Genomic DNA, 132,392 nt, shown 5'->3' on the forward strand with positions numbered 1-132,392 from the left:
CTCAGGCAGCATGGAAGACTCAGTTTCCCATATTAGCTGTGGGTTTTCATATATGCCCTTTATTGTATAGAGGAAGTTTCCTTCTAAGTTTTCTGAATATTTTCATCAGGAAGGGGAGCTGGATTTTGTCAAATGCCTTTTCTGCATGAATCAAGATGACCATGTGGTTTTTCTTCTTTTTATTAATGTGACACATTATGTTAATTGATTTTCTTATGTTGAACCACCCTTGCATACCTGGGATAAGTCCCACTTGATCATGGTGTATAATTCTTTTAATATGCTATTGGATTCATTTGCTAGTATTTCGTTGAAGATTTTTGCATCCATATTTAAAAGGGATATTAGTCTGCAGTTTTCTTTTCTTGTGTTATCTTTATCCAGCTTTCATATAAGGCCTCATAGAATTAGTTATTGTTCCATTCTCTTCAATTTTTTTGGAAGAGTTTGAGCAGTTTGGTGTTAATTCTTGGAATGCTTGGTAAAATTCACCAATAAAGCCATCTGGTGCTGAACTTTTCTTTGTTGGAAGGTTTTTGATTACTGATTCAATCACTTGTTTTTGGTCTGTTGAGATCTTCTATTTCTTCTTGAGTCAATGTATGTAGTTTGTGTGTTTCTAGGAATTTGTCCACTTCATCTAGGTTATCCAATTTGTTGGGTACAGTTGTTCATAGAGTCCTCCTTATTTCCATGGGGTTGGTAGTAACCTCTCTTTCATTCTGATTTTAATTATTTGCATCCAGCCCTCGCCTCCCCACCACCTCAGCTCTGTTCTGCTCACCACTTCTCCTTTCTTGTCTCTATTTTTTTCAATGCCAACCTCGTGTCAGGTCTCCTGTTTCTTCAAGGAGGGAAGTTCCAAGCTGGGCTTGGGGGAGGGTCCGGGCTGGGGGTGAGGCCCAGTGGGCAGCGGGGCTCTGCCATGGGATTCAGAGGCCTCCTGGCAGCGGGTGCTGGCCAGGCTGGCACCAAGGCAGGTCTGGGTGCAAGTGCTGGGTCTGGGTGCTGGCCCTGGCCATCCAGGTTCTACTGGGACTTCACGATGCTCCTGTTCAAAGTGGGAAACCTCATCAATCCCCGTGGGCATCACCTTCTTCAAGGACCAGACCACAACACCCTGGATCGTGTTCTACATGGTTTCCCACACCTTTTTCCTTCTGGACCTGGTGCTCAATTTCCACATCGGCATTGTCATCAAGGACAACACGGAGAGCATGCTGTATCCTGAGAAGATTACGAGGAGTACCTGTGCTCCTGGTTCATGGTGGACTGCATCTTCATTGTGGGGAAGGGCATCGACTCTGAAGTCTACAAGACTGGTTCGTGCTCTGTGCCTAGTGCGCTTCCTCAGGATCCTCAGCCTCGCGCGGCTGCTGCGCCTATCGCGGCTCATCCGCCACATCCACTTGCGAAAGGAGGTGGGCGGCTCCGCGCAGGGCTGCGGTCGAGAAGCGCGGCTGCGGGTGCACTGGCTGCGGGTGAGGGGCGGGGTCGCGTAGGGCAGATGTGGACACACCCACGTCTCCACACCGATCCAGGTCTTACCTCTCGCCTGAGTCCGACTGGACTCGTGCCCCGCACCAGGGTTCACAGTGGACAGTGGTGGGGAGCGGGTGGAGGGTAGGACTGGGGACGGGGCCATACCGGGAGCTGAGGAGGTTCTGGGGCAGGGAGTGGGAGGCCTGCCTCGTGGGACGGGCTTGGGGGCAGGGGGGCAGGGGCACAATCTGGCAGGGGAAGGGAGGGCGTTGCGGGCATTTCAATAAGAGGAAAGACAGCGGCGCCCCCTAAGAGCTGGGGCCACATGGGCCACGTAAGACCCCACGGGCTCCAGGGAAGAAGTGAGGGGGTCCGGGGAAGGAATGGTCCTGGGAAGGGCAGGAAGTGGGCTCCTGTTCCTTAGGACAGACTTGGGCCGCGGGGTGGCGGAGAAGGGCCCGGGGCCTCGTGCTTGCCGGGGTGGGGCGAGGCGAGCAGGGGCTGGGCTGGGGGCTGGTCGGGGGCAGGGTCTCGGGCATCCCGTAGGCGCCTTCCAGGAGAGGAGCGGAGCGGCCTGGGGTTCCGGGGCTTCGGGCCGCCCACGGGAGCTCCCGAGGGTGCAGAGGAGCAGTCGGGGGTCTGCAGGATCCTTACGCCTGCGCCCACAGATCTTTCACCTGACCTACGACCTGGCGCCCTCACCTGCTTGATTTTCTTGCCGCGCCATTGGGGCGGCTGCCTGCAGTTCCTGTTGCCCGTACTGCAGGACTTCCCGCGCGTCTGCTGGGTCTCCATCAACCGCATGGTGGTGAGCACCCCCGCCGGGCCCCCAGAGCCAACACCCCTGCGCCATTCCAGTGTGACTCTCTCCAGTGTCCGTCACTGTTCAGAGTTTCCCTTGCAATGGATTCCCTCTGGTATTCATAAAGCACATTTAAGAGGAAAACTTATACTGGGACCCTCAAATGGGAAAGGGGCAACCTGTGACTTCCGAGAGCAAAATGACCCAATGGCCCACCGCGGGGACCCTGACGCGGCCTGCCAGATAGGGCGCCGCTGCGAGCCCCTCTCCCCGCCCAGGGCACGTGCAGCTGGAGCACGCCGGTGGGCCGAGGGGCCGCCTGGCTGAGGGGCTCGCTGTCCTGCAGACATCCCCACGCTCGGGCCCAGCGACCCCCTTCCCCAGCAGGGTCAGGTGGGGACTCGCGTCCAGGGTTTTCTGTCCGTCTCTCCCTGCCCTGGCCCCTCTAGTCTGCCTGGTGTCCCGAGGCCCCTGGAACTTCCACGCCATCTTAACCCTGGAGATATGTGGGCCAGAAGCTGCAAAGGGGTGGGAGCCCCTGAGTCCCCTCCTGGCCTCAGCACCACCCCCCACCCCCCACCCCCCACCCGCCGTGTGAAATGGGGAGAGGCAACTTCAGACCCTTCCCTGCTGCTTTCTTGCCGTGACCTATTAGCAAGTCCCACCATGTTCCCGAGCCTCAGCTTCCTCACTGGGAAGATGGGGCTGACCACAGCAGCCGCCCAGGGTGGTTGTCTGGCAGCCAGCTGGTTTTTCTTGATTGTCTCCGTGCCCAGGGAACTCATCACCTGGGGCGCCTGGGGGTGGGTGGGCAGGCAGTCGAGGCTTAGGACTGCCTCCTGCAAGTTGATGGGTCTCTTGGTTTTAGCGTTTTGTTATTGATTTCTAATATAATTCCACTGTGGTCTGAGAACACATTCTGTGTGATTTCAATCCTTTTAAGTTTATTGATTCTTGTTTGTTGTATAGCCCACAGTATGGTCTATCTTAATGCTTCATTGCAATTGAAAATATTTGGTTATTACATAGTTGTTGCATGTAGTGTTACATACATTTCATTTAGGTGTAATTGGTTAATGTTTTTCAGTTCTTCTATATCCTTAATGGCTTTTTTTTTTAACTTCTTTTATCAATTGCTGAGAAGAAAATGTTAAAATCTCCAACTATGATTTTGGATTTATCTATCTCTCCTTTTAGTTTGGTCAATTTTTGCTTCATGTATTTTGGAACTCTGTTGCAGGGCACATACACATTTAGGATTGTTATGCCTTCCTGAAGAAATAACCTTTTTATCATTTATGAAATGCCAGGTTATTAGGTCTGGTGATACTTCTTGCCTTGAAGTTGACTTTGTCTGATACTAACATAGCCACACCAGCTTGCATAGTATATCTTGTCCCATTGGTTTTTGTTTTTTTTTTTTCAATCTGTCTGTGATTTTAAAATGTGTTTCTTTTAAGCAGCATATAGTTGGATCTTGTTATTTTTGTTTAAATTCAGCTTTACAATACCTTCCTTTTAATTGGGGTGTTCAGTCTATATTCATTATCTTTATTGATCTTGTTGGGTTTAAGTCTACTTCTTGCTATTTGTTTTATCTTTGTTTGTGTTCTTGATTCCTTTGTAGCCCTTTTTTGGATTAATGAGTAATTTTAGTATTTAATTTTATCTCTTCTGTTGATTACTTCTATACCTGTTTGATTTAAGTTTTAAGAGATAATTTTAGGGATTGAATATGCTTCCTAAATTTAGAACAGTCCATCTTAAATTATTATACCACTTCAGGCCCAATGTAATAACCTTAAAACAGAATAATTTCATTTACTCTATTCCAGTATTTTTGCTATTTTTCCTATCTTTTACCTCTACATATGTTAAATGCCACAGTGCATTTTTGTTTTTGCTTTATAACACAAAATTTTAAAGTAAATTAATAAAAATATTATATATTTACCCACACATTTACCATCCCTTCTTAAGTCCTTTTTGTAGATTTGGGTTTCTATCTGGGATCAATTCCGTTTAGCATGAATAATTTTTTTGGTATTTCTTGTAGCATGAGTCTACTGGTAGCAAATTCTCTCAGCAACAATTTTATTAGCTTTTACTTGTCTGACAATATATTTATTTCACCTTGATTTTTAAAAAATATTTTCCTGTATATAGAAGTCTAGCATGACAGATTTGTTTTTCTTTCTGCACTTTTAAAACATTATTGCACTGTCTGCAGTCTTCCACTGTTTCTGATTAGAAGTCAGATACCATTTTTATTGTTGTTCACTTAAATATAAATGTATTGAGTGTTTTCTCTCTGGCTGTTTTAAAAATTTTTTTATTTTTGGTCATAAGTTTGGACTATGATGTGCCTTTCTGTAGTCTGTATTTATCCTGGTTTGTGTTCACTGTGGCTATTGGGTCTGTGGTTTGATGCCTTTCATCAATTTTGGAAATTTTTCATTTATCATCTCTGCATATTTCTTCTGTACCTTTCCTCTCCTCTCAATCTGGTACTCCAACTATACACATGTTCATTTATTTGATATCATCCCACAGATAATGGAGGCTCTTTTAGAAATATATATATATATATATATATATATATATATATATATATATATAATATAATATAAAATTTCCCATTTTAACCATTTTAAGTGTACAATTCAATGGCATTAATCACATTCATAATGTTGTCTTACCATCAATACCATCTATTACCAAAACATTTTCATCATCCAAAACAGAAATTCTGTACTCATTAAGCAGTAACTCTTCATTTCCCTTCCTCCAGCCCCTGGTAACCTCTAATCTACTTGCTTATTCTAGATGTTTCATACAGTTGAAATCACACAATGTTTGTTATTTTGTGCCTGGCTTTTTTTTTTTTTCTTTTTTCACAGTGTAGTGTTTTCAAAATTCTTCCACGTTGTAGCATGCCTCAAAACTTCATTCCTTTATACAGCTGAATTATTCCATTGTGTGTATATACTACATTTTATTTGTTCATCTGTCAGTGGATACATGGGTTGTTTTCACCTTTTGGCTATAGTGAATAATGCTGTGATGAACATTGGTGTACAGGTATTTGTTTGAGTACTGCTGTCAGTTCTTTGGGGTATATACTGTTCCCGTTTGCTAATGCTGCCGAGATGCAAAACACCAGAAATGAATTGGCTTTTATAAAAGGGGTTTATTTGGTTACACAGTTACAGTCTCAAGGCCATAAAGTGTCCAAGGTAATGCATCAACAATCGGGTACCTTCACTGGAGGATGGCCAATGGCGTCCAGAAAACCTTTGTTAGCTGGGAAGGCGTGTGGCTGGCATCTGCTCCAGAGGTCTGGTTTCAAAATGGCTTTCTCCCAGGACGTTCCTCTCAAGGCTTCAGCTTCTCTCCAAAATGCCACTCTTAGTTACTCTTGGGGCGTTTGTCCTCTCTTAACTTCTCCGGAGCAAAAGTCTGCTTCAAAGGCTGTCTCCAAAATGTCTCTGTAAGCTGCAGCTCCACTCTCAGCTCCTGTACATTCTTCACAGTGTCCCTCCTGGCTGTAGCAAGCTCACTCCTTCTGTCTGAGTTTATATAGTGCTCCAGTAATCAAGGCCCATGCTGAATGTGTGGGGCCACACCTCTATGGAAATTATCCAGTGAAAGATCTTACCCACAGTTGAGTGATCACATCTCCACGGAAACATCCAATCAAAAGTCTCCAACCCAATCAACACCAATACCTTTCCCGCCCACACAAGACTGCATCAAAGATAATGGTATTTTGGGGGACATAATACATCCAAACCAGCACATATACCTTACAGTGGAATTGCTGGGTCATCTGGTCAATTCTATGTTTAAATTTCTGAGGAACCACCAAACTGTTTTCCATAGTGGGGGCACCATTTTGCATTTCTACCAGTAAGGCATGAGGGTTCTAATTTCTCCACATCCTTGCTGTTTTTATTTTCATTGATTTTTTTTTCTTGTACTTCAAGTTTGGTAATGACATGTCTTTGCATTAACTTACTTTTCTTCTGTTGTGTCATCTGCTGTTTAGTCCATGAAGTGAATTTTTAATTTCAGATATTTTATTTTTCAATTCTAGAATTTTCATATGGTTTGTTTTTAGAGTTTACCTTTCTATATTGAGATTCTCCAACTGATCAACATTCTGTCCAACTTTTCTTGTAAATTCTTTAACATATTAATACTAGCTGTTTTAAAATTCCTGTCTAATTACAACATCTGAGTCATCTGGGAATCTCCTTCTGTTGATTCATTATTCCCTTATTATGGATAACATTTTCTGCTTTTAAAAATGTCTAGTAGTTGTATAAAAATGTAGCTTATGAGGGGTGACAATGGGATTGGGAAAGCCATAAGGACCAAACACCACTTTGTCTAGTTTATGGATGGATGTGTAGAAAAGTAGGGGAAGGAAACAAACAGACAAAGGTACCCAGTGTTCTTTTTTGCTTCAATTGCTCTTTTTCACTCTGGTTATTATTCTTGTTATTTTTGTGTGTGTGCTAATGAAGGTGTCAGGGATTGATTTAGGTGACGAATGTACAGCTATGTGGTGGTACTGTAAACAATCGAGGGTACAATTTGTTTTGTATGACTGCGTGGTGTGTGAATATATCTCAATAAAATGATGATTAAAAAAAAAAAAAAAAAAAAAAAAAAAAAAAAAAAGAACCAAGGGTGTAAAACTCCTCTAAGAAAATGTAGGGAAGCATCTTCAGGATCTTGTTCTGAGCAATGGTTTCTTGAATTGATTCTGGTGCTGAATGCACAGCTCTATGATGCTGCTATGAATAATTGTACACTGTGGATGACTGTAGGGTGTGTGAGTATATCTCAATAAAACTACAATAAAAATTAAAATAAAATGGGTGGAGGAGGGGAATGGGATGTTTTGGATGTTCTTTTTATTTTAATATTTATTTTACTGTTGGGGTAATGAAAATATTCAAATATTGATTGTGGTGATGAATGCACAACTATATGAAGATATTGTGAACAACTGATTGTATATTTTGGAGGACCGTATGTTATGTGAATATATGTCAATAAAATTGCAAAAAACCAAAAAAAAAAAAAAAAAAAAAATGTCTAGTAATTTAAAATTTTGTCTTATAAATTGCAGAAGATATATTGTAGAGACTCTGTATTATATTATTTTCCTTTAAAGAGTGTTCAGTTTTAATCTGAGAGTCAGTTAAATTACTGGTGGACCATCTTAATTCTATGAAGACCTTGTTTGAGTGAATCTATTGAAATTGACTCAGACTTGGGATGTGGTTCTTCCTTCTAAGGCATGGTCCTTCTGGGGTTTCACTGGAAAGGCTGAAATGTTACCAAGTCTTATCTAACTTGTCTGGCCTTGAACTCACTCCAGATGTTCTCTCCCCAGCAGCTTTGAAGCATCTCAGCTCCTGTTGTCATCCAACTGCTGCTTTCTGCTGAGTTCTTTGGAGTGTTGCCTTGTACATGCATAACTTAGGAGTCAGCCAAGGATTGGATGGAAGGGTGTAGTGCAGATTTTGGGGAGCTCCCTCCAGTCTGGGATTTCCTCCCTTGTTTTCTAGCTGCTTTGGCAGTTCCAAACTCCAAAATATGTCTCCTCAGCCCAGTAAGACTGCTGCTTTTGACCAAATTCTGTTCCCCTTTGGAATGTGTCCTTAGTGGAAAAGCTGGTTAAATATAGAATTACATAGTTTGCGTTTCTTCTTTCTAGGATTTTCTTTCCCATTTCTGCCTGCTTTTGGTTATTCTCCAGTGCCATTATACATTTGTTTTAAAATTTTCGGTTAGAGTTTATAATTGTTATAAATAAGAGGGTTAGTTTGATACAGCCTACGTAGCTTTTATTAGAACAGAGACCCTGATAGTTTTTTTTTTTTAATGGTGGAAATAGGAGTAACTTTTATTTTCTTAATCATACTTTTATATATTTTCTACAGTATAGATTACTTTTAGAATCAGAAAAAAGTATATAATATTAAAACAACATTAAGCAGAAGGAAAAGATAGACCACCTCAAGAATAATGCAGTCCTTTAAATTTCTATTTAAAATCTGAAGATGCATCTAGCTGGAAGATAAAAATATGTAAAGAAGGAAAATAGTAAGAAAGGCTTTAGAGTGTATGGAACATTTAGAGTAAATGGAAAGAAATATTTTTATCTCAGTTTTAAACAGATAGTAAGTAGGAAAATTCTATATACCAGACAGCCAAATTGGACACAAACTATGAAAGACTGCAGGGTAAAAGATAAGCATACAAAAGCTCCCTTCCAATGGCAAAGTGATGGTGAAAGAAAACTATGAGGAGGGATAGAGCCACAGACAGAAAAGTCAAGCCTCACCTGCTTTTCAACTATCTACTTCAAAAAATATAAATTTCTAGGGTCCAGACTAATTTAGTTTCCTTCAACTCATTTTGTTTCTCTTCTAATTCCTATTTTGATTTGGACTATTAAAATGCAATGAAAATACATATGCACAAGGAATTATCCATATCTTCTTAAAAACTCCCTCCCATAAATTTTTTTCAAAGCATTTGGTCATTCTATCACCTTGGTTGTTGCCAATATCTTTAATCAAACATACAAACATGCAGAAAGGTGCTTGACATAGCCAGCGTACAGAAAACGGGCATTCATTGGTATCACTTGGCTACTCCTTAATCACAAGCACCCCACCTACAAAGGTTTCGCTTTCTTTTGTTTCAAACTAACTTGCATAGTTGTTGTTTATTGTGTTTTTCTGATTTTCAAAGAAATATATGCTCATTATAAAAAAATGAAGAAAAATTTAAAAAGAAACAAAAATCGTCTGTAATCTCAAAGCCCAAAAAGAACCCCCTGAAGCATGTTTGATAAAATCTTCTCCAATCTGTCTTGTGTGTCTCTGTGTGTGCATATGTGGTTTTTTTTAAACACATACATCTATGCCCAATTTATTTTTTTAAATTCAGTTTTGTTGAGATATATTCACATACCGTACAGTCATCCAAAGTGTACAATCAGTTGTTCACAGTACCATCACATAGTTGTGCATTCATCACCACAATCAATTTTTTGAACATTTTCATTACTCCAAAAAATAAAAATAAAGATAAAAATAAAAGTAAAAAGGAACATTCAAAACATCCCATCCTCCCCTCCCCATTATTCCCAACTGATTTTTTTTCATTTCTCTTCCCCATTTTTTTATTATTAAGATTGTTCACATACCATACAATTATCCAAAGATCCAAAGTGTATGATCATTTGCTGACAGTACCATCATACAGCTGTGCATCCATCACCACAGTTAATTTTTTTCAGTTTTTAGAATATTTTCATTACTCCAGAAAAGAAATAAAGACAAAAAAAAAGGAAACTCAAATCCTCCCATACCCCTAACCAACCCCCTCCATTATTGATTCATAGTATTGGTATAGTACATTTGTTATTGTTGATGAAAGAACGTTAAAATACTAACTATAGTTTATAGTTTGTAATAGGTATATATTTTTTCCTATATGTCCCTCTATTATTAACTTCTAGTTATAGTGTCGTACATTTGTTCTAGTTCATGAAAGAGATTTCTAATATTTGTACAGTTAATCATGGACATTGTCCACCACAAGATTCACTGTTTTATACATTCCCATCTTTTAACCTCCAACTTTCCTTCTGGTGACATATGTGACTCTGAACTTCCCCTTTCCACCACATTCACACACTATTCAGCACTGTTAGTTATTCTCACAACATGCTACCATCACCTCTGTCCATTTCCAAACGTTTAAGTTCACCCTAGTTGAACATTCTGCTCATAGTAAGTAACTGCTCCCCATTCTTTAGCCTCTTTCTATATCCTGGTAACTTATATTTCATGTCTATGTGTTTACATACTATAATTAGTTCATATCAGTGAGAGCCTGCAATATTTGTCCTTATGTGTCTGTCTTATTTCACTCAATATAGTGCCCTCAAGTTTTCTTCATCAACCCATTTTTTTAAGATGGCTTTGTTCACACACCACACATTCTGTCCTAAGTAAACAATCGATGGTTCCCTGTATAGTCATGTATTTATGTATTCACCACCATTGCCACTATCTATATAAGGACATCTCTATTTCTTCCACAAAGAAGGAGGAAGAGTCAAAGAAGGTAGACAAAAGAAAAAGAAAAAAGAAAGAGAAAAAAATAAAAACATGACAGCTAGGAAGCAACAAAAGGAAAGATAACATTAAACTGAAGTAGAATAGAGTCAGACAACATCACCAATGCCAAGAAGTCCCATGCCCCTCCCTTATGTCTCCCTCTTATATGCATTTAGCGTTTGTTTATTGCCTTTGTTATAATACAATGATTCTATTAATTATAGTCTCTAGTTTTCATTGATTGTATTCCTCTTTCAACCATACTCATAGTCATCTTTGTTTGGTATACTTACATTGCTGTGCTACTATCACCCAAAATTGTGCTCTAAACCTCTCATTGCTGTCTTTTCTGATCTGTCTGTAGTTCTCCCTTTATATTTCCTGTAGAGCAGGTATCTTGTTCACAAACTGTCATTGTTTATTTGTCAGAGAATATTTTAAGCCCTCATATTTGAAGGACAGTTTTGCCAGATATAGGATTCTTGGTTGGTGGTTTTTCTCTTCCAGTATCTTAAATATATCACCACACTTCCTCCTTACCTCCATGGTTTCTACAGAGAAATCCGCACATAGTCTTATCAAGCTTCCTTTGTATGTGATGAATTGCTTTTCTCTTGCTGCTTTCAGGATTTTCTCTTTATCTTTGACATTTGATAATCTGATTATTAAGTGTCTTGCTGTGGGCCTATTCAGATCTATTCTGTTTGGGGTACGCTGCACTTCTTGGATCTGTAATTTTATGTCTTTCATAAAAGATGAAAAATTTTCATTGGTTATTTCCTCTATTATTGCTTCTGCCCCTTTTCCCTTGTCTTCTCCTTCTGGGACACCTATGACACATATATTTCTGCATTTCATGTTGTCATTCAGTTCCCTGAGACATTGCTCATATTTTTCCATTCTTTTCCCTATCTGTTCTTTTGTGTGTAGGCTTTCAGGTGTCTTGTTCTCCAGTTCCTGAGTGTTTTCTTCTGCCTTTTGAGATCTGCTGTTGTATGTCTCCATTGTGTCTTTCATCTCTTATGTTGTGCCTTTCATTTCCATAGATACTGCCAGTTGTTTTTTTAAACTTTTGATTTTTACCTTCCATACACCCAGTTTTATCATTATACACTTCATCCACTTCCTCTTTCCTTCTGGGGGGAGAATTATACTTCCTTGCTTCATTGAAGACAGTATTGGCCATGTGATTTTTTTAAAATTCCTGGAGGGCTGCTAAGGTGTGGGAAAAAAGCTGGGGGATATCATCGTCATCCAAGTCACTCATTTCACAAAATGTCGAGAACCCGTTATCACCTCCTGGGCCCATGGGCAGCGAAAAGGAAGACACTCATTTTCGTGCGCCGACCATTCACTCCCCTGATAGTTTTTAACCACTGTAGATGATTTATTCTACCTGGTTTCCTAAAGAATTATTTCTTTATTCTTGAAATTTAATAACTTAATCAGGATTTATCTTGTTGAGCATTCTGTATCAAAATTTCCCAGGATATTATGTACTCTTTTGATCTGGAGATCATGTTTCTTTTCCCCATTTTAGGAAATTTTCCTGTGTTATATCTTTGATTGCTCCTGTTTTATTTGTTAAGTTTTGAGAACCAGTTATCTTTATGTTGAGTTTTCTTTGTGTGTCTTCTATTTGTATTAGAATTTCTTATGTTGCTTTATTTCCTTGTATTTTTCATTTCTTTCCAATGGATTATCTTAAGTCCCTCATTTACATCAGTAATTATAATTCAATTTTCAGCCTGTGGTAGATTGTATTGCCCAACATCCACTTCCTCTTTCCTCCTGGGGGGAGAATTATACTTCCTTGCTTCATTGAAGAGAGTATTGGCCATGTGATTTTTTTTTGACCAATGAAATGTGAGAAGAGTGACCTGCTTCACTTCTAGGCAGAAGCTTTAAGAGCCAGTCGATGTTTCACCTACATGTTTGATGACCAGCAATTTTACATATGGAGACTACTCCATAAGCCTGGGTTCCAGAGTGAATATTTCATGGAGCAGATCCCCAGCTGACCTTCACTGGACATGTGGTATGAGCAAGAAATCAACCATTATTGTTCTAAGCCACTGAAATTTTGAGGTTGTTTGTTACCATGTTATAACCCAGCCCATCCTAATTTATATACAGCACCTCTCTCTTCTCTTGGATCCTATAACATCCCACCTCTTCTCTTCCTCAGTGCTTGCTTAGTTGTTTGAAAGTTTGGAGAGGAATCTTGGGGTAGAGTGGTGAAGGCACGGTTCACTTGTCCACAGCTGTTTATATCTGATCTTCTGAGAGTGCATCATAGTCCTACCATGTTGTGCTGGTTTGGGTGTATTATGTCCCACAAAACACCATGTTCTTTGATGCAATCTTGTGGGGCAGATGTATTAGTGTTGATTAGGTTGAAATCTGTTGGTTCAGTGTTTCCATGGAGATGTGACTCAATCAACTGTGGGTGAGACCTTTCATTGGATTTTTCTATGGAGATGTTGCCCCACTCATTCAGGATGAGTCTTTATTGGATCACTGGAGTACTTTAAAAAGAGCTACACATGCCCAGACGCAGAGCAGCTGTGAGTAACAATTTGGAGAGCAACTGAGAGTGACATTTTGAAGAAGAGCTGCAGCTAAGAGAGGATAAAACTCCCCAAGAGCAACATTTTGGAGAACGCCATTTTGAAACGCAACCTGGGAGCAAGCAGATGCCAGCCATGTGCCTTCCCAGCTAACAGAGGTTTTCCGGACGCCAAGGGCCATCCTTCAGTGAAGGTACCTATTGTTGATGCCTTACCTTGGACACTTTATGGCCTTAAGCCTGTAACTTTGTAACCAAAAAACCTCCTTTATAAAAGCCAATCTGTTTCTGGTATTTTGCTTAATGGCAGCATTTACAGACTGGAACACATGTTCTTCAGGGCATGAGCTTGGTTCCCTCCTATGTCCACCTTCTACAAAGAAATTGCTTCTCATCTGGAGCTGCATTAGGATTGAACTGCTCCTAGAAGACCCATACCTCATCTCTCAGGTATTTCAGAAACTGTACCCTCTATCCACCCCCCAGCTGTCAGAGCAGGACTTCAAGTTCATCTGAGCAACACAAGAAGCCAATAAGCTTTAGAAATGTGTGCATTTCCTTAAATCTACTTCCAGCTAAAGGATAAAGGGAAGGGGCTTGGACTGGGAACCGGGATTATGGCTCTGCTATTAATCAGAACTGGACTGGGCTTCAGTATTTGATTTGGAGACAGTGGCATAGAGCCATCATCAGGTCAGAGCAGGGGCAGTAGGCAGAGGGAGAGGCCCCTACTGAAACCATTTCCCAGGAAGAGAGGAGCCAGAGGGGTATGAGTCCTTGAATTAAGTTACACCAGACCAGGTTAGATCTTTACTGGGGACAGAAGACACACAATGCCCCCTCTTGCTGGCCCGTAGGGGTTGATGATCTCAATGTCGAACTGCAAGTGAGTGGCTTTGAGAGAAAAGTGGAAGGTCTGGCGAGTGTGGCATTGCCAGTGGTCCTGGATGATGTAGATGGCATTGAGCACTTGGCAGTATTGCCAGTCAATGCGCCACATACAGACCAAAGACTGCCCTCTCTTGCTGTGTGCCCATCTCTTCACTAGGTGCCTTGCCATCATCTACCACCAGCAGTCAGTCCAAAATGATCCAGGTCCCGAGGGCCATATGCATGTCCAACAGACCAGGGTCCCACACCAGCAGGCCTGTATCTTGGTTTCCCTTGCCTTTTTTTATGCTTTTTCCTAGGAAGAGATAAGAGAAGCCATTCAGGGAATGCCCTGATACCCTTCTCAGCCCCAGGATCTTCCTGGAAGGAGTCTGGATTTTTCCAGTCAGCCCTTCCTCAGAGAGCTCAGGGGAGTTTTCAGGACACTGACTTGGAGCCAGGAGACCTGGGTGGTGACCACCTTTCCCACTTTGGGCACATCACCTTATTTTATTGAGTTTTCCTCCCTGTGTTTTCTACCTTTTGGGTAAGTGGTTCTGGAGGACACTGTATGAGTGTGAGGAATTTCCTTGGGCCAGCCTTCATAACTGTAGGTCACATCTCTTCTCCCTAGACTACTCTTATTTTCCCTGCTCTGTTACGGCTAACTTTGCCAGTTCCAGCCCAAGGCTTGTGGCTTCCCATATGCTGCACACAGGATTCACCCAGAAGGCTTTGTGCCTTTCTTATCTTTTCCTCACATTCTCTTTTCTTGATCCTTACCCATTTACTCTCATTTCCTCACCACATATATCTAGTATAGATCTTCTGTATCCAGCTCCTTCTAATTCCTTGTCTTGTCCCCACTCCTATCCGTTGTTCACACTTTGCTAGATCTTCTGCCCATCCTTCATTCTCCATCTCTTATCTGAAACATACCCCCTAGTTCTGGGAAGGAGAGGATGAGAGGGAGTGGGGAACACATGGCCACTATTGAGCTATTTCCTACTCCTGGAAGTCTCCATGTCTAAAAAAAAGACTCAGTTCTATGCCTTGGGATTCCAAGGATGCATACTTCAGTAGTTCAGATTTTATTCATCTCCATGGAGCTGCCATGAATCTTTTATTTCTGCTTCAATAGATGCATTTACCTTCTCCTGCTGCCATAGGATGTGTCTTTAGTGTCCTCAATTCTAATCATAATGCAAAGACCACTTTCATTAGTCGTTACATGGATGAGTAGAAGACATGCTGTTTTACTCCCTATAGCATACTATCCTATCTCAGGACTTAAGAAGGCATATGATATCCCTCCTCTTGACGAAACCACTTTGGTGGATCTGGCCATGGTTCTGCATGAAAGCCAACACTCATGTGGTTGCTGAGAATCCTGAAAAAGGCAGGAAGGAAAGAAGACGTAATCTATGAGATCATAATCATGACTGTGACACAGAGTTGAGTTTCCTAGAATGAGTTCCATGGAGCATGATGTAATAACTATCCATTTCCCTTTAACCAGATATGAACTGGAAACCAAGATGGAAATACAGGGCCTCTGAGTCCCATCCCACACCAGCTTCCTTTTCTCTTATGGCCCAATCACAATCTACTTGTCAGCCACTTGGGAGCCATAATTCCTCTCTTGGGCCTTCTCAGGCTCAGGTCTATCCTGTCTTCTCTTACTCTGGGTTTCTTGACTTCCATCGTTTCTTTTTCCTTCTTTAGCTGCCAGCATCCTCTCAGTATTGTGTCCTTGCTGCTTCTCACGCAAGCCCACAAGCACTGGAGCAGAACTGGGAATACAGGTTTTTAGTTACATTTATACTGTAAATGAATGACTTTTCTGTTTTCTGGATTTTGTCCACTGGTGATTGTACCCCTAGCTTGGTGATTCTCTAGAAGGACTCAAAGTACTAAGCATCAAGACATACTCATGATTAAGATTTATTCCAGAAAAAGGATAGAAAGCAAAATCAGTAAAGGGAAAGGATGCACGGATTGAAGGAAACCAGGCACAAGCTTCCGAGAGTCTTCCCCCGGTGGAACTACTCAGAACATGGTTAATTCCTCCAGCAATGGTTGGTACAACATGTGTGAAATGTTGACTTCTAGGAAGACTGCCTAAACCTAGGAGTCCAGGCTTCTTATTATGGGTCAGTCAAGTCACATAGTCATCCTCTGCCTAGCATATACCAAAATTCTAGACTCAAAAGGAAATCAGGTATTCAGTATAAACCACCTTGCTTGTTTATAACAGTTTAGGCACAGTAAAACACCCTCATCAGACTTGTGGAAACAGTACTTCAATCCAGGTTCCCAGATGCCAACCAAAGGCTAGTCTTACAAGCAGGTTCTTTTAAAGACAACATTTCTAGACCTGCTAAATTAACTCTTTTCTGCACAACTGGGAATAAAAGGAACAACACAGGAGAGGTGCCAAACATACAGTATTCATGTAGTGTGCATCGCAGGACCCTGGGTTATTAGTCACCTTAATATGGAAGCAGGACTGGGGCCTGCTTTATTACCTCATGGCTGGTGCCTCCATTGCCTTCCAGAGGAAGCCAGCCCATCACAAGATAATCCTGAGATCAACTCAGCCAGCAGCAGGGAGAGGTACAAGGACTTCCTTGATGACTAGGTTCTCCTGGACTTTTATGTGCCTATCTCTGGGTCCACCATAGGCTTAGACATGGGTCGTGGCTTTCATGAGATAGTCATGAGGAAGTTCTGCTATTTTCCCATTGGCTTCAAGGAAAACAGTGTCACACAGACTAGGTTGCATGATGGGGTCAGTTGCATGATCAATGATATGTTGGAATGTTCTGGAATAAAGTAATGGAATTGCAGGAAGACTGGCATTCCAGAGACCTGAATTGGATGGGATGCTGTTCTAGAGCTCAGCATTTTGTGGACCTACTCCAGGATGGGTCTTTTTCTTTTTTCATTCAATTTTATTGAGATATAGTCATGTACCGTGCAGTCATCCATGGGGTACAATCAGTTTTTCACAGTATCTTTATATAGTTGTGCATTCATCACCACAATCAATTTTTGAACATTTTTGTTACCACACATAAAAAAGAATAAGAATAAAAGTTAAGGTAAAAAAGAACACCCACAACATCCCATCCCTCCCATCACTCCCTATTATTCATTTACTTTTTGTCCTCATTTTTCTATTCATGTGTCTATACACTGCCTAAAGGGAGAGGGAGCCACAAAGTTTTCACAGTCACACAGTGTAAGCTACATGGTTATACAATAGTCTTCAAGAATAAAGGCTACTGGGTTGCAGTTCAGCAGTTTCAGGTGTTTCCTTCTAGCTGTTCCAATACACTAAAAACTAAAAAGGGATATCTGTATAACCCATAAGAATAACCTCCAGAATGACCTCTCAAATCCATTTGAAATCTCTCAGTCACTTTACTTTATTTTGTTTCATTTCTCTTCCCCCTTTTGGTCCAAGAAGGCTTTCTCAATCCCACAACGTCAGAGCCAAGCTCATCCCTGCGAGTCATGTCCCACATTGCCAGGGAGATTTACACCTCTGGAAGTCATGTCCCAAGTTGGGAGAAGGGCAGTGAGTTCACCTGTGGAGTAGGCTTAGAGAGAGAGGCCACCTGTGAACAACAAAAGAGGTTCTCTGGGGAGTGACTCTTAGGCATTTTCATGTAGGCTTAGCCTCTCCTTTGCAGTGACAAACTTCATAAGGGCAAACCCCAGGATAGAGGGCTCGGCCTTCCAAACTGGTAGCTCCCAATGCTTTTGAGAATATCATTAATTCCACAGGTGGGGAAACTTAATATTTCCACATTTTCCTCCAGTCCCTCAAGGGGACTTTGTAAATACATTTTTTTTATCTTCATTTTATTGAGATATATTCACATACCACGCAGTCATACAAAACAAATCGTACTTTCGATTGTTTACAGTACCATTACATAGTTGTACATTCATCACCTAAATCAATCCCTGACACCTTCATTAGCACACACACAAAAATAACAAGAATAATAATTAGAGTGAAAAAGAGCAATTGAAGGAAAAAAGAACACTGGGTACCTTTGTCTGTCTGTTTCCTTCCCCTATTTTTCTACTCATCCATCCATAAACTAGACAAAGTGGAGTGTGGTCCTTATGGCTTTCCCAATCCCATTGTCATCCCTCATAAGCTACATTTTTATACAACTGTCTTCGAGATACATGGGTTCTGGGTTGTAGTTTGATAGATTCAGGTATCCACCACCAGCTACCCCAATTCTTTAGAACCTAAAAAGGGTTGTCTAAAGTGTGCATAAGAGTGCCCACCAGAGTGACCTCTCGGCTCCTTTTGGAATCTCTCTGCCACTGAAGCTTATTTCATTTCCTTTCACATCCCCCTTTTGGTCAAGAAGATGTTCTCCGTCCCACGATGCCAGGTCTACATTCCTCCCCAGGAGTCATATTCCACGTTGCCAGGGAGATTCACTCCCCTGGGTGTCTGATCCCACGTAGGGGGGAGAGCAGTGATTTCACCTTTCAAGTTCGCTTAGCCAGAGAGACAGGGCCACATCTGAGCAACAAAGAGGCATTCGGGAGGAGGCTCTTAGGCACAACCATAGGGAGGCCTAGCCTCTCCTTTGCAGCAACCGTCTTCCCAAGGGTAAAACCTATGGTAGAGGGCTCAACCCATCACACCACCAGTCCCCTATGTCTGTGGTCATGTTAGCAACCATCGAGGTGGGGTAGGCCAGTACCCCTGCATTCTCCACAGGCTCCTCAAGGGGGCACTACATCTTTTTTTTTCCTTGTTTTTCTTTTTTTTTTTTTAACTTTCCCTTCTTTTTAAATCAACTGTATGAAAAAAAAGTTAAAAAGAAAACAAACATACAATAAAAGAACATTTCAAAGAGACCATAACAAGGGAGTAAGAAAAAGACAACTAACCTAAGATAACTGCTTAACTTCCAACCTGTTCCTACTTTACCCCAAGAAAGTTACCTAATATAGCAACATTTCTGTGAACTTGCTCCTACTGTATCCATCAGAAATTAACAGACCATAGTCATTCCTGGGCATCCCCAGAACGTTAAATAGCTTATCTGTTCTTCTTGGATTATTGTTCCCCCTTCCTTAATTGCTCTCTACTGCTAGTTCCCCTACATTCTACATTATAAACCATTTGTTTTACATTTTTCAAAGTTCACATTAGTGGTAGCATATAATATTTCTCTTTTTGTGCCTGGCTTATTTCGCTCAGCATTATGTCTTCAAGGTTCATCCATGTTGTCATATGTTTCACGAGATCGTTCCTTCTTACTGCCGCGTAGTATTCCATCGTGTGTATATACCACATTTTATTTATCCACTCATCTGTTGAAGGACATTTGGGTTGTTTCCATCTCTTGGCAATTGTGAATAATGCTGCTATGAACATTGGCGTGCAGATATCTGTTCGTGTCACTGCTTTCCGATCTTCCGGGTATATACCGAGAAGTGCAATCGCTGGATCGAATGGCAGCTCTATATCTAGTTTTCTAAGGAACTGCCAGACTGACTTCCAGAGTGGCTGAACCATTATACAGTCCCACCAACAATGAATAAGAGTTCCAATTTCTCCACATCCCCTCCAGCATTTGTAGTTTCCTGTTTGTTTAATGGCAGCCATTCTAACCGGTGTTAGATGGTATCTCATTGTGGTCTTAATTTGCATCTCTCTAATAGCTAGTGAAGCTGAACATTTTTTCATGTGTTTCTTGGCCATTTGTATTTCCTCTTCAGAGAACTGTCTTTTCATATCTTTTGCCCATTTTATAATTGGGCTGTCTGTACTATTGTCATTGAGTTGTAGGATTTCTTTATACATGCAAGATATCAGTCTTTTGCAGATACATGGTTTCCAAAAATTTTTTCCCGTTGAGTTGGCTGCCTTTTTACGTTTTTGAGAAATTCCTTTGAGGTGCAGAAACTTCTAAGCTTGAGGAGTTCCCATTTATCTATTTTCTCTTTTGTTGCTTGTGCTTTGGGTGTAAAGTCTAGGAAGTGGCCGCCTAATACAAGGTCTTGAAGATGTTTTCCTACATTATCTTCTAGGAGTTTTATGGTACTTTCTTTTATATTGAGATCTTTGGTCCATTTTGAGTTAATTTTTGTGTAGGGGGTGAGGTAGGGGTCCTCTTTCATTCTTTTGGATATGGATATCCAACTCTCCCAGCCCCATTTGTTGAAAAGACCATTATGACTCAGTTCAGTGACTTTGGGGGCCTTATCAAAGATCAGTTGGCCATAGATCTGAGGGTCTATCTCTGAATTCTCAATTTGATTCCATTGATCTATATGTCTATCTTTGTGCCAGTACCATGCTGTTTTGGCAACTGTAGCTTTATAATAAGCTTCAAAATCAGGGAGTGTAAGTGCTCCCACTTCGTTTTTCTTTTTTAGAGTGTCTTTAGCAATTCGAGGGATCTTCCCTTTCCAAATAAATTTGATAACTAGCTTTTCCAAGTCTGCAAAGTAGGTTGTTGGAATTTTGATTGGGATTGCATTGAATCTGTAGCTGAGTTTGGGTAGAATTGACATCTTAATGACATTTAGCCTTCCTATCCATGAACATGGAATATTTTTCCATCTTTTAAGGTCCCCTTCTATTTCTTTTAGTAGAGTTATGTAGTTTTCTTTGTATAGGTCTTTTACATCTTTGGTTAAGTTTATTCCTAGGTACTTGATTTTTTTAGTTGCTATTGAAAATGGTATCTTTTTCTTGAGTGTCTCTTCAGTTTGTTCATTTCTAGCATATAGAAACATTACTGACTTACGTGCATTAATCTTGTATCCCGCTACTTTGCTAAATTTGTTTATTAGCTCTAGTAGCTGTATCGTCGATTTCTCAGGGTTTTCTAGATATCAGATCATATCATCTGCAAACAGTGACAGTTTTACTTCTTCTTTTCCAATTTGGATTCCTTTTATTTCTTTGTCTTGCCGGATTGCCCTGGCTAGCACTTCCAGCACAATGTTGAATAACAGTGGTGACAGCGGGCATCCTTGTCTTGTTCCTGATCTTAGAGGGAAGGCTTTCAGTCTCTCACCATTGAGTACTATGCTGGCTGTGGGTTTTTCATATATGCTCTTTATCATGTTGAGGAAGTTTCCTTCAATTCCTACCTTTTGAAGTGTTTTTATCAAAAAGGGATGTTGGATTTTGTCAAATGCTTTTTCAGCATCTATTGAGATGATCAATTGATTTTTCCCTTTTGACTTGTTAATGTGTTGTAATACATTGATTGATTTTCTTATGTTGAACCATCCTTGCATGCCTGGAATGAACCCCACTTGGTCATGGTGTATGATTTTTTTAATGTGTCTTTGGATTCGATTTGCAAGTATTTTGTTGAGGATTTTTGCATCTATATTCATTAGGGAGATTGGCCGGTAGTTTTCCTTTTTTGTAGCATCTTTGCCTGGTTTTGGTATTAGATTGATGTTAGCTTCATAAAATGAGTTAGGTAGTGTTCCATTTTCTTCAATGTTTTGAAAGAGTTTGAGTAAGATTGGTGTCAGTTCTTTCTGGAAAGTTTGGTAGAATTCCCCCTGTGAAGCCATCTGGCCCTGGGCATTTATTTGTGGGAAGATTTTTGATGACTGATTGGATCTCTTTGCTTGTGAAGGGTTGGTTGAGGTCTTCTATTTCTTCTCTGGTCAGTCTAGGTTGTTCATATGTTTCCAGGAAATTGTCCATTTCTTCTACATTATCCAGTTTGTTGCCATACAGTTGTTCATAATATCCTCTTATAATTTTTTTAATTTCTTCAGGATCTGCAGTTATGTCACCTTTTTCATTCATTATTTTGTTTATATGGGTCTTCTCTCTTTTTGATTTTGTCAGTCTAGTGAGGGGCTTGTCAATCTTGTTGATCTTCTCAAAGAACCAACTTTTGGTGATATTTATCCTTTCTATTGTTTTTTTGTTCTCTATGTCATTTATTTCTGCTTTAATCCTTGTTATTTCTTTTCTTCTACTTGGTTTAGGATTGGTTTGCTGTTCATTTTCTAGCTTCTTCAGTTGATCCATTAGTTCTTTGATTTTGGCTCCTTCTTCCTTTTTAATATATGCGTTTAGTGCTATAAATTTCCCCCTTAGCACTGCTTTTGCTGCATCCCATAGGTTTTGGTATGTTGTGTTCTCATTTTCATTTGTCTCTATATATTTAGCAATTTCTCTTGCTATTTCTTCTTTAACCCACTGATTGTTTAGGAGTGTGTTGTTTAACCTCCAGGTATTTGTGAATTTTCTAAGTCTCTGATGGTTATTGACTTCTAATTGTATTCCATTGTGGTCAGAGAATGTGCTTTGAATAATTTCAATCTTTTTAAATTTATTGAGGCTTGTTTTATGTCCAAGCATATGGTCTATTCTGGAGAAAGTTCCATGAGCACTAGAAAAGTATGTGTATCCTGGTGATTTGGGATGTAATGTCCTGTATATGTCTGTTAAATCTAATTCATTTATCAGATTGTTTAGGTTTTCAATTTCCTTATTGGTCTTCTGTCTGGTTGATCTATCTATAGGAGAGAGTGATGTGTTGAAGTCTCCCACAATTATTGTGGAAACATCAATTGCTTCCTTTAGTTTTGCCAGTGTTTCTCTCATGTATTTTGTGGCACCTTGATTGGGTGCATAGACATTTACGATTGTTATTTCTTCTTGCTGAATTGCCCCTTTTATTAGTATGTAGTGGCCTTCTTTGTCTCTCAAAACATCCCTGCATTTGAAGTCTATTTTATCTGAGATTAATATTGCTACACCTGCTTTCTTTTGGCTGTAGCTTGCATGAAATATTTTTTTCCATCCTTTCACTTTCAGTTTCTTTGTGTCCCTGTGTCTAAGATGAGTCTCTTGTATGCAACATACTGATGGTTCATTTTTTTTGATCCATTCTGTGAATCTATATCTTTTAATTGGGGAGTTTAATCCATTTACATTCAACGTTATAACCGTGAAGGCATTTCTTGAATCAGCCATCTTATCCTTTGGTTTATGTTTGTCATATTTTTCCCCTCTGTCTATTAATATCTTTTATTGTACCCATACCGAGTCTCTTTAGTACTGAACCTTTCTCCAAGTCTCTCTGTCCTTTCTTTATTTCTCTGTCTGTAGGGCTCCCTTTAGTATCTCCAGTAGGGCAGGTCTCTTGTTAGCAAATTCTCTCAGCATTTGTTTGTCTGTGAAAAATTTAAGCTCTCCCTCAAATTTGAAGGAGAACGTTGCTGGATAAAGTATTCTCGGCTGGAAATTTTTCTGACTCAGAATTTTAACTATATCGTGCCACTGCCTTCTCGCCTCCATGGTGGCTGCTGAGTAGTCACTACTTAATCTTATGCTGTTTCCTTTGTATGTGGTGAATTGCTTTTCTCTTGCTGCTTTCAGAACTTGCTCCTTCTCTTCTGTGTTTGACAGTGTGATCAGTATATGTCTCGGAGTGGGTTTATTTGGATTTATTCTATTTGGGGTTCGCTGAGCATTTATGATTTGTGTATTTATGTTGTTTAGAAGATTTGGGAAGTTTTCCCCAACAATTTCTTTGAATACTCTTCCTAGACCTTTACCCTTTTCTTCCCCTTCTGGGACACCAATGAGTCTTATATTTGGACATTTCATATTATCTATCATATCCCTGAGGTCCATTTCGATTTTTTTAATTTTTTTCCCCATTCTTTCTTTTATGCTTTCATTTTCCATTCTGTCATCTTCCAGGTCACTGATTCGTTGTTCAACTTCCTCTAGTCTTTTACTATGAGTGTCCAGAATCTTTTTAATTTGGTCAACAGTTTCTTTAATTTCCATAAGATCATCCATTTTTTTATTTAGTCTTGCAATGTCTTCTTTATGCTCTTCTAGGGTCTTCTTGATTTCCTTTGTCTCCCGTACTAGGGTCTCATTGTTCATCTTTAGTTCTTTGAGTAGCTGCTCTAGGTGCTGTGTCTCTTGTGATCTTTTGATTTGGGTGCTTGGGCTTGGGTTATCCATATCGTCTGGTTTTTTCATATGCTTTATAATTTTCTGTTGTTTTTGGCCTCGTGGCATTTGCTGAACTTGATAGGGTTCTTTTAGGATTTGTAGACCAATTGAAGTCCTTATCTCTAATTTATCAGATCTACAGCTACGTGGAGTACACTTTCTCTAACTAACCAGCAGGTGGCGTCCACGAGCCACCTGTTCTCCACAAGCCAGTTCTCCCCTGCTTAGCCTTTTTGGTGAGTGGGGGAATGAGTCTTGTGGGGTCCAATTGGTGTACCAAGCTTGCATGTGTAGTTGGTGTTGCCTGCCCTGTATATGGGGCGTGTTTCTGGGCAGTCAGGGAGGGGGGGGTGGCTCTAACAATCAAATCTCCCTTGTGATCCTAGAGTTTTAAGGCTGCTGCAATAGTCTAATCCTTCAGTTCAGTCCTGCCACAGTTTGTCTCTGCCACTGACCCACAAGTCCTTGGTATTGGCGTATGGCTCCTGAGACTTGCAAGTGGGCCCCTCTTCCAGGCCGTGCACCCCCTGGTCCTCTGTTGAGGGATGACTGTGCTATGTCACAGGTGAGTGCCGTCCCCCCAGGGCAGTTCTGGGCTGCTGGGCTGTGTAGGGAGGCTCCCAGTCTGCTGAAATGATGGCTGAATGGGGCTTTGTTAATTCACACTGCTCTACCTTCCCAACTTTGGGACAATCAGCTGAGGTTGCAGGGAAGGCTAATGTCCACGCCCAGTTTTGTGGTGTGTGCCTGTTATTTGAAGCACTTCCGTCACACTGGGTTGTCTGGGGCAGTTCTGGGCCATGGGGCTGGCGATGGGCAGGAGTGCCTCCTGTCCACCAGGATGATGGCTGTGAGCGGACACCCCCCTTTTCTTGGGAAGTTGTGGTGTTTAGTGAATTTTCTCAGCCACTGGATTATTGCGTTTTGTCTCAGAGCTCTCCTAGTTCTGCTCTTGACTTGACCTGCCCAAATTGCAGGTCTTTGAAGCTTTCTGTATTGGGCTTCTTAGAGTAATTGTTTTAGAAATAGAAAAAAGGATTAAAAAAAAAAAAAAAAACAGGCCCTCCTCAGAGATCTAATGGGTTATTGAAATGCTAAGAGACAAAGCAACCAGGGCCATTAAGGAAAGGTCCACAGGGCAGAGAGATCAGCTTTTCTTCGGGATTTGCATATGCACCTCAGGGCCTGAGCTCTGCCCTTCCCCTTTCTATGTTCACCAGAACTCCAAAAATCCTCTGCTTTTATTTTGGAGTTTTTCGTGTTGTATTTTTTCTATGCCTGTCTCCTCTCTGCTGGGCTGGCTGCTCTCAGATTCTCTGGTGTCTGGTCTCAGTCTATCTATGGCTGGAGTTTGGATCAGTAGAATGAGTTTCCTATAAGGGCTGCCACTGCAGTTCTCCCTTCTCCTTCCCGGAGCTGACAGCCCCTCCTCCCACGGGACTGAGCCTGGCAGGGAGGGGCGCCGGTCCCCTGGCCGCAAAAACTTACAGATTTCGCTGATCTCAGCAGTTCCACGTTTTCATGAGTGTTGTATGAAGTATGCCCAAAGTCAGATTGCTCTGTGGTGTCCAGTCCATGCAGTTCCTGGCTTTCTACCCACTTTCCTGGAGGAGTAACTAAAACATACAGCTCACCAGTCCGCCATCTTGCCCCGCCTCCCGTAAATACATTTTTATTCTCTGCCAAAATTACTCTGGGATGTATTGGGGCTTCACACTAACCTGTACAAACCAACCAGATCTCACTCCCTATTCAACGTTCCTTGTAGTTATGTTGTTTGAATAAACTGAACATACAAGTTAAATTATATAATGTGTTACAAAAAATATAGATTTTGCACTAAATAAACAGCCCTTCCTTTGGTCTCACACAGAAGTTGACGTTGTAAAAACGCTGTCCAGGTTGCTGCAAAGGAGAGGCTAGGCCTCCCTATAATTGTGCCTAAGAGCCTCCTCCTGAATGCCTCTTTGTTGCTCAGATGTGGCCCTGTCTCTCTAGCTAAGCCAACTTGAAAGGTGAAATCACTGCCCTCCCCACTACATGGGATCAGACACCCAGGGGAGTGAATCTCCCTGGCAACGTGGAATATGACTCCCAGGGAGGAATGTAGACCTGGCATCGTGGGACGGAGACCATCTTCTTGACCAAAAGGGGGATGTGAAAGGAAATGAAATAAGCTTCAGTGGCAGAGAGATTCCAAAAGGAGCCGAGAGGTCTCTCTGGTGGGCACTCTTACGCACAATTTAGACAACCCTTTTTAGGTTCTAAAGAATTGGGGTAGCTGGTGGTGGATACCTGAAACTATCAAACTACAACCCAGAACCCATGAATCTCGAAGACAGTTGTATAAAAATGTAGCTTATGAGGGGTGACAATGGGATTGGGAAAGCCATAAGGACCACACTCCACTTTGTCTAGTTTATGGATGGATGAGTAGAAAAATAGGGGAAGGAAACAAACAAACAAACAGACAAAGGTACCCAGTGTTCTTTTTTCCTTCAATTGCTCTTTTTCACTTTAATTATTATTCTTGATATTTTTGTGTGTGTGCTAATGAAGGTGTCAGGGATTGATTTAGGTGATGAATGTACAACTATGTAATGGTACTGTGAACAATCGAATGTACGATTTGTATGACTGCGTGGTATGTGAATATATCTCAATAAAATGAAGATTCAAAAAAATAAATAAATAAATAAAAATAAAAACGCCGTCAATATCATCCTTTACCCTTTAGTCTGATTTACCTTAGTCCTAACCAAGTCCATTTCGTTTATGTCTCTAATTGAAGTCTGATCTCTTTTTCAGACTCTTTAACATTTGCTGCATGGGGTAATGCTGACATTCATAGCTGCCAGACTCTGGCTCTAGTCTCAGGTGTCACACAGATACCCAAAGTTCCAGGGACCTACTACGTTACACACTAAGAACTCAGCATCTCAGAATTTAGAAATAAGCATTGCAACTTGGGAATAGATGTAACTGCAGTAAAGCTTACATTCTAGGAACCTTTACAGTAAGCCTTCCCCTGATAACCTGTGCTCTCAGACTCAACTCTCAGAGTTGATTTGGTCCATATTAGTGAGGCATTATTTTTTCTTTACATTTCTGGTTTATTTTACTCAACATACTGTCCACAATGTCCTTTCACCTCACAACTTCACTCCTTGTAACAGCTCAATATTTCATTGTATGTATACACCACAGTTTGCTGATCCGTTCATTAGTCCGTGTACCCTTAGGCCACCTCCATCCTCTGCAAATCGTAAATACTGACACCATAACCCCCACTGTGCAAATGTCCATACATGTCCCTCTTTTCAGTTCTTCCCAGTATATACCCAGTAACCAATATGCAGTACCATATGGTAACCCCATGCTTAGCTTCCTGTGGAACCACCACACTACCCTCCAGATGAGCTGCACATTCTACTTCCCCACCAACAGTGATTAGGTACATCCCTCTCTGCACATTTTCTCCAGCAGTTGTATCCCTCTGTTTATTTTTTGGATGGTTTTATTCACATACCATACAATCCACCCTAAGTAACCATCAGTGGTTCCCTGTATAATCACATAGTTATGCATTCATTCACCATCATCATCTATATAAGAACATTTCCATTTCTTCCACAAAGAAAGAGGAAGAGATAAAAAAAAAAAAGTAAAAAGAAAAAAAAATGACAACTTAAAAAGCAACAAAAGAAAAATAAAATACAATAAAAAAGTCAGACAACACCAAATGACAAGAATCCCATACCCCTCCCTTATATCCCCACTTATAGACACTTAGCTTTGGTATATTGCCTTTGTTACAATTAATGGAAGCACATTACAGTGTTACTGTTAGCTATAGACTCTAGTTTGCACTGATTGTATTTTTTCCCCAATACCACCCCATCTTTAACACCTTGCAAAGTTAACATTCATTTGTTCTCTCTCCTGTAAAAACATGCATGTACATTTAATCACAATCATTGACCACTCGAGGTTTCACCAAGTTATATAGTCCCAGTCGTTATCTTCTCTCTCTCCTCTGGTGTCCTACATTCCCCTAACCTTCCTCTTTCAACCATACTCACAGTCATCTTTGTTCAGTGTACTTACATTATTTTGCTACCATCATCTTATATTGTGCTCCAAACCCCTCTCTCCTGTCTTTTCCTATCTGTTTATAGTGCTCCTTTTAGTATTTCCTATAGAGCAGGTAATATCTTGTTCACAAACTCTCCTGGTGTCTGTCTGTCTGACACTATTTTAAACTCTTCCTCATTTTTGAAGGACAGTTTTGCCAAATATAGAATTCTTGGTTGGCAGTTTTTCTCTTTCAGTATCTTGGATAAATCACACCACTGCCTTCTTGCTTCCATGGTTTCTACTGAGAAATCTGCACATAGTCTTACTGAGTTTCCCTTGTATGTGATGGATCACTTTTCTTTTGCTGCTTTCAGGATTCTCTCTTTGTCTTGACGTTTGATAATATGATCAGTAAGTGTCTTGGAGTAGGTATATTGGGATCTATTCTGTTTGGGGTACACTGTGCTTCTTGGATCTGTAGTTTTATGTCTTTCATAAGAGATGGGAAATTTTCAGTGATTATTTCCTCCATTATTGTTTCTGCTCCTTTTTCCTTGTTTTCTTCTGGGACACCCGTGACATGTACATTCTTGCACTCATGTCATTCAGTTCCCTGAGACATTGCTCATATTTTTCCATTCTTTTCCCTATCTGTTCTTTTGTGTGTGGGATTTCAGATGTCCTGGCTTCCAGTTCATAAATCTTTTCTTCTGCCTCTTCGTATCTGCTGTGTATGTCTCCATTGTGCTTTTCATCTCTTCTAGTGTGCCTTTCATTCCCATAAGTTCTGCCAATTGTTTTTTCAAACTTTAGAGTTCTTCCTTATATTCGCCCAGTGTCTTCTTTATATCCTTCATCTCTTTTTGCCATCTCTTCCCTCAACTTGTTGATTTGATTTTTGGATTGATTTAGGAGATTTGTTTGATTAATAATTAGTTAATTAGTTAATATTAGTCAATCCCTGTATCTCAGTTGAAGTGTAAGTTTGTTCTTTTGACTAGGCCGTATCTTCATTTTTCCTAATGTGACTCATATTCTTTGTTGTCTAGGCATCTGGTTTCCTTGATTTTCCACTCAGATTTTTCCAGACCAGCTGGGCCCAGGTCTCGGGAGGAGGCTATAATCAGTATCATGTTTCCCTGAGGATGAAAGCCAGCAGGTTATCAGACTTTCCTGTGAGGTCTCTAGACTTTGTGCTTTTCCTATCCTGCCCAGCAGGTGGCACTTGTCAGCCTGCAGCTCCCCACTGGTGTAAAGAGGTATGGTCCCTTTAATTCTCAGGGGACCCTCTCCTGGCCAGGGGCAGAGGTTGTCAGAAGCCAGGCTTAAGTTGTTTCTGATTGTTCCCCACCCCCCCACCAGGCCCTGGGGTTGAATTCTCTCAGGGTGGGTTGCCACTTGAGCTGAGTCCCACCACTCTTAGGGTAACTCCCTTTAGGGAGTTATCTTCTACACTTGAATTCCTCCTTTGTCTCTCTGACTCTGTTAACTCCACCCTTGCCTGGGTCAACGCTGACAATTAAAAATGCTTGAGGCTTTCTCTAATGAGCTACTTAGAATGAGAGAGAAAAAAAGGAAAAAGTCCATTTTCAGAGCCAGTCCCCAGCCCCCCAGTTTTGCTGGTCGACTGGAGTTGGTACCCAGTTCTCTGTGCCCCTTTTCTTGGGACACAGCCATTTTCCAGTATTCTGAGTTCAGCCGTCTCCAAAAGCCTCTGTTTTTATTTATTTATATACATATATTTTCCATCAGCCCCACCTCCTGTCTGCTGGAGAGACCTTGGGGTCCTTTCCTGCTTGCTCCAGGCTTATCCATGCTTGTAGCTTGTATTCAGTAGTCTAAATTTGTTAATTAAAGCCACAATGGGAGCTTGATTGCGCTACATTCCCTTGCTCCGGCAGGAACTACTTCTTTCTTCCACAGCAAAGTCTGCAACTCAGCCTGCCATGCCCGTGGGGGAGGGATGCCAGCTCCACAGTTTGGGGAGCTTTGCTTACAGTTGTATGCTGCGATCTCAGCCATTCCATCCATTCCAGACTGGTGTACAATGTGTGTTCAGTCATGGATGTCCCCCAACAGTTGTTCTAGACTACTTACCAGTTGTTCCTGGCTATTTACTAGTTGCTCTAGAAGACTAACTAAATTTCACACTTCTCTATGCTGCCATTTTCCTCTGCCTCTCCCCAGGGTGGGTCTTAATCCTCTTACTAGAGTCCTTTATAAATGGATGAATACAGAGAGAAAGCCATGGAAGCCAGAAGCTGGGAGCCACAAAACCTGGAAGAGAAGGGAGAGACCAGCAGACACCACCATGTGCCTTGCCATGTGACAGAGGAGTACAGGATCACCTGCAGCCTGTCTTCAGGAAGAAAGCACTGTCTTGTTGATGCCTTGATTTGGACACTTTCACAGCCTCAGAACTGTAAGCTTGTAAACTAAACTCACATTGTAAAAGACATCCCACTTCTGGTATATCACTTTCGGCAGACTTGCAGACTAGAACAGGTGGGAATTCATAGAGGTAAGTGGAGCTGTAAAGTTGGCTTTTATCTTGAGGGCATTTGCCCAACCATATGAACTAGAGCTCTGGTTGTTACAGCCTTCTGGGGACTCAGGGAACAAGAGATCCTGTCCAAGGTGGGAAGTCAAATGGAATATCTTCTGCCATAAAGCTCAAACTCCAAAGTACTATGTCTTCAGTATAAAAGTGAACTATAAATAACCTCCTTTTCCCCAAACCCTCGAATACTGCAAATAATATTTCCCAAATAGAACTCTGGTTCTGAGTAAAGGATAAAATATAGGAATTTGTATTCTTTAAAAGCAATCCTTTCTGCAGGTTTCCAGCCCAAATGCACACTACAAGCATGACTCAAAAAGCCTCAAACTGGGATTTTAGTTTATAATATTTCTGGACCTGTTGTCTGCCTAGACAGAAGCAACAAAATACTCTCACAGGTAAAATGATCAGATTGCATTTTAAAATCACTAAACACATGAGGGAACAAGGTACCATGAGTGAAAACTAGCAGGAATAGATCTGCAAAGACTTCAGATAATGGAATTGTCAAATCCAGAAATAAAGTACCTATAGGTAATATGTTTAAAGAAATGAAGGATAAACGTAAAAAAGTTGATTGGAAAGCAAGAAACTACAAATAATGGTTGTGCTGGTTTGAATGTATTATGTCCCCCAGAAAAAGCCATATTCTTTGGTGCAATCTTGTGGGGCAGACAGAATAGTGGGGATTAAGTTGGAATGTTTGGATTAGGTTGTTTGCATGGAGATGTGCCCCACCCAGCTGTGGGAGGTGACTCTGGTGGGATACTCCCATGGAGGTGTGGCCCCACCCATTCGGGGTGGGCCTTGATCAGTGGAGCCATATAAATGAGCTGGCTCAAGGAGAGGAAAGGGAGTGCAGCTGTGAGTGACGTTTTGAAGAAGAGCAAGCTTGCTAGAGAGGAACGTCCTGGGAGAAAGCCATTTTGAAATGAGAACTTTGGAGCAGACGCCAGCCACGTGCCTTCCCAGCTAACAGAGGTTTTCCGGACGCCATTTGCCATCCTCCAGTGAAGGTACCTGATTACTGATGTGTTACCTTGGACGCTTTATGGCCTTAAGACTGTAACTGTATAGCTAAATAAACCCCCTTTTTATAAAAGCCAGTCCATCTCTGGTGTTTTGCATTCTGCAGCATTAGCAAACTAGGACAATGGTGAAGCATATTTAGAAACAAACCCAATAGAACTGCTAGGATGAAAAAGCACAAAGACTGAAATATGAAATTTAATAGATGGCTTAACAGATTAGACACAGCTAAAGAGTAAAATAGGATAGAGGCAGCATGGGAGGAAATAACGGCTATTGCAGAATTGATGACAGACAATAATGCGGATTAAAGAAGCCCAAATAACCCCAAACACGTAAACATGTCAAATGAAACTCTAGAACACCAACAACAAAGAGAAGGTTTTACAAAACAGCCAGAGGTTACCTTCCAAGGACTGATAGTTATAGTGATGACTGACTTCTATACAGCAACCATGAAGGCCAGAAGGTAGTGGAATGATACCCTCGATATGGAGGAAAATGACTGTCAATCAAATATTCTATACTATGTGAAAATATCTTTCAAGAATGAGGGGAAATGGAGATATGGTCAGTCATATAATGCTGACAGAGTTGACCACCTCATGGTTCTCACTAAATGGGAGGTCTGAGAGCCAAGCATGAATGAAGAGGAAAGAAATCTTAAATATGGGGACAAACATAAGCAAACATTGATTGTAATAAACAACAATAATAAATGTATTTGGGGGTTAAAAGAAACAAGACTGACTTAAAATAAAAAACAGTAAGTTGAGTGGCAGACAATAAATGGAGTTAAAATGTTTTAAGGTTTTAAAACTGTTTAGCAGTTATGTATGTATGTTCTGATTTCTAGGTAACCACTAAAATAATAAAATCATAGTGGAGTATAGTTTCTAAACTTGTAGAGGGAAAACGTGGAAGAAGATAAAACTATTAATAAAAAAAAGAAGAAGAAAAGTGGGTCAATGGAGAGCACAAAGTAATATGGCAGGAATAAATCTGAATAGATCCGTTATTACAATAAATGAGAGTGGACTGTACGTTACAGTGAAGAAGCGAAGAGTGTCACACTGGATTAAAGAATAGACCCACATATATGCAGTTGACAAGACACATTTAAAACATAACGCCAAAAGGTTGAAATGAATCTGTTTGCCTAGATCCTTTAAAATTTCTCTCAGCAATGTTTGTAGTTTTAGTGTACAAATCTTGCATTTATTTTGTTAAATTTACTTGTATACATATTTTCTTTTTAATGATACTGTGAATGGAGTTTTATTAATTTCATTTTTGTATTTATTGCAAGTATATAGAAATACAATTGATTTTTATATATTGATCTTTTATCTTGCAACCTTGCTACTCTATTACTTCAGGTAGCTTTTTGTGGATTACTGAGGATTTTCTACATAGATGATCATGTCATCTTTGAGTTCAGACAGTTTTACTTGTTAGTTTCTTATCTGAATTGGACACCTTTAATTCCTTCCTCCCTCTCTTCCTTCTTTTTTTACTTACTTTCTTTTTCTTTTCTTTTTTCTTTTTTTTTCTTTTTTATTCTGGCTAAAACCTCCAGTATAATTTTGAATAGAAATGGAGTGAGCAAACATATTTAAATAGTAACACCCCCTCTTTTATCCTGACTTTCATTAGTTTTGTCTTTTCTCTTATTTTATTTGTCACTCTAGCTAACAGTTTATCAATTTGGTTGATCTTTTCAAAGAATCGACTTTTATTTCTCATTATTTTTCTCTATTGTTTTTATGTTTTTTATCTCATTGATTTCTATGTTAATCTTGATTATTTCCTTCTTTCTGACTTGGTGTCCATCTAGTATTTATGGTATAAGTTTAGGCCCTGATTCCTTGAGAGCTGAGCTTTTTAAAACTTAAAATTCTCTGTTTTTTTCCCCTTAGAAAGCATGGCTCTTGCCAGTCAAAAGCCTTAGCTTTCAAGACTTTGTCACTGCCATAGGTTTAAGAGCCTATTTTGGAAGCCAGAAACCAATATTTAATTTTTTATACTTTGGCTCTTTGCTGGTATTTTCTCTTCTGAGGAAATGTGAGCAGGCAATTTAATAATATGCATAATTTTTGAGCACTTACTCTTTGCCAGACACAGGTCCTTTATGTGTATTAACTCATGTAATCTTCATAATGACCTTACAAGGTGGATCAATTATCATCTACCTTTTACATATCAGGAAACTGAAGTACCTAAAATTAAGTGACCTGCTTAAGATCACTTAGATAGTAAGTGGTAGAACTTGGATTTTCTACTCAGACAGTTCTAGATCCTATATTCATTTCATTTCTTGTAACATACTTGTCTGGTTTTGATGTCTATGCCATCATAAAGATAGCTGGGTAGCTTTCTGTTCTTTCTGTCCTCTGAAATAGTTTCTATTACTTGTAATAATCTGCTGTTTTACATTTTGCAGAACTTTTCCAGTGGCAAAGATGGCCTATTGTTGCCCCCATACCCATTTTATCCTTTAAATGTGTATGTGAGTGTTTTACCATATGTACATGTGTGTTGATGTGTGTGCATACAGTATATACAATATTTATTCATATACCCGTACGTATGTACACTTTCAACATGTGAACAAGACCACCCCATGTAGGGGTAGATTGCCCAGCCTGCTTTGCAGCTAGGTGTACAGGTGTGGTTTTGGAGGAGGTGAACTCCACCTCATATAAAAGGTGGCTTGGACCTCCCCCCTACGTGGGATCAGACACCCAGGGGAGTGAATCTCCCTGGCAACGTGGAATATGACTCCCGGGGAGGAATGTAGACCTGGCATCGTGGGACGGAGAACATCTTCTTGACCAAAAGGGGGATGTGAAAGGAAATGAAATAAGCTTCAGTGGCAGAGAGAATCCAAAAGGAGCCGAGAGGTCACTCTGGTGGGCACTCTTATGCACACTTTAGACAACCCTTTTTAGGTTCTAAAGAATTGGGGTAGCTGGTGGTGGATACCTGAAACTATCAAACTACAACCCAGAACCCATGAATCTCGAAGACAGTTGTATAAAAATGTAGCTTATGAGGGGTGACAATGGGATTGGGAAAGCCATAAGGACCACACTCCACTTTGTCTAGTTTATGGATGGATGAGTAGAAAAATAGGGGAAGGAAACAAACAGACAAAGGTACCCAGTGTTCTTTTTTACTTCAATTGCTCTTTTTCACTCTAATTATTATTCTTGTTATTTTTGTGTGTGTGCTAATGAAGGTGTCAGGGATTGATTTGGGTGATGAATGTACCACTATGTAATGGTACTGTAAACAATCGAAAGTACGATTTGTTTTGTTTGACTGCGTGGTATGTGAATATATCTCAATAAAATGAAGATTAAAAAAAAAAAAAAAAAAAAAAGGTGGCTTGGAGGAGCTGCCTCCTCAGGAAATGCACCGTGGTCCCAAACCTGTATCAGGCATCTCTTCAGCAACACGAGCTAGCCACACAACTGAGCTTCATTAAGGAGGTTGCCTTCCCGCTCATGACTGTTGTTTTGGATAGAATCAAGGTGGCCACGTCAAGTCACCATTAAGTTAGCCCAGGCAGAGTGCCAAGACTAATAACAGACAGACCAGAGTTTTCAAGTGAAAAAAAAAAATCTATCTAGATGAGTTTTTTGGCTGTGGTTATTTGCTTGTGGAACTGACTAAAATAAACAGACTGGGGAAGGCTACAACATTTAAAAGAATTGCATTGCTAAAATTCTGGCCTTCAAATCCCATAATTGTATAACCCCAAAGTGAGCTCTGGACTCCCAAACCTGCACGAGCAGGAAGGGGGAAAATCATGCAGCCCCTTTAACATCATCCTCTTCATTCAATAGTCCTCACTTTTTTCCTTCTCCAAAAGCTCCATCAAATCAGGGTCTCTTATAGCCGGAGCCACAAGTCCCCTTTCAGGGGCAGTTTAGCACAGTGGTTAAGAGCCCAGGCCCTGGAGCCAGAGGCCTGGCGTGAGCCCTGGTTTCCTCTGGTTCTGCTGCTCTGAGCATCATATTCTTCAGATTCCTCCTTCCTGCTTCATCTGGTACCCCTCATCTTGCTTTCCCTTTTCCAAAACTGTGGCCCTTTTCCCACTCTCTTCACAGCTGTGAGCTTTCTTGTGAAGGTAACTGACTTACCTTCATTTTACTGGGGTCTCAGAAGAGAGGAGATGAAATGTGTCCTTAAGAAGCCAAATCTTCACTCCTGTTTATCTTTTTACATTGTTTTAATTTCATCCTCCAGCTTCCTTTTATTGTAGGTGCGTCCCTTATAAGGAACATATGATTAGGTTTATTTTAACGCAATGTGACATTCTGTCAAACAGATGAATTGTACCCATTCTCATTTAATACGACTTATTCCCACCTTGGGTTTCTATCATGCTTTCTTGCTATTTTTTCTATTTCATGCATCTCTTGAATTTTAAGAGTTTTTTCTTCTTCATGATTTTCCTCTAATGTTTTAGGAGATGTGACAGAAGCTGCAGATTTCTCCCAGTATCAAGTCTCTCTTCAGCCATATAAACAGAACCTTGTTGTAGAGGACATCAATCTGTTCAACAACATTTTCTTTCTCCTCTCCTTTCAGGCATGTGGGAAGATTGCAATTCTCATCTCCTTAAAATTAAACACAGTTACTCAGCTAGCATACCCAATAAGATGGGAGCAGAGGTGAAATGTGACATTTCCGGGTGAAAGGCTGTAACTGCTGCTGCTCTTTTCTCCAGCCCTGCCTTCCCCTGTAACAACCAGCGCACTTGCAGGAACTCATATCCACATGGGGTAGATGAGAGTGGAGCAGACTGCAAGGCTGAGCAAATGCAGGAAGGGAGGCTGCTGTGGGGAGTTGCCTGTGAAAAACACATTTCAGTTAAGCCAATGAGATTTGGAAGTTTTTGGACTGCAGTGGCAGAATCTAGCCTCCAGTCAGGGTGGCAATATGCACCTTGCACCTGGGAAGGTCAGGCAGCAGTTCCAGCCAATGAAATGTAAGTGGAGGTTGCTGGGTGAGCGAGCCTTCTGGGAATGGCCTTCAGCGGAAATGAACTCAGCTGGCATGCGTGATTTCTCTCTTTCCCTTTCTGTCTTCTTGCCTGGAATGTAGACATGATGGCTGGCACTCTGGGGGACATCTTGAGAATATAAGGATCAGGCTCCCATCCCAGAGGTTCAGTGTGGACAGAGGGAAGAAGATGGAACCCTGTTGACATGGTGCCACTGCCATGCCCTGGATTTCATTGATGGGAGAGGAAATCAAACTCCAATTTTGTTTGTCACTGTTTTTCAGGTTTCTGTTCCTAACAACCCAGTACAATTCATAACTGTTATGGAAGGTATTAAAGTACTCTTTATTCTTCAGTATATACACTAGAGGTATTTTTTTTTTCATATTTTTACTATGGAAACTTTCAAACATATCCAAAAGAAGAGAGTAGTCATCATCCAGCTTCAACCATGACCAACTCATGGCCAGTCATGTTTCCCTGATACCCCCTGACACACACGTGCTTTTCCAACCCCTTTTGGACTATTTTGGAGCAACAGCCAAGCCAAGAATAGCATCACGTTTATTATCTTATTCCATTCCCCCAACAACAACTTCCCAAGCTGACATTTTTTGGGATTTTATGTCCAGTTTGATGTTGAATGTATATTCTTACAACCAACTCTTATTTCAACTTGGCAAAACATAGCAATTACTTTCTTCTCTAACCATCTCTTCTGGTGTCCCATAACATGCTTCTGGGCACATCTATCATTTTAGTAATGCGCATTGAGAAAAATATCTGTATTAGTTTCCTATTGCTGCTGTAACAAATACCACAAACTTAGTGCCTTAAAACAACACCAGTTTATTATCGTATAGTTCTGGAGGCCACAATTCTGAAATGGGTCTTTAGGTGTGTGCTAACACCTAAAATCAAGGTGTTGGCAAGGCTGTATTCCTTTCAGGACACTCTAGGGGAGAATGCATTCCTTGCCCCTTCCAGCTTCTAGAGGGTGTCCGCATTGCTTGGCTTGTGACTCTCTTCCTCCGTCTTCAAAATCAGCAACATTGGGTGAGTCTTTGTCATGCTGCCATCTCTTTGGCTCTCTCACTTCTACCTCCCTATTCCATTTATAAAGACCCTTATGATTACATTGGTTCCACCTGGATAATTCAGGATACTCTCCCCATCTCATGGTCAGCTGATTAGCAACCTAATTCCGTCTGCAACCTCCATTTCCCTTTGCCACAGAATATAACATATTTACTGGTTCCAGGGACTGAGGGGTTTGGTGGATAGTACGTGTTCTTGCTTTGGTGTGTGATGGCGTCTTTATTTTGCCTTTGCACTGAACTAAGCATTTCATTGTGAGTAGAATTCTAGACTCTGAGAACCTTGCAGGTGTTCTCCCCTGTTTCCTGTCAACCCTGGCAGGAAAGGAACCAGGTTTATGAGGAAGATGATGCCAACTGGATTCTTGTTCCTTCTTGTGTGATCAGGCTTTTTCTCCTGGCATCTTTAAGTATTCTCCATGCCCCTGATTTGTTTACGGATATTTGTTCTTAATTCATCTTTGCATGCAGAAGTTTCTCTAGTATGGAATATAGTTTTCCATTATTTCTCTGGCAATTCCATTATCTCTGGTCTCTGAAATTCTTTTTCAGTAATGCCTCTTAGGCAGATATTGCAACTTCTGTATACACACTCCCTGCGCCTTATTTCGTCTTTTTTATTTTTCTAACATTGAAGGTTAATCTTTCAAACTTTCCATTGCTTCATTCTTTTGTGCGGCATTTCAGAAGAATTCTTCAGCTCAAATTTCCCACTCACTAATTAGAGGTTCAGTTATATCCGTTCTGCTTTTCATCCCATATGTTAAGTTTTAATTTCAATACTCGTATTTTTCCCTCTTAAGATTCTTATTTGGATCTCTTAACTAATGGTTTGTTTTTCTTTTATGGCAAAGACATCTTCTCCCATCCCTTGAGGATATTCGTGTACTTCTTTAAACTGCTCTTTTAAATCTTTCCCTTGCCCTTCATGATTCTGCTTTGTTGAGTTTAGGGGTATTTCTTCATGCTGTTGTTTCCCTCCAAAGCTTGCTGATACTTGGTCAGGTGCTCATCTCTATTTTTGAGATTTACCTTCAGCCTGTTGATGAGCGCCAGTCCCTGACTCCGTGACTGCAGGGGTAGTAGGGTGGGCTGTCAGGGGCAGGTGTCATCCAGCTTCAGGCCCCACCATGCCTCCTCGGTTTTCTTATTGCTCTAGTGTAGGATAAACACTTTGTTTCCAGCTGTGTGACTCCGCTGGAGATCAGGGGACAGTTGACCCCTAGCTGTTCCTTTTGGGGCTCCCCGGTGCGCCCCCTCCAGTAACCCACAGCCATCTCTGGACCTGTGCCCCAGCCTTGGAAGGGTTGCTTGGCCACTGCTTTTTCTTGAGGCTTCTCTTTGAAGGGGGTTTTATCATCCAGTCTCTTCCCATCTACTGTCTGTTTACAGGATTCCACATAATTTCTGGTTTGTGGAAAGCACCACTTCTTGTTTTCCAATATGGCTTCAGGTTTTTTTTAAATTCATTAAGTCAACAAATATTTGTTGAGGCTCTATTGTGTGCCAGGCGCTGTTTCACGCACTCGGTAAACATCAGTGAACAAAACAAAGATTCTTGTCCTCAAGAAGCTGACATTCTTGTGGGGGTCACAGATATTAACATCAACATAATGGATTGTATAGCACATGAGAAAGTAAAATTTGCTGTAGAAAAGAAAAAGCAGAGTAGGAAAAGGGAGATTGGGAGGAGGGCACAGGGGATGACAAATAAGGAGGTCAGAGTTGACCTTATTGAGAAGATGGCATTTGAGCAAAGACTTGGAGCAGTGCCAGGTGCATCCCTGGGGAGGTGTGTTCGAGGCGGAGGGAAAAGCTAATGCAAAGGCCCTGAAGTGGGAGCTCACCTGGCATCTTGAGATTCATCAAGGACGTCACTGTGAAAATAATATTTGTTATTTCTATGAACTTTATTATTTCTCTGAATTTGTAGTGGGAGGTGGGAGGGTTTGGCCTGCGCCTGTGTTTGATACAGCCTTGTGAGTGATTCTCATAGATGTTTCCAGAAGTTTTCTTTGTGTTTATGGTCCCTAAGGTTGTGGATGAAAACGCAGTGGGATTTAGCCTGGGCCTAGGATTGTCCCTTTAAAAAGGAAAATTTAGAGACCAAGGTCATATCCTCTATCAGTATGAAGTGGAGGAAATGAAACTTCTTGTATCTTCTATATTAAACTCGTCTTTCTCAAAAGCCCACTGCTGACTGGACAGCAGAGAAACACTCGGAGTTGCCTGTTCAATGTTGCTCATCATTTCCTTAGTAGAACAGCTTCCTCAGGGCAACTTGGTCGCTTTTAGATAAATACCCAGTCTTCAGTGGTCTTCTCTCCACCACTCCGTTCCCTTAAGTCCTTGCATATTGCTCTGCCTATAGGGCAGGGGGAGCTGGTCTTTTCTAGCTGGGATGCCAGGCACGGTGTGCCTCAGTCAGCCCCTGGGCTTGGCCTCCCGCTGTGGGGTGGCCTGGCCTGCCTTGGCCCTGGGCCTCCGGGTGATTCTTGCAGCTGGTCCCTCCTGCTCTTGTGGGTGTCTTGTTGTGCCCAGGCCACTCCCCACAGCTGAACCCACTCGGCTCTGGCCTCGGGCAGTGAGGTCCCCGGAGTCTGTGGCTTCTTGTCTCCATCCCAGGCCTCTTTGGGACCACCAGGTGTCCTTTTTGCACTTCTAGCCTCCCCCATCCTGGGTGTCCAGGGACTCTTGGCTACTTCCTAGCCCTAAAAGGGAGTGTACAGGGCTCAGTGGGGCAGCCCTCAGACCCACCCTCCTAGGCACCTCACTCAGCTTTTGCTACCTCTCACCTCTAAGCCATGCAGTCCCCCCGGGTTATGTTCTCAGGCCTATCTGGGCGACCCAAGGGGAGGGGCCAGAGGGCAGGGAGCAGGCAGTTGGCTGAGCAGCACCTAAGCCCCCCTCACTCTTCCGTCTCAGAGTGGGCTCCTCCCCAGGGCCATGGGCAGACTTTCCTCTTTCTGTGTGACTGGAACCTTCTCTGCATACACCCCCTCACTTCCCATCCCCTGCCATTCTCCGCTCACTGAGGCCAACATTAGGCTGATAATACCTCCAGATTTGCCCAGGATAGTTCTGGTTTGTGCTTGTTGTTCCCAACACATTAATCAGTAGTGCCCCTTTCACTCTCAAAAATGTTTGGACACTAAATCACATGGTCACCTTCTTTAGAGTCAAACCTTATGCTAAGTTTTTTGCTCTTGACACTTGATATGAAAGCCCAGTTTGGGGAGTGCCCAAAAAACAATTTTTCTGTTCAGTTCACCCCAGCTCCTTTAAAGGATAAATGCTTGCTTCCAGATGACTAACTTGCAGTGGAGTTGAACAAATCCAATTTTTAGAAACAAAGCTGAGCAAAGACTTTTTTTATGCTTGGCAGCATCCACCCTTGATTTCCCTGGTGGAGATGGGGAGTAGGGTGGTGGTTGGGATCAGTGTCCTCTAGTAACAGTGTGTGTGTGAGTGTGTGTGTGTGTGGTCAGCGGGAAGTCGTCAGCCCACTCTGTCTGCCTGCATGGCAGTGTCCATCTCATTTCGGAGTTGGTATGTGAGACAGAAACAGACCAAAGACAAGAGTTTGTTGTGTCAAAGCTGAGGTTGGTGATGCATCAATGAGGGGCTTGCGAGCATGAGGTGGGCACTTTTGGAGCAGGGAGTCTAGACATCATTTGGGGACCCTTTTCCAGGGGTGGAACAGAACCTCATGGGATGGGCCCTCACCTACTGAGCTATCTTCTTATGGGCCCAGTGGGCTGGGCTAGCCTGAGGGTCAGTACATTTCTTTATTGACAAGGCCTGGAGCACACATCTCTTGAGGACACCATGTCACCTGGGTGAGGAGCAGGAGTGGGGATACCAGGTCCCCCCAGGGGGCTCCCAGGCCCACTCCTGCCCCAAAGCTACAAGCACTTCCTCCCATCCCCACTGGTAGTTTCAATTGAGAAGGAAAAGTCCCTTATGCAACTTGGTTTTCAACACTGGGTGGAGAGAAGGCATGGTCTGTGAGGGTCTGAGAGTTTTGAAAGTTCCATTTACAGCCTTACCCCTGCTGAGGAGGGAAAGGTGGCTCCACTGAGCTGGGCCAAACTGGCCACAGAACTCAGAGAGGAGCCTCTCTTCTGTTCTCTGCCCCACTCACTTCCTCTGCCTTGGGCTCTCTGGTGCCCTCCACCCACAGGCCCAGACCCTCCCAGCCTTCTCCAGACCCCTGGCTGTAGGAGGGACACCCCCAGGTGGCAGTTACAGCCTTGGAAGGAGCTTGGCCTTCTTGGGCTGGCCCTTGAGTCTCTATTCCTCACACTTGTGTGACTTCAGTAGCAGGTACCGTCTTTCTGGGATCCTGTCTACCTGAAACAAGAAGCCCCCCACCCCAGCCCCCAGGTACCAGAAGGGGCTGTATCTTCCTGCTTCCAAAGGTTTTTGAACCAAAATGGCTCTCTTTCTGGATTCCTGTTTCGTTTTGCTTTCTTAGCACATTGGAGTGCACAAGGCAGTGATCAGCTTGAGCCCACTGAGTGTTCAGCTAGGAATTCTGCAAGCCATCCCCAGGTGTGGCCACCTGGGCAAGCAGTGGGGAGTGAATACCCTGGGCTGGAAAGAGTGTAATTCAGCAGTATCCAAACTTTAGCTGCATATTGAAATCCCAATGCCCAGGCCTCACTCCAGCCCCCAATTAAATCAGAATCTCTGGGAAGGGCCCAGACATCTGTATTTTTGAAAGTTGCCAAGGTGACTCCAAGGTCCCATATACACTGAGGAGCAGAGACTTAAGCCCTTCCCAGTCCACGTTTTAAAGGCTTCTCACTGCTGGGGTGGCACCCGCAGGGCTAGTCATGCAGAATTCCAGTCATGTTCAGCAAGCACATCCAACCAGCCTCCCACCAGTCATAGGACGTGGGTTGTTCTCTCACTGCTCAGAGTAGGGGGAGGAGAGAGCTGTGTCCAAGTTCTTAGAGGGGGTGCCTTGGGAGAGTGTGGTCCAGTCCTTAAGGCCAGGTACCCAATTGCATCACTGCAACCTGCATCTACTGGGGGTGATGTGTCGGACTTAATCCTGGACCTTCCCCACTGGCCCTCCCACCCCTGGGCAGGGCCCACCATTGCCAGTACAGACCTCAGACCTGAGGCAGGCCCCGCAGTGGGTGGGCAGCTTGTGGGGAGGGCAGGATGGGGGATCTCGGGGGGAGTGGGGAGGACAGCACAGCTGCTCCTGAGGATGTGGTAGGATTTAGCGGCCACATCCCCAAACCAGTGTCCTCCAGTGGCACAGGGACAGTCCTCCTCCCCGCCCACCCCTCATCCTCCTCTGCTTGTTTGCCCCACTCCCCCGCTGTCCTGTGCTCCCTCTCCTCTCCCCACCCCGTGCCTGCTGCTCCCAGGAAGTGGCCAGCAGAGAGGAGGGAGGCGGCAGGCACAGCCGCTGCTCCTTGGCTCCTGCCGTGGCTGCCCCCGATTGAGGGACAGCACAGCCCTGCTCTTGCTCAGCCGAGATGCCCCATCCACCTGGCTCCCTGCCCTGGGGGCCCTGCCAAGTGCAGGCCTGTGGAATCCTGGCCTTCCCAGCTCACCCTGGAGTTAGCCAGACTCTCAGGTGTCCTGCCCTGAATGCTGAATGGAGATGCCCCGGCAGGGGCTGCAGAACAATAAAGCCCAGTTCTTACCCGCATTTGTGGAGGGGGCTGAACTCAAGTCCATTGAGGCATCAGAGCCTGGCCTGGGCCCTGAGGTCTCTTTTGGACACAAGATTGGTCATATCTTACCATCAGGAGCTGGGAGGGGTTTAGGGGATGGGTGCCCTGGGGACAAGGGCTCTAGACCATGCCTGGGAATCCTTTTCTGGGAAGGAGGCAGGGAGGTTAGGGGCTGAACCCTCTTCCGTGGGTCTAATCTCCAACGGGCAAGTCTGTGGTCAGTAAGGGTGTTTATTAGGAGAGAGATCCAGTCTCTCTTGTCTCTGCCAGCACCTAGGCCATAAGGATTTCAATGTCGAGCTCCAGCCGGCTGGCTCTGACCTCATAGTGGCCCCGGATCAGGCCCCGGGTTTGGCTGGCATGCCAGCGCCAGTGAGACTGGATGATGCAGGCTGCTTGGCGTGCCTGGAGGAACCGTCTGCGGGCCTGCCACATTCGAACCTGCGTCTGCACCTTCACCACCGCCCATTCCTGGCAGGTGTAGAGTTTCAGTGCCAGGCGCCGTCTTTGCTCCAGCATCTTGGCCTGCATCGACCTCCACCAGCACTGGATGATCCAGGCCCTGAGGGCCACATGCAGCAGCGTCCGGCGCACTAGGGTCCCGCGCCACCAGGCCTGGATCTCTGTGGCTGCCTTCTGTAACTGATGGGAGGGAGGAACAACACAGAGACTCTCAGGGGGGAGCCCTCTCAATCCCATCCCTGCTCTGACAATTGGGAGAAAAGGGGGCCTGGCCCAGGGGACCCTGTTCTATCATTTTTGGGCCCCACCCATCTTATTTCCACCACCACCCCTCACCTTTTGCCGCTGCCCATTATCTTTTGGGTGGATCCGTTGTGTAGGGGTCTCATGCACATCCTGTGTGGCCATGGTCCTGGTCTTGAGTCCACACCACTATCCCTTAGGCCGCCCTGGTCTCTAGGCCCCACCCTCAACTGTTAGTCACCCCCTCATTAGACTCCGCCTACCCCCACACAGGCCACCTCCTCAGGGCCTGCCCACTGCACCTTAACCACAGCTCTGCCCTTCTCTTGACCCTTTCCTCATGGATTGACCAATCACTGTTTTGATTGCCGTCGTTATTAGAAGGCCTACCGTGATCTCCTGCCTTGAGTATTTCCCCGACCCAGCAGGCACCTTCAGTCTTGCTCTCTATCCCCAGGTCCAGTCACTCGTTTCTGTCCCTCCTGGATGTGGGCAAGAGAGATGCACTCAGCTTTTCCTTGAGTTAAAGATATCTTTTTTTTTTTTTTTTTTTTTTTACCATTAACTTTTTTTTATTAGAATAACTAACTTTTTTTTCATTTTTATTGAGATTGTTCAGATACCATACAATTATCCAAAGATCCAAAGTGTACAATCACTTGCCCCTGGGTACCCTCATACAGCTGTGCATCCATCACACTTAATTTTTGTTCAATTTTTAGAAACTTTTCATTACTCCAGACAAGAAATAAAGTGAAAGATGAAAAAAGAAAAAAAGAAAAGGAAACTCTAAACCTCCCCATCCCTAACCAACCCCCTCAATTGTTGACTCCTAGTATTGATATAGTATGTTTGTTACTGTTTATGAAAAAATGTTGAAATACTACTAACTGTAGTATATAGTTTGTAATAGGTATATAGTTCTTCCCTATATGCCCCTCTATTATTAACTTCTAATTGTATTGTCATACATTTGTTCTGGTTCATGAAGTGATTTCTAGTATTTGTACAGTTGATCATGGACATTGCCCACCATAGGATTCAGTTTTATACATTTCCATCTTTTGACCTCCAGCTTTCCTCCTGGTGACTTATATGACTCTGAGCTTCCCCTTTCCACCTCATTCACACACCATTCAGCACTGTTAGTCATTCTCACATCTTGCTACCAACACCCCTGTTCATTTCCAAACATTTAAGTTCATCCTAATTGAACATTATGCCCATACTAAGCAAGAGCATCTACATTTCTTCCACAAGGCAGGAGGGAGAGTCAAAGAAGGTAGAGAGGCAAAAGAAAGAGGAAACAAAAAAATGACAGCTAGGAAGCAGCAAAAGGAAAAATAACCTTAAATCAAAGTAGAATAAAGAATCAGACAATACCACCAATGTCAAGTGTCTAACATGCCTCCCCTATCCCCCCCTCTTATCTGCATTCACCTTGGTATATCACCTTTGTTACATTAAAGGAAGCATAATACAATGATTCTATTAGTTACAGTCTCTAGTTTATGCTGATTGCATCCCTCCCCCAATGCCTCCCCATTTTTAACACCTTGCAAGGTTGACATTTGCTTGCTCTCCCTCGTAAAAGAACATATTTGTACATTTTATCACAATTGTTGAATACTCTAGATATCACCAAGTTACACAGTCCCAGTCGTTATCTTTCCTCCTTTCTTGTGGTGTCTCACATGCTCCCCACCTTCCTCTCTCAACCGTATTCATAGTTACCTTTGTTCAGTGTACTTACATTGTTGTGCTATCATCTCCCAAAATTGTGTTCCAAACCACACCCTCCTGTCTTCTATCACCATGTAGTGCTCCCTTTGGTATTTCCTGTAGGGCAGGTGTCTTGTTCACAAAGTCTCTCATTGTCTGTTTGTCAGAAAATATTTTGAGCTCTCCCTCATATTTGAAGGACAGCGTTGCTGGATACAGGATTCTTGGTTGGCGGTTTTTCTCTTTCAGTATCTTAAATATATCACACCACTTCCTTCTTGCCTCCATGGTTTCTGCTGAGAGATCAGCACATAGTCTTATTAAGCTTCCTTTGTATGTAATGGATTGCTTTTCTCTTGCTGCTTTCAGGATTCTCTCTTTGTCTTTGACATTTGATAATCTGATTATTAAGTGTCTTGGTGTAGGCCTATTCATAGCTCTTCTGTTTGGAGTACGCTGCGCTTCTTGGATCTGTAATTTTATGTCTTTCCTAAGAGATGGGAAATTTTCATTAATTATTTCCTCTATTATTGCTTCTGCCCCCTTTCCCTTCTCTTCTCCTTCTGGGACACCAACGATACGTACATTATTGTACTTTGTTTCATCCTTGAGTTCCCGGAGACGTTGCTCATATTTTTTCATTCTTTTCTCCATCTGCTCCTTTGCGTGTAGGCTTTCAGGTGTTTTGTTCTCCAGTTCCTGAGTGTTTTCTTCTGCCTCTTGAGATCTGCTGTTGTATGTTTCCATTGTGTCTTTCATCTCTTGTGTTGTGCCTTTCATTTCCATAGATTCTACTAGTAGGTTTTTTGAACTTTTGATTTCTGCCGTATACATGTCCAGTGCTTCCTTTACAGCCTCTATCTCTTTTGCAATATCTTCTCTAAACTTTTTGAATTGATTTAGCATTAGTTGTTTAAATTCCTGTATCTCAGTTGAAGTGTACGTTTGTTCCTTTGACTGGGCCATAACTTTGTTTTTCTTAGTGTAGATTGTAATTTTCTGTTGTCTAGGCATGGTTTCCTTGGTTATCCAAATCAGGTTTTCCCAGACCAGAACAGGCTCAGGTCCCAGAGGGAAGAAATATTCAGTATCTGATTTCCCTGCGGGTATGTCTTAGAAAATTGCTCCACCCTTTGATGCCTCAGGTCACTGTGCTTTTCTGCCCAGCAGGTGACGCCTGTTAGCCTATAATTCTTGACTGGTGTGAGGAGGTATGGCCATGTTCGCCCAGGCTCTGGGGTCTGGTTCTGAATGGAAAGGGCCCCACCCCTTTCCTCCTAGAGAAGACAGACCCCTCAGGTGGAGGTCATTAGCATTTCAGTGGTCTCGCTCTCTGCTTGTGGTGTCTCCACCCTTCCCAGAGTCACAGCCCTGGAAACTGAAAATGACTGGGGCTTTCTTCACTGAGCCAAAAAAGAAACAGATATTCCCCTTCAGACCCAGTCCAAGGCAACCCTCCAGCTCTCCCAGGTCAGTCGTCACCCAAAGCCTCTGTCTGTTTTTTGGGGCTGCGTACCTGTAGTGAGCAGTTCACACTCGCTACTTAAAACCCCAGTTGGAGCTCAGCTGAGCTGTATTCGCTTGCTGGGAGAGAGCTTCTCTGTGGCATCACGCAGCTCTGCAGCTCGGGCTATGGGGGAGGGGGTCTCCTGACCTGGTTCCGCAGGTTTTACTTACAGATTTTATGCTGTGTTCTCGGGCATTTCTCCCAATTCAGGTTGGTGTATGATGAATGGATGGTCTCGTTTGTCCCCCCACAGTTATTCTGGATTATTTACTAGTTGTTTCTGGTTTTTTGTAGTTGTACCAGGGGGACTACTTAGCTTCCACTCCTCTCTATGCCTCCATCTTGCCCGAGTCTCAAGTTAAAGATATCTTGACTTTAAGGATACGTGTAGGCAATGTGGATTTCCTGATGCCTAAGCATCAGAGTTCTTGGAGGGACCTGATCAGGCATTCATAGGATCATATGTTGTGGGGTAAAATTTGCAAAAGCAATATATTTTAACTGCAATTGAAGAGGAGCTTTATCTCTTTTCCCACTGTCTTCCTTTCAGTGCCCTTCTGCTGGGTCGTGTGGAATGTCTGAGGCTTTTTTGTCGTTGTTATTTGATTAAGGGGAAGCTGAGTTGTGATATACCTAGTCTGAGTTTAATGGGATAGATTTATGTGGGTTACAGTTACCTCTGGGAATAGATAAATTCTTGCTGGCCATTCTACTCTAGAAATGGCTTCCAGGAGTGTTCCCACCAGTTACTGCACTCACTGCACTTGTGTCAAGACATGAAGACACAAAGACGGAAAAGCTGTCGTGATTTGAACATGCCCTGCAGTGGCCAGCACCAGAAGAAAAGGAAGGTTTGGAGCCAGAAAATAGTGTGCAGAAAATTCTTCCTGTTATCAGACATGCATAGCTGTAAGTGGAAAACTCTGTTCTCATTGATGCCTGATTAAAATTGAAGTTCTTTCTTGTCAAGAATATACCTGATAATGCAGTGGTGCAATTTGTAAACATGCCATGCTTTTTGTCTTTTTTAATGCAAATTTCATAAAATAGAATTTATCAGAATTGTGGATCTGCTACAGAGTCAATGTGGGAAATCATGTGTTTTATGCATCCCAGCATCAATAATAAACAAGTTTTGAATTAACTTTCTATTCTCTCTATAGGAAATAGTATTGCAAAATTGTTATCATATGAAGAAACAATAAAAGATGATGCAACTAAAAGTATAGGAAAACTATTATAGATGTGACAGATTTATGAACATAATATAAACATTATGTTATATTTGTGGTATTGTCAACTTCTAAAAATTTTTAATTTATAATTTGCTGTGATTTCTCTTCTTGTTTTAAATAAGTGTTCACTTGTGTATCTGATTTTATATCTGTAATTTTGTATTCTTTTTCTTGAAGTGGCCTTTATATAAGCTTCAGGTTCCACAAAACCTGGATCTGCCCTGCCGTGCTGGAAGAATGCAACTGTACAGCTAGGTCTCCTGGGAGCTCACAGACAGCTGAGCTTCCAGGATCCAGAGATAGAACCAGAACTACAGACATAGATGACTCAGGGATACTGGGAACCTGTTGGGATTTGGAAGGCTATGCTGGCTCTGGCTTTAGCATGTGTGCTATTGCTCATTTTTTTGCCGAAGGATTTGCTGGGTGCCTGTCACATACCATCTGTGGCTCCTGTTTATGCATATTTGAGGCTCTTGCTGCCTCATGCCATTGTCATGGGCAGTGGCCATCTGGGTGTCTCACAGGTTCTGGTCCCACTGCCAACCCTGCAGCCTTCACTGCCTCATATTAAAAAGTCCTCAAGAGAATGGATCCTTTTGCTTCCATTGATGATCAAACTAGGTGAGCAGTGCACTTATAGCAGCTGTTCTGGTTTGTTAGAGCTGCCATTATGCAAAATACCAGAAATGGATTGGCTTTTATAAAGAGGGTGTGCTGGTTTGGATATATCATGTCCCCCAAAACTCCATGTTCTTTGATGCAATCTTGTGTGGACAGACATGTTAGTGTTGACTAAGTTGGAACCTTTGGATTAGGTTGTTTCCATGGAGATGTGACCCACCCAACTGTAGGTGATAACTCTGATTAGATAATTTTCATGGAGGTGTGGCCCCACCTATTCAGCATGGGGCCTTGCTTAGTTTACTAGAGCACTATATCACAGCTCAGACAAGGAGCTTGATGCTGCAGCTGAGACAGACATTTTGAAGATGGCCATTGAAAGCTGAGGTTTTGGAGAAAGCCATTTTGAAATGCAACCTGGGAGCAAGCAGACACCAGCCACGTGCCTTTCCAGCCAACAGAGGTATTCTGGATGTCAATGGCCTTTCTCCAGTGAAGGTACCCTATTACTGATGCCTTAGCTTGGACACTTCATAGCTTTAAGACTGTAACTTTGTAACCAAATAACCCCCCTTTATAAAAGTCAATCCATTTCTGGTGTTTTGCCAAACGTCAGCATTAGCAAACTGGAACAGATTTTGGTACCAGGAGTAGGGTGCTGCTGAATTTGCAAATACCAAACATGTTGGAATAGCTTTTTAATATGGATAAAGGGAAGATTCTGGGAGAATTGTGAGGAGCTTGATAGAAAAGGTCTAGACTGCTTTGAAGAGACTGATTGTGGAAATATGGACTCTAAAGATACTTCTGATGAGGACTTGAGTGGAAATGTTGAATGTGTCATTGCAGACTGGAAGAAAAGCAAACCTTGTTTTAAATTGGCAGAGAATTAGGCAAAATTGAGTCCTGGTGTTGGATGAAAGGCAGCATTTGAGAGCAATGAGCTGTAATACTCAGCTAAGGAGATTTCGAAACTAGCCTGGCTTCTCCTTGCAGCTTATGGTAAAATGCAAGTGGAAAGGGATAAGCTGAGAAATTAACTCTTGGGTTCAAAGAAACCAAAAGCTGATAATCTGGAAAATTCTGGGCTTCTAAGAGGTAAGACCCCAGAAGCTACAGACCCACATGAGGATTTAACCAAACATGGAACCTGACAATTTATTTCAGTACAAGCAAGGATTGGAGATAGAGTTATCCAGAAAGGATTTGTGGAAAGTCCTATTATCTGATGGTTTTGACTCCTGTAAACTGCATGCCAAGCATACAGAATTTTTGTGAAATCTGTATAAATGGAACCATTGCTGGTCTGGACTGGAGGAAATGAAGAAGGAAGAAATTGAAGGAAAAATTTCTTCAAAGATGGAGCCATAGAAGTTGAGGTCTGGAGTCAAGAAGTCTTGGGCCAGGAGAGTGGAGCAGCCCACACGTGTGGAAATGGTGAGTTTGCTCCGGAGGCAGAGGGTGGACCTTCTGCCTTGATGTTTAGGAAGAGTGCTGCCACCTAGGCCCCAGAGAGGGTGGAGCACATTCCCCGGAGATTGGGGAGAGCCTGTTTGGAGAGGGGAGAGCCTTTGCCCCAGAGAGGCAGAGTCCGGTAGCTCCCCGATGTTTGAGGAGGGTGGGGCCAAGAAGAAGGTGGTCTCCCCAGTGCATGGATATGTTGGAGCACTCACCCCAGCATTTGGAGAGAAAAGGGTTGCCACAAAGGCCTTTAGAAAGGGTTTACTTCTGCTCTCTGCAGCCCCAAGGATAAAACATCATTCTTTAAATGACTCCCAGACTTTGAAATCTAATGGAGCTTGCCCTGCAGCTTTTAGGAACTGTTCTGGTCCCTTAAACCCTGTTTTCCTTACTGTTTCTCCTTATGGCAATGGGAATGTTTATCCTATGAATGTCCCTCCTTTGTATATTAGAAGCAGATAACTTGTTCTAAGTTTCACAGGTTCACAGCTAGAAGGGGAATTATGCCTTAGGACAGACTATGCCTGTAACTGATTTTGATGGGATCTTGTACTTACCTATTGTTACTGAAATGATTTACATTTCTGTGATATTGTGATGGGATGAATTATTTTGTATATGGAAAGGTCATATCAATTTGGGGTCCAGGGGGTGGAAAGTGCCAGTTTGGATGTATTATGTCCCTCAAAGCTCCACATTCTTTGATGCAGTCTTGTGTGGGCAGACATATTAGTGTTGAATAAGTTGGAACCTTTGGAATAGGTTGTTTCCATGCCCTATAAGCAATGCCAAAGGAAGTTCTTCAGACTGAAATGAAAGTACCCTAGACATTGGTTCAAAGCAGCAAAAAGAAATAAGGACCTGCAGTAAAGGTAACCATTTAGGTAATTATAAATGCCAGTATTGTTATACTGTATTGTTTGGTATGTAACTCCACTTCTTACTTCCTACAGGTGCTAAAATGCAAATGCATAAAAAGTAATGATAAATCTATGTTTTTAGACACACAGTGTAGAAAGATGTAAGTGGTAACAAGTACAGAAATAATGGTAGGGGGACAGAGAGGCATAGGGAAAGTATATGTACATGCTATTGAAGTTAAGTTTGTATGAAACCAAATATGATTGCTAAATATTTAGGATGTTAAATTTTAACCCCATGGTAACCACAGGGAAAACAGATGAAAAATATATCCAGATAGAAATGAGAATGCACTTAATACAGTATGTCCTGGTTTCAATCTGTTATGTACCCATAAAAGACTATGTTCTTTTAATCCACTCTTGTGGGGGCAAACCCATTGTGGGTGGGACCTTTTGATTAGATTTTTTCCATGGAGATGTGGCTCCACCCATTCAAGGTGGGTCTTAATCCTTTACTGGAGTCCTTTAACAGAGCTGATGGAGAGAGAGAGCTCAGAGAAGCTAAGAGAGACATTTTGGAAAGAAGCTAAGATATATAATCCAGAGTTTGACCCCAGGAAAAGCAAGGAGGACCCACAGGAGATGAGAAACTCTTAAGAGAGACGGAAGCCCAGAGACATTTTGGAGAAAGCCATTTTGGAACCAGAACCCAGGAGACAGACCAGCAGATGTCGCCATGGGCCTTGCTATGTGACAGAGGAATCCCAGATGCCATTGGCCTTTCTTCAGAAAAGGTATCATCCTGTTGATGCCTTAATTGGGACATTTTCATGGCCTTAGAAATGTAAATTTGTGAACTAATAAACACCCATTGTAAAAGCCAATCCATTTCTGGTATATTGCTTTCTGGCAGCTTTAGCAAACTGAAACACAGTACAACACAGAAAAGCAAATATAAAATTAGGCTTTAATGAAAGTGAGGGTGGAAAAAGAAGTATAAGACTTACAAAGGCTAAATAGCAAAATGGCAGAAAAAAGTCCTATATTATCAGCAGTGACTTTAAATGTAAATGGATTAAACTCTCCAGTCAAAAGGCAGAGATTGGCAGAATGGATTAAAAAAAGCATGACTCAACTATATGCTGTCTACAAAAGAACTCACCTTAAAGTCAAAGATACAAGTAGGTTGAGGATGAAAGAATGGAAAAAAATATACCATGCAAGTAGGAACAAAAAGAGAGCCGGGGTGGCTATACCAATATTGGATAAAATAGACTTTAAGTCAAAAACAATTATGAGGGACAAAGATGGTCATTATATACTGATAAAGGGGACAATTCAACAGGAACATGTAACAGTCATAAACATATATGCACCTAACAGCAGAGCCCTAAAATATATGAAGCCCCAGATTTGAAGGGAGAAATTGATGATTCTACATTAACAGTAGGAGACTTTACCACACCACTCTTGATAATGGAAAGAATGTCTAGTTAGAATATCAATAAGGAAGTGCAGGGTTTGAAAGATACACTAAGCCTACTAGACCTAACAGACATATATAGAACACTGTACCCAATGAAAATAGAATACACATTTCTTCTCAAGTGCACATGGATCATTCTCCAGGATAGACCAAATGTCATGTCACAAAACAAGTATCAGTAAATTCAAAAATATTGAAAGCATACAATGCATAGTTTCTGATCAAAACAGAATGAAGCTAGAAATCAATAAAAAAAATATGTGGAAATTAAACAACATACTCTTGAACAACCAGTGGATTAAAGAGGAAATCACAAGTGAAATTAGGAAATATCTTGAAGTGAATGAAAATGAAACTATAACATACAAAAACTTATGAAATGCAGCAAAGCCAGTGCTTAGAGGGAAATTTATATCTCTGAACGCTTACATTAACAAAGGAGAAATACTTCAAATCAGAGACCTAACCTCAAAACTGGAAGAACTAGGAAAACAAAACAAAACAGCAAACTAAACCCAAAGTGAGCAGAAGGAAGGAAATAACAAAGATCAGAGTGGAGATAAATGGAATAGAAAACAAAACAAAACAAAAACAATAGAATTAACAAAAACAAAAGTTGGTTCTTTGAAAAGTTCAACAAAAATTGGCACACCTTTAGCTAGACTGGCAAAGATAAAAAGAGGATACAAATAACAAAAATCAGAACTGAAAAGGGGACATTACTACCAAGCCTGCTGAAATTAAAAGGACTATAAGAGGATACTATGAACAACTGTATACCAATAAATTAGATAACCTGGATTAAATGGACAAATTCTTAGAAACACACAAACTACCTACATTGACTCAAGAAGAAATAGAAGATTTCAGCAAGCCAATGACTTATAAAGAGATTGACTCAGTAATCAGAAAACCTTCTAACAAAGAAAAGCTCAGGACTAGATGACTTTAAAGGGGAATTCTACCAAACATTCAAAGAAGACTTAACTCCAATTCTGCTCAGACTCTTCCAGAAAAGGAAGAGCAGGGAACACTCCCTAACAAATTCTATGAGGCCAACATCACCCTCATAACAAAGCTGGATAAAGATACCACAAGAAAATAAGGAAAAAAACAGACTAATACCTTTTATAAATATAGATGTAAATATCGTCAACAAAATACTGGCAAATGAATCCAACAGCATATTAAAAGAGTTTTACACTATGATGAAGTGGGATTTATCTCTGATATGCAAGGGTGATTCAACATAAGAAAATTAATGTAATACACCATATTAACAGACTGAAAGTAAAAAAATATAATATAATGGATGGAGAAAAGTCATTTGACAAAATCCAGCACCCCTTCTTGATAAAACACTTAGAACACTAAGAATAGAAGGTAACTTCCTCAACATGATAAAGGGTATATATGAAAAGCCCCCAGCTAACATCCTACTTACTGGTGAAAGACTGAAAGCTTTCCCTCTAAATGAGGAACAACACAAGGATGCCCACTGTCACCACTGTTATTCAACATTGTACTGGAAGTTCTTGCTGGAGCAATTAGGCAAGCAAAAGAGATAAAAGTCATCCAAATTGGAAAGGAAGAAGCAAAACTTTCCCTGTATGCAGGTTATATGATCCTATGTACAGAAAATCCTGAAAACCCACAAGAAAGCTCCTAGAGCTAATAAGTGAATTCAGCAGTGGCAGGGTACAACACCCAAAAATTGATAGTGTTTTTATACACAAGCAATGAACAATCAGAAGATGCAATCAAGGAAAAATCCATTTATGATAGCAACTAAAGGAATCAAATATATAGGAATAAATCTAACCAAGGATGTAAAGGACTTGTACACAGGAAACTACAAAACTTTCCTAAAAGAAATCAAAGAAGACCTAAATCAATGGAAGGACATTCCATGTTCATGGATTAGAAGACTAAATATCATTAAGATTTCAATACCACCCAAAGCAATTTATAGATTCAATGCAATCCCAATCAAAATGCCAACAACCTTCTTTGCAGAAGTGGAAAGTACAATCATCAAATGTATGTGGAAGGGCAAGGGGCCCTGAATAGCTAAAGCCACCTTGAAAAACAAAGAATGAATTTGGGTGATTCACACTTCCCATTCTTAAAACTTACTACAAAGCCACAGTAAGCAAAGCAGTATGGCAATGGCACAAAGACAGACATATAGACCAGTGGAACAGAATTGAGAGCTCAAAAATTAACCTTCACATTTATAGCCAACTGATTTTTGACAAGGCTGCAAAGACCACTCAATTGGGAAAGAATTGTGTCTTCAAAAAATGGTGCTGGGAAAACCACAGCAAGATGGCGGCATAGAGAGGAGTGGAAGCTAAGTAGTCCCCCTGGAACAACTATAAAAAACCAGAAACAACTAGTAAATAATCCAGAATAACTGCAGGGGGACAAACGAGACCATCCACTCATCATACACCAACCTGAATTGGGAGGAATGCCCAAGAACACAGCATAAAATCTGTAAGTAAAACCTGCGGATCCAAGTCGGGAGACCCCCTCCCCCATAGCCCGAGCTGCAAGCGAATATAGCTCAGCTGAGCTCCAACTGGGGTTTTAAGTAGCGAGTGTGAACTGCTCACTACAGGTACGCATCCCCAAAAAACAGAGGCTTTGGGTGACGACTGACCTGGGAGAGCCAGAGGGTCGCCTTGGACTGGGTCTGAAGGGGAATATCTGTTTCTTTTTCGGCTCCGTGGAGAAAGCCCCAGTCATTTTCAGTTTCCAGGGCTGTGAAGTGGAGAAGGGTGGAGACAGCACAAGCAGAGAGTGAGACCATTGAAATGCTAATGACCTCCACCTGGGGGATCTGTCTTCTCTAAGAGGAAAGGGGTGAGGCCCTTTCCATTCAGAACCAGACCCCAGAGCCTGGGGGAACACGGCCACACCTCCTCACACCCGTCAAGAATTATAGGCTAACAGGTGTCACCTGCTGGGCAGAAAAGCACAGTGACCCGAGGCATCAAAGGGTGGAGCAATTTTCTAAGACACACCCTCAGGGAAACCAGATACTGAATATTTCTTCCCTCTGGGACCTGAGCCTGTTCTGGTCTGGGAAAACCTGATTTGGATAACCAAGGAAACCATGCCTAGACAACAGAAAATTACAACCCACACTAAGAAAAACAAAGTTATGGCCCAGTCAAAGGAACAAACGTACACTTCAACTGAGATACAGGAATGTAAACAACTAATGCTAAATCAATTCAAAAAGTTTAGAGAAGATATTGCAAAAGAGATAGAGGCTGTAAAGGAAGCACTGGACCTGTATACGGCAGAAATCAAAAGTTCAAAAAACCTACTAGTAGAATCTGTGGAAATGAAAGGCACAACACAAGAGATGAAAGACACAATGGAAACATACAACAGCAGATCTCAGAGGCAGAAGAAAACACTCAGGAACTGGAGAACAAAACACCTGAAAGCCTACACGCAAAGGAGCAGATGGAGAAAAGAATGAAAAAATATGAGCAACGTCTCCGGGAACTCAAGGATGAAACAAAGTACAATAATGTACGTATCGTTGGTGTCCCAGAAGGAGAAGAGAAGGGAAAGGGGGCAGAAGCAATAATAGAGGAAATAATTAATGAAAATTTCCCATCTCTTAGGAAAGACATAAAATTACAGATCCAAGAAGCGCAGCGTACCCCAAACAGAAGAGATATGAATAGGCCTACGCCAAGGCACTTAATAATCAGATTATCAAACATCAAAGACAAAGAGAGAATCCTGAAAGCAGCAAGAGAAAAGCGATCCATTACATACAAAGGAAGCTTAATAAGACTATGTGCGGATCTCTCAGCAGAAACCATGGAGGCAAGAAGGAAGTGGTGTGATATATTTAAGACACTGAAAGAGAAAAACCGCCAACCAAGAATCCTGTATCCAGCAACGCTGTCCTTCAAATATGAGGGAGAGCTCAAAATATTTTCTGACAAACAGACAATGAGAGACTTTGTGAACAAGACACCTGTCCTACAGGAAATACTAAAGGGAGCACTACAGGGTGATAGAAGACAGGAGTGCGTGGTTTGGAACACAATTTGGGGAGACAGTAGCACAACAATGTAAGTACACTGAACAAAGGTAACTATGAATACGGTTGAGAGAGGAAGGTGGGGAGCAGTGAGACACCACAAGAAAGGAGGAAAGATAAAGACTTGGGACTGTGTAACTTGGTGAAATCTAGAGTATTCAACAATTGTGATAAAATATACAAATATGTTCTTTTACGAGGGAGAACAAGCAAATGTCAACCTTGCAAGTTGTTAAAAATGGGGAGGCATTGGGGGAGGGATGCAATCAGCATAAACTAGAGACTATAATAGAATCATTGTATTATGCTTCCTTTAATGTAACAAAGGTGATATACCAAGGTGAATGCAGATAAGAGGGGGGGATAGGGGAGGCATGTTAGACACTTGACATTGGTGGTATTGTCTGATTCTTTATTCTACTTTGATTTAAGGTTATTTTTCCTTTTGCTACTTCCTAGCTGTCTTTTTTTTTTCCTCTTTCTTTTTCCTCTCTACCTTCTTTGACTCTCCCTCCTGCCTTGTGGAAGAAATGTAGATGCTCTTATATAGATAATGGTGAAGGTGGTGAACACATAAATGTATGACCATGCAGAAAACCATCAATTATTTACTTGGGATGGAATGTATGGTGAGTGAACAAAACCATATTAAAAAAAAATGGGTTGATGACAAAACCTTGAGGGCAATATACTGAGTGAAATAAGCCAGACACATTAGAACAATTATTGCAGGGTCTCACTGATAGGAACTGATTATAATATGTAAACTCATAGACATGAAATATAAGGTACCAAGATATTGGACGAGGCTTAAGAATGGGGAGTGGTTGCTTAGTATGAGCAGAATGGTGAATTAGGATGAGCTTAAATGTTTGGAAATGAACAGGGGTGTTGGTAGCAAGATGTGAGAATAACTAACAGCGCCGAATGGTGTGTGAATGAGGTGGAAAGGGGAAGCTCAGAGTCATATATGTCACCAGAAGGAAAGTTGGAGGTCAAAAGATGGAAATGTATAAAACTGAATCCTATGGTGGGCAATGTCCATGATCAACTGTACAAATACCAGAAATCACTTCCATGAACCAGAACAAATGTATGACAGTACAATTAGAAGTTAATAATAGAGGGACATATAGGGAAGAACTATATACCTACTACAAACTATATACTACAGTTAGTAGTATTTCAACATTTTTTCATAAACAGTAACAAATGTACTATACCAACACTATGAGTCAACAATTGAGGGGGGTTGGTTAGGGATAGGGGAGGATTAGAGTTTCCTTTTCTTTTTTTCTTTTTTCATCTTTCACTTTATTTCTTGTCTGGAGTAATGAAAAGTTTCTAAAAATTGAACAAAAATTAAGTGTGATGGATGCACAGCTGTATGAGGGTACCCAGGGGCAAGTGATTGTACACTTTGGATCTTTGGATAATTGTATGGTATCTGAACAATCTCAATAAAAATGAAAAAAAAAAGGATAAACCACATACAGAATTGAAGAGATGAAACTAAGAGAAGCTCACAGAGAAGAGCACCAGAAGAGCTGAGAAAGGAAGCCAATGAAGCCAGAAGCTGAAAGCAACAAAACCCAGGAGAAAGGGACCAGCAGACGCAGCCATGCACCATTTCCATGTGGCAGAGTTGTCCTGGATGTCTTCAGAGTCCAGGTATCATCCTGTTGGTGCCTTGAGTTGGACATTTTCATGGCCTAAAACTGTAAATTGTAAGTTAATAAATCCCCATTGTAAAAGCCAAAAAAAAAAAAAAAAAATGGTGCTGGGAAAATTGGATCTCCATTTTTGAAAGAAAAGGAGGAGGACCCCACCTCACACCTTATATAAAAATCAGCTCAAAATGGATCAAGAACCTTAATATGAGTTAGAACAATCAAACTCCTAGAATAAAATACGGTAAAGCATCTTCAGGATCTTGTGTTAGGCAATGTTTTTAGACTACAACAAAGCACAAGCACCAAAAGAAACAAATAGATAAATGGAGCCTCATCAAAATTAAAAACTGTTGTGTCTCAAAGGACTTTATGATGAAAGTAAAATGACAACCTACACAATGGAATGAAATATTTGAAAGCCACATATTCAAAAAACAATTAATATCCAGAATATATAAAGAAATCCTTCAACTTAACAACATAAAGATAAAAAGACTTGAACAGACATCCCTCCAAAGAAGATATACAAATGGCCAGAAAGCACAAGAAAAGATGCTCAATATCATTAGTCATCAAGGAAAAGCAAATCAAAACCAAGTGAGATACCATTTCACACCCCCTTAGAATGGCTGCTATTAGAAAACAGAAAATAACAAGTGTTGGAGAGGATGCAGAGAAATAGGAACATTCATTCATTGCTCTTCTATTCTGGAAGACAGGCATTTCCTCAGAAAGCTAAGTATAGAATTGTTACATGACCTGTCAGTCCCACTACTAGCTATATACCTAAAGAATAGAAAACAGAAATTCAAACAGATATTTGCACGCTGATGTTCTTATCATAATTATTCATAATTCCCAAGTGTCCATCAGCTGGTGAATGGATAAATAAAATATGGTATATTCATACCATACAATGGAATATTAGTTAGCCATAAAAAAGGAATGTGGTCATGATACATGTGACAACATGGAACAACCTTGAAGACATCATGTTGAGTGAAATAAGCAAGATACAAAAGGGCAAATTTGTATGACCTCACTGATTTGAAACAATTAGAATAAGCAAACTCATAGAGTCAGAATTCAGAATATAGGTTACCAGGGAACAGGGTGGGGATAAGAAATGGAAAGTGAAGGCTTAAAATGTACAGGATTCCTGTTTGGAATGATGGAAATGATTTTGTAATGGATGGTGGTGATGAGAGCACAACATTGTGAATGCAGTTAACAGCACTAAATATATATATCTGAATATGTTGTTATAAGGGGAAATGTTAGATTGTATATATGGTAACAGAATAAAAAAAATTTTTAAATCCATGGAACTACAGTATATGAACAGTGATCCCTAAGTTAAACCATGGATTTTAATTAATAGTACAGTTATAAAAATGCACTGTCATCAAATGCAACAAATGATCCACACCAATGCAGGGTGTTGGTGGTGGTGTGGTATGTGGAAATCTTGTGTTTTATGCATGAGTTTTCTGTACACCCACAACTTCTCTAATAAAAAAATTGAGAGATTTCATGTACAAAAAAAAAAAAAAAGCTAAACCTATAACTAACATTATATTCATTGGTGAAAGACTGAAATCTTTGCCCCTAAGATCAGGAACAAGATAAGAGTGTCCCATTTCACTGCTGCTATTCAACATCATACTGGAAGTTCTAGCCAGAGCAATTAGGCAAGAAAAAGAAAGTAAAGACATTCAAACTGGAAAGGAAGAAGTAAAATTTTCTCCATTTTCAGATAATTTTATCCTATATCTAGAAAATCCAGAAGAATCTACAGCAAAGCTACTAGAGATAATAAATGAATTCAGCAAAGTGGCAGAGTACACAATCAACACATGAAAATCAGTGTATTTCTATATGCCAGCAATGAACAATCCAAAAAGTAAATCAAGTACACAACTCCATTTATAACAGCAACTAAAAGAATCAAATATCTAGGAATAAATTTAACCAAAGACATAAAGGACTTACACACAGAAAACTAGAAAACATTGCTGAAAGAAATTTAAAACCTAAATAAATGGAAGAATATTCATGTTCATAGATTGGAAGACTAACCATCATTAAGATATCAATATTCCCCAAAGTGATTTACATATTCAGTTCAACCTCAATCAAAATTTCCAGCAGCATTCTTCACAGAAATGGAAAAGCAAATCATCAAATTCATATGGAAGGGCAAAGGGACCTGTATAGCCAAAACCATCTTGAAAAAGAACAAAGTTGGAACTCACACTCCCTGATTTCAGACTTATTACAAAACTATAGTAATCAAAACTATGATACAGCAAAGGAAAGACCAATAGACAGATAGAACAGAATTATAAGTTCACTGATCTATGACCAACTGATTTTTGACAAGGGTGCCAAGTCTACTCAATGGGGAAAGAAGACTCTCTTCAACAAATAGTCCTGGGAAAACTGGATATCCACATACAAAAGAATGAAAGTAGATCCTCACCTCAAACCATTTACAAAAATTAACTCAGACTTCCAGGACAATGGCGGATTAGGAGAGGCAAAGGAAAATTCTCCATGAAAAAGACTAGATAAAAGGCAGAAAGTGCCCCAGAACAGCAGTTCCAGGGTGCCACTGGTCAGGCAGGGACTTCTGCACCACATGGTGGGGACTTAGCTGGAGAGGCAGAGAGACTGTGTTTGAAAGGATGAGGTGAGTGTGTTTGGCTCAGACCACTGCTGGGGATGGGCAGCTGGAGCCAGCTATGAGCACAGGAAGGAGCAGATTTCCACACCCCATGCACCCATCTCAGCAGTTGGCTGGGGAAATAACCCCTCTAGCACTGTGGCCGAGAGCTCCCATGAGGTAACTCAGAATTCAGTAGACTTGTGGTGACTGCATTCACTCTTCCTCCATGGAAGCCCATGGTGTGCACAGCCAAGAGGCAAGGGCATTGCACAGAAGTGCCAGGGGTGCTTCCCCAATACAAGGGACTAGCAGGCACACAGCAGAAAGGGACTGTGGTGCATTTGAGCTAGAGAGTGAGACACACAGCTCCACAGCCCTAGAGTAGTCCACTAGCAGACCTGGGAACTGCCAGGGCCACTGTGCCATGGAGTAGACTCCCTGCTGAAATGCACAGGGCCCACCCACCTCCCATAGGGCTGGCAGTCACAAGTGCACATGTAAAACTGGTGCACTGATTTGAGTTCCATCTGGGTTGGACCCTGCCTAGTGCACAAGCGAAGTTAGGGGAGAACTGAGAGTAAGAGGTGGCTCAGGAGTGCTATCTTCTTGTAGGACAGGGAAAGTGCACTTCACCAAGCTGTTGCTCTGCCAAAATATAGATAAATGTTCAATTAATCCTGCATATCCCAAAATAACCTTATCAAGATAAGCAAATGCTACAAGACCAACAACAGGAAATCATAAAGCACATGAAGAAACTAAAAGATATGGACAACCCAAATGACCATATTAAAAAACAGGAGGAGACACAGAACTTGGAGCAATTAATCAAAGAAGTACACACAAATCTCCAAAACAACTTCAGTGAGTTGGCTAACAACATAAAGGACATCAAGAAGACTCTAGAAGAGTATAAAGAAGAATTGGAAAGAGTAAATAAGAAAATAGAAGATCTTATGGAAATAAAAGAAACTGTTGATCAAATTAAAAATATACTAGAGACACACAACAGCAGATTTGAAGAGACAGAAGAGGGAAATGATGGACAACATGAAGCTCACAATTATAAGAATCATTGGTGTCCAGAAGGAGAAGAGTAAAGGGCTAGGAAGAGTATTTGAAGACCTAGTTGGGGAAAACTTCCCAACCCTTCTAAATGAATAAATATGCAAATCAGAGATGCTCAATGACCTCCAAACAGGATAAATCCAAATAAACTCACTCTGAGACATATACTAACCAGATTTTCAAATGCTAAAGAGAAGGAGAAACTCCTGAAGGTGGCAAGACAGAAGGAATTCACCACATACAAGGGAAACCACCTAAAAGACTAAGTACTGACTACTCGGCGGGCATCATGGAGGCAAGAAGGCAGTGGTATGGCACATTTAGGATTCTGAAAGAGAAAAATTGCCAGTCAAGAATTCTTTATCCAGCAAAGCTCTCCTTCAAAATTGAGGAAGAGTTTAAATTTTTCACAAACAAATCCTGACAGAATTTGTCAACAGGAGACCTGCCCTGCAAGAAATATTAAAGGGAGTTCTATTGGCTGATGGAAAAAAAAAGGAGAGAGATGTCTGGAGAAGAGCACAGAACTGAAGAGTATTAGCAAGGGAAACTTAAAGGGGAGAAACAAAGAGACGGGGGGGGGGAACAGAACTGACAAATAAAAACCCAAAGGATAAAATGGCTGAATCAAGAACTGCCTTCACAGTAAAAACATTGAATGTGAATGGTTTAAACTCCCCAATTAAAATATATAGATTGACAGAATCAGTTTAAAAGTATGAACCATCAATATGTTGTTTATAAGAGAATCACTTTAGATCCAGAGACACAAAGAGATTGAAAGTGAAAGGATGGAAAAAATTTTTCCACACAAGCTACAGCCAAAAGAAGATAGGGATAGCAATACTAATGTCAGACAAAATAGACTTTAAATGCGAAGATGTTATAAGAGACAAAGAAGGACACTATATATTAATAAAAGGGACAATTCACCAAGAAGAAATAACAATCAGAAATGTTTATGCACCCAATCAAGGAGCTCCAAAGTACATGAGACAAACATTGGCAAAACTGAGAGAAGCAATAGATGTTTCTACAATGATAGTGGGGAACTGCAATTCACCACTCTCTTCCTTAGATAGAACAACGAGAGAGAGAACCAATAAGGAAACTGAGAACCTAAACAATTTGATAAATGAGTTACACTTAACAGATATATAGAGAGTGTTACATCCCAAATTACCAGGATCTACAATCTTCTCTAGTGCTAATGGAACATTCTCCAGGATAGATCTCTCTCAACCTGGGCAGCTCAGTGGAGAAAGCCACAGCCATTTTCAGTTCACAGCCCTCTGACCCAGACAAGGGTGGAGATAGCAGAGTCAGAGAGACAAAGAGCGAATTTAAATGCAAATGAAAACTCCTTAGGGGGTATATCTTCCCTAAGACGAAGGAGGTGGTGCCCAGCCCTACTACCGGCCTCCCATTCAGAACCAGACCCCAGATCCTGGGGGAAAACAGCCAAAACAGAAACTAAGGACTAAGGGAGCCACACCTCCTTATACCGTTCAGGAGCTATGGGCTGACAGGCACCACCTGCTGGGCAGGTTAGGAAAAGCACGTGGCTTGAACCCTCACAGGGTGTGTCAGTTTTCTAAGACACACCCTCAGGGAGACCTGATACTGAATATTGCCCCCTTCTGAGATGTAAGCCTGTTCTGGTCTGGGAATATCTGATTGGGGTAACCAAGGAAACCAGATGCCTAGACAACAGAAAACTACAACTTACACTAAGAAAAATGAAGCTATGGCCCAGTCAGAGGAGCAAACATACGCTTCAACTGACATACAGGAATTGAAACAACTAATGCTAAAACAATTCAAAAAGTCTAGGGAAGATATGGCAAAAGAGATGAAGCATATAATGAAAACACTGGGTGAATATAAAGTAGAAATCAAAAGTTTGAAAAAACAACTGGCAGAATCTATGGAAATGAAAGGCACAACACAAGAGATGAAAGGCACAATGGAGACATAAAACAGCAGATCTCAAGAGGCAGAAGAAAACACTCAGGAACTGGAGGACAAGACACCTGAAAGCCTACACACAAAAGAACAGATAGGGAAAAGAATGAAAAAATATGAGCAACATCTCAGGGAACTGAATTACAACATGAAATGCATGAATATACGTGTCATGGGTGTCCCAGAAGGACAAGAGAAGGGAAAAGGGGCAGAAGCAATAATAGAGGAAATAATCAATGAAAATTTTTCATCTTTTATGAAAGGCATAAAATTACAGATCCAAGAAGCACAACGTACCCGAAACAGAATAGATCTGAATAGGCCTTTGCCAAGACACTCAATAATCAAATTATCAAATGTCAAAGACAAAGCAAGAATCCTGAAAGCAGCAAGAGAAAAGTGATCCATATCACATACAAGGAAAGCTTGATAAGACTGTGTGCAGATTTCTCAATAGAAACCATGGAGGCAAGAAGGAAGTGGTGTGATATATTTAAGATACTGAATGAGAAAAACCACCAACCAAGAATCCTATATCCGACAAAACTGTCCTTCAAATATGAGGGAGAGTTTAAAATATTCTCTGACAAACAATGAGAGAAGTTTGTGAACAAGATACCTGCTCGACAGGAAATACTAAAGGGAGCACTACAGACTGATAGGAAAAGAAAGGAGTAAGAGGTTTGGAACACAGCTTTGGGTGACGGTAGCACATCAATGTAAGTAAACTGAATGAAAATGATTGTGAATATGATTGAAAGAGGAAGGTTGGGAGCATGTGGGACACCAGAATGAAAGAGGAAAGATAAAGACTGGGACTGTAGAACTCAGAGAAACCTAGAGTGCTCAACAATTGTGATAAAATGTACAAAGCTTTTTTTACATGAGGGAGAACAAATGAATGTCAACCTTGCAAGATGTTAAAAATAGGGTGATATTGAGGGAAAGATGCAAACTAGAGACTGTAATTAATAGAAACATTGTATTATGCTTTCTTTAATGTAACAAAGGCAATATACCAAAGCTAATGCATATAAGAGGGGGATATAAGGGAGGAGTATGGGACTCTTGGCATTGGTGATGTTGTCTGACTCTTTATTGTACTTTAGTTTCATGCTATCCTTCCTTTTGTTGCTTCCTAGCTGTCATGTTTTGTTTTTTGTTTTTTTTTCTCTTTCTTTTTTCTTTTTCTTTTTCTTTTGTCCCTCTACCTTCTTTGACTCTTCCTCCTTCTTTGTAGAAGAAATAGAGATATCCTTATATAGATAGTGGTGAGGGTGGTGAATCCATAAATACGTGAATATACAGGGAGCCATTGATTCTTTACTTAGGATGGAATGTATGGGGTGTGAACAAAACTGTCTTTTAAAAAAATGGGTTGATGAAGAAACCTTGAGGATGCTATATTGAGTGAAATAAGTCAGACACATAAGGATAAATATCACAGGGTCTCACTGATATGAACTAATTATTATATGTAAACTCATAGGCATGAAATATAAGTTACCAGGATATAGAACAGAGCTAAAGAATGGGGAGCTGTTGCTTATTATGAGCAGCATGTTCAGCTAGCTTGAACTTAAGTGTTTGAAAATGGACAGAGGTGATGGTAGCACTTTGTGAGAATAACTAACAGTGCTGAATGGTGCGTGAATGCAGTGGAAACGGGAAGCTCAGAGTCACTTATGTCACCAGAAGGAAAGTTAGAGGTTAAAAGATGGGAATGTATAAAACAGTGAGTCCTGTGGTGGGCAATATCCATGATTAACTGTACAGATATTAGGAATCTCTTTCGTGAACTGAAACAAGTGTATGACACTATAACTAGAAGTTACTAATAAAGGGGCATATAGGGAGAAAAGTAAACCTATTGCAAACTATATACTACAGTTAGTATTTTAACATTCTTTCATCAACAGTAACAAATGTACTATACCAATACTATGAGTCAATAATGGAGGAGGTGTGGTTAGGGGTATGGGAGGATTTAAGTTTCCTTTTTTTTTCTTTGTCTTTATTTCTTTTCTGAAGTAATGAAATGTTCTAAAAATTCAAAAAAAATTAATTGTGGCAATGGATGCACAGCTGTATGATGGTACCATGGGCAATTGATTATGCACTTTGGATCTTTGGATAATCATATGGAATGTGAGCAATCGCAATAAAAATAAAGTAGATGACCATATCAATTGTAAATGCTGACAACTTCGTAGGGCTTTTCTCCAATATGTATACTTCTTTTTCTTATTCTTCCTTTTTGTTTGTTATTGTTATTTTGGCCAGGGACCCCAGTACAGCGTTGAAAAGCATTACGGGGAGAGGGTACCGCTTTTTCCTATGACTTTAACAGGAATGCTTTTTATGCTTTCCAACCAAGGAGGACTTTTGTTTTAATTTTTTTTTTATTAGAGAAGTTGTGGGTTTACAGAACAATCATGAATAAAATATAGGATTCCTATACACTACCCTACCACCAACGCCTTGTTTTGGTGTGGAATGTTTGTTACAATTGATGGTAGCACTTTTTTGTAATTGTACTGTTATTTTTAATGGTAGTTACCTTTGTTACAATTGATGAAAGATTAGTAAAATAGTAATATTAACTGTATGTTACATTAGGTATATTTTCCCCATATACCACCCTATTATTAACACTGTATATTACTGTCATACATTTGTTATAATTCATGAAAGAACATTCTTAGACTTGTACTATAAACAATAGTTCATCATCTACAATAAGGTTCACTATGTTATACAGTCCTATGTTTTATCATTTAATGTTTATTCTGGTAACTTATAAGACCCAAAGTTTCCCCCTTTAACCACATTCACCTATATAATTCAGTGCTGTTAATTACATTCACAACAATGTGCTGCCATCACCACCACCACCATCCATTTCAAACCTTTACAATCAACCTAAATAGAAATTCTGCACAAACTAAGCATCAACTCCCCAATCTCTGACCCCAGATTATCCACTGGTAGCCTATATTCTAGATTCTAACTCTATGAGATTGCTTATTCTAATTAGTTTGTGTCAGTGAGATCACACAGTATTTTTCCTTTTGTGTCTGGCTTATTTCACTCAGCATAATGTCATCAAGGTTCATTCTTGTCACAAGCATCAGGACTTCATTCCTTTTTATCTCTAAGCAATATTCCAATATTCCATTTATCCACTATCAGAAAATATGCCTTTGTCTTCTTCAGTTGTATTCTGACTCTTACAGGAATTGAAGAGTAGAGATGTATATTGAGGATACAGTACTATTGGGTTTTGCATTTACCCTTTTAGTTACCCTTACCGATAATCTTCATTTCTTTACACTACTCCAGACCACTCTCTCCTGTCTTTTCCTTTCAACTTGCAGAACTCCCTTTAGTAATTCTTGTAAGGCAGGTCTTTTGTTGGCAAACTCTCTCAGTTTTTGTTTAACTGTGAATATATGAAACTCTCCCTCATTTCTGCAGGAAAGTTTTGCTGGATAAAAGAATTTTGGGCTGGCTGTTTCTCTCTTTCATTACCTTAAATACATCACACCACTGCCTTCTTGCCTGCATGTTTCTGATGAGAAATCTGAACTTAGTCTTATTGAGGATCCCTTGTATGTGATGAATCATTTTTCTCTTACTGCTTTCAGAATTCTGTCTTTGGCATTTGACATTCTGATTAGTACGTGTCTCAGAGTATGTTTATTAGGATTTATTCTGTTTGGAGTATGTTGAGGTTTTGAACATGTATGTTTATGTCTTTCATAAGAGTTGGGAGATTTTCAGCCATTATTTCTTCAAATATTCTTTCTGCCCCTTTTCCCTTCTCTTCTCCTTCTGGGACACTGATGATACGTATTGTTCTAGTTTGCTAATGCTGCTGGGATGCAAAACACCAGAGATGGATTGGCTTTTATAAAAGGGGGTTTATTTGGTTACACAGTTACAGTCTTAAGGCCATAAAGTGTCCAAGGTAAGTCATCATCTATCAGGTATTGTCACTGGAGGATGGCCAATGGCATCTGAAAAACCTCTGTTAGCTGGGAAGGCATGTGGCTGGTGTCTGCTTCGAGTTCTGGTTTCAAAATGGCTATTTCCCAGGACGTTCCTCTCTAGGCTGCAGCTCCTCAAAAATGTCACTCTTAGTTGCACTTGGGATATTTGTCCTCTCTCAGCTTCTCCGGAGCAAGAGTCTGCTTTCAATGGCCGTTTTCACTGTCTCTCATCTGCAGCTCCTGTGCTTTCTTCAAAGTGTCCCTCTTGGCTGTAGCTTCTCTTCAAAATGTCACTCACAGCTGCGCTGAGTTTCCTCTGCCTGTCAGCTCATTTATATGGCTCCACTGATCAAGGCCCACCCTGAATGGGTGGGGCACATCTCCATGGAAACACTCAAAGAATTCCAATCTAATCAGCTCTAAAATGTCTGCCCCACAAGATTGCATCAAAGAATATGGCTTTTTCTGGGGGACATAATACATTCAAACTGGCACACGTATGTTTGTGTGCTTTGTGCTGTCACTCAACTCCCTGAGACTGCTCAATTTTTTTTCTATTCTTTTCTCTATCTGTTCTTGTGACTGTATGATTTCAATTGTCCCATCTTCTAGTTTGCTTTTTCTTTTTTCTGTGTTTTCAAATCTGCAGTTATACACCTTTAGTGTATTTTTAATCTCTTCTATTGTGCCTTTCAATAGAAAGTTCCTGTTTATACTTTCACGTTCTTCTTTATTCTTACACACTGTGTTCCTAATACCCTTTACCTCTTTATGTATTTATTCCTTCATCTCCTTGAATTGACTTGGGAGATTTGTTTGAACTTCTTTAATTAGTTGTTTCAAACTCGATATCTCCACTGAAGTTATCATCCGTTCCCTTGACTGAGCCATATCTTCCTGTTTCTTAGTATGGTGTGTAATTTCTTTTTCTTCTCATGTCTAGGCATCTGATTATCTTTATGAGTTAACTTTGAAGGTCAGTTTCTCCCTCTTATCTAAGGTTTTACTGTTGACTGACTTTGTGTTAGGCTCTTCTTTGACACTTGGTCCAACTTATTCTAGACTTTTAGAGTAGCCCGTGTTTAACTGATCAGATTTCCTCAGATCTTCTGCATGTGATTCTTGCCCTGGATATGTGCTACAATTTTTTCAGCTGCACTTTTTGTGTAATTGTTTCGTCTCCAGTAGAAATCTTCCTTTCCTCTGTTCCTTCCCCAGGAATCTTAATCTGTTCTGTTTAATTTTGTGTGGAATTTTCTCCCCAGCTCTTGTGATTTTTAGATTCTTTCCCTCACTCAGTGCCCCTAAGTTCTGAGACCCTCCTGTCTTAATAGCAGTTCAGTTTATCCCCTACCCTGCTCCACCCTTTCTCTCTCCCTCCCTTCCCCTCCCTCTCTCTCTCTCGGGCCTTTCTGCCTCTGGTTTCTTCCCCATTAGGGTATCCTGCCCTGGGGAGCTACATGGGGTCAATCCAGAAAGATAGGGCACTCTAGGAAAGTCCGTTTTCCCTTTAGGTGGTTCAGCCGACAGAAACTGGATTGAGTGAGGGCACGCACTTCTCATCAGTCTTTCTATGTAGTTTCCTCCCCACCACCCCCACCAAGGGTCCTTTTGTATGCAGCACTCCACAGTAGTTTGTGTTCCACCCTGGGACCTGGGTCCCTGTGGACTTGGCACCCCCGCTGTTCTGAGTGCCTCTGTAGTCCGTGTTGGTGCAAGGTGGAGGGATCCAGGCCGCTGCCTCTGAGCAACTCCCAAGCTGCACAGGACTGAGTGAGGGGGAGGGAAGTGGACTGGCAGTCCAGGAGAAAGTCACCTGCCTAATATTTTTCTTTTCCTTTGACTCAGCATCTGTGGAGTCCTCTAGTCTCTACTGTCCTCTAGAGTTCTAAGGAATTTGTCTCTTTATTTGCTGAATCTCTGGGGAGGTTTTTTTCGGGGGATGTCTTAAATTGCCATGTTGATAACGTCCTCCAGTGAATTTTTAATGTGAGCTGCTCTCGTCCTTTCTCTGGTGCTGCCACTTCTGCAGCAATGCAGCTGCTCACGTGTCTTCTTGATCAACATGAATCCAGTCGCAAAAAAGATGACTGTGCCCTGCAACCAGCTCTTACCCGTGGACGTGGTGTCCAAGGAGGATGTTTGCAGTAGGTTTATTTTACCTGACTTTTAAAATTAAGTATGTTTCTTCCTCTTCTGATGTGCCAATAGTTTTTTTAAATCAGAAATTTTATTAAATGCTCTTCTTTTTACAGCTACAGAGAGGATTACATGGTTTTCCTCTTTGATCTGTCAATGTTGCAGATTACATTGATAGATTTTTCCACTGTGGAAACCTCACAATAGTGGACCTTGGTCATATTTTAGGCTGCCTGACACCTGAGCCCCTTCCCCATGTTTGGGGACTCCTCTGCTTACCTGACCTGGTGGGAGACAGCCAGCCTCTAATTGCTGGGCTGAAAATGACAGTTTCTCTCTTTCCCAGCTCCCCTAGCAGATGGGGTGACATGGGACCAGGTTTGGTCAATCAAATGTATCTGCTAGGGACTTTCAATCTGGAGTTTGGGATCCAGAGAACTAGGAGAGCATTTTTTTTGTGCAGGTGTTGGGATCCTCATCAGCCTGGTTCTGTGGCTTGTTGCGTGCTGTGGTCTGGACAGGGAGCTCCTCTTTGTTCTGCCTGTTTCTGAGCCTGGTCCCAGGCTTCCTGACAGTTTGGTGAGCTACTAAATATTGTTTCAGTCTATTTATTTTCTGCTTAAATAAATATGACAGTTTATATTGTTTGTAGTTAGGAACAATGACCAATACACTTACATTCCTAGGATAAATCCTATTCATTCAGTGTATTATTTGAAGGCATCATTGGATTTGGTTTAATATTTAAACATCTGGGTTCATAAATCACATTGGCCTGTAATTTTTCCTTCTTGTGTTGTCCTAATCTGATTTCAGTGTCAACTGGGTGTTCACTTTTGGGAATATTTCTGTAGGAAAGATTCCCAAAGTAGAAATGCTGGATTAAGGGATACATAAATTTTTAGTTTTGAAGGATTTTACCAAATTGCTATCCAAAGAGGTTTTGCCTATTTACATTCTGACCAACAACATATGATACAGCCTGTTTCTCTCCTTCCTTGCCAATACAGAGGACCTGTCATCACCAATTTTTTTATGGGTGAGCTGAGCTTTTTGGCATATGTTCACAATCCTATTTTTCCTGCTGTTTCTTTTTATATGAACTCTGTTAGTGCTTCTTGCCTGGGTTTCCATTAGGTATTTGATTTTTCTCCTTATGCTTGTTTATTTTGGGAGATCCTGGTTTAGCCTTTTGTCCTACTGTGATCTCATGGTCTGGAGTTTAAGCTCAGTTCCCTTTGATTAATTTTAAAGGCTGTTGAAGCTGGAAAAGCCTTCACAAGGACCTGCGAGTAGAGGGAAGTCAGCGTTATTGGCTCTGCCTCCTAATTCAAGGCACTTGCTTCACTTTCCAGTTGCATCCGCCTATTATGAAAAGCTTTAAATTGAAATCTTGGTAGAAAATCCCATATTCCCTAGTGACAGTCAGTTATTCTATAAACTAATGAGAAGGTCTTGTATTTTTATATTTTTAACAAATGGACCCAAAACCAATAAAACTTTTTGGGAATATAAGTGATGCGTTGGTGAGAAAATCATGTTTCCAAAGTTTTAAATGTGAAAATATAAGATTTTTTATGAGTGAACCACATTGTTTTTGGTAACAAAATCACATTTAAAAGGAAATGTTTCAGAACTTCTGTTTTCTGAAAGCATTGCCTAAGGCACCTTAATTTGGCTGGTGAGGAGCGCCCTCTAAGGGCAATAAAATATCAGTGCTGCCATTTTTTAGGTTTCTTGTGCTTGCAGGTTAGTAAATTTCACCCACAGATTTTTGCATGAATATTTTTTTAAGCTTTTTATTTTGAAATAATTTCAAACTTACAGGACAGTTGCAGAAATAATGCCAAACCCATACAGAGAACTCTAATATACAGTACCCCCATCCCCAGATGCCCAGATCCACCAGTTGTAACATTTACCACATTTGCTGTATCATTCCATCCAACTACCCATCTGTCTATTCTGTCAATTGCAGAGGTATTTTTAATCCACTTGCCCATGTTGGGGAGGGTTAGCATGGTTAAAACTAGACAACGGGGTCCATAAATATCTTTGTAAGTGCACAGTGGATGCAAATAGCTATCCACCCCAGTTCACAGAAGGCACATGTATTTGTTGGTCTGTCTCCCTTACCAAAATGGGATCTTCATGTGGGTAGGGACATTGCCTGTCTTATTCCTTGTTTGACCAATGCCTCTAACTATCTGGAACACAGGAGGGGTTCAGCAATTGTTGGATGAATGAACAAATCTCTGAACAAAAGTTCTACCCTTAGTGTGTTTTGGAATCCATGACAAGGCCCTGTGGTCCGAGAATGGACTGGCCCATGCAACAAGGGAGGGAGGGAGGGAGTGGGATTTTTTAACTTGTTTACACCAAATTTATTTACTTCATGCTTACTTACTGAGCACTTACTATGTGCCACCCACCATTAGAGGGGCTGGGAATCCAGTGGTGCGCAAAGCAGGTGAGATTCCCGCATGTGTGAAAGTTAGTTATACAGAGGGTGCTTAGATGATAAACACTTGCTATGGAGAAAAATCGAGTAGGGAAGGAGATGTCCTGCTGGGATGAAAAGGAGGCTGCAATTTGATGTGGGTGTTCGGGGAAGACTTCTGAGGGGTGAAGGAGGTTGGGGGAAAGGCGTGCAGCCATCTGGGCTGATCAAGTGTCAAGGAACCAAAGCAGGAATGTGCCCAGCATGTCTGAGAAACACCAGAAAGGCTGGTGTGGCAGAAGCAGGGTAAGGGAGGGGGAGAAGGGTAGGAGATAAAGTTAGAAAGATAAATACAGAATGTGAAATTCCTAGAGAGATGGTTGAGAAATTGCCAGCAATAAGGAAGGACCTTGTGAGTAAAGGGCAAACGCGGGCCTGGACCTTTCCCACACACCCCAAACATGACCTCTTCCAAACATGACCTCTGGGTTGCCTTCTCAGAGACCATTTCTTTTGAAAGAGTCTGATTATGAATATAAGGTTACAACTCCTAAGGTGGTCCTGACATGGCCCACGTGTCAGGAGGTAGGAGACATTCTAGGATGGTACAAGATACATAAGGAAGAATCTGTGACCACCTCAGGATGGGTGAGGGGCAGACATGGGGAAGACTGGAGAAAGGGTGACGTGGTTGGTTGTGCAGGGATTGGTCATTCTGAGCAAGTGGTTGTCGAAGTTGAGGAACAACCCCTGCTGATGGGAAGAGAATGCCTTAGACCCGGGAGGTCGGGCGGAGGGAGGGACCATTAATCTCTCTTGGCTCTTGTCCTCCAGGCATCTGGCCAGTTTAACCCAGACTGCTGCCACTACCCTCAACTTGACCATTGACCAATGAAGGATCTTAATCTAAAAAGCTCTCAGAAACCTTCCAATATCCACTGATTCCAGAAAGGAACAGCCTCCCTTTGAGATGACAGCAACAAGATTAATTTTCTGGATGCTGATATAATTCCCTGGACTCTTTTGTATATTTTTCACAGACTGCTGATTGTTCTAAACTCTCTAGTGTGAGTGGTAATGGACAATCGCCTTGCCCTGGGCTTCCTGCTAGCCGGCTGAGGCTGGATATGTGTTGTGCCAATACTTCTTGCTGCACCTGGATTAATGACCTATTAAACTGACTTGGGTCTGGGTGGGGAGCCTGGCTGTGATCTATATTCCAAGGGAGCCCCTCACCTAACTGGGAGTCATCGTCATGGTCACTCTCACCCGATATTGCTTAAGATAAACAAAACATGCCTTGTCCAAGCCCCTATCAGTACAACTGATTATGGTATCTGACGGGGTGGCCCAGGCTCCTGATAATTCTTAGCTGGGTACAGGAAAGGTCAGGAGGTGGAGCTGTAGGGGAATGGCTTTCCCGTGGTGATCTTGCACACATCCATGTAGACTCCACAGGTAGAGACCTTGTGCCTGTGCAACTGGAATGATACCAGAGACCAGTGGGAAACTGAGGCCATGCTTCTCCATGTCAAGGTGAACTTCACACACCTTGACCTTGTCCCAGGCAATCGTTTGTACCCTTCCACCCTTTTGTGGGTGAAAGGGGAGGAACAAGTATCTGCATGTATGGGTAATTGTTCGGCTCCTGAAGGTGCAGGCGTGCTGATCTTCTATAGAGCTAAGTAAACTTAGTGCTAGATTACAGTCTGTTGAGTCTTACGTTGATTGCTGACTCACTCTGCTGGTGATGGGACAGACCTGAATCTTCAGAATGAGGACGGAAGTGAGTCAGATACATCAATAAATGTACCAATAAATGTAACGAGTTAAACGCAACCATTAAAAAGAAGGTTCATAGATGGAATTAAATATTAAATACCTCTATATAATGTCTATATAATGTTTATAAAGGACACATCTTTATAACAGGTAACACAGTTTGAAAACAAAAGGATAGAAAAAAGATAAATCAGACAAATATTCAGCAAAAAAAAATTTATTGTAACAAAAGAGATGTTTAAACATTAAAAGAAATAAAGATATTTTATACCAGGGGTTGGCAAACTCTGATCCACTGGCCAATCCAGTCTGCTGCCTGTTTTTATAAATAAGGTTTTATTGGAACACTACCACTCCTATTTGTTTACATATTACTTATGGCTGCTTTCAAGCTAAAATAGAAGAATTGAATAACTGTAACAGAAACCAAATGTCTGCAAAATGAAAATATTTACTGTCTGGCCCTTTACAGAGATAGTTTGCCAGCCTCTGTTTTATATCAATAAAAGGAACACTTTTCCAAGAAGCTAGAATAATTGGGAAATGTAGGCACTCAACAACATAACTTTGAAATATATAAGTAAAAACTGATACAATTACAGAAAGAAATAGAAAATTCTATACTCATACTTCTCTAATGGATCAAGCAGGCAAAAAATGTTAATAGAATATTTGAATAATCTAATGGATATATGTAGAGCTTGGTTCTCAAACACACAAGAAGCACTGATTTAAAAAAAAAAGCATTCTCATGCTCTGAAATTTGAACTGTGAAACATAGAGACAATTGGGCAGAGAGTAGCAGAACTTGGGCTCATATGTGTGGATACATGCGAGGCCATCAGGGGTCATCTGGTCGTGAGGGGTCATGGCCAGGTCAAAATTATGAAATAGCAAACCACAGCCATGGTGGTTCATCTCCTTGAATAGCTAGACATCTCCTCACATAAGTGGACATATTCACATGTTTGGATATCCTGATGCACTGGTTGAAATATACATGAATAGCTGGACATGACTACCCTCAGGCAGACAGCCCCACTCAAGGCTGGACATCCTTGCTCATAGTGGGACACCCCACCTCAGAACCTGGAAACACCACCCGCAGCAGGCCATCCCAGATCATGGCCAGATATCCCCCATCGTGGCTGAACATCTCCACCCTTGACTGGACGTCCCACCCATGGCAGTACATTGCTGCCCATAGCTGGACATTCCCAGCTATCACTGGACGTCATTCCCCAGTGGCTGAATATCCCCACCATGGTTGGATATCTTACCAATGTGTGGCCACTTCTCAATGCCTGGACATCCCCTTCTGTGGCAGAACATCCTGCAATGGCTGGACATCCCTATCCATAGTTATATATCCCCCTCATGGCTGAATATTGCCCGTGGCTGGACCTTCCCTTCCTTATAAAGGGATATCTGTGTATTTGGCAACTTCATGGACTTTGGAAGGGATCTCTCCCTTCTCCTACTTCGCTCCTCCATTGGTAAAGTTCTACCCTTCCTGGCTCCCCACCTCCAAGTTTGTGTTATCTTGTCTCCTTTTAGTATGTGGCCAGGGCTTCTATGTCTTTGCATAAAATGAACGGGTCCCATTTTTTATTTATTAGTTATTAGAATTTGGCGTATCACTATTTGTCTTCCTCTTTTCTCTCCCCACCATTTAGGCGTTCAGGCAATTTTGGGCAATTCTTAGGTTATGTCTCAAATTAGCTTCACTTCTCTCTGATTCTCTCTCTCTCTCTCTCTCTCTCTCTCTCTCTCTCTCACGCACACGCACACACACACACACGCACACACAGAGTTGGGAACATGATGGTACCTAATACAATGGATGGATCTATCCTGTAATTTCCCACCAGGGTGGCTCCATCTGTAGTTATTGCCACTTTAGTGGCCCGGATAACTCTCCCTTGCTGAGCTGCCTCCACCTCTGCCTTTCCTCCTACAACAGTGCCCAGTGCCCGCATCATCACACTGACTGAACCCCCTCCTCCTCGTTTCCGCTGCCCTCAAAGATCCCCCATTCTCTATGCCACCACTCCCCGGATAACACTCCACCCCTTCTCTTGACTCGTTCTCTTCTCTTAAACTACTGTCTAAATGAAGACTCTTTTGATTGTAAATGACAGAAAACTGACCTTTAGATTGGCTTAAACAAGAAGGGTAATTTATTGGTTTACTTGACAGTTTGGGGTATGTTAGATGTGCTGTGGCTGCTGTAAGAAATATCCACAAACTTCATGGCTGAAAGCAATAGAAGTTTATTCTCTCATGGTTCTGGAGGTTAGAAATCTGAACACAGGGTGGTGGCAGGGCCGTGCTCTCTCCAGAGGCTCTAGTGAAGATTCTGTCCCTTGCCTCTTCCAGCTTCAGGTGGCTGCTGGCATTCCTTGGCTTGTGGCCACATCATCCCATCTCTGCCTCCATCCTCACAACACCATCTTCTATTCTGTGTCTCTCTCAAACTCTGCCTCTCTCACAAGGATACATGTGATGGCATTCAAGTCTCACGTGGATAATCCAGGATAAGCTCCTCCTGTTGCAATCCTTACCTTGATTACATCTTTTGCCATATATGACAGCATTCACAGGTTGCAGTGATTTGGTGTGGATATCTTCTGAAAGGCCATTTTTGAGCCTTTCACAAAGGGTAAATGTGGCTTTCAGTGCAGCTAGATACAGGACCCCAGGTAATGTTACCTCACTTTCTGTCAGATCCGGAGGGTCTGCAGAGTCACAGCAAGCCTGATGGAACTTGAAATAGAAAATATTGTGGAATAGAGGCCTGGCTATAGAAAACCTAGCTAACCCACAGACTCAGTCAACCTGATGACCACTTATGAGGAGATTCATCCCATAGGTGAGGCCCTGGCCCTAGGCCACCCTAGCCCCTGCTCTCCATGGCAGATATGATGAACCTAGTCTCTAAAAGGGACCCTAGAGCTCAGGCCTCACTGGGATGCCAGCAGAGGCAGGGGTCCTGTTCCACCCCCTCTCCCCAGTGAGTGTAGGAACTGGGCTTCATTGTTCTGCAGCCCCTGCCGGGGCATCTCCATTCAGCATTCAGGGCAGGACGCCTGAGAGTCTGGCTAACTCCAGGGTGAGCTGGGAAGGCCAGGATTCCACAGGCCTGCAGTTGGCAGGGCCCCCAGGGCAGGGAGCCAGGTGGATGGGGCATCTCAGCTGAGCAAGAGCAGGGCTGTGCTGTCCCTCAATCGGGCGCAGCCACGGCAGGAGCTGGGGAGCAGCGGCTGTGCCTGCCGCCTCCCTCCTCTCTGCTGGCCACTTCCTGGGAGCAGCAGGCACGGGGTGGGGGGAGAGCAGAGGGAGCACAGGACAGCGGGGGAGTGGGGCAAACAAGCAGAGGAGGATGAGGGGTGGGCGGGGAGGAGGACTGTCCCTGTGCCACTGGAGGACACTGGTTTGGGGATGTGGCCGCTAAATCCTACCACATCCTCAGGAGCAGCTGTGTTGTCCCTCCACCCGAGATCTCCTGTCCTGCCCTCCCCACAACCTGCCCACCCCCTGTTGGGCCTGCCGCAAGTGGGTGCTGATGGGTCTCTGCTTTGCTGAGTCTCTGGCCATCCATGGTTTAACTGTCTCTGTACTGGAGCTCTCAGAGCCTCTGCTTTGTCATCCATGCCCAAGGCCTGTGCCCCTCAGATCCCAGGGGTCTGAGGTCTGTGACCCTCCCCAGGGCTGGCAATGGTGGGCCCTGCCCAGGGGTGGGAATACCAGTGGGGAAGCTGTGCAGGGGCCAGGGGTTTCTCGTGGGCCTCATAGCTTGATGAAGCTTTCCCCAGGCCCTGCCTACACGCACGTGCACGTGTGTGTGTGTTTGTGTGTGTGTACTTGGGAATAGGGTAGGGTGTTCTAATAATAATGGTGGCAAATGTGAGGGTCCGGGGTTAAGTCCAACACATCACCCCCAGGAGATGCAGGTTGCAATGAAGCAGTTGGGTATTTTCAGATGATAATCACCGGATTCCACCCAAACACCACATGAAAACCTGGGGCCCCATCCCCAACATGCCGGCAAAGGCTGAGTAGGGAGCCTAGACTTCCACTCTTGTCGGACTGCAGTGAGGCACCCCTTCCCTGCTGCTGGGGTGGTTTCAGAGACGACAGAAGGCAATTGTAAAGATGGGAAGTCTTTACAAGTCTTCCAATCCATGGACACAATATATCTCTCCATTTATTTAAATTGTTGATTTTTTTCATCAGTTTTTTGTAGTTTTCAGCCTACAAGTCCTTTACATGCTTGGTTAGATTTACAACGCAGTATTTCATTTTTTAAAAAAGCTACTGTAAATGGCATTTTATTTTACATTTTGGTGTTCATGTGATCATGGCTACTATATAGATATACTACTGAGTTTTGTCTGTTTGTCTTGTATCCTACAACCTTGCTGAAATCACTTATTAGTTCTCAGAGAGTTTTTTGGGAGATTCCTTGCTATGTTCTACGTATACAATCATGGCATCTTCTGAGAGGGACAGTTTTTTTTTTACTTTCTGATCTGTATGCCTTTTATGTCCTTTCCTTGCTAATTGCACTGGAAATAACTTACAGCACTATGCTAAATGAAAGTGATAAGGGCAGCATCCTTGCCTTGTTCCCAGTGTTAGTGTGAAAGCATTCACTCTGCTATTAAGTATAATACTAGCTGTAGTTTTTATTATAGAGGAAGTTCCCCTCTATTAATATTTTTCTGATAGTGTTTTTAAATCATGATTGGATGTTGAATTTTGTCATATGCGTTTTCTACATTGATTGATGCAGTTATGTGCTTTATCTTCTTTATCCTTATGGTGGATTATGTAAATTGATTCTTTAATATTGAACCAGACTGGAATAAACTCCATTTGGTCCTGTTGTATAATTCTTTTTATATAGTACTGAACTCTATTTGCTAACATTTTCTGAAGGATTTTTTCATCTATATTCATGAGAGATATTGGACTGTAGTTTTAAAAAAAAAAAATTTGTAGTATCTTTGGCTGGTTTTGGTATCAAGGTAATGCTGGTTTCATAAAATGAATTGGGAAATGTTCCATCCTCTTCTGTTTTCTGGAAGAGATTGTGTAAACTGGTGTTAATTCTTCTTTAAATGTTTGGTACAGTTCTGCATTGAAACCATGTGGACCTGGAGATTTATTTTTTGGAGAGTTTTTAAATTATAAATTAATAGTTACAGGACTACTCAAATTATCTGTTTCATATTGGGTGAGTAGTGGTTGGTTGTGTTTTTTGAAGAATTGGTCCGTTTTATATAAGCTGTAACATTTATGTGTGTAGAGTTGTTCATGGTATTTTCTTATTCATTTTGGCATCTGCAGGGTCTATAGTCATATCCTCTCCTTCATTTCTGATATTAGTAATTTGTGTCTCCTCTCTTTTTTTCTTTGTCACTTTTATTAGACGTTTGTCAATTTTGCTGATCTTTTCCTAGAACTAGCTCTTTGTTTCATTGATTCTATTGTTTTCCTCTTTTCAATTTTATTGATTTCTACTCACATCTTTATTATTTCCTTCCTTCTTTCTCTAGGTTTATTTTGCTTTTCTTTCTCAAGGTTCTTGACATGCGAGCTTAGATTTTTTAATTCAGACTTTTCCTTTTTTTTCTTTTTAATATGCCATAGCCAGTGAACCAGGATGGTTTTCGAGAGAGCCCATGAAAGGTGTTCTTTTGAGAGTGTTTGTTCCCTGGTGTGGCCACCTGCCCTGACAGGACAGGAGGGATTCCTATGTATGGCACATGAAAGTCATTTTCCATTTGATTTAATGTAACATTTCCTTTCCTTTTTTTTTTTCATTTTTAAAATTGTGGTGAAATATACGTAACATAAAAATCATTTTAGCCATTTTAACTGTACAATTCGGTGACATTAAATACAGGCATACCTCATTTACTGTGCTTCGTTTTATTGTGCTTTGCACATATTGCGTTGTTAACAAAGTGAAGGTTTGTGGCAACCCTGTGTCGAGCAAGTCTGTTGGTGCCATTTTCCCAATAGCGTGTACTTACTTTGTGTCTTTGTCACATTTTGGTAATTCACTCAATATTTTACACTTTTCCATTGTTATTCTATCTGTTATGGTGATCTGTGGTCTGTGATCTTTGATGTTACCATTGTAATTTTTTTTGAGGTGCCATGAACTGTGCCCCTTTAAGACAGCAAACTTAAATACTGTGTTCTGACGGCTCCACTGACTGGCCGTTCCCCTACCTCTCTCCGTCTCCTCAGGTCTCCCTGTGACTCAACAATATTTAAATTAGGCCAATTAATAACCCTACAACAGCCTCTAAGTGTGTTCAAATGAAAGGAAGAATTGCACATCCATCACTTTAAATCAAAAGCTGGAAATGATAAAGCCTAGTGAGGAAGGCATGTGAAAGCTGAGATAGGCCGAGAGCTAGGCCTCTTGTGCTAAACAGTTAGCCAAGTTGTGAATGCAAAGGAAAAGTTCTTGAAGGAAATTAAAAGTGCTAATCCAGTGAACCCATAAATGATAAGAAAGTGAAACAGCCTTATTGCTGATTTGGAAAAAGCTTGAGTATCTGGATAGAAGATCAAACCAGCTACAACATTCCCTTAAGCCCGAAGTCTAATCAGGAGCAAGGCCCTAACTCTCTTGGCTGAGAGAGGTGAGGGAGCTGAAGAAGAAAAGTTTGAAGCTAACAGAGGTTGGTTCACGAGTTTTAAGTAAAGAATCCATCTGCATAACGTAAAGGTGCAAGGTGGAGCAGCAAGTTATCCAGAAGATTGTAGCTAAAATAATTGATAAAGGTGGTTACATTAAACAACAGATCCTCAATGTCGATGAAACAGCCTTTTGTTGGAAGAAGATGTCATTCATGACCTTCATAGTTAGAGGAGAGAAGTCAATGCCTGACTGCAGAGTTTCAGAGGGCAGGCTGACTCTCTTTTTAGGGGCTAAAGCTGTTGAAGCCAATGCTCATTTGCCATTATGGAAATCCTAGAGCCCTTAAGAATTATGCCAACTCTGTGCTGCCTGTGTTCTATAAATGAAAAACAAAGCCTGCATGACAGCATATCTGTTTCCTGAATATTTGAAGCCCACTGTGGAGACCTACTGCTCAGAAAAAAAAAAAAAGATTCCTTTCAAATTATTACTGCTCCTTGACAATGCACCTGGTCACCTAAGAGCTCTGATAGAGATATATGAGATTGATGTTCTTTTCATGCCTGCTAATACAACATCCATTCTGCAGCCCATGGATCTAGGAGTAATTTCAATTTATATTTCATAAGTCTACAGCTGCCATAGATAGGGATTCTTCTGAAGGATCTTGGCAAAGTCAATTGTAAACCTTCCAGAAAGGATTCCATTCTAGATGCCATTGAGAACATTTGTGATTCATGAGAGGAGGTCAAAATATCAACATTAACAGGAGTTTGGAAGAAGTTGATTTAAACTCTTATGGATGACTTTGAGGGATTCAAGACTTCAGTGGAGGAAGTACCAGCAGATGTGGTGGAAATAGCAAAAGAACTAAAATTAGAAGTGGAATCACTTGGATATTGTAATATAATTCCAGTAGAATCATGAGTGATCTGTGTGTAAAGTGTCATATAAATAACATTCTGTTTGCTATTAAGACAACTATAACTTGTAGATTCAAATCCAAGTTGAATTCAAACCCATTGAAAATGGTAAATGTAGTTAATTTTCCTTAAGTGAAGTGAGCTTTTTGTAAAGTATGAGTTGACTTTGGAATCAGATTGTCTTGTTCAAATCCCAGTTCTGCTACCAAGTATCTATTTGAGCTTTGGCAAGTAACTTAACATCTTTGGACTTCAACTCATTTGTCTATAAAGTGAGGATAAAAGTGGCATACACATCCCAAGACTGTGGTGAGGGATTGCTTGAGTTAATGTTATGTGAAGTATTTGGTACTATGCCTGGGACATAATAAGTTTCATCTAAAAAAAGTGTTGTGATTGCTGTTTATAAACGTTATTTGTTATCTTTCTCTGTATTTATGCTTGGGATTTCTCACTTGATTTTAAACCTTTTGACTTTTCTAAAGATTTTGTTTGTTTTAAGATATTTATTAGTACCCATTTCAAATGCAAAATGGTTTCTTCATATGCATGTGGACTAAAATTACCTGGCCAGGTGTTAGTGGAAAGTTATGCTTATCTTTGGAGAGTCTATTTTTAAACTATGTCTTCAGCCATCTGAGTCTGTACTGTTTAAGTGGGCTTTTTCCCGTGGTAACTGTTTTTTTTCCCCCTATATTATAGTGAGCACCACTGTGAAGTCTTCTCCATCACCTCCCTTCTGTCTTTTTCTTCATTTTTTAAAATTGTGAATTTAACATATATACATAAAAGTGACAACTTTCCAAGTGCAATTTAACAACTAGTTAGAGAGCAAATTTCAAAGAATATTATAGGTTACAATTCCACAGTTTCTGTTATTTCCTTATTATAAAATATAGATACAGAAAGGTTTACAAAGTAGGATTTAACAACTAGATATATAGGAAATTTCCAAAGTAAATATCAGTTATAGTACAATAGTTTCAGTTATTTCCTTATTGTGAAATACAACATATATGCAAAAAGGTAAAGCTTTCAAATTACCATTTAACAAGTAGATATAGAACAAATTTCAAAGGATGATGTTCTAATACCCTAGCAACTAAGAAAAAGAAAATTATGTAAGTATTCAGTATTCACAATCCTTTGTTAAATTCCATCTTGTCTGTTGCTACCTCTTCCTCTAGTTTAATCTGTTTCCTGATCTCTGGGGATGTCTAGGTTATGTTCATGTTGAAAACGGGTGTCGATGTTATGGGAAAAGGGGACACATGTAGTTGATGTTCTTGAAGAGGATATTGCCTCTGGGTTTTGGGGCTTAGCTGGCATAGGAGCACTCTGAAGGATCTAAGTTTCTGATGAATAAACTTAGTGAGTGAAACCTTTATAGAGTCTCGGATAGGATCCAGGCACTCTTTAAGGTTTTCAGGACTACTGTTGACTTGGGCCTTTCGTGGTCATTTGGCATATCTAGGTAAGGCTTGCACAGGAGTAACCTCCTGACTCTATTTGAATTCTCTTAGCCACTAAAACCTTATTTTGTTGCCTTTCTTTTCACCCTTTGGGTCAAAATGCATTCTCAATCCCTCGGTGCCAGGGTCAGGCTCATTCCCAGAATCCATGTGCCACATCGCTAGGAAGGCTCATTCATCTTGGGGGTCCTGTCCCACATTGGGGGGAGGGTGATGAATTTATTTGCAGAGTCGAGTGTAAAGAGAGAAAGTCCACATTAAAGCAACAAAAGAGGTTCTCTGGAGCTGACTTCTAGGCATAATTATAGGTGGGCTTAGCATCCTCTCTGTAGCCATTAGTTTCACCTGAGCAAGCCTCAGTATCAAGGGCTTGACTTATAAAATAGAGGGTTCCTAAGTTCACATAGCATATGTTCTGTTCACGATAATCCATCCATATCTCACATTATCATCACTTAATTGTACAATCCTCAACACTCTCCATTTTAAACAATTTTCATGACCCAAAACATCTTGTAGCTCTTGTCAGCCCTTAATTATTTGTCCCTAGTATTTATTTAATACTAGTATGGTATTCCTATTAATTATAGTCCCTAGTATGCAATAGGTAGATTTTTCCCATATACTGTTCTGTTGTCAACTATCTGTGCTAGTGTTATACCTTAGAAGTATATCATGCAAGCTCCTATCTATATTTGTGGTACTGATTTATGGGAAACATGCCTTAAACAACCCCTTTCATTCCTGTTTGCCTTCAATACAGCTCTGATACGTATAATCCCATTAACAAACAATTGTCACCCCATCCGTTCCCATACTTTTGAATTCATCATCATTAATATCTCTGAACATACTAGGTTATCATTCCCCCTCACAAGCTACCTTCCATCACTAGGTCCCCAGTTTTCTTATAAGACATTGATTTTATATTGTTCAGATAGTTCATAGAAGTGGTAACATACAATATCTCTCCTTTTGTGTCTGAGTTATTTCACTCAGAATTATTTCTTCAAGTTTCATCCATGTTGCCGTATGTTTCAGGACCTTGTTGCTTCTTACTGCTGCCTACTATGCCATTGTATGTATATACCACATTTTGTTACCCACTCATCTGTTGAAGGACACTGAGATTGTTTCCCTCTCTTGGCAACTGAGAACAATGCTGCTATGAACATCGGTGTGCAAATGTCTGTTCATGTCACTGCTTTCAAATGTTCTGGGTATACACTGAGAAATGGAATTGCCAGATCATAGGGTAATTCAATATCTAGTTTTCTGAGAAACCACCAAACTGTCTTCCAGAGTGGCTGTACCATTATACAGTCCCACCAGCAATGAATAAGGGTAACAATTTCTCCACAGCCTCTCCAGCATCTGTAGTTTTCTGTTTGTTGGATGGCAGCCATTCTTATTGGTGTGATTTGCATCTCCTTAATAGCTAGTGAAGATGAACATTTTTTTCATGTGTTTTTTAGCCATTTATATTTCCTCTTTGGAGAAATGTCTTTTCATATATTTTGCCCATTTTATAATTAGGCTGTTTTTACCATTGTCACTGAGTTGTAGGATTTCTTTTTATATGCAAGATATCAGTCTCTTATCAGATACATGGTTTCCAAATATTTTCTCCCATTGCATTGGCTGCCTCTTCACCTTTCTGACAAATTCCTTTGAAGTACAGAAGTTTTGATTTTGAGGAGTTCCCATTTACCTATTTTTTCTTTCATTGCATGTGCTTTGGGTGTAACATCTAAGAAGCAACCTCCTAATACTAGGTCTTGAAAATGTTTCCCTACATTATCTTCTAGGAGTTTTATGGTACTATTTCTTATATTGAGGTCTTTGATCCACTTTGAGTTAATTTTTGTACAGGGTGTGAGGTAGGGGTCCTCTTTCATTCTTTTTGTTATGGCTATCCAGTTCTCCGAGCCCCATTTCTTGAAGAGACTGTTCAGTGGATTTGGGGGCTGTGCTATTTTGGATATGTTATGTCCCACCAGAAGCCATATTCTTTAATGCAATCTTGCAGGGGAAGACATATTAGTGTTGATTAGGTTGGAATCCTTTGAGTGTTTGCATGAAGATGTGACTCAATCAACTGTGAGTGGAACTTTTGATTGGATTATTTCTATGGAGCTATGGGCCCTGCCCATTTGGGGTGGGTATTGATTTAATCACTGGAGTCCTATAAAAGAGCTCACAGACAGAAGGACCTCAGGGCAGCTGAGAGTGACATTTTGGAGATGGTCATTGAAAGCAGACTTTTGCTGAAACTTTGGAGATACTACTCAGAGTTTGCCCAGAGTTTGCTCTGGAGAAGCTAAGAGAGGACAAACGCCCCAAGAGCAACATTTTGAAGAATGCACAGGAGCTGAGAGAGGAGCTGGAATGCAACCAGGATCAGCACCACCAGCCACGTGACTTTCCAGCTAACAGAGGTTTTCTGGACACCATTGGCCTTCCTTCAGTGAAGGTATACTTGTGTTGATGCCTTAATTTGGACATTTTCATGGCCTTTAGGCTGTAAATTTGTAACCAGATAACATCCCTTTATAAAAGCCAATCCATTTCTGGTGTTTTGCATAATGGCAGCATTAGCAAACCAGAACAGGGGACTTATCAAAAATCAGATGACCGTATATCTGGGGGTCTATTTCTGAACTTGTGATTCAATTCCATTGATCAATATGTCTATCTTTATACCAATACCATGCTGGTTTGACCACTGTAGCTTTATAGTAGGCTTCAAAATCTGGAAGTTTAAGTCCCCCCACTTTGTTCTTCTCTTTCAGGATGTTTCTGGCAATTCGAGAGCCTTTTCCCTTCCAAATAAATTTGATAACTAGCTTTTTCAAGTCTTTGAAGTAGGTTGTTGGAATTTGGATTGGGATTGCATTGAATCTGTTGATCAGTTTGGGTAGAATTGACATCTTAACAATAATTAGTCTTCCTAACCATGAACACAGAATATTTTTCCACTTATTTAGGTCCTTTTTTATTTCTTTTAGTAAAATTTTGTAATTTTCTGTGTAGAGGTCTTTCAGTCTCTCACTGTTGAGTACTATGCTGGCTGTGGGTTTTTCATATATGCTCTTTATCATGTTGAGGAAGTTTCCTTCAATTCCTACCTTTTGAAGTGTTTTTATCAGAAAGGGATGTTGAATTTTGTCAAATGCTTTTTCAGCATCTATCAAGATGATCATTTGATTTTTCCCCTTCAATTTGTTAATGTGTTGAATTACATTGATTGATTTTCTTATGTTGAACCACCCTTGCATGCCAGGAATGAACCCCACTTAGTCATGGTGTATGATTCCTTTAATGTGCCTTTGGATTCAATTTGCAAGTATTTTGTTTAGGATTTTTGCATCTATATTCATTAGGGAGATTGGCCTATGGTTTTCCTTTTTTATAGTGTCTTTATCTGGTTTGGGTATCAGAATGATATTAGTTTCATAAAATGAGTTAGGTAATGTTCCTTTTTCTTAAATTTTTTGAAAGAGTTTGAGCAGGAATGGTAACAGTTTGTTTTGGAAAATTTGCTAAAATTCCCCTGTGAAGCCATCAGGCCCTGGACTTTTATTTGTAGGTAGATTTTTGATGACTGTTTGGATCTCTTTGTTGTGATTGGTTTGTTGAGGTCTTCTATTTCTTCTTGGATCAGTCTAGGTTGTTCATATGTTTCTAGGAGATTATCCATTTCCTCTAAATTATCTAGCTTCTAGTTGTTCCTAATATCCTCTTAGGATTTTTTTTATTTCTTCAGGATCTGTAGTAACTATCCCCTTCTCATTTCTGATTCTGTTTATTTGGGTCTTTCTTTCTTTTTGACTTTGTCAGTGTAGCTAAGGGTCTATCAATCTTGTTGATCTTCTCAAAGAAACAACTTTTGGTTTTATTTATTCTCTTTATTGTTTTTTGTTGTTGTTATGTTGTTGTTGTTATTGTTCTACAGCTCATTTATTTCTGCTTTAGTCTTTGTTATTTCTTTTTGTCTACTTGCTTTAGGGTTAGTTTGCTGATCATTCTCTAGCTCTTCAGTTGTTCAGTTAGATCTTTAGTTTTAGCTCTTTATTGCTTTCACTGAATTCCACAGGTTTTGATATGTTATGTTCTCATTTTCATTCATCTCTAGATATTTATCAATTTCTCTTGCAATTTCTTCTTTTACCCACTGGTTGTTTAGGAGTGTGTTGTTTAACCTCCATATATTCGTGAAAGATCTGGTTCTTTGGTGGTTGTTGATTTCTAGTTGCATTCCATTGTGGTCAGAGAATGTGCTTTGAATAATTTCAGTCTTTTAAGATTTATTAAGAGTTGTTTTGTGCCCCAGCATATGATCTATCCTGGAAATGTTCCATGGACACCAGAGAAGAATGTATATTCTGGTACTTTGGGATGTAACGATCTATATATGTCTGTTAGTCTAATTCATCTGTCATATTGTTTAGGTTCTCAATTTTCATATTGGTCCTCTGTTTAGTTGTTCTATCTATAGAAGAGAGTGATGTGTTGAAGTCTCCCATTATTATTGTAGATGAGTCTATTGCTCCCTTCTGTTTAGCCAATGTTTGTCTTCTGTATTTTGGACCTCCTTGATTGGGTGCATAAACATTTATAATTGCTATTTTTCTTGGTGAATTATCTCTTTTATTAATATAGGTTGTCCTTCTTTATCTCTTTTGATATATTTGTATTTAAAGTCTATTTTGTCTGATATTAGTGTAGCTACCCCAGCTTTCTTTTGATTGCAGTTTGCATGGAATATTTTTTTTCCATCCTTTCATTTCAGCCTCTTTGTGTCACAGGGTCTAAGATGAGTCTCTTGTAAACAGCATATCACTGGGTCATATTTTTTAATCCATTCTACCAGTCTGTATCTTTTAATTGGAGAGTTTAATCCATTCACATTCAAAGTTATTACTGTGAAGGGAGTTCTTGAACCAGCTATCTTATCCTTTGGTTTTTAGTTGTTAGGTCTATTTTTTTTTCCCTTTGTCTTTTTTTCACTTCAAGTTACCCTTACTAATAAGTCTTCAATTCTGTATTCTTCTCCAGACCTTTCTCTCCTTTCTTTTTTTTTCTCAGCTGGTAGAACTCCCTTTAGTATTTCTTGCAGGGCAGGTCTCTTATTAACATATTCTCTCAGCATTTGTTTGACTGTGAAAATTTTAAACTCTCCCTCAATTTTGAAGGAAAGCTCTGCTGGATAAGAGTTCTTGACTGGTAATGTTTCTCTTTCAGAATCTTCAATATGTCATGCCACTGCCTTTTTGCCTCCATGGTGCCTGCTGAGTAGTCAATACTTAGTCTTATGTTGTTTCCCTTGTATACGGTGAATCTCTTCTCTCTTGCTGCTTTCAGAAGTTTCTCCTTCTCTTCAGCATTTGACAGTGTAATCAGTATATGTCTCAGAGTAGGTTTACTTGAATTTATTCTGTTGAGAGTTCATTGGGCATCTTTAATTTGCATATTTATGTCATTTAGAAGGGTTGGGAAGTTTCCCCAATAATTTCTTCAAATGCTCTTCTTAGCCCTTTACTCTTCTCTGCCCCTTCTGGAACATCAATGATTCTTATATTTGTGGGCTTCATGTTGTCCATCATTTCCCTGAGAACCGTTTCAAATTTTTTTATTTTTTTCACCATTCATTCTTTTGTACTTTCACTCTCCATCACCCTATCTTTAAGCCCGCTAATTCTTTTCTCTATTTTTTCAATTCTGGTGTTGTGTGTCTCAAGAATATTTTTAATTTGGTCAACAGTATCTTTTATTTCCATAAAATCTGCTATTTTTTTTATTTACTCTTGCAAATTCTTCTTTATGCTCTTCTAGGGTCTTCTTCGTGTCCTTTATGTCCTGAGCCATAATGATATTTGTGTGTACTTCTTTGATTAATTGTTCCAAATTTTGTGTCTCTTCTGGCTTTTAAATTTGTTCATGTGGCTTGTCCATATATTCCATATCCTTCAAGTACTTTGTAATTTTCTGCAGGCTTCAGGGCATTTGCTTGTCTTGATAGGGTTATTTTGGGAAGTGCAGAATTAATTGAGCATTTATATATAATTTGGTTTGCTGGAGTGGAGTTTCCCTAACCTACCAGCAGGTGGTTCCCTCAAGTAGGTATTCCCCAAACTTCTGTGCAGTGAGCAGAGTCCAAACCAGGTGGGAAATCAATCAGTGTTCCAGATCTCCATGTGCTCTGGGGAATCCCAGTCCTGGGGCTCCAACGTGGGCCCCTAGCAGATAGGTAGGGAGCCTGATCAAGGGCACCTTGTAGGTGGGCCATGGGACCTGCTTGCTTGTTCTCTGCCTGCCTCATGTCTGGGAGTCTCTGGGGTATGGGATGGGCTCCCGATTGCCAGCATGGAACCTCTCCCTTCCCTGCTTCTTGCCATTGCACCACACCCCTCACTTCCATGGGGGGGAGAGCAATGGCCACTCACTGGGTTCTCTCATGGGAGCTGCCTGCTGTCTGGCTGTGGAGGATCCCCCCCCAGCAAACTGACAAGGTAGGTACATGGGAATGAAGAGCTGCTGCTCACTCCCTTGCCCAGCATGGTTTTGCTGCTGCCGGCCTGGGGTGGGGGGATCCCAACGGGAAACACACTCACCACATCCCTTCACATCCCTCCAGCCACCGTCTCTCCTCCATTTTTGTTGGTATCCCCCTCCACGTACTGTGAGGGACCCTCTATGGCTGGTCACACCCCAGAACTGTGGTCCCTGGTGTCCTTCAGCCCCTTTCCAGTTACTCTGACAGAGGAGAAGCCCAATATGCCTCACCTACTCCACCATATTCCTGGAAGTCTCTGTTCACTTTTATAACTGAGAATAATTTCATTATAAGACTATGCCACTATTTTTTTGGTAAGTCATCTGTTGATGGACAATTGAGTTGTTTCCAGTTTTGACATATTTTGAATAAAGCTGCTATAAATATTCATGTCTTTCCTAGATACATATTTTTTATTTCTCTTGTGTAAATACCTAGCAATAGAACTTTTGAGTTATAAAGTAGATGTCAGTTTAACTATATTAGAAAATGCCAAATAGTTTTCCAAAGTGGTTCTGCCATTTTAACCTGTGCACCAACAGTGTGTAATATTCCAGCTGATCTATATTCTTAACAATATTTAGGGATGTCTGCAATTTTATTTAGCCATTCTCTTGTTTGCAGGGTTATCCCATTGTGCTACTAATTTTCATTTCCCTCATAAATAATTCTGTTAGGCATCTTTTCATGTACTTATTATACATTTGTAAATCTCCTTTGGGAAGTACATGTTTCAAAACTGTACTCCAAATTCATTCTTATTATTTGTATTCATTGTTTGATTGGACATAAATCCATGTAACTGAATTCTCCACTGATTGATTTTTAGGTTGTCTCAATTTTGTTTTAAACACCCAAAGAAAAATGACTAACTTTACACATCTCTGTGCCAGTGGTTCAGTATTTCCAGTGTCCTGCCTTTGCAGCCAAGGTTTGTACATTTCTGGCAGGAAAGGACAGGCAGCTCTTCCTTCACTGAAAAGGGCATAATAGTTGGGAGCCATATTGGTGCCTGCGTCACAGCTGCCCTTATGACATCATCACGCTCGCTCTCCTCCACTGTCCCAGCCAGAACCACAGCAGGAGGCGGCCAGACCTTAGGGGGATGGAGCTATCTAGCCCCTAACCATGGACAATTTTAGGGGATTGCAGACCTGAAAGGATTTGAACCATCTATCAACAAGTCATGGGCATTAGATTTTGTGTAAGAAATAGCCAGTTGCCCCAGCATTGCAGGCAGGGGAGGGCAGATTTCCTTCGTTAACACAGGAGATGGGCCCTATGTCTAGAGTCTTTGGGTAGACAAGGAGGTTGAGCATGTTTGGGATTAACATGGGGTTCTACAGAGAACAACTTTACTCACAATTTGTCCCCCAAACTGACTACAGAAGGATGGCCAAGTGTGCGAGATCATAATTGAAGATTATGATGAAAAAGTGAAGACAAAAATGAGAGAGGAGGAAGAAACAAAAAAAACATCAGGAAAACCTCCACCCTCACCACCAAGGGTAGGTTGATGAGGGCCCTCAAGGTTGCGGGGACCCCTGACCTGAGATATCTCTGACCTGAGCTATCCAGCAGTGATGGGGAGACTTCTCTGTGGATCATAGCATGGGGTGATCAGGAAATTGCTCTCCGAAGCCGGACACATCCATGTGTGAGAGGTGGTGCTATTAAGGATTACTCGGCAGCAAGCGTCATGGACTGGGAATGTCCTAGGGCGACCGTGCTGAAGGGTTGCCCTGTGCGGAACTGGAATGAACAGGGATGGACTCATCCTTGGCTCTCCTCTCTCCCCTTCCCTTCTCAGTCTGAGAAATGTGGGTGGCGGGGCCATGGAGAGTTGTTTGTAGGAAGAAGGAACCCCCAAAAGGGAGAACTAGATCACACAAGACAGGAATGGGATGGTGAGGGCTGTGTTTGGGGTATATATGACCAACAAAAGGGAAACCTGAGTCTAGAACTGGGTGACAGTGTGTTGTGTGTGCGCACAGATGCGCAGGTGTGTGCATGTTAACTGAAGTTTAAGGTGTGAGCATCAATGGAAGTGAAAGTGAGAAGTAGGCAAGGAAGATCCCAAACCAAGTGGAGCATATAAACTTTTAATACCATGATGTGACAGGAGGGGAGAGCAGGTTATGGATTTAGAGTCAGGGATGAGAGGGCAGCAGGAAAAGAGATGCTAATTCTGAGGTCTGAGGGAAAAGGATGGGATCCCTGTTTGGGGGGGTGGGGGGAGTTCAAGCTGACTTGGTAACCTTGAACCACAGATTATGGCAGCCTTGCCCTAGACTGGACCCCAGGTCCATGTAAATCTGGATGAGGTAGCAAAGGCAGCTTTGCTACCCCTCTTAGCAAGTGAGTTCACTTAGGGTCAGGGATCAAGGCATTTACTATGGAGTGGCAGAAGCAGGATATCCGGAGCTCCTAACTGTCAGAGGAAGGGAAATTGTTAGACCATCATGTCTCCTTCCTAGTGGGTGATGAACATTTCCTGAGTGTCCCTTCTTTTTCCTTGCCATCACCCCAAACCAATGAAGCGCACTGACAAAGATGAGGCAGCCACAAAGATCCAGGCCTGGTGGCGCGGGACCCTGGTGCGCCGGACGCTGCTGCACGCCGCCCTCAGGGCCTGGATCATCCAGAGCTGGTGGAGGCAGACGCTGGCGAGGCTGCTGGAGAGGAGGCGGCGGGCGGCGCTGGATTACTATGCACGGCAAGAGTGGGCAGTCGTCCGGCTGCAGGCCTGGGTCCGTATGTGGCGCATCCGCCGGTGTTATTGCCGCCTGGTCAGTGCCGCCCGCATCATCCAGACCTATTGGCGTTGGCATAATTGTCACACCCGTGGTTTTCTCCAGGGCAGCTACGAACTCACAGCAACCCAGCTGGAACTTGAACTTGAAATCTTTCTGGGCTCACAGATTTGTCGGATTACAGGCTGCATCCCCTTCCCAATAAAGAACTGACCCGGTCTGCACCAACTCTGTGTCACCAGATCTCTGTCTCACAAGCTCCAGGAGGTCCTGGCCTCAGTGATGGGTCAGGGAAGATGATCGCAGACACTCGCAATCCATAGGACTCACAAAATGCTCTGAGATTCAGCAGGTGTGTGTGTGGGCTCTCAAGTGGAGGAGATACTGTGACCCTTTCCTGGAGGAACACAACCTGGGATTGACTAGCAATGTCTGCCTGGGGCAGGAGAGTTGGGGGTGCAAGTTCAGGTGGACCAGCTCCAGGGACCCTCATCCACGTTGCGGCCGATGTAAAAGGTGCCCTCTGGCATCCTGCAATATGGAGTTAGGTTGGGTCTATTGACAGGAACTTGCTCTCATTCCCTGCTCCTTCCCACCTGAACCCATAGAAACTGGTTTAAGATAAGCCCAGCCACCCCAAGCCCGATGATACTATCTTCTTGTCCCACTGGGTGCTGCTTGCCTCATAGTGAGTGTCCAAATTGGAATCTGACTCGTTGTTGGGAGTGGATAGAAAGCACAGCATGGAGCCCTTGTTCCTTCTTCAAACCTCATCTATCCCTTGCCCTTCACCCCTGAGTGATGCCTGCCCAGTTTGGGGGTTCCATGGGAGTTGAGGTGGACAGGGAGTACACACCCCAAGCTGGCCAGAACTCTCTGGCAAGCACCAGGTCCTAGGGTATCACAGACCCAGCAGCTGAGCTATCAGCCATGTCTCCCTCAACCCCTCCCCAGCCACCATCCCCCTCCCCAAAGGGCTGGTCCAGGGAGAGATGATAGGATTTGGCAACTCTGGTTACTCCCCCATCCCCCATCATGTCTGCCAGCTCAGAAGCCTTGTGTCCTAGCCCTGCTCTGTGCCTTCTATACTGCTGAGCTGCCCCTTTGACTTCTGAGTCCCTCAGATGCTGTCTGGACTTAACAGGCTCCAGTTCTCAGTTTCACACTCAGACATGAGCTCTGTCTCCAATTCCTGGTCTTTCTCTCCATGTCCTAATGCTGGGTCTCTCATGAGATTCTGAGCCACAGTCTTTCAAGATTGCTTCCTTCTTTTGACTGCATTAGAGGTACACTGAGCACATCAGGCCCTGCTTTGTTATACCTTAACCACCCTTAGTCTCAATCAGCTCCCCTCAACTTCAGCTGACCTGCAGTTGTGTGAATGCAATGGAAATGCTTATTCCTGTATGACACTGAGGATTTTGTTAGTTATCAGCTTAAGTGATGATACAGAAATTGGTACCACAAATGGGGTTCTGCTGCTACAAAAACAAAAATATTGCATTGGATTTGGAATCACGCTGTGGGTGGTGAGGAAACAAATTGTTATATACTGGCAAAAATTTTATAATCCTGTCACTTGCTGTAAGGTGATAGCAGAAAAACTGAACAGCCTTATACCACTGGAGGAGTATATTTCTAGGCAATAATATGTAAGGGAATAAAGGGAAGATTCTGGAGTCAAGTGCAGTGACCTAGCAGAGCACAACTCTTAATGCAGCACCCACAACCACCCCCCACCCCACCCCCCGCAAAGGAGCCATTATGGTGGGCCCACCCTTTTCTGAGAATTCTCAGTTGTCTCCAAATCTGGAGAGAAACAAACTCAGTGGGAAGCGTCCATCTCCCGCCTGAACAGTGGATATCAGGGATTAACTGAAGTGGGTACTGGAGCAACCACAGGAAGTGACCAACGGCAATGCCTGGCCCCTGCCAGTGCACACAGGGCCTGGGAGTGAATGGAAGGCACTGCCAATTCCTTGGGCAGGTGTGGTCAGATGAAGGATGCAGATCAGCACATGGGCATGGCCTGTAAGCCAGGCCCCTATAAACCTCTAGTCAGGTGCCTGCCAAGAATATGTGGTGGCCTGGTGTGCTGTCACCGACTGGAATTGAAGTACCAGGGCCTCGTGCTGTGAAAGGAGGTGGCCATGGCACAGAGCAGTCTCCTGGAATTTAAGGAAATTGAGCCTTCACAGGTCATGTGACCCAGTGCTTCCACCTCTGGTGTTTATGCCAGAAAACTTCTATTTGAGGGGGGTTTAGGGAGTTCTAGAAATGACGTCATGCCTGCATTGTTTGTGTGGGTTCTCACCTGGAGGACCATCGAGGCCAAAGTTAGAATGGGAGGCTCCCACCCCTGCAGCACAAGGTCTGTGTGAGGTCTCCCTGCCACCAGATCTGGTGCCCAACTGCCCTGGGAGCTGCCATCCAGGAAGTCTACACCCTCTGGGAAACCTCCTGCCCAGAAGGCCAGCATGTTTGCACCTCTTTCCTGAAATCCCAGAGAGAGGGTTGAGGTCCCCAAGTTAGGCTGAGCAGAAATCTCTGGAACAAGGTTGTGCATGTAACCAAGACCAAGATACAGAATCCTTGAGCTCAATAAGCAGATCACTGATGGCCGGAGGACAAATCTGAAGATCACTAACAGAGACTGCAAAGGAGCCTAATTTGTGTCTTCAGGGGACAAGCCATGGCCTCTCAGCTAGGGAGGAAGAAGAATCCATTAATAAAAGAGGCAGGAAGGAATCCCAAGGAGAACCAGCCCGATTGTCAAAATTGAGCCCCAATAAACAGGATGAATAGCAGAGTGGGCATAACTCAATGCAGATTATTGAGTGGTAAGTTTGACACGAGGAACTCTCCTGAATGAAGCACAAAAGGGCAGAAATGGAAAGAGTAAACATGTAAATGAAAGAGCATTGATCCAGAAGTTCAAGCACTGGTCAATGATGTGCTCCAGAGAGAGGAAGAGCAGGGAATGTAGGTGAGAAACTTTCAAATTTGGGGGATGGAGGGATTCCTGGAACTTTAGAAAACTCAACTGTCTGAAACGGTGTAGGAAAACAGATCCCAAAATGTACTGTACATTACAGTACAGTCTCATACTTGATGATGATAAAGTAGAAATAATAAAAGAGGACAAGAAACCAATGGCTTATCTACTAAGGAGAAGTTTCAGTGTGACATCAGCTTTCAAGCACAGAATTATACACTCACCAAAAATGTCATTCAAAGACAAGGGCAAATGAAAAATTATTTCATACTGCATCAGGGAGAAAATTTTCCATGTCTCCTGGAAGGATTTCTAGACATAACTATAATAATGTAAAACTAATCTATAGGAATGACCAAAAAAAGCAGTGTTGAGTAGAGAAGTCAGTAAAATTTATTCTCAAGTCTTAACAGAATTTCACTCTAAAAAATCAAATATCAATTTAGAAATAGTCTTCAAAATGATAACAATATGGTAGATTGCTGGGCAAAATGGGTGGAAGGAAGGCAATTGGGCTAAACTTCTTGCCTGATCTGAGGGAAGGCAATAGATAATGATCTGTGCCAGATATTAATAGCAAAATGTATTAAACTTTAAGTGTAAATACTAGAAGGATGAGGAAAATAATGTAAAAATAATTTTTAAAATAGTATAATTTCTATATCAATTAAGAATTGTGGTTGGCTATTAAAATAGAAATCTAGCTAACCGTTGCTCAGACAATTAGAGGATTATTTTTTATCTCATGTAGAAAAAGCCTGAAGAAGGAAGTCCAGAGTTAGTGTGGCAGCTCCATAATATCCTCTTCTATCTTCTCACTTCCACTCCCATCTCTATCCCAGGGATGTAAACCTTGTCCACATATTCTCAAAATGGCACCCGAGTATGGTGACAATATTTACATTTCAGGATGGGAGAGGGTTAAAGGCAAAGGGCAAAACATCTCCTGAAAAGCTTGAGGGAACCAGCAATGTGGGAAACAGATTCCGGGAATGAGCCTGACCCTGGCTCATTGTGCAATATGAATATAAGGGGTTGAGAATGCCTTTTTTACCATAAGGAGGGAAAGAAAGGCAACAAAATAAGGTTTCAATGGCTAAGAGAATTCAAATAGACTCTAGAGGTTGTCCTGGAGGTTACTCCTATGCAAGCCTCAGCTAGTTATGCCAAATGACCACAGTATGATAAGCCCAAGTCAATAGTAGTCCCGAAAACCCTAAAGAGTACCCGGACCCCTACCTGAGACTCCATAAAAGTTTCACTTACTAAGTTTATTCTTCAGAAACTTAAATTTTTCAGAGAACTCCTATGCCAGCTAAGTCCCAAAACCCAGAGGCAATAGCCTCTTTAAGAACATCAACCAGCTGTGTGCCCTTTTCCCATAATATCGACACCCCTTTTCAACATGATCGAGTTAAGTTGGTCACTGTGTAGACATCCCTGAAGATCCAGAAAGTGATTAAACTAGAGGAAGGGGTAGCAACAGGCAAGATGGAATTTAACAAAGGATTATGAATACTGTATCTCTATATAATTTTCTTCTTCCTAGTTGCTAGGGTATTAGAATAGCTAGAAGGAAATAATTGAAACGGTGGATTGTAACCCAAGGAATCCTTTGAAATTTGTTCTATAGCCACTTGCTAAATTGTAATTTGAAAGTTATCACCTTTTTGTATATGTTATGTTTCACAATAAGAAAATAACTGAACCTATGGTACTGTAACTTGTAACATTTTTGGAAATTTCCTATATAACTACTTGTTAAATCATACTTTGTAAGATACTATCTTTTTGCCCATGTGTTATATTTAATAAGGAAATAACTGAGACTGTAGAACTGTAACCCATAATTTTGCTCTTTACTTATTAAATTGCACTTGGAAAGGTATCACTTTTATGTATATATATGTTATATTCTACAATTTAAAAATATGATTTAAAAAAAAAGCTTGAGGGGAAGTGATTTTAAGGACCAAAGGATTTGTAGGCTCTATTGAAGCTATTGAGCAAAAGGCTGAGGCAAGTGACAGGCAACTGTAAACCAAGTATAAAAGCCAGAAGGCCTCTTGGTAGCATATAAAGAAGCTCTCGTCTCCTATAATGGAAGGAAAAGCTGAGAAGCAGGCCTGAGACCTCATCATCAGAGGCACCAAGCTCCTAAGAAGGTTCAACTCTCCACTAAGGTCAGTCCACTATGCCAAGATCATAGCCATGAAAAAAAAATGGCATCCTGACATGGGCTATCATCATCTGGGTTGATAATCCTTCCCCAAGATCTTCAATTCCCAGATTCCCATGAATGTTTTGAGTCTGAAAAAGTGTGACTCACCTCACTAAGCTCACTGACAGCAATGGAGACAACAGGAAACAGAAGAAGGAAGCTACCATGCACATAGCCAAGTCCCTCAAGAAATCCACCATGCTGTACCAGTCCTCCTCCCTCAGCTCAGCCCATGGCCTTACAAGGAAGACCTTGGGAACAGGTGACACAGGAGGAAAAACCCTGAGCATGATTTACAGGATATTTCAACTAAATATGTGGTCGCCATTTCAAAATAGACAACAATTGTGCTGCATCCTTATTCAAGATAACCTTGAAAAGCAGTGATGATGGGTGGTGTAACTTATCATCAACTTTATGTGAAAAAAGGAGTAGCCTGAGAGAGGGAAGATGGTGGAATAGAGAGGAGTGGAAGCTAAGTTGTCCCCCTGGAACAACTGAAAAAAAAACAGAAACAACTAGTAAATAATCCAGAATAACTGCAGGGGGACAAAAGAGACCATCCACTCATCATACACCAACCTGAGTTGGGAGGAATGCCCGAGAACACAGCATAAAATCTGTAAGTAAAACTTGCGGATCCAAGTCACGAGACCTCCTCCCCCATAGCCCAAGCTGCAAAGCCTCGTGGTGCCAGAGAGAAGCTCTCTCCCAGCAAGCGAATATAGCTCAGCTGAGCTCCAACTGGGGTTTTAAGTAGCGAGTGTGAACTGCTCACTACCGGTACAAATCCCCAACAAGCAGACAGAGGCTTTGGGTGACGACTGACCCCGGAGAGCCGGAGGGTCACCTTGGACTGGGTCTGAAGGGGACTATCTGTTTCTTTTTCGGCTCAGTGGAGAAAGCCCCAGTCATTTTCAGTTCCCAGGGCTGTGAAGCGGAGAAGGGTGGAGATAGCACAAGCAGAGAGAGAGACCACTGAAATGCTAATGACCTCCCCCTAGGGGGTCTATCTTCTCTAAGAGGAAAGGGGTGGGGCCCTTTCCATTCAGAACCAGACCCCAGAGCCTGGGGAAACATGGCCACACCTCCTCACACCCGTCAAGAATTATAGGCTAACAGGTGCCACCTGCTGGGCAGAAAAGCACAGTGACCTGAGGCATCTACAGGGTGGAGCAATTTTCTAAGACACACCCTCAGGGAAACCAGATACTGAATATTTCTTCCCTCTGGGACCTGAGCCTGTTCTGGTCTGGGAAAACCTGGTTTGGATAACCAAGGAAACCATGCCTAGACAACAGAAAATTACAACCTACACTAAGAAAAACAAAGTTATGGCCCAGTCAAAGGAACAAACGTATACTTCAGCTGAGATACAGGAATTTAAACAACTAATGCTAAATCAATTCAAAAAGTTTAGAGAAGATTTCGCAAAAGAGATAGAGGCTGTACAGAAAACACTGGGCATGTATACGGCAGAAATCAAAAGTTCAAAAAAACAACTAGTAGAATCTATGGAAATGAAAGGCACAACACAAGAGACAAAAGACACAATGGAAACATACAACAGCAGATCTCAAGAGGCAGAAGAAAACACTCAGGAACTGGAGAACAAAACACCTGAAAGCCTACACACAAAGGAGCAGATGGAGAAAAGAATGAAAAAATATTAGCAACATCTCTGGGAACTTAAGGATGAAACAAAGTACAAGAATGTACGTATCATTGGTGTCCCAGAAGGGGAAGAGAAGGGAAAAGGGGGCAGAAGCAATATTAGAGGAAATGATTAATGAAAATTTCCCATCTCTTATGAAAGACATAAAATTACAGATCCAAGAAGCGCAGCATACTCCAAACAGAATAGATCTGAATAGGCCTACACCAAGACACTTAATAATCAGATTATCAAACATCAAAGACAAAGAGAGAATCCTGAAAGCAGCAAGAGAAAAGCAATCCATCACATACAAAGGAAGCTTAATAATACTATGTGCGAATCTCTCAGCAGAAACCATGGAGGCAAGAAGGAAGTGGTGTGATATATTTAAGATACTGAAAGAGGAAAACCGCCAACCAAGAATCCTATATCCAGCGAAGCTATCCTTCAACTATGAGGGAGAGCTCAAAATATTTTCTGACATACAGACAATGAGAGACTTTGTGAACAAGACACCTGCCCTACAGGAAATACTAAAGGGAACACTACAGAGTGATAGGAGAAGACAGGAGTGCGTGGTTTGGAACACAATTTTGGGAGATGGTAGCACAGCAATGTAAGTACACTGAACAAAGGTAACTATGAATACGGTTGAGAAAGGAAGGTTGGGAACATGTGAGACACCACAAGAAAGGAGGAAAGATAAAGACTGGGACTGTGTAACTTGGTGAAATCTAGGGTGTTCAAGAATTGTGATAAAATGTACAAATATGTGCTTTTACGAGGGAGAACAAGCAAATGTCAACCTTGCAGGGTGTTAAAAATGGGGAGGCATTGGGGGAGGGATGCAATCAATGCAAACAAGAGACTGTAACTAACAGAATCATTGTATTATGCTTCCTTTAATGTAACAAAGGCGACATACCAAGGTAAATGCAGATAAGAGGAGGGGATAGGGGAGGCATGTTAGACACTTGATATTGGTGGTGGTGTCTGACTCTTTACTTTGATTTAAAAGTTATTTTTCCTTTTGCTGCTTCCTAGCTGTCATTTTTTTTTTCCTCTTTCTTTCACCTCTCTACCTTCTTTGACTGTCCCTCCTGCCTCGTGGAAGAAATGTAGATGCCCTTATATAGATAGTGGTGAAGGTGGTGAGCACATAAATATATGACCATACAGAGAACCATCGATTATTTACTTAGGATGGAATGTATGGTGTGTGAACAAAACCATATTTAAAAAAAAAATGGGTTGATGACAAAACCTCGAGGGCAATATACTGAGTGAAATAAGCCAGAAACATAAGGACAAATATCGCAGGGTCTCACTGATAGGAACTAATTATAATATGTAAACTCATAGACATGAAATATAAGGTACCAAGATATAGGACGAGGCTTAAGAATGGGGAGCCTAGTTGAGCAGAATGCTCAACTAGGATGAACTTAAATGTTTGGAAATGAACAGAGGTGTCAGTAGCAAGATGTGAGAATAACTAATAGTGCCGAATTGTGCATGAATGAGGTGGAAAGGGGAAGCTCAGAGTCATATATGTCACCAGAAGGAAAGCTGGAGATCAAAAGATGGGAATGTATAAAACTGAATCCTATGGTGGGCAATGTCCATGATTAACTGTACAAATATTAGAAATCTCTTCCATGAACCAAAACAAATGTATGACAATACAATTATAAGTTAATAATAGAGGAGCATATAGGGAAGAAATATATACCTATTGCAAACTATATACTACAATTATTAGTATTTCAACATTTTTTCTTAAACAGTGACAAATGTACTCTACCAACACTGCGAGTCAACAATTGAGGGGGGTTGGTTAGGGATATGGGAGGATTCAAGTTTCCTTTTCTTTTTTTCTTTTTTCATCTTTCACTTTATTTCTCATCTGGAGTAATGAAAAGGTTCTAAAAATTGAACAAAAATTAAGTGTGGTGATGGGTGCACAGCTATATGAGGGTACCAGGGACAACTGATTATACACTTTGGATCTTTGGATAATTGTATGGTATCTGAACAATCCCAATAAAAATTAAAAATAAAAAAATAATAATAATCAAAAAAAAAAGTAGCCCAAGATTAGCATGTATGTGTAGATTATAATATATATACACAGAGATAGAGACTCCTGGGCATTAGTGGAGATGTTTGATTACTTGAGCGGACAATGATTGAAAGATAAAGAACAATGGGGTCTCTGGGCTAAAGACGTGGATGAACGTACGGGGCTGCATAAAGAGTGAAAATCTTTGAATCAGATGTGTGACAGTTTGGAGGTTTTATGGACTCCAGAAAAGATCATGTCCTTAAAGCGAATCCATTCCTGTGAGCATAGATCTATTATAGGTGGAACCTTTTTTTTAGGTTATTTCAGTTGAGGCGAGCTCTGGGTAGGTCTTAATCCTTTTACTGGAGTCTTTTTATAAGAAGATGAAAAACAGAGAGAAAGATAGAGAAACTGAGAGAGAAAGAGATACAAAAGCTGAAAAAGAAAGCCACAGACTGAGAAACCAGAAGCTGGAAGTAATGAAACCTGGGAGAGAAGGGAGAGACCAGCAGATCTGCCATATGATAGAGGAGCTAAGGATCTCCAGCAGTCTGTCTTCAGGAAGAAGGTGTCATCTTGATGAGATGCTTCGATTTGGACATTTTCATGGCCTCAGAACTATAAGCTTGTAGGCAAATAAATAACCAATGTAAAAGCCAACTCAGTTCAGGTCTGTTGCACTTTGGCAACTTTAGCAAACTAAAACATCTTGTGAACACCCACCATGGAGCATCCACAACAGAACAGGCACTACACAACCATGGTGCCTACTTAACACCAGTCAGCCTCTGTCAATGGTCTCCCATGATGTGTACACACTTTAGGCAACCTTGGAGGCAGAGACAGATGCTCTGCACGGGTCAACAGCACAGATTCTCACTTCCCAAGACTGCTGCCATCAAATGTGCAAACTAAGCAACAGAGACCAATATGACCCCAGCACGGCACCATTCCTTGAGGAGACCCAAGCAGCCACTTGTGCCAAGTTGAGGGCATTGGGCCCCTCTCAACGTGGAAGGATTAATGATTTCTTCTGCCACTGATAGGTTTACATACCACAGGGTCATGGTCTGCTCCTCCACCTGAGGGTTTACAACCTGTATCCCACAGGAAGTTGCCCCATTGGTCAGCCCCAATCTCTTACGATTTAGGACGAGAAAGCCTGATGTCCTGCTCTTCTGGGGAAGATAGCCCTCTGAGTGGGGACTGGGGGTAAGGGAGCCCTGTGCTTTTGCTGTACCAGGCTGAGTGAGTGTCCTGCTGAGCAGGGATGAGGGGAGGAGGGTGTGGGTCTTGATTCCGTACAACTGACTCTTGCTATTCTGAGTTTAGGTGATTTTCCTGAATAAAGGTGTCTTCATTTGTTTCATGTCTTTAAGGCCAAATCCAGAGAATTTTAATTGGCATGTGGTTGTTTGTATGTATGGGTGGGGTGGGGTGTCAGGAGATAAAATTTTTTATTAGTTTCACTGGGAAGTAGGACCACGAGGCTCAACACACTCTTGTGCCGAAAGACATCAAATTTCCTTGAGAAGAACTGAGACAAACTCAGTGTTTGGTTTATCTTTCTTGTCCACAACCTCACTGGCACCACTATGCAAGGGCTTACCAAAATTTTGATTCAGTGAATCACATGGCCTTGGACCAAGGGATCCACTGAACAGCAAAGGGGGTGTAGCAGTGGGCCATGGTCCTGTCACTCCCCTCTCCACCCAGATGTGCCCAGTCTGATAGAGACATCAGAGGACCTTGTGAAGACCAGCTTGAAGATGAAACTTTGTGGAATGGGATGTTATCTTCAGGGCACAATATGTGCCCATTACATTGTGCTGAGTCTGTAAACAACATACGTGGGCCTTGGAACCAATGTGTGGAAGTGATAGTATCCTTGCCTGCCATCCCTCCAGCTACCAATTTGGGGAATTTGCATTTTCTGTCTTCACAACTGCAGTCTCTCTCACCTGAGGTCCTGTTCTCTAGAATAGGAACACTTTCATCAGAGAACGCAGTAAGACTCCCATTGAACTCCAAGCTAGGGCTGGCACCCGGTCACTGCAGACTCCTGTGCGTAGAGACAAGCTGGAAATGAGAGCAGTCACCACACTGGCTAGGATAATATACTCGGAGCATCAGGAGCAGGTGGTGCTGCTGCTATACTATGAGGTGGAGGGAGACCATGAATGCCGCTCTGATGATTCAATGGGACCTCTTTTGGAGCTCTGTGGCCCAGGCTGATGAACAACCCAGCCATCACTGCAATCACGGGCAGAGAAATGCATGGTAAGTGGAGAAACAGACCCTACAGGGAATGACATCTGGTGTCATCCCAACCCCACCCTGCCAACCTGTTAGATCAATAGTGATGCTGGTTGTGGGTTAGGACAATCAAGAGAAAGGGTGGTATAAGATGGGAGAAAGGAACGTGGGTAATAAGACCCAAGTAGCATCAGGGGCAATAGGTTGTCTCTCTAATCCTTCTCCTTTGGGTTTTTTCAGGAAACAAGGCCAACCAGAATCTTGAGGAAGTCGTTCACAAATGGTGAAAATTTACTATGGTAAGCAAGTGAGTCTGAGAGCTGTAAAGAGATGGACCATAGGGGATATGTGGTGCTCTTCCCAGATATCTCCGTTATGGTCAACAAGCCCTCACATAACTGGTGGGAATATTGTCCACTGCTGAATCCACTTCCTTCACTGGGAATTGCCCTTGAAAAGAAGTGAGAGACTATTGCGTCAAGTTCTGTCCTCTCCTAAGGGGCACCCTGCAGCCAGTGACTGCCTTACGGTTAAAGGTCAAATCCCTTTCCCTCAATTTTGGAACAACTTGAAAGAGCCATCCCAGCTCCAGAGACCCCTGTAGGGTTGGCAGAAGCTTCGATTGCAACTACATTGTGGGTCAGTTCTTCCCTCTACCCAATATTACCTTCCTCACTTCCTCGGAAGCGTATGTCACAACAGCAGCTGCCAAGAAAACTTTGGGATTTAGCCCTGTTTCTTGGAGTCTGTTTCCTGGATTCCCAATATAACACAGGGTCTATATTAGTTTCTTTTCACTGCTGTAACAAATTTTGACCTTTCCAGTGGCTTAAAAAAACACAGAATTTATTCTTTTAATTTATGAAGGTCAGAAGTTCAAAATGAGTCTTGCCACACCAAAACTGAGCAGTTGTCTGGGCTGGGTTCGTTCTGATGCTCTGGAGGTGAATCTGTTTTCTTGCTTTTCCAGCTTCTGGAGTCTGCCTGCAGACATAGACCCCTTCCATCCTTAAAGACACCAATGGTGGATCGAGATTTTTTCATATAGCATCAATCAGATGCTGACTCCTTTTTCACATTTCAAAGACTTCCGTGACTACATTGGGTCCATGTAGATAGTCAATGGTTAGAAAACTTAATTTCGTCTGCGATCTAGTCCCCTTTCCATTGAGCTTTACATGCTCAGAGGTTCTGGGAATTAGGTCACAGGCTCTTTGGGAAACCATTATTCTGCCTACCATGGGGTCTGCCCACAGATTGCCCCAGTCTGCCATCCTGTGGTGACAGGCACCCCCCACCCCCACCCCCCAGGACTATGTGGTCCTGAGACTTCTCTGAGCCAAAACAACATTGAGACTCTCCACAGGACTCCCTGACCTGAGACCCAGCAGTGAAGTAAATGAGTCTCTGGAGCCAGGGCCTCTCTCCAGGTGAGGCAAACTCAGGGTTTCTGTTAGGCCTCCAGGACTCTGTCACCCAGGGCAGGGGCAGTCTTGGGCTGGGAACCCCCAGTCAGGAAAGAGGGAAGAGTCTCTTGTGGGCTGGTACTCACCCAACTCCACCAAAAGCCCTGAAACAAAGGACTGCAAGGTGGGCCACCCCAGGGTCTTGCACTCATTCCCAAAATCCACCAACCAGGACCCCCCAACCAGGGCAGTAGATACTAAAGAGACAGAAGAGAGTGACAGCAAATCTTTATGGAGAGGCCTTGTGAGTTCAGGGTTTCCACTGGTGGCAGCCAAGAAAATTCACATTCTGTCTCATTTTCTTCCTCCTTGCTTCCCACCTTTCTCCTTCAGTCCCAATTCCCCCCCACACACACACCCACATTTCCCCTCACTCCTCACCCTACCGGGGTTCTTCCCCATTTCCCTCACTCCTGCTTTCGTAGTTCCACCCCTCCCCCTCAGCCCCAAAGTACTCCAAACTCCTCACTTCAGACCTGGGATTTTCAGTGCAATCATCACTTGCATTTTCAGATGTCGAGGTAAGGAAATGACAGGATCTGAACATGGAAGTAGAGAGAAGTGTCTCAGGCCCTGATGGTCACATAAGTCCCCTGTTAAGTGGGCTATGAGTGGATATTGCATTCATTCTTTCAATGAGTGATTATTTAGCACCTACTACATCTCAAATCTATGTATCCTCTGGGTTCCCAGATGTAGAAAATGCTCAGTACCTACCCTGCCAGACCCAGAGAGGGAAGAGACAGTCAGCAGACAAGTGACTAGAATAGGATCTAATGAGGACCACAGTGGAGGTCCTGTAAAAGGGTGTTGGGATTTACCAGGGTATAGATCCACAGTGTCACCCCTTAGAACTGCAGGGAACACAGCTGTGTCCAGGTCTACATAGGAGGTTCACATACCTGGATGTGGCTGAGTCTGCTATAGACGAAATGACTGGGCAGGGGCTGATGGGGGGGGGGGCATCTTGGTAGAGGCAAGATGGGTGGGGCTGGGGGAATATGCAGAGGGCTGATCCGACCCCTCCTTTCTGGCTCTCCTTTTTACATTCCCTAGGGGGTCTTGCTAGCCTCTGGGGGAACCTCTGGGAGAGGGGGTGGAGAATGGTGGGGAGGGATGGGAGAATGGTGAGAGACCCAAAAAGCCAGCACCTCTGCACCTGTGGGCAACCACAATGGCCCTGAGGTGCCCTTTTATCTTGTTCCCTGTGCAGTTCACTCCACCCAAGGAAACGCACCCCCACAAACTTCCCCTTGGACAGTGTCACTCTGCTCCTCAGCCCCTGCGGAGGCTCCTCCCTGCCCACTGACTTGAGTCTGAGCTGGTCCTGGTGGCACTCAAGGCCCAAGTGCCATCCCTGACCTAGAGGTCACCACATCCCTAACACGCAGACCCTAGAACCTCTCCATGAGTGAGTCTCACTCCTTCCTGGCCACCAGTCCCCTGGTTCCCCTGGGCTCCAGATGTGGGGTCTGCCCTGAGCCTTTGGAGCCTGGGACCTTCACCCCTCCCCTACCAGCCCAAACAAACTCCAACCCCAGTAGGAAGACCTCTGTGTTACAACAAGATGGATGCAGGGTTTTAAAATCAACTTTTATAGAGGTATAATTTACATACATGATAACATGTGTCCATCTTAACGTTTCATTGATTTTTGACAAGTATATACACCTGTGTGACCTCCATCACAGTCAAATTAGAGAACATTCCCATGACTCACAAAGTACCCATTTCATCCTCAAGCCCAACCTGGCAACCGCTGCCCTGTCCCCATCGCTGAGATTTGTCCTCTCTGCAGCACACGTGCAGGGATTCACACAGTGCGCCCTCTTTAGGATCTGCCTTCTTCCTGGATGGAGGGTGGGTAGCTGACAGTTTTCTAGAAACAATGAACTTCAGAAGCATTGGGAAAGCATAGAGAAGCCGGAGTCCACAAGGTGAGACAACCCAGGGCAAAGCCTCCATGTGGGGCAGAGCTGGGACCTGATGCTGCCCCATGACGGGTCAGCTGTGAGGCAAGTCACGCAGAGTCTCTGGGCCTCAGTTTCACCCTCTGTGTTTCAGGTTCACGTCACCCTTTGTTATTATTACAGGCAGGGGCACGTGGCCTCTAGGATGACTCTGGATTCAGACTCCTTGGGGTGTTAAACTGATGAGGATCTCCCAGGGGGCTGACCAATGCCTCTGTCTTCAAACGTACCTTTCCTGAGGGCTGTGTATCTTTCTAATCCCCCTTTAAAAATAACACATTTATAGCACATGTGTATGAAAAGGTGTGTACACTGGGATCGCCCTGAGTTGCTCAAATTGCTATGTCTTGGACTCCCTTCAGTATCTGTACATAGAGAGCAAACACATGCATCCTAATTGTTATATTAAAATGAACTAAAAATCAGGCAGGTCTAATCAGTACTGTTTTACACCTTTGTGTCAAGGGTCAGGTGTTGGGTGATGTCTTTCCAGCCAGGCCTCTGCTCACTCTGGCAGAAAGACAGGCAGGTCCTCTAGCTTCCCTTTAGAATGGCTCACCTGTGGGGACCGATCCAGGTGCCTGTGTCATAGCTGCCCTTATGACATCACTGCTCTCCCCTTTCTCTACGCTCCCTGTCCAGTGTCTCCCTCGAGGCATGCAGACCTGAGGGGCATGGAAACATCTTGCCCCTCACCATGGGTAATTTAATAGTGGGCAGACAGGGGGATTTGAGACATTCGTCCCAGGTCCTGAGCATCTATTACTGTACAGGAGGCAATCAGGTCCACCCCTGGTGGCTGGGAGGGTAGGGCACGTTGACCGTGGCCCCTCAGGCAGGGCCCTCCATGTCTGTGGCCCCAGGAAAGGCCAGGAAGCTGAGTCTGTGGTCGACTTGGCTCTGAGGGGTGGGGAGGACACTCACTTTCTCCCAGGCTTCCCCCCCAAGCCCTGATTGCAGAAGGACAGAAAACCCTTTTCCATTACAACTGACGGTCATGATGAAATCACGTCAATAGAGCAGAGCTGGAAGGAGCCAAGGAGAGAAGAGGGAGCGTCTGCTCCCCACATCCTCCCCTCCCCCATCAGTGTCCTCCCCCTTCCACGGTGCTGGGGAGAACCCTGACCTGCGACATCTCCGACCCTAGAGGTCCAGCGGTGGTGACCGAAAGGTCCATGACCATAGTTTATCATCCAAAAAGAGATGCTTCAGTGAGTCAATAGGGCTCCTAGGCAGATTACACCAGAACAACGGGGATAAGGATGCGGCAGGTAAACCAGTTAAATGTCCCTGTCCTCAGAGCCAGAATGCAGATGGATAGACCCATCCTTGGCTGCCCTTTCCCCCATTTCTTTCTTAGGTGGAGGAATGTGGGTCTGGCTGAGATACAGAGAGTAGCAAGGCAGGAGGTGGAGGAGCCTGAGACCAGACTACGTAGACTTGGGGGCTGCAGGGTGGGGAATGTGCTTGGGGAATCAGGAGCCAAGGCCTGGGATGCCCAGGTCTAGGGGTGTGTGTGTATGTGTGTGTGTGTGTGTGTGTGTGTGTGTACGCACGCGCATGTGTATATGTGTGTACCCGGATGCATGGACTGAAGTATATTCTGCTAACAATTGTGTGTGGTGGAGGAATCTTCATACTCTGGTGTGGCAGAGGGGCAAAGCAGGCTGTGGGTTGACCTGAGGTCAGGGTGAGAGGGCAGGGGGCACAAAGGATGCCATGGCCCAGCAGCTGCGTGGGGTCTGAGGAAAGGGGCTCCATCCCAGGCAAGATCCAGAGATCATGGTGTTCTGGCCTAAACTGGTCCATGTAAGACTGGGTGAGGCAGCAGGTGCTGGTGTGCCCCATTTTACAGACGGGTTCACTGAGGCTCCAGCGTCAAGGCCATGTGTCCACCATCATTAAGCAGAGAGTGGCCCAGGCAGGACACCCAGGGCTCCTGAATTTTGGAGGAAGGGGCGATTGTTGATAGAGGATCAGCCTGGGGCTAACATGTGTGGGCCTCCCACGTGACCGAAGTGTCCTCTTTCTCCCTCCCAAGACCCCAAAGTGAAGAAGATCATCCCAACGCCAGAGGCGGCGGTCGTGTCCATCCAGGCCTGGTGGCGCGGCACCCTGGTGCGCCGGACGCTGCTGCACGCGGCCCTCCGGGCCTGGATCATCCAGAGCTGGTGGCGGGAACACCTGGCCCGGCAGCTGGAGAGGAGGCGGCGCGCGGCGCTGGAGTCCTACGCGCAGCAGGAGGGCGCCGCCGTGCGGCTGCAGGCCTGGGCGCGCATGTGGCGTGTCCGCCGGCGCTTCTGCCGCCTGGTCGGCGCCGCCCGCATCATCCAGGCCTATTGGCGTTGGCGGAACTGCCACACCCGTGGCTTTATCCAGGGTCACTATGAAGTCAAGGAGAAACAACTGAATCTCCAGCTGGAAATCTCGCTGGGCTCACAGGCTTGTCGGGTGACACAGTGCGTACCCCTTCCAATAAACGAATGACCAGGTCTGCTCTGTCCCCGTGTCCCCAGCCCTCTTCAGCAGACCCACTTTTCAGGAGGTCATGGTCTGAGCTAAGGATGACAAACACTTGGCAGCTCACAGGGAGGCTCTGAGGAACCGGCAGGGGTGTGGGGAGCCCTGTGTGCAGAAGGCTTCTCAGAGCCGCGAGCAGGACGAGCAGGATCTGTGATTGATTAGCCATGCCTCGGGAGGAGGGGAGGGGGTGCAGGGGGCCAACTCCAGGGAGCCCCGTCCACGTGGAGGTCTGTGCCAATGGCGCCCTCTGGGCTTGTGCAACTTGGAGGCCAGGGCCACCCTTTTCTCTTAATCCTTCAAAGTCTTCCCATTACCTTTAGAACAGAACTGAAAGCCATCCCCATCATCTCCACGGCCCTGCGCGGTCCCGCTCTGGCCGTCCCACTGAGCTCACGTCCTACAACTCACCCTGTCACGGCACTGTCCTCCTTGAAACTGCTGCCATTTTTCAAAATCCCAAGCATGTTCCCGTTTCAGAACTTTGCACTCTCTGACTCCTGTCGTAGGAACGTCTTCCTCCAGAGCGAGTTCTCACTTCACTCAGTTTTGTCTCTGCTCAATTCTACCTCCTGGTGGAGGCCTCTTGACCTCCTAACCTAGTAGCTTTCTCCCCACCGCCCACCGTGATGCTCTAGCTCCTGACTGGCTTTCCTGTTTTCACAGCCCTCACTACTACCTGAGGTTTCCTCATCTCATCATTTGTCCATTTTCCTTTTTCCTCACAAGTTCCAGGAGAGCAGGAAATCTGAGTTCAGTGCTCTGTTTCCCAGATCTAGAACAGTGCCTGATGCATAGTAGTGGGTGCTCAATGAATATTTATGTAATCAATGCACACATGGTCCTTTTCAGGTTGGGATCTGTTCTCTCACCATGGTTCAAATCTTACTTCCCTAGAAACACCCATCCCACCATCCCTGCACAGTTCCCTAGGCTGGCCATCCCAGATCCACTATATCCAACAGACAAGTTTTCACAGCCCTCTGAGTTAATATTTACATCTGGGAATGTTTCTGAGTTTGTGTTTGTGTTTGTGTGTGTGCACTTTGTGCTGGGGATAAGCATCTATTGTTGCCTCTCCATTTCATCTGTCCATATTACTCCATCTCTCTGTCTCTCTTTCTCAAGCCCCCTCATCTTTGTGTGTCTCATTTCATATTAACTCCTTACACTCCTTAGTATCTTTCTTTCTCAGTCTCTGCCTCCCTCTTCTAACATCTTTCATAATCTCATGTTTACTAGTGTTTGTTTCTCTAATTTACTGGAATTATGATTCAGTAAGTTACTGGTACAGATCATTAATATTAACTTGCTGATCCTCAGACATAGTTCTGCTCTTCTGAACCCTGATTACCCCCCACTATCAATACCATCCCCAGAAATGTGGGATAGAATAGCGTCAGAGAATTCAGCAATGTGGTGGCTCCTGGGTGATGATGACACTAAGCCCAGGTTCAGCTCAAGTGTTTATTCATTTGGACACAGTGTTTGGTTCATGGGTGAGCGCCTGACTCAAGCAAGTCCAGTAAGATTCAGTTCTGATGATGTGTTGTAACTGCTGGAACCCCAAGGATTATGAATCCTGGCTGCTGGGTCCAACACAGGGAAATAGCTTACTGAGAATGGAGGCAGCATGGAGGAACATAGGTAGAGCCAAGAGATGGAAAGTGAGAGGCTCAGTACTAAGGGCTTCTTTGGGCCTCTGGATCCAGCCATTCCTGAAGCTACTCCTAACTCTATTATGGGAACTCAGTTTTGTGAGTCAGTAAACCCCCATTTTCATGTGTCAGTTTGCCAAGACAGAGTCAAAGGTGAGTTGGATTTTATGTGAGCTACTTTTTAGGAGGTGATTGGTTGTAAGAAACTGATTTTCTGAATTGAAAACTAGGGATAGAATTACAATCTAGAATATAAGTTCTGGGTGATAGATTAGAGTTAGAGAACAGGATGTTGATTCTTAACTTGTACAGAATTTCTATTTAGGCTAATGGTTAAAATTTGGAAATGAATGGTTGTGATGGTGGTACATTATTGTGAGTGGAATCAACAACACTGTACTCTATAGATGAATGTGGTTAAAATAGGAAACTTTAGGGTATATATATATATTAGAATAAAAAAAGATACATCATAGGGCTGTACAGCTCAGCGAATCCTATTGTAGACAATACACTGTAGTTAACAGTACAAGTATAAGAATGTTCTTCTATGGGTTATAACAAATGTATGATATTATTACAATGTGGTAATAAAAGAGTGGTATATGGGAAAAAATACACCTAAGGTAAATAATGGATGATAGATAGAACTATTTTAATAATCTTTCATCAATTGTAACAAATGTAATTACTGCTAAAAAAAAAAGTACAATTATTTTAAAAAGTGCTATCATTAATAGTAACAATATTCACACCAATACAAGGTATTGTTGGTGGGGTTGTGTGTAAGAATCCTGTATTTTATGTATGATTGTTTTGTAAATTCACAACTTCTCTAATAAAAAAATTAATTCAAAATAGATTAAATATTTTGAGGCATGCAACTAGGTGAATGAACCTTGAGGACAGTGTGTTGCATAAAATAAGCCAGAAATGAAAAGACAAACATTATAACGCCTCACTAATATGGACTAACTATAATGTGCAAACTCTGAGAACTGAATCTGAGAGCATAAGTTATCAGGGGGAGGCTTATGGTAAAGTTTCCTGGATTGTTAGCTCTTACAGCAGTCACATCCAGTCATGAGTTGTAATGGTTATTTCTAAATTCTGAGATGCTGAGCTCTTTGTATATAATCTGGTCAGTCCCTGAGATTCAGAGCCAGAGTTCGGTAGCTGTGAATGTCAGCATTACTCCATATAGGAAATGTTAAAAGAAGCTGAAAAAGAGATCAGACTCCAATTAGAGATATGAATGAAGCTGATCTGGTTAGGACTAAGGTAAATCAGACTAAAGGGTAAAGGACAATATTGATGGTGTTTTAAAACTTCAACTTCTGTGTGAGACCAAAGGAACAGATGTTTATTTGGTACAAAATTTATATTTTCTGTAGCACACTATCTAATTTAACTTATATGGTCAGTTTGTTTGAACACCATAATTGCATGGAACCTTGAATAGGGAGTGAGATCTTGTGAGATTTGTACAAGTTACTGTGATGCCCCAATACATCCCAGAGTAATTTGAGGAACTGGGGAAAAATGTGGAAATACTAAACTTCCCCACCTGGGGAATTCCTCATCTTCTCTTAACAGGGCAAGCCCTCGATCTTGGTGCTTGCCTTTATGAAACTTATTCCAGCAAAGGAGAAGTTAAGCCTGCTTATAATTATGCCTAAGAGTCACCCCCAGAGAACCTCTTTTGTTACTGAGATGTGGCCTCTCTGTAAGCCAACTCTGCAGGTAAACTCACTGTCCTCCCTGCAACGTGGGACATGACTCCTAGGGGTATAAATTTTCCTGGCAATGTGAGACATGACTCCCAGGGATGAGCCTGGCCCTGGCATCACGGGACTGAGAAAGCCTCATTGGACCAAGGGAAAAGAAAAATGAAACAAAGTTTCAGTGGCTAAGAGATTTCAAATAGTGTCAAGAGGTCATTCTGGAGGTTATTCTTATACATTATATATTCTTTTTTAGTTTCTAGTGTATTAGAAGGTAATACCTGAATCTGCTGAATTGTAATCAAGTAAACTTGATTTCTGATGACTGTATAATTATATAGCTTTTATTGTGTGACCGCGTGATTGTGAAAACCTGTGACTGACACTCTCTTTATCCAGTGTATGGGTAGATGCGTAATAAAGACAAAAGTATATATAAATACTAGGGGGGCATAAGGGGTATGGGATGGTTTGGGTGTTCTTTTTTATTTTTATTTTTTCTTTATTTTGGAGTAATGAAAATGTTCTGAAATTAATTGTGGCGATGAATGCACCACTATATAATGATACTGTAAGCCATTGATTGTATATTTTGAAAGGATTATATGGTATGTGAATATATTGCAATAAAAATTCATTCAAAAAAAACTGCATATAAAAATGAAGCCCTAAAACCTTTTCAATAAAAAATACAAGTGCTGCAATAATTTTAAATGTATGCTGAAAAAAAAAGGGATCAAATACCTAAATGTAAGAGCTAAAGTGACAAAACTTGTAGAAGTATAAACCTTCATGTTCTTGGATTAGGCATCGTTTCTTAGATATGACACCTAAATGACAAACAATCAAAGGAAAAAATAGATAAACTAGATTTCATCAAAATTTAAAACTTATATGATTAAAGAACATTATCAAGGAAGTGAAAAAACAGTCCTCAAAATGGAAGAAAATATTTGCAAATCCTATGTCTGATAAAGGCTTTCTATAAATAATATATAAAGAATGAGCATGGAGGTTGAGGTCTGGAGTTAAGAGGTCTCGGGCTGGGAGAGCGGAACAGCCCACATGCATGGAAAGGGTAAAGGTTCTCAAAAATGGATCCTATTTAATAGCTATTAGGACTTTTGAATGCCTGAGTCCTTTATAAGAGAATAAAAGTCGGAGAGAATACACAGAAAAAAAAGCCCTACAGAAGCTATGAGAGACAGAAGCTAAAAGAGAGAAATACACAGAAGCCCAGAGAGGCAGCCACTGAAGCCAGAAGCTGGAAGCAACAACACCTGGGAGGGAAGGGAGAGATCACAGACACCACCATGTGCTTTCCCATGTGACAGAGGAGTCCCAGATTGCCAGCACCCTTTCTTCAGGAAGAAGGTATCATCCTGATGATGCCTTGATGTGGACATTTTCATGGCCTCAGATTGTAAACTAGTAGTTTAATAAATCTCCATTGTAAAAGCCAACCCATTTCTGGTATATTTCATTTTATCAGCTTTAGCAAACTAAAACAACCAGTAGCTGCTGTGAACAACCTGTTTAGCAGTTTTCACTCTATTTAATCATAAATACTTTTATTTAGAATGCATGCTTGTCATAACACTATGTAATGTCAGTCAATATCTTTGTTTGAATTATCTTTTCCTTTTTATGTATTCATTATGTCTCTTTTTACTTTATGTTCCTCAGTTTTACTATGAAATTGTTTAGTCAAAGATTTATTTTTATTTAATGTATTCATGATTCCTTGAGTTCCTTGAACTGAAAATTGGTCCTTTCATCAATTACGGAAAGTGCTCAATATTTAAAAGTATTGCCTGCTTTCCATTCTTTCAGTTGTATCTTTCTGGAATACTAATTATATCATTTTTAGACTCTAAATTTCAGTTTCATATTTTTGAATTCTATTCAAGTATTTTCATCATTTTATCCTTCTGAACTGCCTTTGAGGTATTTTTTTTTCAGTCCCACTTTCCAGTTCTATAAACTTTTATACCATATCTAATCAGCTACTCAATCCATTAATTGAGTTGTATTTTTAAGCATTATATATTTTAATTAGCAGAGGTTCTATTTTGTTATTTCTCGAATATGCTAGTTCAATCTTTACAGGTTCTTTTTCCAGGCTTAATTTCTGGATCTGATTCTGTTCTTTCTCTTTTTAAAATTTCCTGCTGATTCTCAATCATGATACTTTGTTTACTTTCAATTTTAGTAAGTTTTGATTGCCAGATACTCATTTTCCTTAGACCTTAATTGGCGAGGCTACTTTGAGGCTTCAACTGAATTTATGTTCTTCTGGAAAAGATTTGTGTTTTTGCTTCTTCCAGTTACATAAGTTATCACCAAAAAGACTGCTTTAAATTACATTCCCGTTTGAGATATTTTGGACCATACAAGTAAGAGTGAATCATGTGAATTCAGACTAAGAACCTATGTGGGAGATATTTCTGCTCTCATAAGAATTTTTTTCTCACCCAATAGTTCTTTGGCATAGGTAAATTTTCTTGTTTCTCCTCTGCCTAATGAAGTTATTTCTAGTTTACCCTTATACTGAATGCAAACCCCTTTTATATTTTAGCTTCACATGAAGCCTCATCCTCACAGCCTAATCTTTATGAATTGGCTCTTTTGCTGCAATAAGCTATTAAAACAGAAAAGTTCAAGGACTATAACTTTTGGCAAAACTCAGTTTTGATACTTGCTGTCCTTGTAGAGACAATGTATAGCATATGTTCTAATTCTTATTAGATGTGTGATATCATGTGTTTTCCAGAAATACTCTAAGTTTCAATTTCCTTATTGAAAATGTAAGGGAAACACATATCTCAAAATTTTATTTTAGTTAAATAAGAAAAGGATGTTAATCTCTTGGAAAAGAATCTAATATTTATTAAGCACTTGATAAATGTTGCACTAAGTGTTGTTGATTGTATTGTGATCATGGTATTTATAATGATGATTACAGTGATATCGGTAGTGACCTCCTAAAAGTGAAATAGAGTTTTGAAGAATAGAAGAATCTCAAATACATATCCTACATACTTCATTATCTAACTTAAGCTGAATACTGATTCATAAACATATCACTGATAGTTGTTATTATCATATAGCAAAAGAACCAAAGAAAACTGCATTTGAGAATTGTACAAGAAACACCATTATAAATTTCCAGATGACAATTTCACTTTTATTCCCTCACATTACAAGCCTGACTCTGACATGATTTACTTTGTTTTGACAATATTTCTTGGTTTAAATTTGAAATGCATGAGCACAAAGGCACAAACATAAGCATCTAAGTTACTCCTTTGATTGAAAAGTTCTTGCTAATATATAAATTTATCTTAGGAAAGCAGAATAAATGCTTTAAAGACACCCCAAATTTATGTTTTAGGATTCTAAAAAAAATCAAAATACTTTTCTGGAACAAATCCATAAGTGACAAGTTTCTTCTTGGAAACAAGAGAATTGGGAATATGCCCCCAAAAAAGGATATTTTGAAAACATTGGCGATTCAGTTTTAGTTAACAAGATAAAATTTTATTTATCACAAGTCCAGAAGTAAAGGAGCAATTTACTAATTCAGAAAATTGTGAAAAACCTACAGAAATGTGATATCTTTAAGATGGTAGATGTAAGGTAGTTTGGCTCAAAAGATGGGTGACAAAGCCAAATGGCAGACAACAATAAAAAGTTTATTGAGAGAAACCACAGGGCGGCCCCAACCATCAGGAAGAGTCTGCTTGGAGGGAAAACTGCACAGTTTTGTGGATTTCTTTTTATAGGGCTTTCTGGCAATCAGGGGTTTACACAGGGTCTTGGAAATGTAAGGTATGTGAGCTTTGGCCAATAGGGGATTACACATAGCATATCTTGTAACTTTGGCAATGCCTGGTTTGTACATTCAAACAGGAGAGGGAGGGGAGGGAGGGAGCAGTGAAACAGCAGTAACAGGAAAAGTGGCCCAAAGTGGGGGTGGGAGGAAACAGTGACCTGAGGCACGGTCTGACCTGCAGCCTGGCTTTACAATTGAGGGAAATGGGGGAGGGGCCTAGGGCCCAGACCTAACAGAAGAGATGTGGTCTGAGATTCATTTGATGGATGTCAATCTATTTTTTGAACTCTTGCTGTTCTGAAGCTCTCTTAGAGGTTTGACAATCTGTTTTCAAAAATAATTGTATATGTATACACTAGATTGAAATCAGAGGCACTGAATTTTCAATATTTAATATACATTGAAAATATAGGAGGTTCTCGTGTCTTTCTCATTATGTATTAAAATGTAGTATATTGCAAGAGTGTAACTTAGACCTAGATTTCCTTTGTTCATTTTTGTTTGCTTGCTTTTTATTTTACTTATGTAAGTTGTAGACAGAGCATTGACTTGTCCAAGTAGTCCTCTTTTTCTTACCGCTGATGCCTCTGAACCTCTATATCAGATCTAAGTCTAACCTAAGGAGCTCTGTTTCATATTGTAAGTGATTCAACATCAAGTCATCGTTAGTAAGAGTCCTCCTCTGACTTTGATTCCCATTTCCACCTACTTGATTTTTACTTTGTTGCTAAGACCAATTTTCTCCCCCATACAATTTTCTGAATAATACTCACGATTGTGTCTTTGTGTCTGAACTTCTGCAGTACATGTTTAATTTCCTTGACTTTAGGATGTCCTCGTGCTCTTATCAATCTCATCACTTAAACAGTAACAGGAATCTGATTTATGAACCTAAACTTGAGCCCTGCTCTCTGGTCATCACAGATTTTCTTTGGAAGTCCAATTCCTGCCCAACTGGAGCAATACATATTTCTGGCTCTAGGAGTAGGTTTTGTGATGCTCTACTTTTCTTCCCTTCAGTCTGCTCTGCAAGTCTTTATTAAAAATTTCATTTTCTACTCACATGCCCTAACTAGCATCTGTTAACTGATAGCACTTCTTCTTACTCTTGTACTTGCTCTTTACCCAGTGTCTGTGTCAACCTTTTTTTACATTTTAATTCCTTACCCAAGACCCATGAACTTTACTTTTCTTATCAATTTGTCATTGCAGCATTGGGGTGAAAATTTTTAAAGAATCTCAAATGTTGTAAGATACTCAGAAAATAATTTTATTTTATTTCAGTGTGTATTCTTTATCTCAATGTGTGTTAATAAATTGACAGTAGTGACAAGGGTCACCATAGAATGTTAACAATGTGCACACTGAGAATTTTGAGAGATACGTAACACATAAAATGGTTAAAAGTTCACCATGCTAAAAGGGTATGAAATTTTGTTAATTTTTGCACGAAGTATGAGGTTTTGGTTGAAGTTCACTTTTTTGCCTGTTTGTCTGCTTTTCTAGCACCATTTGTTGAAAAAGCTGTACCTCCTCCATTGAATTGCTTTTGCATTCTAGTCAAAAATCAGGTGGGTGAAGTGATACCATGTAAGTAGGATGTTATATGGGTTGGCACCTCCATCAAAGCAATAAATGCATAGCAAAACCTGCTTGAAACTAAATATTTTGCAACTCTGGAATGTGATCAGTCACTTGTAATAACCATGGAAGTACCTGACAAAGGTAGAGGCTTCTGATCTTTCATGCGAGTGTGTCCAAACCAGTGACAATCTCACCATTCTTAGCCCCACAACAGTTGTGGGAAGAGTGGCTCATGTGGCTTTGAAAGGCAGACTGAGGATACGTTGCCCTTCTCCAGTCTGGATTGCATGTTGGTTGGTCTGGTGGAGACCTGTGAGAACAGCACGGATGCATCCTGATTAAAGATACAAATGCCTGAAAATAATTATAAACCTATGCTATTGGCATGCAATGTATAAAGATGTATTATGTGACAAGAATAACACAAAGGACATAAGGGCAACGATGCTTGCTATTACTGCTATTCATCCTTGTACTGGAAGTTCTAGCCAGAGAAATTTGGCAAGAAAAAAAAAGCTTCCACGTTGGAATGGAAGAAGTAAATTAACTCTGTTCACATATGACAGGATCTTAAATATAGAAAATCCCAAAGACTCCACAAAGATTCTACTAGAGCTAATAAACAAAGTCAGCAAAGTTACAGAGACAATGTTAACACACAGTAATCAATTGTGTTTCTATATATTAGTAAAAGAACTCTGAAAAGGAAATTAAATCCAAAATCTTATTTATATCAGTTATGGATATTGTTCACTCAGAGGAAAATTTCTTTCTATCTGTGGATCCACAAAACCTGGAAAACAAGTTATCTGCTTCAAAAATACAATGGTGGGACAGGCATTCCCACTCCAGAAAGGAGGAATTGGAAAGAAAAAATGGGGCCATGTGTCCCAAGCAATTCCAAAACTTGTTTATTATTTATAAATAGAAATATGATTGATTTTTGCATATTGATCTTGTATCTGTAAGCTAGCTGAACTCATTCATTAGCCTGAGAATTTGTTTTAAAGATTTCTTGTGATTTTCAATGTAGACAACTATGTCATCTCAAAACAAGGTCAGTTGGAATAGCTGGCAGTAAATACCTGAAACTATCAAACTACAACCCAGAACCCTTGAATCTTGAAGACTGTTGCATAACAATGTAGCTTATGAGGGGTGACAGTGTGATTGGGGGAGCCATGTGGATCACACTCCCTTTTATCCAGTGTATGGATGAATGAGTAGAGAAACGGGGGCAAAAAAAAACACCCAGTGTTCTTTTTTCATTTTAATTGTTCTTTTTCACTTTAATTTTTATTCTTATTACTTTTGTGTTTCTGGTAATGAAAATGTTCAAAAATTAATTTTGATGATGAATGCACAACTATATAATGGTACTGTGAACAGTTGATTGTACTCTTGGTGTAACTGCATGGTATATGAATACATCTCAATAAAATTGAGTTTAGAAAAAAAAAAAAAAAAAAAAAAAAAAAAAAAGAATGAATACAACTCAATCATAACACAGTAAACAATTTAAAAAGAAGCAAAGCACTATGTATGTTGAACTCTGCCATAAATTGACCCTCTTGTTCCGCCACTTAAGTTTATGTGTAATGCCCTGACGTGTTACATTTTCCCCATTTGATGACGAAAAATAAAAGGTTCTGTCTTAAATAACAAACAAACAAAAAACCAAAACAAGCAAAATAATCTCAATAAAATTTCTCCAAATATGTATATGTAGCCAATAAGTGCATGAAATGATGTTTGACATCATTAATCATAAGGGAAATGAAAATCCAACCTACAGTGAGGTATTTCTTCATACCCAGTAGAACTACTATAATCAGAAAGTCATAAAATAATAAATGTTGTTGAGGGTGTGCTTATGGAAGTGTAAAATCATGCAGCCACTTTGGCAAACTGTTCCTCAAATGGTTAAACATACATTTACCATATGACCCAGCAATTCCACTCTTAAGTATAACCAAGAGAAAAGAACATGTGTCCACACAAAAACTCATACAAGAATATTCATAGCAGCATTATTCATAATATCCAAGGTGGAAACAACCCAAATATCCATCAGTGGATGGATGGGTAAACAGAATGTGGTATATCCAAACAATGGAATTTTATTAACATAAAAACATATGAAGAACGGACCCATGCTACAACATGGTTATTCCTTTAAAACATTACACTAAATGAAAGAAGTCTTAACACAAAACCACATATTATATGATTCTGTTTCTATGAAATGTCAAATAGGCAAATCTATAGAGACTAAAAGTAGATTTGTGGTTGTTTATGGCTGGGGAGGAATGGGAAGTTGAGTGGCGATAGCTAAATGGTATAGAGTTTCTTTTTGAGGTCTTGAAATATTCCAAAACCGACTGAGCTGATGGTTGTACAACCTTATGAAGATACCAAAAACCACCAAACGTACACATTAAATGGTGAGTTTTATGGAATGTGAATTATACCTCAAAAAACTTTATAGACAAAACTTTAGAATTTTGTGGAAAGACATAAAAAAATTCCTTAAAAAAGGAGGAGTTATCCATGTTCTTAGAAGGTGGATCTCACTATCACACAGATTGCCCTTCTCCCCAAGGAAAAGGCACTTACAGTCAAAACCTCAGTGGGATTTTTCACGGAACTAACACAGGCAACATGAAATGTGGAATGGAAGTACCTATCTTTTAGAATAGCTTTACATAGTTTGTCACATTGAAAAAATCTGGATTTGTAAGTTATTTAGAATTCAGATGTGGATCTACTAGTTCCAGTACTTATTTGTGGATCTTTAATACCCTTTTCAATTTATGAAATTTTACATATCCTTCTGTTCATTTTGGTAATTTGCATTTTGTTAGGAAATTGTTTCCTCTTGGTTTTCAACTGTTAATATATTCTCAAGACTATTTTAATCTCTCATTGGTTATTTCAACTTTTACATTCCACATTTGATCTCTCTCATACTCTCTCTCTGCTCAGGTTCATGAAATTTTATCTTTTAACACATTTTAAATAGACTTTTCCACCACCAATTTTGTTTTCTATTTCATTCATTCAAGTTTTTTATGTTTATTTTCCTGCATTCTAGATTCATCTGGTTTATTTGTCTCTTTTTTCCAATTTAAGATGTACTAAGATACTGAACCTGAGTCAAGGAAAGACAGAAAGTACCTAAATCTGAGAAGGCAATGGAGAGCCTCGTGGGGATAGCTGGCCAAGGTCCTTCCTGCCCTCTGAGTGACAGAACGACAAGGGGCCATGAGGGCCTCAGAGGGTGGAATGGTGTGGAATGACACTATATTTCCACCCTGGGCCTGGGCACATCTCTGACACGAAGGAAGCAGACAGGTGTTACAAGTTCACACAGATTGTTTTTGTGGCAGATGTCCTAATCCCCATGTCATAGGGGCAATTGTTAACTCATGGCTCTCCCCCTCCCTCATCTGACTCATGCCAGACCTTGGAAACCAGAGAAATCAGGGCTATTGAACCATCTAAGACAAACCATGGGGATTCGATTTTGTGTAAGAAACAGGGCCGGATGGATCAGGAGGATGGGGGTGGGGGGATGGGTAGGTAAGGGGAAGATGGGAATCATGCTGGACTTTGTAGGTCTTGGGAAAAGAGGGGATTCTGAGCAGTGGGCAGGTCCTTTGTGTGGGGCCATATGGAGAAACAGCAGTCTTAACTCAGCCATGCATTTCCCATTACATTCTGATTATAGGTCAACGGCAATTTAATTCTAATTGAAATCGAGGACATTGAAGAAACAGTAGAATGGAAAATGAGGGAAAAAGAAAGAAAAAAGGTCTGTAGAAACTCCATGTAGTTAAGAGAAATCCAGAACCTTAGTATCTGTGTCCTAGGGTATGGGATTGTTTCTAAAATGAGCAAGAGTCACCTCAATATGGCTCTTATTTGCATCTCCTTCTCAGCCTGGGTTCTCTGGGTCTGAGTCTAACCATGACATGGATAGCAATTGTTGAAAATGAAAGACATCAACAAATGTACGGGGCTGGGAAGTGAGAATGTGCAGTGTCTGAGAAAGTTGAATGTTCAAAATATGGGAAGGCTGGGAGGAGATTACGGGGTGAGGGTACTGAAAACCAAACAGAGTATCAGTGTACACTGTTGTGGCCGAGAGAAGTCAGCAGCTGGTGGTTTGGGGACTGGAATTAGCTGAGAATAACTAGGCAAAACCGCTATGAGGCCAAACCCCCCAAACTCAACAAGCACTGAAGAGGTGGCATGTGACGAACAAAGCCCCTCACCTCCCTGTTCTTACCTTGATCCACGCACTTGTGAGGTAGTTGTCACTCTGAGGGCAAGGTGACAACCACAGTGGCTGAAGCGAGTCACGCCCCTTGTCTCCTGGCTCGAGGCCAGGGTCCAGGTAACGCAGTCCCTGAACTCTCTGAAGAAGGGCAGACACTTCAGAGAATTCAGGCCCCTTCCTGGAGGTTGGTGGTAGGAAATTCTCTGAATGGCCTCTCTTATCTCTGCATAGAAATCGTTAAGGAAAAGAGAAAGGGCAGCCACAGAGATCCAGGCCTGGTGGCGCGGGACCCTGGTGCGCCGGACGCTGCTGCACGCAGCCCTCAGGGCCTGGATCATTCAGGGCTGGTGGAGGCTGACGCTGGCAAGGCTACTGGAGAGGAAGAAGCGGGCGGCCCTGATTGCCTACGCAAAGAAAGAGCGGGCGGTGGTGAAGCTGCAGTCCTTGGTCCGCATGTGGCGCATCCACTGGCGATACTGCCAGGTGCTCAATGCCATCTACGTCATTCAGGGCCACTGGCAACGCCAGACCTGCCAGTCCTGTGCTTTCCTGCATGGCCACTGTGTGGTCACAACCACTCACTTGCAGTTCCACATTGAGATCACCAACCCCTAAAAGCTGGCATCTTCTGTCCCCACTAAAGGACTAACCTGGTCTGGTGTGTCTCATGATCTCTCCCATCTCCTGGGAATCTTGGGACTTAGGCATTGCTATTTCCTCTCTTCCCCAGAAAAGGACTTCAGTGAAGTTTGCCCCTTGTGCCCATCGACCCTGCTGTGGACTGGCAATGGCCACATGCCACTCAAAACAGAAACTGAGGCCCCGGTGTGCCCTGACACATGGCAGAGCCAGAGGTGCAAGGTCCCGGTTCCTGGCCCCATTCCTGTATTCCCTCCTGGGAGCTCTGAGACAGGTGGGTGGCACCTATCTGGGCACCTCTCATGTGAGAATGGACTCTGAGGTTCTGATCAGTCAGCCTGGGGTTCGAGATCAGTTGGGGCTCTAAAATGTCTCCGTTTCCCCTTTGGCAAGCAGATGGAATGATGCCAATATATGGCTGACTGTTCAGGAACAAAGCAGTGTAGCCACACAGGAAAGTAGCCTGCATTCCTGGTGCTGGTGGGTGTGGCTGGGGATGTTGTTGGGCAGGTGATGGCCCTGGGCACTAGTAGTAAACTGAAGTTCAGCATGCCTTACCTCTGTATCAACAATTCTCTCACCAGAACCCCTCTCCCCAAGGGCTGTGTAACAAACAAGGCTCCCTCCGATATTACCCCCACGCCTTTCTTTTCTCTATTCTTGGTAAGTTTATCATTAGCCAAGATGCTCCACTAATCTCCTTACTTTCCACCTCTAATAAAACTTTTTCTGCTCTCCTGAGCCACTCACTCCCATGGTCATACTAATGCAGTGCTGTTCAGAATTTTCTGTGATGATGCAAATGCTATGTATTCAGCCTGTCCAATTTGGTAGCCACTAGATACGCACGGTTGTAGAGCACTTGATCTGTGGCTACTGTGACTGAGGAATTTGTCTAATGGCTACTTTGTTGGATAGTGTGGCTCTCGACCTCACTATTACCATTAATTGTACTATCACCAAAATTGCTTTTTCTACTATTCCGTTCTCTGATTCCTTCCTTCCTTCCAATTCATCTTTCTAAGACCCCCAATTGCATATTTCTTCAGATGTGATTAAGGTTTTCCAATCTATTGAGTCTTCCAATTTTTTTACAACCATCACCCCTGACATAATCTCGCCTCATTCTTTACCCAGTTCAGTTTCCATATATTCACTCCCCTGCACAACTTGACTGCCCTTGGTTCTTTCTCTCTCTCTGCAAACCTGTGGGGGATCAACCCAACCATTTTCCTGCTCTGTGCCTGCAGAAGAACAAGCATGGCTGGAACAAAGCAAACAACCATGATGCGTGGTCTCAGATTGTATTCATGGCTACAGATCTCGACTGGAAAATTTCCCCAGTAAATTTCTCTGACAGGTTTCCATTTACGTTTCCACCTTCTCTCCAAACGTCTGACTCCACTTCTTTTCCCCTTGAACTCAGGTGATGATGTCACCACACACTTAACTGAGGAAATAAGAGAAGACTGGACCCCCATCTCCTTACCATGTTATTCTCCATTGCAGCTGCAGCTGGACCACACTTGCTGCCTTCCCTCCAGCTAAAATGAAGGGTCTCTGCCCACATTCAAGGCCAACCCTCCACTACCCTGCTGCCTTGTCATAGTATTTAACCCTGTATTCCTAACCCTTCTATCCACATTATCAGTATCAGCCTCTCCCATCTTTAGAATTACTTCCTTGACCAACTTCTGTTCCAAATCTTTGCTCCTCATGATAACAAAACCATGCTGGCATTGTTTCCACTTCTGCTCCCATCTCATTTTCTCCTCATCCTATTCCAGTCACTCTGTCCTTTCCACTCCACTCAGACTACACTGATCAATTTCACTTATATTCCAACTGGAGAAATCCAACGGTTGCATCTCCATTCTTACCTCTGCTCTACAGAGTTGTCTCCTCATTGAAACACATAATTAAGAAAAAATCAAATAAAAGAAATCACATCATTTAATCTAGAAACACATTAATATATCTTTTATTGGATGAGGACCTTGTAAAAATATAACTGCTATATTATCATATCTTTCATTATTAACAATAATTCCTTAATATATCATAGACTATGTATATAGACCTAAAAACTAAACTTCAAAATATATAATGGAGAATTACTCCACGATCCTTGCAGTCAACAACTACCCCATCACCAGACCCTAGCAACTACTGATCTCTTACTCTCTCTATTCATTTTCCTTTTACCATGTGTTCTAGTTTGCTAATGCTGCAGAATGCAATACACCAGAGATGGATTGGCCTTTATAAAAAGGGGGTTTATTTGGCTACACAGTTACAGTCTTAAGGCCGTAAAGTGTCCAAGGTAACACATCAGTAATCGGGTACCTTCACTGGAAGATGGCCAATGGCGTCCAGAAAACCTCTGTTAGCTGGGAAGGCATGTGGCTGGTGTCTGCTCCAAAGTTCTGGTTTCAAAAATGGCTTTCTCCCAGGACATTCCTCTCTAGCAAGCTTGCTCCTCTTCAAAACGTCACTCACAGCTGCACTGAGTTCCTTCTCTTTGAGTCAGCTCATTTATATGGCTCCACTGATCAAGTCCCACCCTGAATGGGTGGGGCCATGCCTCCATGGGAATATCCCATCAGAGTCATCACCCACAGCTGGGTGGGACACATTCCAAGCAAATCTAATCAGCACCAAAACGTCCGCCCCACAAGACTACACCAAAGATGATGGCGTTTGGGGGACACAATACATTCAAACTGGCACACCATGTGTAATATAAAAAGAATAATTGAGATAATCAAGTGTAAACTTTGAGTCTGGCTTCTCTCACGTAGCATAATGAATCTGAGATTTTTCTATGGTCTTGTGTGCATTAATTCGCTAGTTTTTATTGTAGAATAGATTCCATTGTATGGATGTACCAGAGATTGTTTATCCATCTAAGTTGAAAGAAATTGCAGTTGATTCCATTTTGGAGTGATTATGTATGAAGTCACTATGTATATTTTTGTTTCCTTTTTTTGTATGAATATAAGTTTGCACTTGATTAAAATCCTAGGAGAGGAAGCTTCTGTTTCTAGCACTAGATGTTGACTCACTTTTCCCTCTTTCTCTCCTCTAAATACAACTACTTATTCTGAAAATAATTCAGATATATTAATGATGGTGAATTCAAAGGTATGGTAATGTATAGTGGTGATGATTGTTAATGGGACTATAAGTATCAAAGCTGTATGGAAGGTAAATAGTATTGAAAGGAGTTGTTTAAAGGTATGTATCCCACAGATCAGCACCACAAATACAGATAGGTGCTTGCATGATATACTTCTAAGTTATGACACTAGCACAGAGACTTGACAACAGAACACTATATGGAAAAAATCTACCTATTGCACACTAGGAACTATAATTAATAGGAATATCATACTAGTACCACACAAATACTAGAGCAAATAATTAAGGACTGAAAAGAACTACAAGGTGTTTTGGGTCATGAGAATTCTTTAAAATGGAGAGTGATGAGGATTGTACAAGTAAGTGATGATAACGTGAGATGTGGAAGGGCTATCATGGATGTAATATATGCTATGTGAACTTAGGAACCCCCTACTTTATAAGTCAAGCCCTTGATCTTGAGGATTGTTCATGTGAAACTTATGGCTTGTGAAACTTACGGTTGTAAAGGGGAGGATAAGCCCACCTATAATTATGCCTAGGAGTCACCTCCAGAGCACCTCTTTTGTTGCTCAAATGTGGACTTTCTCTCCTTAACTCTGCAAATAAATTCATCACCCTCCCCCTGATGTGAACAGGACCTCCCAGATGAATGAGTCTCCCTGGTGATGTGGGTCATGGATTCCACAAATTAGACTGACCCTAGCATCAAGGGATTAAGAATGCCTTTTTGACCAGAAGGGGGAAAAGAAGGGCAATGAAATAAGGTTTCAGTGGTTAAGAGAATTCAAATAGAGCAGGAGGCTGTCCTGGAGGTTACTCCTGTGCAAGCTTCAGCTAGATCTGTCAAATGACCACAATACAATAAGCCCAAGTCAAAAGTTGTCCCAAAAACCTTGAAGAATACCCAGATCCCTATCTGAGACTCTATAAAGGTTTCACTCCCTAAGTTTATTCTTCAGAAGCTTAAATCCTCCAGAGAAATCCTGTGCCAGCTAAGTCCCAAAACCCAGAGGCAATAGCCCCTTCAAGAACTTCAACCGGATGTTCCGCTTTTCTCATAAAGTTGACACCCCTTTCCAACATGAACAAGTTCGACTGGTCACTGCCTAGACATCACTGAAGATCAGGAAAGTGATTGAACTAGAGGAAGGGGCAGCGACAGACAAGATGGAATATAACAAAGGATTATGAATACTGTATCTTTATATAATTTTCTTTTTCTTAGTAGCTGGGGTATTAGAATGAATAGCTAGAAGGAAGAATTGAAATAGTGGAACTGTAACCCATAGTATCCTTTGAAATTTGTTCTATAGCTACTTGTCAAATTGTAATTTGAAAACCATCACCTTTTTGTATATGTTATATTTCACAATAAGGAAATAACTGAAACTGTGGTATTGTAACTCATAACAACTTTGGAAATTTCCTATATAGCTACTTGTTAAAACATACTTTGAAAGATATTACCTTTTTTGTTTATATGTTATATTTCGCCATAAGGAAATAACTAAAACTGTGGAACCATAACCTATAATATTTTTGAAATTTGTTCTCTAACTACTTGTTAGATTTCACTTGGAAAGTTATCACTTCTGTGTATAGATGTTATATTCTACAATTTAAAAAAAAATGTGATTAAAAAAAATCCTAAGAGATGATTTAAAAAATCCTAGGAGAGGGAGCTTGTTTCTGGGACTAGGTGGTGTTGACTCACTTTTCCCTCCTTCTCCCCTTTAAATACAACTAAATATTTTAACAATTATTCAACAGAGAATCCTAAAAGGACTCTGAAATGTGGACAGGAGAAGGAGGACCAATAGGGACCATCGAGTTTGAGTAAGAACACCAGCACGAGTTCCCTGGGTTCTCTTTTTACATTTCATATCACTCATACTTGGAAGTGGATAGGCTTGCAACCCAGAACTTCCCACAGGTACATGGGAAAACAAAATGACAAAGAAAAGCCTGTTCTCCCTGACCAAAGGGAGGGGAGGCCCAATAGGGACTAAGCTGGGAAATCCACAAATGGCAGCAGTAGATGCCATCTGACCACACGTCAGTGACTAAAGCAGAGCCCAGGTCAGCCAATCCATCCCATGCTCTGCACCTGCCAGCAAGAACCCACAGCAGCAGCAATGGTGAAACCTGCTCCATGCCCTACCTCTGCTGGCCACAGTGTCTCCATTTATCCTCAGCAGTAGTAACAGGAGAAACCAGGCAGTACTCCCCATCCCCCATTCCACACCAGGTGGCAGAAGGCTGGGAACCCCCCTCCTACCTCTCAGCCCCAGCAGACCCAGTGGCTCCTGGTCTTCCACTCAGTGGCAGAAAGTGCCCCAGACCCAGTGGCTCCTGGCCCTCCACCCCCTCTGGATCCAGGGAGGTATTTCATGGTCCTCCAGCCAAGAGACAAAGGATACCCAAGCAGGCACTTCTTCCCAAGTAGCCCTGGCAGATATAAAGCCAGAAACCAACTGGCACTGGGTGACTGGAGAACAGTCTAAGGGAATTCTCTCCAGCCTCGAAGTCCAACAAACCCCATTCTCCACCTAAGGAAAACAGATGGCCCAGGGAAGTGACTTCTGCCTTGCATGTGGCACCAGAGGTGTGCAGGGTGAGATCAAGAGAAGCCAGAAGAATGAAGCATACCTGAACAGCATGGAAAGAGCTCGGAAGAATAAATTATCATTGCAACTACGGCCCACATAAGAAGGCCAGAACCTTACATGCTAAACCTGAGCAGGAAGCTGCCTGACAACACCTAAGTTTTAAATAGTATCAAGAGTCTCCTTACATAATATCCCAACATGTCTAGGATACAATAGGAAATCACTCATCATACCAAGAACCAGGAAAATTACAACTTGAATGAGAAAAGATGATCAAATGTGATTGAAATGAATCAGATGTTGGAACTATCTGACATAATGTTTAAAACAGCCACTCTAAAACTGCTTCAACAGTATTTATACTTCCCTTGAAACATTTAAAAAATTAAAAAAAAACTTCATCAAAGAAATACAAGCTTTAAAAAAAAGAACCAAATGGAAATGATAGAACTGAAACAAGCAATAGCTGAAATCAAAAACTCACTAGACAGGCTCAAGAGTTAAATGGAGTTGACATGAGATAGAATCAATGAACTTGAAGACAGATCAATGTAAATTATTCAGTCTGAACCCTAGAGAAAATCTATACTGAAAAAGAAATTAACACAGCCTGAGAACCTATGGAATAATAATAAAAGATGTAATATTTATATCATTCGAGTAGCAGAGGGAGAGGGGAAATAATGTGGGGCTAAAAAAGTGTTTGAAGAAATAATGAATAGTTGTAAACTCCTCAAATTTATTGAAAGCTACAGATTTAAGAAGCTAAGAGTACCCAAATAGCATTAACCCAAAGAAATCCATGCTGAGAAACTTCTGAAAACCAAAGACAAAGAAAACAGTCTTGAAAGCAACCAGAGGGAAACAATGCATTGCCTCCAGGGAAAAATAATTCAAATGAATGTGAATTTTTATTTGAAACCATATGTGATGGTTGGGTTCATGTGTCAACTTGGCTAGGTGGCCTAGCTGTCTGGTCAAGCGGGCACTGGCCTGACGATTCCTGTGAGGCTATTTGAGGCTGGTTGGTTTGTCGGATCATCAGTCAATTGACTGCAGCTGACTGATGACTCATCAAGGGGCGTGCTTCCACAGTGAGAGAATGCAATTGGCTGGATTTGGTCCGGGTGATCAGTTGGAGGCTTATAAGCCGGACGGTTAGAGAACCTTCACTTCTTCTTCAGCTGCTCAGTGAAGCTTTTCCTGGGTAGCTCGTCAAAGTTGCCAGTTCGTTTCCTGAGGAGTTCTTCAAAGTTGCCGGTTCATTTCCTGAGGAGTTCGTCAAAGTTGTCGGTTCGTTTCCTGAGGAGTTCGTCGGACATCTTCCTTGGAGTTGACAGCTTGTTGATGGCTCTGCAGAATTTGGACTCGTGCGCTCCCGCAGTTGCGTGAGTCACTTTTACAATTTGATAATAAGAGACATCTCTCATTGATTCTGTTTCCAAGGAGAACCCTAACTAATACACCATATAAATTAAAAGGAAGCGGCACAACGTTTTTCTAATGCTGAAAGAACTGACAAACGCCAATTCTATATCCACCAAAACTAAGCTTCAGGAATGAAGGGGAAATAAAGACATCGTCTGGCAAAGGAAAACAAACAGAATTTGTCATGAGCAGATGTAACCTTAAAGAAGAGCTAAAGGAAACTCACTAAACAAAGGAAATAATAACATAAGAAGGCTTAGAACTTCAAGAAATAGAGCAATGGAATTGATAAAATTTGGGGTAAATATAGTAGGCTATGCACTCCTGATGAGTTTCTTAAAACATATTTGATGCTAGAAGAAAAATTATACTAACATTTATTATGGGACTCAATGTACATGGAGGAATACTTGAGACAATTATATTCTTAAAGTGGGAGAGTGGAGGGTCATACTGGAAGTGGTAAAATGTCAATACCAGTATGACGTGTGATACATTATGGATCTATATTGTAATGCTTAGAGGAATCACTAAGAAAAATATGGAATGAGATACAGTAAAAAGGAGGATCAATTCTAAATGATGGAATCCTAAAAATGGTTTAAGTAGCCTGCAGAAAGCAAGTAAAGAAAAACGGGAATGAGAAACAGAGGGAGCAAACAGAAAACAAATAATAAAATGGCAAATTAAGTCCCAACATATCAAATTTAAATATAAATGGTTTAAATACCTCTATTAAAAGATAGAGATTGGCAAAGGTATGGCCCAATTGTATGCTGTCAAGGAGAATCTCTCTTCAAACACAAATAGGAAGGTTAATAAAAAATGTTAAAAAAAATATATATCATGTTAACATTAATTTTAAAGGCAGTTATGGATATTGTAATATCATATAAATTTGACTACAGAACAAAAAATTACTAGGGACAAAGAGGGATATTACATAATTATAAAAGGATCAATCCACCAAGAAGACATAGCAATCCTAGCTGTGTATGCATCAAACAACAGAGCTCCAAAAGACATGAAACAAAAACTGACAGAGCTGGAGGAGAAATAGACCTCCAGAAATTTTAGAGAATTATAGTGATGAACAGTATGTTCTCTGATATAATGGAATCCAACTAAAATTCAATAACAAACAACCAGAAAATCTTCAAACAGGGAATATTATGAGCAACTCCACCTTCATAAATTCAATAATTTAGAAGAAATGAGCCAATTGA

The 132,392-nt window shown here is 41.7% G+C and overlaps 4 protein-coding genes, 1 long non-coding RNA gene and 1 pseudogene across 6 annotated transcripts; 5 read left to right on the forward strand and 1 right to left on the reverse strand.

The window, feature by feature from the left end:
- Positions 1-594: 594 nt before the first annotated feature.
- On the forward strand, positions 595-92,269 carry LOC119504805 (annotated as a pseudogene).
- Positions 43,620-44,216, reverse strand: IQCF6 (IQ motif containing F6). Its single transcript, XM_037804389.1, has 2 exons — positions 44,145-44,216; positions 43,620-43,988 (listed from the first exon to the last, which is right to left on the reverse strand). Exons 1-2 carry the CDS (start codon positions 44,214-44,216, stop codon positions 43,620-43,622), a joined length of 441 nt encoding a protein of 146 aa, XP_037660317.1.
- On the forward strand, positions 50,537-74,962 carry LOC119504824. Of its 2 annotated transcripts, none has more exons than XR_005210637.1 (3): positions 50,537-50,576; positions 70,990-71,105; positions 73,801-74,962. It is a non-coding gene; the product is annotated as an uncharacterized LOC119504824 (long non-coding RNA). The 2 variants fall into 2 exon arrangements; XR_005210636.1 differs by lacking the exon at positions 50,537-50,576 and adding an exon at positions 70,253-70,534.
- A 541-nt stretch (positions 92,270-92,810) lies between the features above and the next one.
- Positions 92,811-93,581, forward strand: LOC119504813 (IQ domain-containing protein F5-like). The gene has a single exon (XM_037797379.1). It carries the CDS (start codon positions 92,895-92,897, stop codon positions 93,324-93,326), a length of 432 nt encoding a protein of 143 aa, XP_037653307.1. The 5' UTR covers positions 92,811-92,894; the 3' UTR covers positions 93,327-93,581.
- Positions 93,582-98,494: 4,913 nt separating this feature from the next.
- Positions 98,495-110,282, forward strand: LOC119526873 (IQ domain-containing protein F5-like). Its single transcript, XM_037826379.1, has 2 exons — positions 98,495-98,591; positions 109,785-110,282. Exons 1-2 carry the CDS (start codon positions 98,495-98,497, stop codon positions 110,228-110,230), a joined length of 543 nt encoding a protein of 180 aa, XP_037682307.1. The 3' UTR covers positions 110,231-110,282.
- Positions 110,283-122,576: 12,294 nt separating this feature from the next.
- IQCF2 (IQ motif containing F2) lies at positions 122,577-123,961 on the forward strand. Its single transcript, XM_037829086.1, has 3 exons — positions 122,577-122,594; positions 122,795-122,895; positions 123,589-123,961. The coding sequence occupies exons 1-3, from the start codon at positions 122,577-122,579 to the stop codon at positions 123,959-123,961; spliced, it is 492 nt and encodes a 163-aa protein (XP_037685014.1).
- Positions 123,962-132,392: the final 8,431 nt, after the last annotated feature.

This window comes from Choloepus didactylus, chromosome 1, assembly GCF_015220235.1.
Source record: "Choloepus didactylus isolate mChoDid1 chromosome 1, mChoDid1.pri, whole genome shotgun sequence".
In the NCBI taxonomy this organism is placed as follows: domain Eukaryota; kingdom Metazoa; phylum Chordata; class Mammalia; order Pilosa; family Megalonychidae; genus Choloepus; species Choloepus didactylus.

Bases quoted from the DNA above. Each gene is read 5' to 3' on its own strand.
- IQCF6 (XM_037804389.1), bottom strand. From the start codon at position 44,216: ATGGCCACACAGGATGTGCATGAGACCCCTACACAACGGATCCACCCA. The intron at 43,989-44,144 runs GTGAGGGGTGGT...CCCTCCCATCAG, and splicing joins ATAATGGGCAGCGGCAAAAG to TTACAGAAGGCAGCCACAGA.
- IQCF2 (XM_037829086.1), top strand. The intron at 122,896-123,588 runs GTAGTTAAGAGA...GAAATCGTTAAG, and splicing joins AAGGTCTGTAGAAACTCCAT to GAAAAGAGAAAGGGCAGCCA.
- LOC119526873 (XM_037826379.1), top strand. From the start codon at position 98,495: ATGCACATAGCCAAGTCCCTCAAGAAATCCACCATGCTGTACCAGTCC. The intron at 98,592-109,784 runs GTGACACAGGAG...CTCCCTCCCAAG, and splicing joins AAGGAAGACCTTGGGAACAG to ACCCCAAAGTGAAGAAGATC.
- LOC119504813 (XM_037797379.1), top strand. From the start codon at position 92,895: ATGAAGCGCACTGACAAAGATGAGGCAGCCACAAAGATCCAGGCCTGG.